Source organism: Trichosurus vulpecula, chromosome 7 (assembly GCF_011100635.1).
Source record: "Trichosurus vulpecula isolate mTriVul1 chromosome 7, mTriVul1.pri, whole genome shotgun sequence".
NCBI lineage: Eukaryota > Metazoa > Chordata > Mammalia > Diprotodontia > Phalangeridae > Trichosurus > Trichosurus vulpecula.
In genome coordinates, this window is record NC_050579.1 from 120,199,513 (window position 1) to 120,343,691 (window position 144,179).

At 37.9% G+C, this 144,179-nt stretch overlaps 1 protein-coding gene across 1 annotated transcript; it reads left to right on the plus strand.

The window, feature by feature from the left end:
• Positions 1-41,726: 41,726 nt before the first annotated feature.
• Positions 41,727-112,733, plus strand: TXLNB (taxilin beta). The gene is made up of 10 exons (XM_036769328.1): positions 41,727-41,892; positions 59,841-60,305; positions 73,924-74,015; positions 85,811-85,981; positions 95,277-95,471; positions 99,213-99,332; positions 101,779-101,853; positions 105,308-105,400; positions 109,405-109,500; positions 110,726-112,733. Exons 2-10 carry the CDS (start codon positions 59,855-59,857, stop codon positions 111,521-111,523), a joined length of 2,091 nt encoding a protein of 696 aa, XP_036625223.1. The 5' UTR covers positions 41,727-41,892; positions 59,841-59,854; the 3' UTR covers positions 111,524-112,733.
• The last annotated feature ends 31,446 nt before the right edge of the window (positions 112,734-144,179 follow it).

Sequence of the window (144,179 nt, forward strand, 5' to 3'; positions counted from 1 at the left end):
GGCTAATGTGGGCTCTAGTGAAAGTCATTCAGTCCTAATTGAGCAAAACTTGTTGGGAATTCCTCTCAGAGATGGAGGATTTAAAAATAATCTTTGGATTAAAAAACAGGCAAATTCAGTTTGCATTAGTAATTATTTTCCTATTTGCACAGATAAGTGTGTGTTTTACACTGAAGGCAATTTTCTTAGTAGTTTCTATTCAGTGCACACTTTTGAAATTTTGTCATTCTAGGAGAAGAAAATAAAACTTTACAGGAAAATCTTCCATAATTCACCTACTCTGAACAACCTTCAACTTAAAACTAAGCTGCATTGATTTTGGACACTTACATAAGCGAGAGACGCTGAAATTCTATGCTGCAAAATGGGCCTTAAAGCAAATCAGATAGTGGATTACATCTTCGTCCACTCTAAGTCAGGATACTAATGTTTCTTCTATACCCTGCTTAAAGAAACTTAAGTCAGGTAACAAGAAACCACATTTTCATTCACTAGAACAGGTTCCACTGCTGCTCTTCATGGTAATATCTGTGCCCCCTTTCTAACCTCTTTCTTTTTTCCTCATCTGTGTGCCACCTGCCTCTTTTTAGTATATCCACTGACTCCTCAGACCAACCATTCCTGTTCCCTCAGCCAGCCTTAAGCACCAACCTCCAAGCATCTTGTGGCTATAAAGCCCTTCTTCTGAGGACCACTTCCTCCCACTTCCATACTCCCTCATAGGTAGGTGCTGTCATCATCCCCATTTCACTGAAGCAGACAGAAGCTAAGAGATTCACCTGGGGTCACACAGCTGGTAACTTAGGCTGAATTTGAATTCAGGTCTTTGTGAATCCAGTGCTCAATCCACTGTGCCACCTAGTTGTCAGGAAGAGCAGAAGTCAAGCTCTAAAGGAAAAAGGCTATGTCCCTCTATTTCTGAGTAACAACTGTCCAATGGCGAGGGAGCTGTTAATAGCTCCTGGGAGGGGAAAAAATTGTTTTTACTTGCAAGAGCTAAATGTAGCACCTGTTGCTCTGGCATTTGAGGCCCCCAGAAAAGCTTCTCCGGGCTCAAGGTATCTGTAGGTCTGTACCTAGTCAAAACCATAGCTCACAATCCCCTACCCATGAGTTTCCTTCTACTATTTAGCCAAAGGACACAATTAATGCAATGCAAATCCATTTAATGAAATAGCATTATGAGAAAAGAAGTCATAGAAAATCCCCCCAAAGAATCTGGGACACATTCTCACACAAATACATACACCATCAAAGGATATGCATGTAAATCATACGTGGGGATTTACGTGGGATTTATAGGGAACCCATGTGGCCAAGCCCCACAAGTAGAAGACATTACAGGACCTCTGATGTCTTCTAGTAGTCTCTTCACTCTGTTCTTTCTGGTTCTGCTTCCTGCTGAGCATTATTCTCTACTTGGCCTACAACTTGGACCTCAGTTGTGTTTCTTCTACTCCTTATCTGTTTTTCTGCTGTGTTTCTCTGTTTAATGATAACAACTAGTTTTTATGTAGTGCTTTAAGGCTTGTAAAACACTTACAAATTTTATCTCATTTTATTCTTACAACAACCCTTTTAATGTAGGTGCTATTATTATCCCCAATTTACAAATGAGGAACTGAGGCTGAGAGGCCAAATGACTTGTCCAGAGTTACACAGCTAAGAAGCATGGAGACCTAATTTGAACTCAGTTCTTACTGATGACCCACCCAGTGCTCTATGCACTTGTACAAGATTTCCCTGTATTTCTGAGGGGGAAGAGGTGGTTGAAACCAATGGAAGTGACGCAACCAAAAAGTAATTTGGCCCCTTTATACCACAGGCATCAATCAGAACACCGGGGTTAAAGTTATTATGTGAGGTTTCAACAAAATACCAAGTGGTGTCAAAGGTTGGTTTAGGTCCTATTTCCTATGAATAAACAGTATCAAAGGATGACTTAGATTCCATTTCCTCTTTTCTACCTGTATCTACATATATTGTTTCAGTCATGTCCAGCTATTTGTGACCCCGTTTGGGGTTTTCTTGGCAAAAATAATGGAGTGGTTTGCCATTTCCTTCTCTGGCTCATTTTACAGAGAATTGAGGCAAACAGGATTAAGTGACTTGTCCGGGCTCACATAGCTATTAAGTGTCTGAGGCTACATCTGAACTCAGATCTTCCTGACTCCAGGCTTGGTGCTCTATCCACTGTGCCACTTAGCTGTCCATTCTGCAAATTTCTTTCAGATCATTTCTAAAAACCTCCAAAAGTGATGTCTCCCTCCTTCTGTAGACCACTAGTTTATCTGTCACTGGGCTGGGGTTGGGGAGGGGAGGCTAATACATAGATCCAGACATGTGGTAGGGCCAGATTTTCAGAATGAGCATTGACACCTCAGAAAACAAACACAACAAATCAGAACTTGGTTTACTGTTTTGCTGTTTGTCTAGATGCAAGAAAGAGATGAAGAAAACATTAATAATGCAGGTTACCCTTAAAAGTATGCCTGTTCACACTTTTATTTTTCTAAAAGCTGATTGTTAAACATTTGCCAGCCCACCTCTTCATTGAGTTGATCATTGCAAGCATTTCTGAACATTTTTGGACCCATTTTCCCTGGCAGTCTGATCCTGTTGCTTTTTTTTAATAGTGTCTGATGTTCCACAGAGCAGCTCATGATTCACTTTGGCTCCATAGACACTTTGACCCATCTCCTTAGGCCCTACTATCTCTGCCCCATACTCCCCTCCCCCCCATAATATCTCTATTTCTGGTTCATTTTCTAGACCCTCTCTTTCTAAAGTAACCTCTTTACCTGTGTGTTATAACCTCTACAATAGTAAAAGCAATAAGAATATTTTTTTTCCAGACAGGCCTTATTCCAGCTGCAGTGAGAGAAACACAAGATCATCCTTCAATGAGGATTTTTTTTTTTTAGAGAGAAAGAGGTCTAGGGAGAGGCCATCTGCTAAAAGATGTCACCTTTGGCAAAGGCTTAAATAAAATAGCAAGTTTTGATAAATCCGTATCCCGTTCAAGAATATTCAAACACTTTTCTTCCCAATTAAATGCATATGGGCCTTTTTGGGAACAAAGCTTTCTCCACAAGGGCGGTGGACGATTCAGACGCTACCTCCTGCAAGAGACCCACCTAAGGGATTCCTTTTTTACCTTTAGTGAGTGAGCCCATTAACCAGCTTGCCAAATTTTCCAGCATAACAAAATTATAGACAGGTTTTCTCTTGGGTGAGCTGAAATGGTGAAAATTGCCCAGAGAAAATTGAAACCCTGATAATTGATTTTCTTGCTGTTAAAATTTCAAAAGATCTGAGTCTTTCTGAGATTAAATTGAAACAGCTTGGGACAAATGCTACCAGAACCATGGGGAATACCTCTAAATTCTTAGAACAGTTTGCCAGCTAAATCTACGTGTGACACTTCTTCAGAAATAGATGGAGAATTAAATTATGTTCCTAAAATAGATAGTTCTATTCCCCTTGGGCCTGTGCAGAATCAGCTAATTTGGTTGTGTTATTAACTTTGTCATTGGTATCTGGAGTTGAAGAATTAAAGAGGAGGAAAATGGGGGAGTCTTGACTTGGAAAAAAATGCTTCAGGTTATGAGATGTTATTGGAAGACAATTCAAAATCTCTTTAGCTCTTTGGAGAAGTGCTTGAGCAGAAAATCTGTTGATACAATCATTGAAATGTGGAGCATGAAGTTGACATCTGAACAGTATGGCCATACTGTTGAAATGGCACACATGAACACAAGATGGATCATAGGATAATCAATTTATCCTATTGAAGACTGGTAAGGACCTTAAAGGTAATCTAGGCCAAGCTTCTTCCTTTTATAATATGATTTGTGTTACCTAATGTAACCTCAAAATGGCTCATACAAATATGAAATAAAAAATACTTTTTTGGCAATGTAATTTTACTTTGAAAATTTAATTGCATTTTGGAGAAAATTAGCTCCCCTCCAATCACATCTTAAATGTGAGGTGAGATTTTACATCTTTACAGATGAGGAAACTTGAGTCCAGAATGGTCTGATGATTTACCCAAGGCATCATAGCTACTGAATGAGACCTGGGATTCAAACCTAGGTCCTCTGACTACAAATGCTTTGTTCTCACTTCCTTTGCTTATGGCTATCCATAATATATTGTAGGACTCCCCTGAGGCAGGCCCCAAATCAGTACTCACGCATGTGGAAACTGGTCTGCAGTAGGGTAACTACTCTCAGGTTTTAAAGTTTAATCTGCGAGTGGCTCCTTCACAACCAATCACCTAATTTTTCTTTTTTTTTTTCAGTCATGTCTGACTCTTCATGACCTCATTTGGGGTTTTCTTGGCAAAGATACTAGAGTTGTTTGCCATTTCCTTCTCCAGTTTATTTGACAGATGAGGAACTAACAGGGTTAAGTGACTTGCCCAGGGTCACACAGCTAGTAAGCTTCCAAGGCCAGATATGAACTCAGGAAGAGGAATCTTCCTGATTCCAGGCCCAGCACTCTGTCCCTTGTACCACCTGGTTGCCCCAATCACCCAGTAGACATGATTCACTCCCTGCCCTATTCTTACCATGGTGTCTGCTCTTCTGCCACCCTTCTCCCTCAGTGCCTTCTCTCCCTCCCCCCAGTCCTGGATTCACCCCACCTGAATCACCAACTCTCAATAGGTGAGTTTTCGCCTTATCTTGCATGGGTTCAATCCTCCACTCCACCCCCTACAGTGTCTTAGCCATATAAGCACTTAATAACTGGTCTAGCTACAAAACATTGCACCCCAAAAGCCCTTGAAGGGAACTCTCCTACAAATATACAGTCTGTGGGAAGAATAGATACGATGATAGGCATATGTGTAGTGAAAACATGTGGCCACAGCCATTTGTAACTCTAGAAATGTAAGGCTTTGATGTCCTTTCTCCTAACAAGTTCTCACAATTTTTTTTAAAGGATTACAGTTATTTATTTCCACAACCCATATGTTACCTAATACACATTCCTAAGTAGGAGCTCTCATGAAGTTTTTATGCAGCAACCAGAGAACATTTAGCACATACTGATCCAGCCAATAGGACTAATTCTTCCAGCAGTGTTCATGCTGTTGATTGTAGCATTTGTAGAAAGCAGTCATAGGTTAATGTGCAAAATGGGTCTGAGGTTGAATGAAGGAGGCTCAGGGATGTTCACATCTTGGGCAGTTCTGCAGGGAAGTCAACATCTCCCAGGCAGAAATGCCCCCCAAGACATCATCTACTTTCACATTTGAATGACTTCTAATTTGTTACCCTCTGGTTGGTGTTTTGCACATTTCAGATGAAACAGTGACAGTGCTACTTCCTTCATGATCAATTTTTCCTACAGCTAGGAGAGAAAAACTGGGTATAGCATCTCATCTACACAGGTTGCTCAGCAGGGCTCTCAGTGTCTCTTCTCCTTACCTCCACTCCCAATTGCAAGGGCTAGCTCTGGATTGAGTCCATAGATGGCTCTCTTCTTTGCTTCAAGAGGCCCCAGTCCTCAAAGCTGCACCCTCATTTGAGTGACTTCCTTTTTATAACATCTGTCTACGATATGTCTGCTTCTTCAACTGTGCCTTGAACACACCTAAATTTCTTTTTATCACACAGAATACATGTCTTAGTGATACAATGATTTTAAAATACAAATGAGGTCCATTTTAAATCTTGTACACTTAACACATTTTTAAAAAATAATTATCCTCCATTCATTCTCAATAACATTAATGTCAATACAAATCCTGCCCCATTAAAGCAATTTACTGAAATTTTTTTTCTTTTTCAGTAGCAAGATGATGTAGTGTATTTTCACAGGCACTTTGGTTCAGTGTCTGAGTTTTAATCTAGAGCAGCATCACTTCACAGAAATAAATTATATTGAAATAAATATTATGTAACATAGCATAAATAGCTTGGTCATTTTAATTATACAGCATTCAGTTTTGTTCTGTTTTCTTTCCATTTACATTATTGATATGCATTCTATGTGTGTATATATATATACGTGTGTGTGTGTGTGTGTGTATACATTTTCTGGTTGTGCTTAGTTCATCCTGCATCAGGCCATATAAACCTTCCCATTGCTTCTCTGAAAATTCCTTATCCATCATTTCTTATGATTTAATAATATTCCATTACATTCAGGAACATATCATCATTATGTCATGTCTTCATTGGCTGCCTCCAAATAGCTCAAAACAGTTTTTTCCTGTTTCAAAATTTATGCCTCTTTTCGAGCCATCCATTAAGCTCCTGTTTCCTATATGAGTGGAGATTCCCAATTCTCAGCTCATCTGCAAAGCAGAGATCACTGCCACACCCCAAACCTAATGAATTAGTTCCTTCTAAACTCAGGTCCCTGGCTTTTCCCACTTTATCCAATTCTCTGATCGCTCATTCCTTGGCTCCCTGCCCTCCTACCTGAGCAGTGGCCTACCAGAACCTTATTTTTTTTTTCTGCCATATTGTACAGTCAACGCCCTTAGCAATGGGAGGTGGAAGAAGAAAGGACACAGATTTAGAGTTGGAAATGATATCAAAGATCATCTAGTCCAATCCCCTCATTTTACGAAGAAGGAAGCTGAGGCCCAGAATCATTAAACAAAAACTTCCCCCAGGTCACACAGTGGTAAATTCAGGACTTGAACCTGCATCCTTGTCCCAATCCAGTGCTCTTTCCATTATACCACCCTAGTTCCTTAGCCATCTCTTTCTGGGGCAAATAAGGCAGGGTTCAAGTTGTGAAGTTAATAAGCATAAATGGAAAAACCAGGTTGGGTTGTTACCAGGGTGTCTGAAGAGCACTGAGAGTGAAGAAGCTGAGAAAAGGAGGAAAACTGCTTGTGAAAACATGGATTCAGGGCCAGAAAAACTATATATATAATATGTGTGTGTATGTATGTGTATATGTACATATATGTGTATGTATATATATGTATATACATGTGTGTATATATGTATATGTTTTGTTTAGGCCTATAATTTCATTAGTATAAGGAATTCTTAGTAAGTACATTCCTTCTGCTAAAAGAATGGCAACTGTTCTGTGATTAATGGCTTTGCTAAATTGACTGGGACATTAACAAATTAAGTGCCTTGTTGATGATCCTACAGACAGGACTTCCTAGCTCTGAGATCAGCTTCTATATCTACTATGATACTGTGTCTGTCTTTGTACCAAGTTAAGAAAGTCAAAATACAATGTAGCAAGGGAAAGCTCCCCTTTGTCTGAAAATTCAGCTCTGATTCACCCATTCCTGAGTCATCAGTTCTTCTGGCTTTACAGTCAAACAGAAGAGTTTTTATCATGAGAGTTCTCAACCCTGAGTCACTTGGAGCACTTAGTTATGGTCAGAAACAGACTCTCCAGTGTTTCTACACTGTTGGATTGGAAACAAGCAGAGTCTATATGTACATGCTCTGAGGACTAAAAACAGGCAGGGAATATCTGCAAATGTTTCAGAGGTAACTCTCCTACCATTGTCCTGACTTCCCCACTAATACCCCCTCTTCCTCTTACAACCTAAAGTACAAGGAAATGTTTTTCTGGCTTAATCTGTTCTCTTTAGCTTTGGTATTTTATTGAATTTTCTGTTTTTTCTTCAATATATGTAAGTAAGGAGGATTTTGTTATCCTTCTTAGAGTTTAGTTTCCCAGGATCCGTGACCATGGCAATGTCTAGTTTCCAAGTGTTAGATAATAACTCCCAGAATAGCCCCAAGGATCCTAGATAGTAATTCCTAGAATCACAGTGATAGACAATCCTACTGGGACTGCACCGTGGGATATGGGATGACATGATTTGATACTTACTATGCTTGTGCAGAATGACAATATTGCTGAAGTTAACCAGTGAGCTTAATGTTGGCAAAATGCCTTCTTTGTTGCCCTATAAAGCAAGTAGGCACTGGTCAGTGAGTGGTGAATCCATAGGGGAACCCATGGGGGATTGGGATTTGGGTAATGCATACAGGAATGCATGTACCTACCTCAACCAGCCCCCATTGAGACTTGAGGGGAATTAAGGGAGTGCACAAACTGTGCCTGTCTTGATTGACCCCATTGAGACGTAGGGGTAGTTATTCACCTTCTTGCCTGCCCCTGTGAGAAGGGTGATTATGGAGTGCTGTAGGAGTTGGTACTCCCATTATCAGCAATCCTTCTGAGAAGACTAGATTAGAATAAAGTAAGATTATTAACCCCTCCAACACTGTCTTCCTGTCTTTCCTCTCTGACCAGATTAAGAGTGAACCTGCTAAAGGCTGGAGTCCAAAAATCTCAGTGCCTCCTGTATGTTATTTGTGAAACAGAATAGCCATGCCAGCATGATCACATGTGAGGTCCAATAAGCCTCCTCCTGATTTCGGCACTCCCAATGAGTCCTATAATTCAAACGTACTTCCCAGAACCTCCCTGAACTTCCAGGTTGTGACTAAACAGGATGGCACAGTTGAAAGCCATCGACCAATTCTAGAGGGTGCACATAGGATCCTAGCCTCTACATTCTCTCCTCTAGCAGAAGGCAGGCCTATTACCTCTATCACTTTACCCTGAACAATGTATTCTTCCTGTCCATCTGTAACTTGCAATTTTAGTCAAAGAATTGAAGACTACAGGTACTGAAACGCAGGTTTTTATGATTTCCCACCTGCCCACAGATGACAACATCCAGAAGCCTAGTGGGGGAAAAAAGACCACCAGATCTGGCATTCAGACCAGCTAGAACTTCTAAATGTTCTAGACGTTTTCTTAATTAGTACAGCTAATGTAAACAATAAAGGGGTACCACACCCTCTCAGAAATGATGCTTCCCTATGTCAAATGAAGCTTTAGCTCTGAGCAGGTTTCTCTCCCAGCTTGTAAAATTCTTATCGACATTAATCAGCTTGCTGAGTAATTAGAGGCCAGGGCTTGGAGTTGTCCAGAATGACAGGACAATTCTCACAATAATCTTGACTGCATGAGTATTGCCAAAAAACAGTTGTTACAAATCTAGATTATCAAAAGAGGGGCTGAGGTAAGCCAGGTCTTCATAGCCCCATGGTCATTAAATGTGCCTCCCCTTGATCTCTGGTGTCCATTGAAAAGTCTTGGAGCATTTCAACAGATCAGGGATGCTGGCAAAATGGACTGAACTAGCCACAACATCCTGTCAAGCTAAGGAACTGCACTACTGATTGGGGAGGACCTTAAATATCAACTTGAGGAGATTGTATTTTCTTTAGTGGGGAGAGGGAGCCACTGAAGATTTTTGAGAAGGAAAGTGACAAGGGCAGATATATGCTTTAGGTAAATCATTTTGGTAGTTGTGTGACTTGGAGAAGGGATACCAATTTTGGAGCCAGAAGCAGAGATACCAATTATGTAGTTACTATAACAGTCCAGGGGAGAAGTAATGAGGGCCCAGAAAAGGGTCATGATTAACAAGAGACATTGTTTCCACTGAAGGAAGCTGTTCTCTTGCATCTTGTTAAATGGCACATTATTAATCACCATCATAACTCTGTGGTCATTACTATCAAACACTTTCAGTAGGCTGCACTTTTGTAGGAAGGTGGGAAGCCAAGTTTGGCCATGTTATTTATGGAGCAATCCCTTAGCGACTGGGAATCCAACAATGATTGATCCTGTCATCTCTCCTTCCCTTCTCCCAACGGCTTATCTTCTCACATCTTTCTGAATCACTCTGTAGTGGTTTTTACCCTACTACTTACCTGAGGATCCACCTAGAGACAGACTGAAAAACCAGAGAGAAACAGCCAAATAATCATTTTCTATTAAAAGCAAAATATTCACTCTCTCAGCCTCTTAAATTCAGATAAAATGTTTTATTTTATGTTAATCTGCTTCAATATTGCCTTTTAAAAATAATACAAGTGCCCTGAGGATGGGTGATAATATCTTTCTGAATTTCATATTACTCCCAGTCATTTATTACAAATCGCCAAGAGAAGTACTATGATTTTGATAACAAGAAGGAAAGCAGATCTAAATGTTTTTTGGCATTGATAACAAATAGACTCTCCTGCCAGCAGGTGGTTGGTTCTTTTCAATTCCTTCTCCTTGGGAATAGACTGACTTCTCTTTTTTACATCTGTATCTTTTTTGCATCAAGAAAGATATAAATGGAGCAGCAGAAGAAAGAAGTCAGAGATCAGACTTAGAGACCACAGCTACAGAATGCAAACCACCCAGAGATGCGAGGGATGACCCAGTTCCCCTCAAGAAAAGGAGAAATATTGTAGTAGTAGGAAGGGTGTACAGGAAGAACCAGGCAGAGGCAATGGAGAATACCCTAGACATATATTATTATTATATGTTTTATATATATATATATATTATTATTATTATCCAAAGCAGTAGTATGCTTGTGACTCTCCTAACAGAAATTTTCTTTGGTGGAAAAGAACACTGATCTCTAATTGAAGGGCCTGGGTTTGAGTCCACGTTTTGACTTGTTGCCCAACACCTCTACGCCTCATTTTCCTTACCTGTAAAAGGAGAAGGATGTTATTTGCACAACCTAGCTCAAAATTGTTATGAGGTTCGAATAAGCAAACACGCATAAAGAGCTTTGTAGTAGTCAAAGGCTCTGTCACTGTGAGTTGTTATCAACCCCTCCTCTCTGGCAATGCAGAGCTTGATTTTATCTGAGTTCTGGAGTCCCCAAGGATGGTTGATTTAGGGTGTCTTATAAAACAGAGGTACCACCATCTAGGTGGGAAAAGGTAAATTGAAGTTTAGAGTTGTTTCTTTTCCAAAACCAATTTCTCTTTTATGCCCACAATGTAAAATAGTTGACAATTAAATGCCCAATTATTTTCCTCTGTGGGTCTTTCAATAGAATATAAACATGGCCACAATGATGCCTTAAAGTTAACACCCCATTACGAATGAGAAAGTAGCCATGCCACTTAGTATATTGCAGCAGTATTACTAGCCATAGAACCAATAAAATTGCAGTGCATTTGATTGGTTAACTAAATGCCTTTCCTGCAGTTCAGTTAGGATTTTTTTTAAGAGGCCACATTTGAGTTCATACTTTACAGAAAACAAATGAACATTTCTGAGATTATGAAAAATCAAATGGAGTCTTAAGAAATTTAACTAGAAAAACAGTTAGTTCTATCTTCCACAATTAGTGGTGTGAAACTCATATAGAAACAGATTCTTGTAGACTGCACATTAACTTAGAAATCCATGTATTAATATTTTCTATGGCTTCTTGTATTTTTATTTATTTTCTAAAACATTTCCCAATTACATTTTAATCTTGGTTTGGCTATCCTCAGGAGTTGGCTATGAGTTTGACACTTCTGTTCTACATGATACTGGGCATGTTTTGGCACCTAATATGTACCAGGCATTGTGCTAAGCACTAGGTATGCAAAATAAACAACAAAACAAAACAAAAAGAAAGAAAAAGAAACAATCTATTCTCAGGGAGTTTATATTTTGTGGAAGGAAGCAACATGCATGTGGTGATGATGATGATGATGATAATAATAATAATAATATCTAGCATTTATATAGTACCTACAGTGTTTCAGACTCAGTGCTAAGCATTTTACAAATATCTCATTTGATCCTCATAATAACCCTGGGAAGTAGGAGCTATTATTATCCCCATTTTACAGTTGAAGAAACTGAAGCAAACAAAGGTTAGGTGACTTGCCCAGGATCACATACTAAGTGTTTGAGGCTAGGCGGGAACTCAGGTCTTCTGACTCCAGGCCCAACACTCTAATCACGGTATCACCTAGGTATGGGTATGGGTGTGGGTGTATGTGTGTACAGTTGGGGTATGCATATATAGATACAAAATAAATAAAAATAGAGAGGGAGGTGGACCATTAGCATTTGGAGGAATAAAAAAAAGCTTTGTGTAAAAGGTAATGATTGAGTCAAATCTTGAAGGAAGAGAAAGACTATATAATGGAGATTTGAAGAAGATGTGCAATTGTAGGCATGGGGAGGGGGAGTGGAGTAGAGAGACAAGATGGAGCATCACATGTGAGGAACAGAGTAGATTCGTTTGTGTAGACTGTGGGAAAGGAAATAATGCATAATAAGATTGGAAAAATAGATTGGAGCCAGGCTGTAAAGGGCTTTAAAAAGCCAACAGAGCAGTTTATATTTTATCCCAAAGGCAACAGGGAACTCCTGGCATTTATCGAATAGTGGGGTGGTATGGTCAGATTTTCTCTTTAAGAAAATCACTTTAGCACCTGTGTGAAGGATGTACTGAATTGGGGAGAGACTTGAGGCAGGGAGCTCAATCAGGAAGCCATTATTACAGTGATAAAGGTGAGAAGTGATAAGGACTTGAACTAAAGTGATGTCTGTGTGAATAGAGAAGGAGTCAGATATGAGAGATGTTGTGAAGATAGAAATGGGAAGATTTGGCAACTAATTGGATTGTGGAGTGAGTGAGAGTGAGGAGTTCATAATGACAAGGCTGTATATTGGAATATTGGAATATTGAGGAAATGGTAACTTCTGCAATAGAAATAGGGAGGTTTGAAGGAGGGGTATGATTAAAGAATAGGGACAGAGTTTCAACACAATTGAGTTTGAGATTTTTCTGGGATATGCAGTTTGAAAAGTCCAAAAGGCAGCTGGTAATGAGAAACCAGAGAGAAAAAGATTGGCTGGATATACATATGCATCAGTCATCTGCATAAATTTTAAATAAATTCATGAGAAGCTGATAAGTTCACTAAAAGAGATTATAGGGAGAGAAAAGGGGCTATGACAGAGCCTTGGTGTATACCCACAATCAGGTGGCATAATACAGATGAAGATCAAGCAAGGAGGACTAAGGAGTGGTCAGGCAGGTAAGAAGCGAACCAAGATAGAGTAGTGTCATACACACACAAAAAAGAAAGTATTTAGAAGGTAGAATAGTTAGCAGTGTCAAATGCACTGGAGAGTTCTGGAAGAATGAAAAGAGAAAAGACCATCAGACTCAGGTTAAAAAAACATAAAAAAATTAGAGTAGCAAAGAAGGAGATACCTTTCACAACTACGGATAAGGAAAGAGTTCTTGACCAAAGGACAGAGAAGATTAAAGGAAGAAAATGGGCAATTTTTCTTGCACAAAATTGAAAAGTTTCTATATAAAAAATTGATGCAGTTATAATTAGAAGAGAAACTTAACTGAGAATATATATTCATAGAAAATTTCCCTGACAGAGGGCTGAAATCTAAGATGCATTAGGAATTGATACAAATACAAAAAGAACAAGAGCCATTTCCCAATAGGTCAAAGGACATGAGCTATCAACAACCATATAAAAAAATGCTCCAAAGCACTAAAAATAAGAAAATTGCAACTTAAAAGCAACTCTGAAGGTCTGCCTCACATTACTTAGATTACAAAAGAAGACAAGAAAGAAAATGACAATTGTTGGAAAGGCTGTGAAAGGATAGGTATGTTAATTCACTATTGGTGGAGCTGTGAATTTGTCCAACCATTCTGCAAAGCAGCTGTGAACTATACCCAAAAAGTCAACAAACCGTGTACATTTGACAACTATTAGGCTTTACTTCTAGTGATCAAAGAGATAGAGAGAGACAGAGAGAGGGAAAGGGGGAGAGAGAGAGAGAGAGAGAGAGAGAGAGAGAGAGAGAGAGAGAGAGAGAGAGAGAGAGGATAAGGACTCATATGTAAAAAAATATGTATAGGAATGTTTTATATTGTAGGGAAAAAATAGAAACAAATTGAATATCAGTTGGAGAATGAACAAATTATGGTATATGGAGATAATGGAGTATTATTGCATCATAAGAAATTACAAAAGGGATGGATTCAAAGAAATATGGAACAACTTGTATGAACTGATGCAGAATAAAGAACCAGGAGAAGAATTTATAGAATGACTATACCATTGTAAAGAAAAAAAAGTGAAATACTTAAGAACTATGATCAATGCATTGACCAATTATACATACTATAGAAGATTAATAATTATTCATATTTCCAATCTCTTGGCACATAGGAAATAAACTAGAGGTACAGAGTAAGACATACTTTTTCATATTCAGCAAATCCATAAATAAGGGAGAGCTTTGATTTTTCAATGGGAAATAGGAGGGATTGTGAAATAACAAGGAACAAAAGAAAGAAAAGCTCAATGAATCATTATAAATAAACAGAAGAGAGTAGGAGGAAGTTCAGAAGGAGACACAAACAAATGCAGCAGTGTTGAAACTATAATATTAGATTTTAATAATACAAAAAACTCAAGCTGTACCTAAAGAAAAAAAAAACTAACTTAGAGTATATGGTTTCATTCAGAATCCGCTTTTTTGTTTTTCTTTGCATATAGACATGTTCATTTTGCTTAAGTTCACAATGAAAAAGATAATTTAAAACAACAACAAAAATAAGCCATTCAATTTGGCATTTGAGAGATCATTGGTAACTTTGGAGAGAGTTAAGTAACGAGGTCAGAAGCCCACTTGCAGAGGACTGAAAGAAAACAAAGTAGAGGAAAGGAGTAGAAACTGTTTTTTTCCCCCAGGAGTTGGTTGATAAAGAGAAGAAATATTTAGGATGACAACTTGAGAGGATGGCATGGTCTAGTGAAAGTGTTTTGTTTTGTTTTGTTTTTTAAAGGATGAAAAGGTGGGTACATTTGAAGTCAGTAAGGAAGGACACAGTAGAGAGGGAGAGATGGAAAATTGGAGGAAGAAGGGATAATAAAGGGGACAATCTTTTGAAAGTGGAGGAGGATCCAGGGCACATACAGAGAGGTTTTCTTTGATGAGAAAAAGAGCCACAACCTATGTTGTGATATGCAGAACATTATATGTATGTATGCATGTATGTATACACATATATATGTGTTTATATACATATATGGTATCCCAAAAATCTTTGTGCTGTTTAGGCTATTAAAGCTTGATAAATAATTAACTTAAAACTTTAATAGCTTAAAACTGCACTGTTTGGGGACACCTTGTATGTAAAATAGCAGGATAACAAAAGAAACAAGATAGCTGGATAGTGAAAGAGGGGTTAGATTTTTTGTTTGGCTCCACATAGAAGAATTAGAGCCAAAGAATGGAAGATGCAGAGGCAGAATAAATACAAGGGAAAGCTTTCTAACAATTAGAGCTGTTCAATGATGGTGTGATTACCTTTGAAAATTAGTAGAATCCCCATATTTGGAGGTCTTCAAGCAGGGGCTAGATGACCATTTATGGAGAGTGGAAAAGTGATTCTTGGTCAAGTATAGATTGAACTAAATGAAGTCTTAAGTCCCTTCTAACTCTTAAATCACATTGTCTTCAAATATCAGGTTTAAGGACTTCTGTCCCCATTAATAAAAAGAACAATAATACCTATTATCAGTATTCTTATTCTTATTGTTTTTTGTATTCATCTTTTTGATGGGGTTTAGATAGAAGCAATCCAAAGACAAATTACTATACTGCTATGTATTTTTTAAATTTAATGTTCTGCACACTATTGTGCAGAGAAATAAATTGATTTTCTTTTTATAATTAAAGAAGTGTATTGGAATGTAAACACATCTTCTGTGGACTTAACTGAAAATATTTTCAGGACAATTCCCATAGCAGGCAGAACAGCAGTGATGATATCTATCTTATCCTGTTCTAATACTGTTCTGATGCCTCCTAGGTTTCTACATTTTGAAAAGCTTTTCATTCCATGCAGTTTGGAGATTATGGGTATCTGGTATTGCAACATCTAACAGAAACATTTGGAAGTTTTTATGTATCAGTGTTATATACTGGTTATTCTTTCTGAAATGATATTTGGTTCCAAATATATCCTTCAAAGAAATACAATTTGCTGGATTTTTCTAGGGTATTTCAGGGCTTACATTTTTAGGATGGGGAATTGTCATCAGTTGTTAGTTTAGAAAGGATAGTGAGCCTCTGATGTATAATTCTAGTCATCTGATCTTTTCTGTCTAGGTATCCAGTAGATGCTAAATTTGTGTAACATGATTTAACATGTTACATTGTTTCTACCACTTCATTGCATAATCTGCATAAATCAGGAAGTCCAGAATACTCAAAGATAATCCTTCTGTAATTTGTAGTGGCAAAAGGCTGATCTCGAATTTTTATAATTACCATCTTGTTCTCATCCCTTATCATCATTGTCATCATTAACATAATCTCTTTTTCTTCCTCCTCCTTCCCATCTTCCTCCTTCTTCTCAATGGATCTGTGATTTGATAACATAGTTACATTGTCTGCTGGTGCAAGTCAAAATCTATTCATGCTTCCTCTTCCCATGTGACTCTTGTTCAAGTCCTTTCATAAATCCTTCTTATGTGGCTCACTCAATGTTGGATGGGAGTTTTCTGCGTTTCTTAACATTTCGTGGGTGCCAGCACAAAACATAGGAAGCTCACTGGTAGGACATCTAGTCATCTAAGGTCTTCTAGCTTTAAATCTATGGTCCTATGAGCTATGTTTTAAACTTCACCTTCGCTACATAACCAGCTTCACTCCTTTTCTTGGCATATATTTCCTTGATTATGCCTTTTATGCCATTTCTTACCTGTAACTTGCTACTGGCAATATTAGGCTACGGTCTAATCTCACAATCAACTAATTAATTACTAAGAATTTATTAAGTACTTCTGTGTGCCAGACAGTATGCCAGGCACTAAGGAGACAGATATAAAAAATAAACAATTACTGCTCTCAAGGAGTTTATATTTTCTCGGGAGAAACAACATGTACAACTATGAGTGTATATTGAATGAATATATACTTCAAGGAGATCCAAAACAGAAAATAAAAAGGATCCATATCTATCTATCTATCTATCTATCTATCTATCTATCTATCTATATATATATATATTTATATGAATGTTCACTGAAGCTGTTTTTGTTATAGTCAAGAACTGGAAACTAAGAGGTACCCATTAGTTACAGAATGGCTAGGCAAGTTTTACAAGAATGTCGCAGAGCATTACTGCTCCATAAAAAAAAATAAAAACAAAGGGATGGATTCAGAGAAACCTGGTAAGATTCGTACTTATTGATACCAAGTGAAGTACCTAAAACCTGGATAACAATTTATATGAGAGCACTAAAAAAAAATACATTTGATACAATGATCAACTACAATTCCAGAGGATCCATGATGAAGCATACTAAATTGTTCATTGATCTGGCAATTTCCCTTCTGAGTGTGTAACCCAAAGGTGCCCATTGATTAGGAGGATGGTTGAATGAGTGTCTTAAGTGTTTTTTGTTTTACCAACTTGGTCTCTAAAGTGTGCATTAGGTTGCATTGTGTTAATGATTTAACCTTTAATTAAGACCTAGAATGAAAACAGGCTAAACACACTCTGGCCTGTTTTAAAGGGACTCTTATGTAAACTGGTGTCAAGAAGGGAGAAAAGCTCTTTGAATTTAATGAATTGTTTATTGCTACATAGGCTATTTCTGTTGTTGACCTGGTGGTGTCCCCATAGATGGGTACCAGAGCACTGCACCTGTACCATATATCCATTCTGAGTGTTTATACTTAGCTTAAAGATTTGTTGTTGTTGTTGTTGCTGCTACCCTCCCCCCCACCAAAAAATTATCTGCCTCATTCATTCAGTGATTCAATATCATAAGCTTGTATTTGGGGCAGATGTATACTTGGACAGGGATATAAATATGCTGTAACTGGCAGCAGTGGAGTTTTTTTATTTATTTAATATTTTTAGTTTTCAGCATTGATTTCTACAAGATTTTTAATAACAAATTTTTCCCCATTTCTACCCTCCCTCCCACTCCAAGATGGCATATATTCTGATTGCTCTGTTCCCCAGTCAGCCCTCCCTTCTCTCACCGCACTCCACCCTGCCCTTTTCCCTTACTTTGTTGTAGGGTAAAATAGATTTCTATGCCCCATTGCCTGCATATCTTATTTCCTAGTTGCATGCAAAAACAAATTTTTTTTAAACATTTGCTTTTAAAACTTTGAGTTCCAAATTCTCTCCCCTCTTTGCTTCCCACCCACCCTCCCTATGCAAAACCCTTCCATAATGCTCATGTTGTGAAAGACTAACTATATTTTGCTCCCTCCTATCCTGTCCCCCTATATTCAATTTTCTCCCTTGACCCTGTCCCTTTTTGAACATGTTTGCTTTTGATTACCTCCTCCCACTATCTGCCCTCCCTTATATTGTCCCCCCTTTTTCATCCCCTTCCTCCTTCTTTCCTGTGGGGTAAGATACCCAGTAGAGTGTGTATGGTATTCCCTCCTCAAGTCAAATCTGATGAGAACAAGATTCACTCATTCCCCCTCACCCACCCCCTCTTCCCTTCTTACAGAACTGCTTTTTCTTGCCACTTTTATGTGAGATGATTTACTCCATTCTATCTCTCCCTTTCTCCCTCTCTCAATATATTCCTCTCTCATCCCTTAATTTTATTTTAATTTTTTAGATATCATCCCTTCATATTCAACTCACCCTGTGCCCTCTGTCTCTCTATATATAGATATAGATATAGATATATATATATACATATAGATATATATATTCCCTTCGGCTACCCTAATACTGAGGTCTCATGAATTATACATACCATCTTTCCATGTAGGAATGTAAATAAAACAGTTCAACTTTAGTAAGTCCCTTGGGATTTCTCTTTCTTGTTTGTCTTTTCATGCTTCTCTTGATTCTTGTGTTTGAAAGTCAAATCTTCTATTCAGTTCTGGTCTTTTCACTGAGAAACCTTGAAAGTCCTCTGTTTTATTGAAAATCCATATTTTGCCTTGGAGCATGGTACTCAGTTTTGCTGGGTAGGTGATTCTTGGTTTTAATTGACCTCCAGAATATCGTATTCCAAGCCCTTCAATCCCTTAATATAGAAGCTCCTAGATCTTGATCGTATCCTGATTGTATTTCCACAATATTCAAATTGTTTCTTTCTGGCTGCTTGCAGTATTTTCTCCTTGGTCAGGGAGCTCTGGAATTTGGCAACAATATTCCCAGGAGTTTTCTTTTTGGGATCCTTTTCAGGAGGCGATCTGTGGATTCTTTCAATTTCTATTTTACCCTCTGGCTCTAGAATATCAGAGCAATTCTCTTTGATCATTTCTTGAAAGGTGATATTTAGGTTCTTTTTTTGGTCTTGGCTTTCAGGTAGTCCAATAATTTTTAAATGATCTCTCCTGGATCTATTTTCCAGGTCAGTGGTTTTTCCAATGAGATATTTCACAGTCTTCCATTTTTTTATTCCTTTGGTTCTGTTTTATAATATCTTGATTTCTCATAAAGTCACTAGCTTCCACTTGCTCCAGTCTAATTTTTAAGGTGGTATTTTCTTGAGTGGTCTTTTGGACCTCCTTTTCCATTTGGCTAATTCTGCCTTTCAAGGCATTCTTCTCCTCATGGGCTTTTTGGAGCTCTTTTGCCATTTGAGTTAGTCTGTTTTTAAAGGTGTTGTTTTCTTCAGTATTTTTTTGGGTCTCCTTTAGCAATTCATTGACTTGTTTTTCATGGTTTTCTCACATCACTCTCATTTCTCTTCCCAATTTTTCCTCTACTTGTCTTATTTGCTTTTCCAAATCCTTTTTGAACTCTTCCATGGCCTGAGACCAATTCATATTTTTCTTGGAGGCTTTTGATGTAGGCCCTCTGACTTTGTTGACTTCTTCTGGTTGCATGTTTTAGTCTTCTTTGTCACCAAAAAAGATTGCAAAGTCTGAGTCTGAATCTGAGACCGTTTTCACTGCCTGTTCATGTTCCCAGCCAACTACTTGACCCTTGAGCTTTTTGTCAGGGTACGACTGCTTGTAGAGTATAGAGTACCTTGTCCCAAGCTTGAGGGGCTGCGCTGCTCTTTTCAGAGCTACTTCTACACAGCAAGCTCTGCCACACCAGCACTCCTTCTCCCCCAAGAACCGCCAACCAGGATTGGGACCCAGATCCAGGCAGGGCAAAGCAGGCTTTGCAATCCTGCTCTAATCTGCCACTTAATTCCTCCCACCAGGTGGGCTGGGGCCAGAAGCAACTGCAGCTGTAGTTCTGGAAGCAGCCTGAGAGCTGCACCACCTCAGCCATCCCTGGGATGGTGGCCAACTGTAAACTACTTTCACTCTGTCCCAGAAGCTTTTCCCACTATCCTTCTCTGTTGTCTTTGGCATTTGTAGGTTGAGAAGTCTGGTAACTGCCACAGCTCACTGATTCAGGGTACTAGGGCCTGTTCCACCCGGCTCCTGGTCTGGTTGGTCCTGGTGCGGCCCACGCTGGGCTCTGCTCTGCTCCCAGCTCTGCGCGATTGACCCTTCCCAGAGACCATCCAGGCTGTCCTGGGCTGGAGCCCTGCTTCCCTCTGCTATTTCATGGTTCTGCAGCTCTAGAATTTGTTCAGAGCCATTTTTTATAGGTGCTTGGAGGGACCTGGGCAAGAGCTTAAGCAAGCCCCTGCTTTTTAGCCGCCATCTTGGCTCTGTCCCCCAGCAGTGAAGTTTTTTTGCTAGGAGAGGGAATGGCAGTTGTGAAGGAAGGGAGGAAAGACAGAGCACTTTCATTGCTAGGGTGCTATTGCTCCTTATTATCTGATGACATAGAAATTAAAAGCTTTATGAGATACATTCCATTCATGGGATGTCTGGAACCCCTCTAGACCCAGAGTGGTTGACCTGCTGAATTTGGCAAGAGAGGTAATGAGGGATAAAAACACTTTTCACTTTATTATTCTCTGTCTGTTACTAGTTATTGAAAAACCAGCCTCTATGTTAACAAAAATGAAATTAAGTGAAGCCAAGATAGTTGTACATGCACAAAAGGCAGAGAGAGGGCCAAATGATAGACTTTGTGATAGCCCAGTTGAAGGTGACGTGGCCAACATTCTCCCTTAGGTAGCACTACATGGGGCATCTGATAATGACCTTAACCTAACCCAGGAAATTTGTGCTATTAGAGATTAAATTTGGGGAAAGGGTGGGGGCAGGAGTAAGGAATATTCTCCTTCTATTGGCATTTCCCTTCCATCTTGGTCTCAGCTTTGGCCTTCCCAATAGACTAGGAACTGGAGCATGTACTCAGTCATCATCACAAGGCAGTGTTCTCTTAGGGAACAGTGGATTGGAAGAGATTAAGGAGTATTCAGGGTAGGAAATCAGGTGCTTACCTGCTAAATATTACCAGAAGGAAATGGAGGCTTTAAGGATTGGCTAGTTCATTTGTGGGGAAAAGAAGGCAGCACTGATGTATTTTGTGTATCATATTTCATAACTTTAGGGAATTAACTGAAATCCCTGTTGCAAGGCCATTCTGACACCCTACAATTGGGATAGGTGATCTATTTCTGTTTCAGTGGGCTCAGGTGGGTATCAGGAAGGTTTAGCTCTCTAAGGATGAATTCCCTTCCTGACGTATTCAAGCAGCCTAGAATAAATAATCATTACCTAAAAGAGCTGGGAGTTCTTGATTGGCCATGTGATACTGAATAGTTGATACTAAACAAACTCCAGTCCCCATATGAACAGCCTGTTTCAAAGGCCATTAGAGCAGAAATCTTTTAGAAGGTACTCCTCCTACCTGGAAGTAATTGCTTACTATGGAACTTCCTCTGTTTGTTACAATTCAGGTTATACTTTTGAAGTTTGAACAAAGATTGGACCTCCTTAATATTAAGCAGACACCAGTAATGCTGCCCTCTCTTGTGAGCCACACTAAAAGGATGGGAAGACAGGAAGCTTTAATTAGGTAAGAAGAGGCCATGAATACAGTTATCACAACTTGGGTTGATGAGACTTTTTAGCATAACGGTTAGGTTAGTGTTAGGATTAATAACAGTAGAAGAACATCCAGATAAAGGACCAATGGACTCTGAATGCAGATCAAAGCATATTTCTTTCACTTTATTTGTGTGTGTGTGTGTGTTTTTTTCTTTTGGTCTGTTTCTCCTTTACAACTGTGATTAATATGGAAATGTGTTTTAAATGATTGCACATATATAACTCATATCAAATTGCTTATCATTTTAGGAAGAGGGGAGAGGAGGAAGGGAGAAAAATTTGGAGCTCAAAATCTTGTAAAAATGAATGCTAAAAATTGTCTTTACATATAATTGAAAAAAACTATAAAAAATTTTTAAAAATATATTTGAAAAATAGCAGTGGAAAAGGAGGGAATAGGCAAATGGGTCTTCAATGGTCTCCATGAATTCCTTTGAACCATAATCTTATATCATTTAAAGATTGTCAGGGGTGGGGCCAAGCTCTCCAAAGTTGTTCAGTATTTGTATAAGAAAAAAAGTAATTCAGAGACCCTATGCCAGGGTAACACTTTATTAGAGAGATGGTAGGGTTCAGATCTTTAGGAATCTGCTGGATACCAGAAATCAGGTGACCATTACCCCCAGGGTTCTCACTTGAGTTAGACCTGGAATACCACTAGAGGCAAGAAGTTTAGGGGAAATCACTATATGGGGACCAAAAACCACTGACTCAATAAAGGTGAGACAATATAATAATAGTATTATATATGAAAGGCAGCCTGGCATCATGGATAGGTCACTGGAATTGAAGATACTAGATGACTATGGACAAATCATTAAATTTCACTGTGCCTGAGATTCTCCATCAGTGACACAATGGCCTTCAAGGTCCCTTTTAGCTCTAAATCTATGATCTTATAAGGACATGATTCTATTATAATTACAAATCAGCCTGGACATACAGTGGGGATAGATTTGTTGTCTTTGTGGTGGTTGCTTCCGGTTTAGGTTATGGTTTACATTAGTAAACATAAATTTTATTAGAATGAACAGGGGCCAAGAATGTGTTAAGCCTGGGCCCAATAATGCCAGAATCTACCATGAAAATTTTCCTAATCTCCTCCTTAAAGGTGATATTCCCAATAAGTCCCTTCCCCTGCCACGATCATGCTTGATTTGCAAACAGCTCAACCCATTATGGATATAGTATCCCTTGCTGCTACTCCATGGGGTTCAACTCCATCTCTCATGAAAACCCAGGAGCCTGGACAGTTCTCTTAGGACACTGTTGCTATGGACCTCGCTGAGTAGTAAGGAGCCTAGAGGCTCAATATTTGGATCATCAAGGGGGATACTTGTGGGGGCAGGATCAGTGAACCATTTCAGCACTCCAATGCATATTAGGGTAGAGCATATCAGTACAACTAACAAACATATATTCTCTAAGCTAGATGGAGTAATTGGGTGGATTGATTCTTTCCTTTTGACCAGCCATCTGTCATTTTCTTTGATTAAAGGACTTTGCCTCCCATACAACGAAGATTACCATTTTCATGCTAATCTATTTCATAGAATGGTTTGAGCAAACAATCTCCCTGGAAGCCAAGGAGGGTTTGGCAGTAGAGAGAGGCAGTGGAGAAGAGGCAGCTATAGGGAGGCAATATGAGGGGTGGTAACAAAACATGAGAGAAGTACATCAATCAATTAATCATTTTTGCCAAACCCATAGGTCTAAAAGTCATAAGACAATAGGACCCTTGAGAAATTTGGGGATTATCAGTCTGGACCAGAGGGTGTGGTATCACTCAACTCTGTGAGGAAAAGATGATAGCCAAGGTACCAGGGCATATAGGATGGGTATCTGAGCAGGAGAGGGGAGATGTTATCTCAGGCCAAAAGACACGTTGCAAGGAAAGATTATAAATCCTCAGCTTCTTATTCCAGTTACGCTTTTTTTTTTCAGATATTCTGTAACAAAATGTCCTCTGATCCTTCTTAGTCTTGTGGCTGAATTTTGTTACTACTCACTATCCTCTTGGAGCTCTATTTTATTGATCTCTAGCTGAAATGAAACTTTTTGGCTAGTTTATGATTTGGCAACAAAATGAATGTACTAGTTTGGGGTACAGTTGAGGTTTTGGTTTTTATTGCTTTTTTTAAAACTTTCTTGGAAGTACACATTTTGTTTGTTAGTACTCAGAATTAAGTGCTATGTTATTTAATCTTAGGCATAAAGTATGGTGTTGGTCCTGATGTAGCCACGATAGGTACAGTGCCAAATGTCTTCAGCATTATTTGTTTTGCCCGGTTCTTGAGTATGAAGGCATTGTCTGGCATTTGTGACTTAAATTGTATGGTCTCTCTGTGACTGGAATGGTACTGGGCTAAATACAATACCCTGCTTTGGGACAAATCTTATATAAATTAGTATCAAGAAAGGAGATTACCAATGTAGGTTTCATGAACTGTATTTTTTTTTTAAGTTAAATTTAATTCATTTAATATTTTTAGTTTTCAGCATTGATTTTCACAAGAGTTTGAATTACAAATTTTCTCCCCATTTCTACCCTCCCACCCACTCCAAGATGGCATATATTCTGGTTGCCCCATTTGCCAGTCAGCCCTCCATTCTGTCACCCAACTCCCCCCCATCCCCTTTCCCCTTACTTTCTTATAGGGCAAGATAGATTTCTATACCCCATTATCTGTATATCTTATTTCCTAGTTGCATGCAAAAACTTTTTTTTTGAACATCTGTTTTTAAAACTTTGAGTTCCAAATTATCTCCCTTCTTCCCTCCCCACCCACCCTCCCTAAGAAGGCAAGCAATTCACCATAGGCCACACGTGTATCATTATGTAAAACCCTTCCACAATGCTCATGTTGTGAAAGACTAGCTATATGTTGCTCCCTCCTATCCTATCCTGCTTTGTTCAATTTTCTCCCTTGACCCTGTCCCTTTTCAAAAGTGTTTGTTTTTGATTACCTCCTCCACTTATCTGCCCTCCCTCCTATTGTCCCTCCTTTTTTTAATCTCTTTTCTCCTTCTTTCCTGTGGGGTAAGATACCCAGTAGAGTGTGTATGTTATTCTCTCCTCAGGTCAAATCCAATGAGAGCAAGATTCACTCATTCCCCCTCACCTGCCCCCTCTTCCCTTACTACAGAACTGCTCTTTCTTGCCACTTTTATGCAAGATAATTTACCCCATTCTATCTCTCTCTTTGTCCCTCTCTCAATATATTCCTCTCTCATCCCTTAATTTTATTTTTTTTAGATATCATCCCTTCATATTCAACTCACCCTGTGCCCTCTGTCTATACATATGTGTGTGTGTGTGTGTGTGCGCGTGTGTGTGTGTGTATTCCCTTCAGCTACCCTAATACTGAGGTCTCATGAATTATACATACCATCTTTCCATGTAGGAATGTAAACAAAACAGTTCAACTTTAGTAAGTCCCTTGTGATTTCTCTTTCTTGTTTACCTTTTCATGCTTCTCTTGATTCTTGTGTTTGAAAGTCAAATCTTCTATTCAGCTCTGGTCTTTTCACTGAGAAACCTTGAAAGTCCTCTGTTTTATTGAAAATCCATATTTTGCCTTGCAGCATGATACTCAGTTTTGCCGGGTAGGTGATTCTTGGTTTTAATCCTAGCTCCATTGACCTCTGGAATATCATATTTCAAGCCCTTCGATTCCTTAATGTAGAAGCTGTTAGATCTTGTGTTATCCTGACTGTGTTTCCACAATATTCAAATTGTTTCTTTCTGGCTGCTTGCAGTATTTTCTCCTTGGTCTGGGAGCTCTGGAATATGGTGACAATATTCCTAGGAGTTTTCTTTTTGGGATCCTTTTCAGGAGGTGATCGGTAGATTCTTTCAATTTCTATTTTACCCTCTGGCTCTAGAATATCAGGGCAGTTCTCCTTGATCATTTCTTGAAAGATGATATTTAGGCTCTTTTTTTGGTCATGGCTTTCAGGTAGTCCAATAATTTTTAAATGATCTCTCCTGGATCTATTTTCCAGGTCAGTGGTTTTTCCAATGAGATATTTCACATTGTCTTCCATTTTTTCATTCCTTTGGTTCTGTTTTATAATATCTTGATTTCTCATCAAGTCACTAGCTTCCACTTGCTCCAATCTATTTTTTAAGGTAGTATTTTCTTGAGTGATCTTTTGGACCTCCTCTTCTAGTTGGCTAATTCTGCCTTTCAAAGCATTCTTCTCCTCATTGGCTTTTTGGAGCTCTTTTGCCATTTAAGTTAGTCTATTTTTTAAGGTGTAATTTTCTTCAGGATTTTTTTGGGTTTCCTTTAGCAAGTCATTGACCTGTTTTTCGTGGTTTCCTCACATCACTCTCATTTTTCTTCCCAATTTTTCCTCTACTTCTCTAACTTGCTTTTCCAAATCCTTTTTGAACTCTTCCATGGCCTGAGACCAATTCATATTTTTCTTGGAGGCTTTTGATGTAGGCCCTTTGACTTTGTTGACTTCTTCTGGCCATGCGTTTTGGTCTTCTTTGTCACCAAAGAAAGATTCCAAAGTCTGAGTCTGAATCTGAGTCCATTTTCGCTGCCTGGCCATGTTCCCAGCCAACTTACTTGACCCTTGAGTTTTTTGTCGGGGTATGACTGCTTGTAGAGTATAGAGTACTTTGTCCCAAGCTTGAGGGGCTGCGCTGTTGTTTTCAGAGCTATGTCTACACAGCAAGCTCTGCCAAGCCAGTGCTACTCCTCCCCCAAGAACTGCCAACCCAGACTGGACTCAGATCTAAGCTGGCTCTGCGCTCTGCACTCCTGCTCTGATCCACCACTTAATTCCTCCCACCAGATGGGCCTGGGGCAAGAAGCAACTGCAGCTGTAGCTCTGTAAGCTGCCTCAGAGCTTCATCACCTCCACTGCCCCCAGGGCGGTGGCCAAATGAACTCCTTTCACTCTGTCCCCTGCAGTTTTTCCCACTAACCTTCTCTGTTGTCTTTGGTGTTTGTGGGTTGAGAAGTCTGGCAACTGCCACAGCTCACTGATTCAGGGCACTAGGGCCTATTCCCCTAGGCTCCTGGTCTGGTTGGTCAAAGTGCAGCCCATGCTGGGCTCTGCTCCCCTCTGCTCCCAGCTCCATGCGATAGACCTTACCCAACGACCATCCAGGCTGTCCTGGGCTGGAGCCCTGCTTCCCTCTGCTATTTCATGGGTTCTGCAGTTCTAGAATTTGTTCAGAGCCATTTTTATAGGTGTTAGGAGGGACTGGGGGGAGCTCACGCAAGTCACTGCTTTCCAGTCACCATCTTGATTCCGCTTCACGAACTGTTCAGTCCTACACTAACTGTTGCTGCTATTCATAGGTGATGACCTTGAATGTTATACCTATTTATTCTTACTAAGTGTATATGTTTAGGAAAAACAATTTTTCCCTAATTTTTTTTGCTTCACTGATTCAGTCTCTCCAGATAATCCAGATAATCTTATATTGAGGTCCAATGTGTACTTGGAATAAGACAAATATAAGAGAATGTTATTGTACCCTAAGAAACAATGAATACGAAGAGCTCAGAGAAATGTGGGAAGATTTTTTTAAATAAATACAGACAAAACAATACAAATGGTGTTTACAGCAATGTAAATAAGAACAATGCAAAAAGGCAACAACTCAAAATAAGAGTAATACTGATCACTAAGTTCAGATGACTATAGAAGCTAAAGATGACAGATACAGATAGACACAGCTGCTATACTTGTCAGTGTTGCTTGAACTTTTTTTAGTATAGAGGAGGGTTATAGGAAAGTGGGAGGATATGTAGAGAAATGATTGTGATAGAAAAACATAAAGATCTTGATCAACATTATGTTGGTGTTTTTAAAAAGAATTCTCAAAATAGTCAATGTGGCATGATTTTATGCAGTCTTACATGTACAGGTAAAAATCACAATTATCCCCAAACGCAAAGTTTTTCATATCCAACAAACATTTCACAAAGTCTATTAAAGATTACTGCTTGCTTAGTACTCAACAAGTGCCTGACTCAGTGCTAGAATAACCTTCTTCAACCCACAATGGAAATGAAAAAGGCTAAGAAAATGCACTTCTTTGTCTCAGTTGGAAATCTGATCCATACAGAGCATCCCAGACAACATGGATCTCTCCCCACAGAGATTTTAGACCTACACTTCACTAGGCATCACTCCCTTACTCTTAGATGAGAAGTCAAATGTCCTGCATGAAAATGCTTTCATGGTTCCCTCAGCACCTAAGGCCATCCAAAGGGATATGTCTTTATAAACCCAGCACTCCAAAATTTCTCTAGCTTTCATCATATTTCATCATAGACATACACACTCTCTCTCTCTCTCTCTCTTTATATATATATAAATATACATACATACACATACATATGTATGATAGACAATAGACCTTTAGAGGTCCAGGCAAATTTCCTCCCCTTATTCAAAAGGGTACCTCAAATTCCCCTAACAGATTCCTGCCACAGAAAGGGCAATCCAAGTGGAACTGCAAACTCACTTGACATGCCAAGTAAACTGTTAAAAAAAATAGCAAAGAAAGTCAAATACTTGGGTATTAGCAAATATTTGGGTAAGCAAAACTTACTCTATGAAGTTGCAGGGCATATTGTTCTCATAATAAAGCAAACAGTCTAGATCTGTTTGACTGCAAAAAGAGAAAAAAGATGAATATCAGCTGTTCTTCACACCTTCATTTTCTTTAGTACCATTTCCACTTCATCTTACAGCATATTAGGGACTGAAATGTTAGAGTCCAAATGTAAGCACTATATAGCCACTGACGAAGAAAATAATTTGCTACAGAAATTTTGGGAAAGCGTTTCCATTTTTCATTTGCTGTCCCACTTTCTGTTTCATTGTTCATCTTCAAATGATCTAATTAGGTTTCATGCCTTGCTTTCTGTAAATTATTTTTTTCTTTCCTTCCTCTACTCACTTTAAAAAAAATGAAGAATCTCTTCATAATCTTCCATCATCTTTATCTGTAAAGTCTTGAAAATGAATCTATATTTTAACCCAATGTTGTACTTGGCAACCATGTCTATCAGCTTGAGAGATAAAGCGTTTGATGTCTGAGGGAGTTCCTAGGCATTTCTGTCCTTTTTTGTGGTGATTGCTTTACATCAGTTAAACTCTATAAAAAGAGGCAATCTTCTCTGTTGATTATCTTCTCCTTTATGTATTCCATATCCTTCACCATCAGTAACTTATTTAAATAGATCAGACTTTAGTTGTTTTAATTGCATGTTATATTTTATCTTTGTAACTTCTAATATGATATTGACTTTAATATTTTCTTTAATAAAGAACTGATCTGACTGTACATCTTCAGCAGTGACTCCCACATTGGTAATACAACTAAAGTCCCTTTAAATTTCAACCAAACTGAACTATTTGGCCTAGGGGCATCTCAATGAAGAAATTTTCTTTACCAATGCACATAGGCAGAGAGAATTTCTACAATTCATTGAGAGTTCCTATTACCAATGAAATATGTAGAGTATGTGCACATTGTTGTTGTTTAGTCATTTTCATGATTTTTCAGACTCTTCATGACCCCTTTTGGGGTCTTCTTGGTAGAGAGACTGGAGTGGTTTGCTATTTCCTTCTCCAGCTCATTTTACAAATGAGGAAACTGAGGCAAATAATGACTTGCTCAGGTTCTGACAGCTAGTAAGTGTCAGAGGTCAGATTTGAACTCAGGAAGAAGAATCTTCCTGAATCCAAGCCCTGCACTCTATTCACTGCTCCACAAGGATATATGCACATAGATGTGTCTACATGCAGTTCAAAGGGAAGTGTGAGTAGATATCTCTGGAATCTCAGTCACCAGTCTCCAAGGAAGACTTTGATTATTGTCTGGAAAGCAGTAAGAGATTAAGGTCTTGAGGTTGTCTCACTCTGCTCTCTTTGGAGAAGTTATAAGAGACTAAAATACGTTTTTCTGCCTCCTAAATATTACTAGTCTAGGGGAAATTGTTTTAGATTCAAGTCACTTTCCCCATTGCTATCCTTTACTGTGGAAGGAGTAACCAAAGTTATATCCAAAGAATTGACTACCTTACTACTATGCTAGTTAAGCAAAGGCCATCATGATGGTAAATAGAGAATAAACTCATTGATCCAAGCTAATAGCAAATAGAAATTAGAAAAGTTATAGAGATTAGACAATACAAAGTGAATGAGTTCCACCACTGGGAGTAAGATAGTTCAAGTGACCAAAAGAAAGAGAGAGTTCCTGAAATCACCCAAGGGGAAGTTCCCTGAAATCTCAAGTAAGTCAGCTAGACAACAAAGGATGTGTTTAAGACAGCAGCTTCTACATGTCTGTTTCTTCCCAAAGTCTTTCTATCCCTACAGGGCCTCTGTCTGAAGAAAGCCTGGAACCACAAGTATCCTCTCCAGGAGAGAGGAAGACAGTAAAGAAAAAAATCTCTCCTCTCCCAAAGTCTGACACTAACTCCATCCTTTACACAGGCACTGAATGTCAAGTAAGCCTTTTATCCACCAATTCAGAAAACATGCCAACCCCGAATTCTAGGTGGTTTTTTCCCCCTAAATCTAGATCTAGACATACAGTCACACTCACATATATGATATATATATATATATATAATGTACGATGTGTTATATATACATGCATATATGGATATGAAGCTATAATTTTATTGCTATAGGGAACTATCAATAATGAAGTCCCTCTGCTAATATGCACTGGTATCCATATATCAACCAATTTTATATGTGCATATACACATATGAATATATGTGTGTGTGAGTATGCTGTTCCATCATGGCTGGCTCTTCATGGGGTTTTCTCAGCAAAGATATTGTAGTGGGTTGCTATTTCCTTCTCCAGCTCATTTTACAACTTGAGCAAACAGGGTTAAGTAACTGCCCAGGGCCACACAGCTAGTGCCTGAGGCTGTATTTGAACTCAGGTCTTCCTGACTCCAAGTCTAGTACTCTATCCACTGCACCACCTAGCTGCCCTGTATGTGTAGATAGACAAACAGAGATATAGACAGAATATACACACAAAGATATATACACACATATATATTATTTATATGTACATATATCTGTATTGTATATGTGTGTATATGTATACATATAAATCAATATATGTACATACATATATATGTGTGTGTGTGTATATCCAGACATGTGATCCCATTGGTGAAAGAACTCCTGATAGAGATTAAATTAATATTTATTAAGTAACAGTATATGATTAACTTACAATAGGGTATTTAGCTGGCACTGAGACATTGGTAGTTCCAAATTATATATCCTTTACAGTAATTTAATGCATGCTTAATGAGGTTTTACTGTAGTTGTTCTATTAAACATTTAATTTTGGGATTTTTCCTCTGAATATAATGCATGTGTCATTCATTTTTCTCAGTCACTTCTGAGATCCGTTTCTTATTTATTAAAATCTAATTCCTCATAGCCTGAACTCTCTCAATAAATTTTCTCTCTCTACAGTTTTTCCCCCTGTTGCTGGTCTCCAGATATAGTGGCTTGCCTTCAGTGTTACAAGGAGTTATATGGAATAGAAACAGAGTCCATATAAATTTTATTCATCTCAATACAAGTTCTTTTTCCTCTCTCAGTTATTTTGTTCTCTTGCAGAGTCTCAAATTCCCTTGTCTGGAATATCCATCTTTTGCCCTTCACATTTTTAGTAACATAAGCTATTTAAACAGAATCTCAAGCTCTCACTTTTCTCTGGGGATGTGACAAATATTCTATTTGTATGAGCTTTGTATCCAAATACTCACTTCTCCATTATTTCATTCATCTGAGTCTTGCTCTGTGGGAAAAATGTGAATAACAAATAATTATACACAATGCAGGCCTCATCCTGAGAATGCAAAGATAGTGAATTTTATGAGGTAATTTACTTTTTCTTCCAGCATTCACAGATATAGAGAACAATAACATTTTCTTCAGAATAACAAATTTGCAATCCCCCAAAAGAAAAATCATGTGTTATTCCAAGTATAAGTTAACCTCCAATTTGGGATCTCATTTTCTGAAAAGAACTTATGAACTGATTCCAAACCAAGCATTCAGTTAAGTGACAAGCTTGCTATTCTGGTAGTTAGAAAACCTGTATTCTTGCCTTCACTCTGTAATTAACTGGTTTGATGTCAGACAAGTGACTTGAATCATTTTTAATTCAGCTCCCCAGTCTGAAAAACAGTCAGGCTTTCTCATAGGAATCTTATAGGGATGAAAATATATGAGATACTTTGGAGTACTTGGGGAAATTGGATTTAAGTAAACTAGCATTATTATTTCTTAAAACTCTACGCAATGCTTCGTGGTGGTGTGAAAGGAACTGCAAATTCTTAGAATGACAGATTTTAGAGTTTGAAAAGACTTCAAAGAACATCTAATCAAATCCCCATTTTACAGAAGAACAAACTGAGCCCCAGAAGGATGGAATGACCATCTCAAGGTGCAAAGGTAGTAAGTGGCACATCTAAAATTTGAACCTAGGTTCTCAGTTTTTGTAGTATAATAACATTGGTGAAAACAATTTTGCTAATATTTCAAAAGGGATATTGGTCTATAGTATTTTTTTCTCTGCTTTGTCTCTCCCTGGTTTAGGTATCAAGAACATATTTGTATCATAGAGAGAAATCAGAAGGTTCCCAGTAAATGTTGGTTCTCTGAAAGTTGGATAAAATTTACTTGTAAACCCATCTGGTCCAGGAATTTTTTTCCTCTGGAATTTCATTTATTGCTTATTCAATTGCTTTTCCTGATAATGAGTTAATCTTTTATTTTTTTGTGAATCTAGCTATTTTATGCTTTTATAAGTATTCATTCCTCAAGATATTTTTGTTAGCATATAACTGGACAAAATAGTTTGATAACTTCCTTTATTTCCTTGTCAGTTATTGTGAATTATTCATTTTCCTATTTGATATGAATAATTTGGTTGTCTTCTCTTTTTAAAAATCAAATTATCTCCCCATTTATCTGTTTTATTGTTGTTTTCTTAATTACAAGATTGATTAACATGCCGGAGTTGTCTGCTTTTTAAATGATGGGCTTTCATCACTCATTGTCTTTGTACTCTTCTTCGATATCATCCTCTCACAACATCATCATTTTGTTAATACTCATCTCATTCTTGGCCCCCAGACTGTCCACATCAATATATTCTGACTGCTTCTACCCTGCACCTCTATCTTTACAGATGATTCTACCATCCAGGCAAGTTCCACCAATATACCAAGTGACATTTCAACATCAACTCTGGAGTAGCATTCAACATGGCAGCACCCACATACCTATTTTCTTCACTTTATTCAGGCTGACAATGATTTTTTTCAGGTCACATTTTTTTTTGCTACAGTTCATTGATCTGTTACCCAGTTGTATGAAAGGAAAGATTTCCAACCGGCAAGTTACAACTTTTCTTAAGTGGTTTCTCCTGGACCACTGCTTTCATCCAGGAAGTATGGGTCACAGTACTGGCTGAGTTCCACCCAGACTACTAGTTAGTCACTCTGCATTTGGGGGCAGCTGAAGCTAGGGTAGTCACTTAGTGAACACGAGTAGAGTCAGGTGCAATCAAATCAAATTAAATACACTGATTGAGTTAATATGCATGATGATCCTCTATTACCTGTGAAATGTAGAAAGAAGAGTACCACTCACATGACATATAAAAATCAAAGCTAATAGGTCAAAGATCTGGTGGAGCTCACTAAGACCAGCTCTAGAGAGTCCATTGTCAAATTTTCAGTGTGAGCATTTACACCTTAGAAATCAGCAATCATTACAAAGCAGGACTTGATTTATTATCTTGTTTATTGTTCAGACTTAAGAAAGTGCTAATAATGAAGATTAAATTTAAAAGTTTTCATGCATTCTTCCCCCACACACATACAACACCCCAGTTGTTAAACATTTACTGGCACACCCATCTGTTGCTCAATAAACTTTGCTGGAGTTTAGTCCAAGTGCAATAGAAGGCTCATAGAATGACGTCATCACTGGAATGAAAACCTGGTTACTGAAGGCTAATAATAATAATAATAATCAGCATTGACAGATTGCTTTTAGTTTTGCAAAGTCTTTTACATCCATTATCTCTGAGCCTCCTAATACCGTTGTGGTAAGTCCAGAATTCACTCTCCCTCCCCTCCCCCCACCTCCACTCACTGCTTGGAATCAAAGAACAGAGAAAGAGAGAAGAGTGGATTTGGGAAATGAATAGGAGTTAGAAATTAAAATGTGGAATTGGGATCCCTGAACCCCAGCTTGAAATTTAGGAATGGCTTTTGACCAAGAGTAGAATACACATAATACACATAGTAAAACATATTAGCCGACAGACTTGCAAATATTATCAAGAGGGCTTTAAATTTGAAGATGAAGGGAGAATTTATAACAGCTCATTTGCAGATTCCAGAGAGCAACACAGCTCTCATACTGGGAATTTTCCTAATTAAAATAAATTTCTATTACAACAAAGCATTCAAGAAGGACTTTCCCACCTTTGCAACAATGCCAGGTGTCATCCTAGCATGCTTGATTTTGGCAGCCAGGATCCTGGGACCCCTGACACAAATAGATCCCTAGAGCAGGGGAATGGCTCACAGGGAGTATTTTCAAGAAGGCAGCACCCTGACCTCAACACTTCTAGTCATCACAGCCTTTGTCTTGGTACAAATATACCAACTCCCAGGCAGCAAGTAGCACTTCAAGGGTATAATCAACACAATTCAATTCAAATTAATAAGCACTGAAGTATCTCCTCTGACAAAGGCACTCTCTCAGGCACTAAAGATACAAAGACAAAAATGGAACAATTTTTGCCTTCAAGATACTTAACATTAACAAATTCCTTTATGTTTCTCTGATGAAGCACCTTCACCTCTAAAGGGAAGACAAATTGGGGCATATATATAAATGCTGCATATGAAGGACACACACCCAGTGTTTCTGACTTGAGCTGGTTTTTCCCTCACTCTCTCCACACCTTCAAACTACTAGACACACACAGACAGCATGGCCAGTCTCTTAAAATGTTCATTTCAAGTTAAATGCTCAAATGCTTGGACTAAGTACAATACTGTCTGTAAGTATTCATGCAATCATTCTATATCTCATCCCATCTGGAAACTTGTTTCACTTCATCTTTTTGAGGGTTCTGCTGCTCTAGAATTTTTTAGAGTCATTTTTTAAAGGTATTTGGAGGGGTTTGGGAAAGAGCTCAGGTGAATCCCTGTCTTCACTCTGCCATCTTGGCTCCACCTCCTCTCCCATTACCTCATCTTATCTGTATTGGGAAGCTTCAGCATGGTGGAATCATTCCAGAGGAATCTCTAATGCACAGTGATTATAAACCCCCACTGGTCATTTGACAAGAAATATAAATCTCTGGACACGCAGTCAAAGCCTTTTGAGCTTGTTAGGGTATAGAAGGACCTGCATTTCACTCACATGGCCTATGTTACAGCTTTGGAAGTAGAAATTAGGAGATGCTCATCTCTACAGCAACCAGAAAATCATTAGTTTTAACAGTCAGCCTGAAATTCTCTTGGGCAAGTGGCTAACATGATGCTTTGAGAATAGAAATGTCTTCATACCTTAGCCATGGGGAATTCAAATAAATGTAAAAATAGTTGTTAGCTTCCATACTTACATGCAATGAATTTTCCCAGCAGGGGATGTCACCTGCCACACTACTGGAGTAGTCAGGTACAGTGGTAGATAGAAAAAAAAACATTTTCCATCCAGGTAGAGTAAAAAAAAAAACTAAAAAACAAAAAACCCTGCCAGCACATCACAAAGCTGTCCTGTATCTCTCTGAGATACTGTAACAGTTATTCCAAGACCTTTCATAATAATGGAAAATCAATCACAACTTCATCGAAACAGATTTTATCCTTGACATGTCTCTCACTGCTAAGATGAACTCTTAGGAACTCATGATAATAAAACCTAATCAATTCAGACTCCATTAATTGGAAATTTGGAATCATTAAGAGGAGCTAAGGTTTACCTTTGTGGAAAACAAAGTACTTTCAAGGACTTGCAAAGAACCATATAATTTAAATTTATTACTCATTCTTACTACTTTAATGATAAGGAAAGTCTATCAAGAATTTTTACTAGGCCATCTAATCCTAGGTATGTTTCTATACTTTTTATCCTTTTTTGAATATTCAAGAATTCACATTTTAATTCAAGAAAAATATTGCATTTACCATTATATCTCTCAGCTTTGCACATAGTAGGTATTAAGTAAGTTTTCACTTAGTTAAATGTGGCTTAACTTTCACTAATCCGGATTGACTATCCCCACCTCCTGCCCCCAAGTACAAATTAGTGATGTTTTGCTATATTTTCCAGATACCTAGACTAATGAAAAGCCACGTCAATTTGATTACAACCCTACCTTGTCCACAGGAATCGAATGAAGCTACAATCCCTTGGTGAACATGAAGACAATGTTGACTCAAGTTCACCCTATTCTAATCATGCTCCTCCTCTTCCCCCTACTCTGGAGTATTCCAATACACTTGTAATAGCACAAAAACTTGGCTTTGAGTCTAGAAACTAAATTCCAAGAGAGCACAGTTTCAAAATCTGTTTCTATAAGTCCCATTCATTTCCCCTTTCTGTCTAGCTTTTCATACTTAACATCATTAACTGCTTGGTGTTAATTAAGGTGAGCTATGAACCCTTCACTTAGATTTAACCATAGAATCCTCAAGTTGGAAGCAACCTCACAGGTCAGATCCAATATTCCTTTTAAAATAAATAGAAACCTTTTTCTATGGTATATCTAACACAAAATCATCCAGATTTGGCTTGAAGAACTTCAGTGACGGGGATCTCACTACTTTGCCAAAGGTTTTACCATAATGCTTTCACCTGTAGAGTTTCTGCCCTAGGGTATGTCTCTCCTTATTTGCAACTGTCTCATCTGACAGATATATACTGAGAGTATCCCAAGTTCTGGAGCCATGATTAAAACAACTCTGCTATTATTCCTGATAGGGATATCTCAATTTACCCTCCTATGGCCTACTGACCATTTCTATAACAACCCTGACCAAAGTTCCCTTCCCTGACCATCTGTTCTGCCATGTGTTTTGTGTCTACCTCTGTTAAAATATAAGTTCCCTCAGGACAGGCACAGTCTTGTATCTGTATCCTTAGAGCTTAGCACAGTGCTAATCGGAGTGAGCACTTAATGAATACTTTCTCATTTATCCATTGTAAAGTACTTTGTTCCATTACAGGATCCTTCCAATTGTTAGACAGTCCTTTGAAATATTTGAAATATTACCTCAAAGATTTGTGTAGCCCTTAAGACTCTAGGAGTCCTTACTTGAACTCCCACTGATGAATCAGGTCTCCAGAGCAAGCCTCATGACTGTATCTCCCCCTCTGGGTTCCAGAGATATCCTTGAGGGATTGGAGAATTCTGTCTTTAACACTATCAGCTTGAGACCCCATTCTGGTGTGTTCACCAAGTATCCATCACCAATGATTGGCACCTTACATTCATTTAGCCAGCTAGTGTCAATTAGTTTTTTCAAAGGGATACTTACTAAGAAGACATATGAACAGATGTATAAACTGTTTCCCCAAAACTAAGGCTACACTCTCCCCTATGCCACCCCAGTCTATGGAGATAGCGGTCTCAGACTTAAGGTTTGCTATAAAAAATTAATTCCCCAACCTCACCCCACCCCAGTCCACTTTTAAATTCAGACTAGCTACTGAATGAATCCTTGTCTCACCTACTGCTAAACTTGGTGCTGCTAGGCTGAGTACCAAAGGTGGTTCTTTGGGGACCTTGCTTTTCGGTCTTGCATAGACTTTAGCTCCCAGACATCTGAAGACGCATCATTCTGACCTTTGTTTCCACTACTCCTTCACCTACAGTAGTAGAGATCAGCCACAGTAGAAACCAACCAACCACCACCACCACCAACCAAAAAAAAAGGCAAGATCAGGGCCATGAGCTACTAGGATATATTACTGTGACCCAGTGGGGAAATAAAGGTCTGAGACTTCTCTGTCTCCATTGATAACCTTCATCTGTTCTTGACTCTTCACTGGTTTATACCCAGGGAGGAATGAGGATGAAGCCTCACTGTAATCATCTAATAGGGTCTATTGAATTCATAGTCAATCAAAAAGGCTCCTCTTCACCACCAGGTAAGCAGACCTGAACCAGTTCAGAATATCTGGGCATGCTCCAAATCATTGAGCAAGGCCTTTCTATTACAAATTGTCATACCTTTCCATAAGCAGGCTTGTGGCCTTTTCCACGGGAGGATCATATCAGCTGAGTACAGTGTGCCTACTCACCAGACATCCTTTTCACTCAGAAAATTAGCTTCCTAACTCAGAAGGAAACCTGGTTCTTACAGAGCTTCTCATATTATTCCAAGGGGATTGAGGTCAATTGATAGTCAACCTCTCAACTTCAGGTGAGAAACCAAATTAATTTGGCTTGCTGTCTGCAAACCAGCTAAAGCTAAGGAAGAAGCTGTGGCACTTGGCTCTTTCCCTATTAAACTAAGCTCCCCTCCTCCTATTGTGTAGGTCTACACTCAGGGTGGGTTTAATGTCATCAAATTCTTCTGGGCCCCTACAACAATGCAGGGGTACTTACATTTTTCTCCAGGGATCCTTGAAATTCAAAGAACATTCTACTGGAAGTCCAGAAAAAGAAAATCTCGAGGTGCCCTTTCCCACATGGGGCACACCAAGATCACCTGAGTTACATTCCTCAGTAAGACAATCAAGTTAACTTCAAAAGAAAACAAACTCAGAAAAGCCCTCCAGGAGGTGTAGGGCTCCCCCACTCCAAAAAATGATTAAGTACTTAGGGTTGATTCCTCAGAGTTTAATAAAGCAAAAGCTTTATTTGGAAGCAAACCTTATCTGTTTAAAAGCATTAGAAAAACAAGACTATCAGCTGGGCTAATACATTTGCAAGATTATAAGATCATAAAGGTGATCATATTTTAGCAATCTCCTAACCTGATTTGGATTGCTAGCTAATTTAACAATAGCAATAGTTAATAACAAAGATTGGAAAAGTAATTTCAGACTTTCAGAAATATATTCTATGGAAATCCATGAATTGTATCTATACTAGTACACTTTACTTCTTCCTAGGCTCAGGAAGGGTGACCAGTTGTCACCAAAAGAGAAACAGAGAAAGGCTTAGAAAGAGTAGTCAATTGTGAAATAGTGGAAAGACGATTGAATTTGGCGTCAGACTACATGGGTTCAAATCCCCTCTCTTACTTACTTCCTGTGTGACTTTGGGTAAATCCCTCCCCATCTTCTGGAAAGTGGTAGGTTGGGCAAAACGGTATCTGAAGTCATTTTTTTACCTCTTAAATTCTATGATCCTGTTTTAAAATCTTTCTGTTGTAACAGTGTGTTCACATATTTGGCATGAGAGATTTATAAGTGTAATATCCAGTGTTAAATGTGATGAAAACCAAGTCAAGGTATTCATTCATTCAGCAATCATTTATTAAGTACCTACTATGTGCTAGATACTGTGCTAGATGCTAGGCATAAAAAAAAATATCTCCTTAAGGAGCTTACATTCTACTAGGGGAAAACAGCATGAATGCAAACATATAGGAAAAAAATATAGAAATATGTATTTTTATATATAGAAAAATATACAGTGCAATATATTGCATATATATTGAAAACATACAATGCAAAGTAATGCTGGTGAGGGGAGAACATTAATAACTGGGGAGATAAGGAAAGCCCTCCTGTACTAGGTGGTATTCAATCTCTGCTTTGAAGGAAGCTAGGGATTCAGGAGGCAACTAGGTGGCACAGTGGATGGAGTGTTAGGCTTGGAGTCAGGAAGACCTGAGTTCAAATACAGCCTCAGAGACTTAGTAACTGGGTGAGCCTGTTTGTCTCAGTTTCCTCATCTGTAAAATGAGCTGGAGAAGGAAATGGCAAGCAAGCCACTCCAGTATCATGGCCAAGAAAACCCCAAATGGGGTCATGAAGAATCACAAATGACTGAAGCAACTCAACAACAACAACAACAAAGGGAAGCTATGAGATAGAGGTGAGAAGGAAGCCCATTTCAGGCATAGGGAGAGCTCGTGCAAAGGCACAGAAATGGGAGATGGATTTTCATGTATAACATCGGTCTGGCTGGACATAGAGTGCGTGAGGAGAAGTGATAAGAAGTCGGTCATGAAAGATGGGCTGCAATCAGACTGAGAAAGGACTTTAAATGCCAAAGAGAGAGATTTGAATTTTATCCTAGAGACATATGCAGTCACCAAAGCTAATTGGGCAAGGAAGTGACATGGTCAGATCTGCACTTTAGGAATATCAATTATGCAGTGGTGTGGAGAATGGATTAGAGAGGTGTGTAATCCAAGACGAGCTCTACCAGCAATTATTGAACATTTTAACACTAAAGATCATCTAAAGTAAATGCACGTACATTTTTGCAAATGATATCATTTGGAGAAATGACAATTACTCAGGACCGTAGAGCACTTTAAGATAGTACAAACACTTTCCTCATAACAACCAGTTAGGTTAAGTATTATTGAGCTCACTTAACATTGGAGGAAACTGAGACTTCTAAAAGTTGTCTAAAGTCAGAACAAGTTCTAGGTTAGAGCTGGAGCCCAAATCCAGGTTTTCCAACTCCAAAAAGAATAGCATTTTTTTCCCATATGCTGTTCCTTTCCACATGCTACGATGACTAATTATTAATTATGTAAGCAATCCCTGAAAGTCTCACAATAGAAAGTCTATTCCAAGACTAATAAAAATGTTTCCATGCTTAGGGCACTACTGTATTTCCTATGTTATTCAGCACTGTGCTGTAACACAAAAATGATCCATTAGAAATTGACATCCTTTTATATGTTATTGCAGAATCATGAAGGAAAGCTGTAATGTCGGAATGCTGTGACACCTTAACATACTGTCAAAATATTAGCAATATCTTCAATCACCACTGCTACAGGTATTTTCTCTGAGGGCATATTAGGATACCAATAATAAGGGAAATAAGAAGTTACCAGGGGTGGGGAACCTGTGGCCTTGAGGCCACATAGGGCCCTCTAAGTCCTCAAGTGCAGCCCTTTGACTAAATCCAAACTTCACAGAACAAATCCCCTTAATAAAAGGATTTGTTCAGTAAAACTTGGACTCAGTCAAAAGGTCAAACCCAAGGACCTAGAAGGCTCCCCATCCCTGGGTTAGCCCATCATGGAGGAAATACACAATAGATAAAATTACAAACCAGGACAAGAAACTTTGCTATTCCATGTTTTTTTGTTTGTTTGCTTGCTTCCTTCCTCTGTTTTGGTGGTTTCAAGCCTTACAAGTAAACATCAATTACATCGTAAAGAAAGTGTTTCAATTCTTACATTTTTCAAGCCATATACATCCTCTGTCTTTTCCCCACCCATTTACTCCATAAGCAACCTGATACCACATACCCAGAAAGAAAATGACAAATTAATTAAACTAGCAGAAAACTACAAAGTAAAGGAAGAGCAATCATAAACCATACCGGAAACATACCAAGAACCGAGAAACCCCGAACACCCGAATGCAAAGCCCTCAAGGGTGAAAAAAATGAACTGAACCAAAATACAGCTACTCTAGCTCTCAGTATTTTTAGCCTTCAATGCAGTGGGGGAAAGGGTCTCTCTGGTTGTCTCCATTTTTCTTAGAAAGAAAAATAATAAAGTGGAAGAAACTGTTAAGCCCCAGAAGCTGCCAATTTTCTCTGAGCCACCACCCCCCCCCCGCCCCGCCCCAGGAGCTATCATACTTAAATTTTGCATAGTACTTATCCCTTGCTATGTATGTCATCCAGGCTTCAGTCCCTTAGTCCACCCCCACCCCCCTTCCTCATATCTTACTTCGTGTGTGTGTGTGTGTGTGTGTGTTTCTATGTGTCTCTCTCTTTCCCTCTCTCTCCAGCAGGAGCAAGGGTGAGTGTCCTGCTCTGGTTCCTGCCCTGCCCTGCTGTTGGTTTGTTTGGGGGGTTTTTATTTTGTTTTGCTTTTTAACTACCTGCTTCCTCTGGCTGTCTCTTCCTCTCTTTGCTTTGTACCTCGCCTACTGGTAAGTTCAACAAACACTTTTTCAAGCAACCTTAAAAGTTGTGAGGTTGAGGGTAGGGGGGGAGATGTGCATCGCCCAAACAGCTCAACTTCGAGATTGACAGTGAACTGCTGAAGCCCTTTCCATTGTTTTATTTGTGTTTAATAATATGCTCCTCAGTAAAGCACGGGGGGTGGGAGGAGGAGCCTTTAATCTTCTGCCAAAGTGGCAGTAAAAAATTTTCAGCCTGAAGAATGAAAAAAAAATTGTCAATATAATAAATAGAGTTTATACAAGAGAAAGATTTGTAATACTCCTTTTTTTGCCACCAGCAATTAATTAGAAGATCAATATTTGCTAAGAAAGGGACAATTAAAAAGGAACACAGACATTTTCCTAAACTAGGCTTCTTCCTGCCGTTGTCAGGCTACTTTTTAGGAAATGAGGATCCCTGAATGTTCAGTGATTCATTATTCCTATTTAAAAGCAAATATAATGTGAAAATCCAAAGGGCTTATAATAGATTTACTATATGGAATTAGAGTAATCTTTACACCTGAAAAGTACAGGGCAAATTCATATACAAGTTCCACTGGCTCAAACCCAGACCCTGTGTGCACAGGCTACTATTTATATTTATTATTTGTAGAGTCTGAGTAAATTTGGGTCTGATTTCAGCCAAAGAGGACTTCTTTAAAGTACACAGATATGTAGGCAAATATGTTACCTAATCATTTTTAATGTACATATTTGAACTTGTTAATTCTTCCCATTTGGAATTTAATTTTTAAAAAATAATGTTCTCCCTCCAAGGTTTTCAAGGATGAAGTGTTAACTAAATACCAAACCTCCTTTTAGAAGAGCTTAAAATAACTTCTGGCTGGACAGAGGGTGCCATGTGTCTTTCTGTTTGGTGGTGTGGGGAGAGGCTGAAGCTATATATAGACGGATGTGTGTACCCTACGGGGATCAAATTAAAAATGCCTGTGACTAAGAAGGTGAATTATAAATTATAAAATTATAAATTATAAAATTGATTGAGAGAAGCCTGGCTAGACAGAAATGGTGTAAAGAAAGGAGAATTTACTTTTTGTCAGTATTTAGCTGATGCTGGCAGGTTGCATTGTTAAACTCTGCCTCGGAGGGAGGAGGAGAGAGGGACCTGTCTAAACTGAAGAACATTTTCTGTTTCTTGTTAAAATCTTGGCATTGAATACACTGGTGAGAGGAAAGGTTAGAGATCCTGCATCTATCTCATACAGCACGTATACTTATATTATTCCACTCAACATATTATCATTAGCAAAACCTAAAATGGGGCCTCTTTTTGTAGGAGAGTAACCAATTTTATCGTTAAAGATAAATGGATCACTAGGTATTGATTGAACTGATGTCAACAGGAGCCTAAATGCTGGCTTAGGTTAAAGTTACTACAATTTAATGAAGTATTCGTAACAGGTGCCAATGCTATTTAGTCTGCAGTACTTGACAGGACACAGACCGAGAAAATCATACACTCCAAGGCTTACCAGGACTGATCTTTGCCCAGTGATTTGAATAATAATGAGTCAACATTTATATAAAACTTTATGAGTTATAAAGTTCTTTTACATCATTCAATCCCCATAGCAACTTTAGAAGGTCAGTACTTATTATTAATAATTATCATTATTATTGTAAAGATTATTTTAAGTTATTATTAATCCCTTTTTGCAAGTTCAGAAACCGAGACTCAGAGAGGTTAAATGACTTTCCTATGGTCACACAGTAAATATCAAAGGCAGAAAGCCAGGACTTGGGTCTTCTGTCAGGAATAGAACTTGAGTCACTTCTGACTGCAAATTCAGAGGTTTTTCCTTTAAACCACTGTGCTCTCAGGTTTCTAACTTTTGGATAGAACGTAAAACAACACATATCTTTGTTTCTAAAATCTAAATTGAGAATTCCAACTTGTTCCCAGAAGAGCATAATGGGTAATTCTCCTTGTTGTTTGTAGTAAAGCAAGTTCTTTAAAACAATATTTAATGACCCTGTTAGTATCATATCATCAATCACCTTACTTGGTATTCACTCAAATGCAACCATAGTAACATCAGTGTGGATATTCCTGCCAATGATGCAAATGACAAATCATCTATGCTGCTCATCTTACTTAATGCTTGACCGTGGTCTCCCCAAAGCTTGCTATTGGAGGAGTGTTCTCATTGTGCTAAAACAAAAACACCTTTACTTTCTCCTCATATCATAAGAATACCAGTGAAGCACACAAGGTGCCAGTTATCTCTTGATCTCGCCACATGACCAGCACATCTCTCTTCTTTCTATGCTACATTTTTGTCATCCTTTACTCTAGTTTTTCTTTTAAGCTCTTTATGTCCTGTGTGTTACAACCTGACACACACACATATGCATACATACATACATACATACCCATGTGTCTCTCCATTGTCTTTTGAGTGATACTCATTGTTAATTCTTCAGAGACCGTAGTGTCTATGGACTGCCACCATGTGACCTGGGTAGAACATTGGTATTGAAAAAATAGTGCGAAGTTTCTGGGGAAAGTTTTAGGGTACTTAATGGAGAATCACAGTTGTCTAAAGAAGATTCAGCCAATTCTCCTTCTCCTCTTTAATTTTAATCCCAACTTCTTGTTCATTTATTTTGTCTATCCAAGATATGTGTGTACATGTGTATGTATGTATATGTATGTATATATATGTATACACACACACACACACACATATATATACAAAGACAGAGACACTGGTGGATGAGTTCTATAATTTCTCCACCTATGTCATGCTCAAAAATTCAAATAGATGAGTGGTCTCATAAATTTGAAAATTCCCTCTAGTAATACAGATCTTGACCAAACCATGCCTTCCCAACCCGACTGTGACTCTTACCTGTATTCTCCCAAAAGTTCACCACAGGGGATCCATCCAATGTTTTGTGGGTCTTCTTCACTTCCTCCCAACATTTCAAGGTACCCATGGAATGCATTGGCTGTCCGCTTGTCATATCTCAATCTTGTTAAGTGACCAATCCATCTTCCTTTCCTGTCATACAATTCCTTTATGACTTTCTTCACTCCTATTCTTTTTCAGAGTTTCCTGTTGGTTATATATTGTAGCCTGCTCATAGTCACCATGTGTTTCTCCATTGCTCTCTATGCAAGTCACATCTTTAGCTCTTTGTAGGTAATGGTATTCCATGTCTTACTGCTATAGCCAGTAAAATGTTAGTACTGAAAAAATAAGGCTTTATTTTCATGCAAGGCTTGAAGTCAGTAAAAGAGCTCTATAGTTTCCAAAAGCAATTTAGCTTTCTCTCCTCCTCCACTTTGACATTCTGGGCCCAGATTGTCCATTCACACTCTCTATCCCAGATACAAATATATGTATAAAATATGTATGTATTTATGTATGTATGTGTATATACACACATGTATATATGTATATACTTACACATATATCTATATGTACATATATACACACATATAGCTATAGATACACACACTGTTGCATAAGCTCTATAAAGTATTCATCCAAATGCATGTTGAAATCTGTGCAATAAACTTTCTTCATTCACTTATCCTTTCCTGCACTGATGAATAGGCCAAATCTTTTGAGTGATTACAGATTTCTTCCAGGAGTCTCTACAATTTTATGGGACTTGATGATATTATCACAATGTCATCTGCAAAAAGGAGTATCTGGAAGACCATATCATCCACAGAGAATCTCTTTTCTCAGAGGTCTGTGCTTAGTCTCTGCCATCACAGGAGTGACTACCCATGGAGAACATATAGTTCCTTGTTTTATGCCTCAACTGATGTTTGTTATTGTTGTGGATGTGTTCTACCATAAAATATTTCTTATGGTAGTCTACTTGTTCTCTGTCTCATTAAGAATGCCCTTGCAGATGATTTTCACAAAGTTTTTATATAGATGGGAAAGTAACCACATAGGGCAGCTGCTGTTGATGTTCTCTTGTTCACCTTGGTGAGGGGTACGGCATTGATAAGTTTAGAAAATTTTCCCACTTACCTTTGGTACTTTCTCCTCCCTCAGATACTTTGTAACTCAAACATAGTCCCACAATTTTGCCCCCTCCAACAGAGATCTTCTCCTTGTACACTTGGTCTAACCTACCTGCTTTTTCTGTCTTTGTTCTTTTTAATGCCATTTTATAAGCATATCCAGGACTGTGACTTTACGGTACAGATGTGGTGGCTCTATTATCTTCAGTGATGAAAAAAGTTCCATACACAGTATACAAATCCTTGCAGATCTTTTCCATTTTTAAAAATATTTGTTGTCCTCCATCCAATTTCCTTTTTTGGGAGGATTTTGTTTAATTGTGTCTCCCATGAAGTTTCTTTAAATTGGTTTTACCCTTCACTGCTTCTTTCTATGTTATGAGATGATGCTGTTCTTACATGATGATGCATCATCTTACATTGTCCTGTTACATAAGATCTTACAAATAAATCTGTATTCTAAAAAGGTGTTACTTATGGCTGCCATTGATCAAGTTAAGTGTTTCTGACTAAGATGCTTTTTAGGCACTTTTGACCTTCTTGTTATAGCAATTGATTTATATTGATTAAACTTCTGTGTGAAATTGTTGTAATCTATCTATATCCTTTCAATCAATTAAACATTTATGAAATGCTTACTATGTGTCAGGTACTGTGCTAAGTGCTGGAGATATAAACAGAGGCAAAAGATGGTCTCTGACCTTAAGGAATTTATAATCTGATTTCTTCCAATCATACTCCATTTTCATGATCTTGATCAAATGGGTTGAAGTTTTTGTTGTTTTAATTGCATACAACATCTTTTTTCCTTTTTAAATTCTTTCTTCTACCTTTTGTTAATTTTACTCTTTGCTCTAACAAATAAGTGTTCTGACCATATACTGCCAGTTTCTTATGGAATGAATCCCATAGCCAAGCACAATGCATGTGCCAATGGTCTCTGCTGCTTGGGAGGCTGAATCTGGTGGATTGCTTGAGTTCAAGAGTTCTAAGCTGCTGTAGGGCTAAGCTAGTCAAGTGTCCTCACTAGGTCTGGCAACAATATGGTGAGCCCCAGGGAACAGAGGGCCACCAGACTTCCTAAGGAAGAGCAAATGGGCCCAGATCATAAAAGCATAACAGATTAAAGCTTCTGTGCCAACCAGGCCTGTGAATAGTTACTGCATTTTCAGCCTGAGGGAGGGATACCCAGTTTTAAAAAAAATGAACTCTGCAACAATGAGTCATTTCTTTCGGTTACAATATAGCAAATTTCATTTTTTGTGATATTATTCAGTATTCATCATGTCTAAGACATTCCAAAAATTTCCTTAAATGAAGTATTTTTGATAATAGTCATAAGATTCTGTGTAGCATAAAAATTTCTGGCTTCTCATATTTATTCCCACTACATATCTTGAAATATGTTTCTCATTCTCCTCACCTATTCTTACCTTTGCACTGAGGTCACTAAGCATTAAAGTTTGTCTGTTTGTTTGTTTGACTGGACCTGTGATTATATTGGTGTAGAGAACTCCCAAAGAGGAAGTTCCTATCAATGCAGGTCAGTACCCTCTTTGCAACTTATAGTCTTAGAGGATTACTGTATCAGTAAGAGTATAAGTGACTTGCCCAGGATCACAGATCTAGTATATACCAAAGGCAAATCTTCTAGTCTCTTAGACTGGCTAGCTATATACTATGTCACTTCCTCATCAAGGTATACATAGATTTAAGTCAGAGGGTCCTCATCAAATTGTTCATATAATTTCTCTACCTCTTCATCCTCTGCAACAGATGTTAGTACATAAGCTGCAATTATTTTCTTGATGGTCTTTTGGTAAAAATTTCTTCAATACAAGCTGACCAAATGTTTCCTGAAATTATGTTTCTTATCATCCTTAGTTCACAATAAAAGCAATTTAGTTAACTCCTTTATTTGGCTCTCTAAGGAGAAGCTGTGAGCCATCCTTCTATTGGCTGAAATTCCCTTTTTTCCTTTGGTTTCATTTATAGCAAGAATATCAGGATTGATATTAGTGTATGTTCACTTGGTCATTGGAAAAAGAGCTCACATTTAGTATATCAACAGCTAAGTTAAAGTTTATACAGTCTAAAACTGTGATTCTCAGTGCCCTCTGCCTTCTTTTCCACCACTCTACCACCCTCTCTGCAAAAGCAGAAGGGGACCACATAAGCCCGAGGCTCTTTTGTGTCTGTCTTTGTTTCATGGGTTGCCATGGTCAAAGAATGAATCACAAAGTGACCCTCTACCTCCTGTACCTCTCCATACCTAGCTTGGACAGTCCTCTGAAAGCAGGCTCTGTCCATTGCCAGGATTACACTTCAAGCCTTTCCGGCCTGGCTGAACTTGCCAGAGCTTGAGTTCTGCTGGCATAGACTTCAGAAACCAGGATCATTTCCACACCACAATGAGTCATTACAATAGGATTTGGGGAATACTGTTCAGGGTAGAATTGCATCTTTATTATCTAAGGATCAGTGCTGCAGCTATGATCCATATTGTAATTTGGCAAAAGACCCTTCTTACATATTAAGAGTCCTGCATTAAACCAAATTCCATGTTTTCTGTTAGATTCAGAGATTATCTGGTAACTTTATTATAGTATCTGGTAACTTTATTATAGTATTATAGTATAGAAATTGTGGTATAGTTGAAAGAGACCCAGATATGAAGTCAGAGGACTTGTGATAAAACCACAGCTCTGTTGTTTATTTACCTATGAGATGCTAAGTTAAGGTCACTTCATCCCAATGGAGATCATTTTCTTCATCTATAGAATGAAGGAGTTGGGCCAGATGATCTCCATGATTACCTCTGTCTCTAGATCCCAAGATAAACTGTGACCTGATGAGACATGTAGGCTATAGGAGTTCAGGATCAATTGGGCTGCCTTGGGAGGGAATGAAATCCTTGCCACTTGAAATCTTCAAGAAAAGTCTTGACCATGGGGTATACTATAGAGGTGACCCTTGTTCAGATATGAATTGGTCTGGTTGATCTTTGAAGTCAATCAGTCAACAAGCATTTATTAAGGGTGTAGTATATGCCAGGCACTGTGCTAATTGTTGGGGATAATAGAAAAGCAAAACAGCAGTTCCTTTTCTCAAGATGCTCATGTCTCATGGAGAAGATAACATGCAAACAGCCATGTACAACAAGCTATATGTATGATAAATTGGAGATCAACAGAGGAAATACACTAGCATTAAGAAGGATCTGGAAAGGCCTTTTGTAGAAGATCAGACTTTGGCTGAGACTTGGAGGAAGCAAGGAGACTAAGACTAAAAGGGAGAGAATTCTGCCAGTGAAAATGCGCAGTCAGGAGATGTAGGGTCTTGTTCAAGGAATGAGAAGGATGATGTCACTAGATAGCAGAATGCATGATGGGGTGGAAGGTATAAGAAGACTGGAAAGGGGTAAGGATACAGGTTAGGAATGCCCAACAGAGGATCACTGGGAGGTGATAAGGAGCCATTGTAGTTTATTGAATAGGCAGCTGACATGGTCAGTCTGGAACTTTAAGATGATCAGTTTGGCAGCTGAGTGGAGAATGGACTGGATTGAGTAAAGGGTATTCAATAATCCAGGAGTGAGGTGATGAGATTCTTTCCTAGGGTAGTGGCAGTATTAGAGGAGAAAGCAATATTACAAAGGTAGAATTGAAAGGACTTCAAAACAGATTGGACATGGGGAGGAAAGGAGAGAGACAAAGACAGAAAGAGAATGATATGAAAGTTTAGGAACACCTTGGTTTTGAGCCTGAGCGACTGGAATGATGGTTGTGGCTTCCATGGTAATAGGAAAGTTAGGGAGGGAAGGAGGGTTGAAGGGGAAAGGTGATGAGATTGGTTTTATACACATTGTATTTAAGACATCTATGGAGCATCCAGTTCAAGATGTCTAGCATGCAGTTGGTGACATTCAAGATGGAGGTTAGGAGACAGGTTAGGGCTGGATAAGTAGATCTTTGAATCATCAGCATAAAAATGATAATTAATTAACTCCATGATAGCTGATGAGATCCCTAAGTGAAATGGTATGTAGAGCCTAGAACAAGTCCCTTTCAATTCAGTAATTTGGGGATTATGTTATGTAGTGCAGCTAGCTCAAGTCTGATTATATTTTTAAAATTTTGCTACATAAGCCACTGAAAAGCTTTTTTTCTCACATTAGAGTGATGGACTTGGAGTCAACAAATCCTGAGCTCCAATCTTGCCCCAGACATTATGAGCTGTGCCAAATAATCTCTCTGAGTCTCAATTTCTTTATTTTGAAATGAGAGGGAGGAGTTGTTAAGCTTTAAGCCTTCTTCTAGCTTTAAATCTGTGATCCTATAATTATAAGCAGTCTTGAAATCTAAAAAAACTCTAAAAATCAAGATGGATCGTTGTCTCAATGTACCAAAACTAAAGTATTTAAACTAAAAAATTGAGTGAGTATTGCCTAGTTATGCCATGGAGTTTAACGTCTTCAATCATACAGTGCCTCCTTTCCTCCATCCTCCTTGCAATAAGGAAATCAAGAACCTTAGAAAGAGCTCAGAGTTCAAAGGGACATCATCAGCTCTCTAGTCCAACCTATATCTTAAAAAAGAATCCCTATTACAACATACCTGAAAAGTCATTATCTAGCCTTTCCTTGAAGGATCCCAATGTAGAGGAACCCACCATTTTCCAAGGCAATAAATTTCTCTTTGGGATAGCTTTAATTGTTAGGAATTTTTTCCCTGAGATCAAGCCTAAACTTGATCTTTACAACTTCCATCCATTGTTCTTAGCTCTGCTTTCTAGGTCCACACAGAACAGGTATAATTCCTCTTTCTCATGACAGCCTTTCCAATATTTGAAGATTGTCCAGTCATGTCCTTCTTGAGTCTCCTCTTCATTAGGCTAAATATCCCCAGTTTCCACAACCAGTCCTTTCAAGGAATGGACCTAAATCCCTTCACTATCCTGTTGCCCAGAATTAAACACAGTATTTCAGATGACCAAGGTAGAGGACTATGAGACCATCATTGGAAGTTATGCTTTTTTAAGGCTTTTTTTTGACTGCCATATCACGTATTGCCTCATATTGAGCTTGTAATACAGTAAAACAATTTATTGTTTTATCCAAATATTTTTGAAACTGCTAGTTTTCCATGCAAGGACACGTGGGAGCCAACTTGAACCAGCCCATATAAGTTAAGTGTTAAATTTTCAGTGTGAGCATTATATCTCAGAAATTGGCAAACATTACAAATCAGGACTTGATTTGTAGCTTTTGTTGATTGTCTGGAATTAAGGAAGTAATGGAGAAAATGTTATTAACTCAGATTAAATTTTAAAGTGTGTCATGAGTACTTTTTTTTCCACAGAGAGGTAGTTGTTAAACATTAAGCCATTGTTAAACATTGGGCTATAACCACGGCCACTCCCATTTTATACTTGTGAAATTGCTTTTCCTAGTCCAAATGTAAGATTTTACATTTATCTTCATTGCATTTTATCTTAATGGACTCATACCAGTGTTCTAGCCTGTCATGATCTTTTGACTCTGTCAACCAATATGTTAGCCATCCTTCCCAGATTTGTGTCATGTGCAAAGTTGTTAAACACGCCATCTATGCCTTTATCCAAGTCATTAAAAAAAATGTCAGACAGCACAGGATTAAAAACAGATCCCCAGATACACCACTAGAGACCCGCCATTTTGATACCAAACCGCTATTGACCACACTTCAACCAGTTCTGAATCTATATAATTTTATCATTGCATAGCCCACATCTCTCCATCGTCTCCACAAGAACAGTATACTATTAACATCAATCATATACTAAATAGTATTAGTAGTATATTATTATCAAGTGCTTTGCTAAAAGCTACATGAACTATATTAATAACAGTATTCTCATCTACCAGTTTAGTAGATGGTAGATGTTTTAAAAGATGTTTTAAAAAAAGAAAATAAGGTACATCTGGCATGGCCTATTCCTTTGTAAATATATATATATATATATTTATAATTTATATCTTTAGCTTTCATATTGCTAAGATTTCCCCCTATAGCTCTCCCTTCCCCCCAAAGCCATCCCTTAATAATAGAATTTTAAAAAAGAAAAAAACAAAAATATCAATCTATTGAAAAAATTTGACATTATATGCAATATTCCATACCTGTAGACTGCCTCCATCCCTCACCTCTGCAAAGGAATAGGGGAGAAGCCTCTAGGATCTCCTCTTACAACATTCATTTTCAACTATTTGTTGCTCTTTCCATTTACATTGTCATAAGAAATGTGTATATTGTTTCCTTGGCTTTACTTACTTCACTTTCCATCAGCTTATCTAAAGCTTTCCTTGCTTTTCTATATTCATCATATCATTCATTTCTCATAGCATAATAATATTCTGTTATTATGCAGGACAACTTGTTTAGTTCATCCATGATTGATGGGAATCTCCCTGTTGCTTCAACTAATTCTTTCATGGAATAGATTTTAATCTTTTCAGTATCCTGGTGCCTAGAAGCAAATACAGTATTTCGGATGGCCAGGGCAAAGTACAGTGAGACTGTCAGTTCCTTATTCTTGGAATTTATATTTTTCTTAAAGTAGTATGAGAATAAATTTTGGGTTTTTTGGTTGCCATATCACATGTTGACTCTTACTGAGTTTGTGGCACACTGAAATGCCCAAATATTTTTAAATACCCTCAAACTATGTCTCTCCCACAAAAAGCAGCACTATAAATATTTTAGTGGATATGAAGCCTTTCTTTTTGTAAGTGAATTCCTTGGGGTATATGTCTAGCAATGGAATCCCTGAGTTAATAGTTATGGACATGTTAGCCACTTCATTTGTATGATTCCAAATTGCTTTCCAAAATGATTGTACTAATTCACTGATCCACCAAGATATTAATGTGCTCGTCTTTCCACAACTCCTCCAACACTGACTCTTTCCATCTTTTGTCATTGTAGTACAAGACAGTTCAGAAAAAGAACAGCAGAGCCACATAAGGATAGCAGTTTATAAAACTTTATTACTCACAAAAGGAGGAAAAAAATAAATGTGAACAGGGAACAGCCTAGGTGTATAGCTCCCATTGCCTTCTGCCAAGGGTAAATACACAGTGGAATGACTTCCTGACATGGAGCCTTGCATTGGTTTTCATACTCATGTCAAAAGCACATAGCCCCGCTGGGCTCAAACCTACATAAACTTTTATACAGAGTCAGCTGCACCAATAGAAAACTGCCAGGTTATCCATAGAGGAGGATAACAGTATAATTGGGACCAGTGAAATGAGGGTATTTTCTAAATTGCCTAATAAGGAGTGAGGAATGAGAGAAAGGGACAGGTAACAACAACTCTAATTGTGCCATCCAGCAAGAGGTAATGCCCAGTCATGAGGTTTATTACCTCTACCATACTTGCATCCTGGGGGCTAGAGCCATACCAGTCAAACTGGTTTTCATTGGTTCATAGTCATCTTTGCCAATCTATTGCATGTGATGAGGTGAAACCTCAGGGTTATTTTAATTTCAATTTCTCTTATTATTAGTGATTTGGAGAATTCTTTCATATGGTTGTTAATAGTTTGCAATTCTTCTTTTGAGAAGCATGAATTGTTTCTGTGCAATTATGTCTTCCCTTTATAGTTCTTTACCAACTATCTCTTTAATGATCTTTTCTGGGATTTTCCCAGGCATCAACTTCAAGCTCATTGTCCTGCAGTGGGCAGAATCTATTCTCTTCCCTTTTCTGAAAATGGAGACAATGTTTACTCTTCTCTAATACTTTACTACCATTCCTTTCTCCTCAATCTGTCAAATGCTATTTATGATGGGGGCATTAGCTCTTTTACTATACAATTTATTGTATTATTATTATTAGCTGTTTTATTATTCAATTTTTACTTGGGATAGTTGATTTGAGTTCACCAAGGGTAGCTAGGTGTTCTCTTATTAATTCCTTCTTGATCTTAGTTATCAGCTTCCTATTAGCCATTTTTGTGCTGTACTTTTCATTCCAAAGGCCTTTCTTCTTGGCAAAGAAAATGGAAGTAAAGCTTCTCCGTGCTCTCTTGGTTGCCAGTTATCAATACCCTATCTACCCCAAGCAATGGTCCTATTTTTTCTTTGGTGTAACAACAATGTTGCTAGCAGCTACTGTGGCTATGTAAGGCCAATAACACCAGGACACAGGAGGGCTGCTAGCATAGGTTCTTTGATCTGCTTTTCTAAGGAAGGCAACTTTAAGGGATTTACAATCTTACTTTAATTAAACATACATATATCATTCACTTAGTTCAGGGGAAAAAGTCAGCACCCTGAACTTCAGAGAAAACACAAACAGAAATTACAAGCAGAAATTATATAAACAGAGCAAGTAACACAAATCAGCAGACAGGGCTTCTAAACTGTCTGTTCATAGCAATACATACATATGTTGTTACCAGAGAGAGAAGCACCAACATCTGGGTTTTCAAGGCCATGGGGGTTCCTTAATGGCTACCCAGAGTCTCATCTGACCAAATCACAGGAATGCTCTTCCAATGAGTGAGCCCTCAAAGCAAAATGCTAACCACTGAGTATATATACATGCTTCTTCAGGGTCAGAGGGCATCACAATCATGTGACTCAAACTCATGTGACTTAGATTTTCTTGTGATTTCAGCAGGTCATCAACAACTCTTGATTCAATCAAAGATTCTTGATTCAAACAAAAGCAACACTCAATCAAAGGCACTTGATTGCCTAGTTCTGAGAAGCACTCCAAAAGAAAAAACAGCAAAAAAGTCCCACTTTGCTTGCCATTACATTTGGCCATCCATTTTCCCCTAATACTGCTGAAAGAAGTCCTTTTGGTGGGCCTGAATTCATTGGTAGTCTAAGTATTCCAGACACTATATTTACAGTGCCATACCATGAGCTTTTCTATTCATCCTCTGTTGCCTGCCCAAAGTACATGTCTTTTTAAAATCTAAATTAGAAGCTAGGTGTGTTGACTTGTATCAATAATCCCTGATACTAAGGAGACAGAGGCCAATGGATCACTTGAATTCAGAAATTCTTAGCTACAGTGGGCTAAAGCCCATCAGATATCTACACTATGTCTGGAATCCATATGGTGACCCCTTGAGAGTATGTGGAAGGGGGTGGTGTGTATGGATCAGGCTGTCTAAAGAGGAGAGAACTGGCCCCTGAATGTATCTTTCCTCCCTGTCTTCTGCTCATACCTCTTACTCAGAGAGCCATTCTTCATAATAGGTATTAAGAAAAGAGGGGGAAAGCAGGTCAGCCAAATTAATCACACATCAACAAAGTGTGACAGTATATGCAATTTTGCCTACCTCTAGACCCCTACATTTTCAGTGAAGGGAGGGAGTCATTTCTGCCTTTCTTCATTATGCAAGGATCTATTATATCATTGGTGGTATAACCATAACTAACAGAAAAATAAGATTTTGTCCCAGGGCATTAACATGGGGAGAGTCCTCCTCATCTTTTGGGTCCTACTTCTTTCTCCCAGCAATAATCATCAGACATAAAGCAGAGACCTAGGATCAAGTCTCCATAGTACCACTCACAGGAATCCCACCTTTCTCTCCCTGTTTCCCTAACTACAAAAAAACAAAAACAAAACCCTTAAGCATGAGGGTTAGAGGTGTGACTGCACCTATACTAGGACTGTCCTTTGCATCCCGGTGTCCCACAACCACCACCCTCCCCCCACTTCCCACTCTTTTCTTCCACTACATTTGCCCAAAGTGAAAATCTGATTAGAGGGTAATTAAAACAAAATAAACAAAAGAGCAGTCTGTACCTCAGGAGATGGGCTTTTTGAGTTCCTGTGACTGAAAAAGTCAACATCTTTTGTCCATCCTGTTGATAAGCCTCTCCTTAGATGACATAAAGTTTGTTACTTGATTTATAAAGTTTATTATAAACTCAAAGCCCTTCCAAGACCATAAGAACTGCCAGAGTTTTCACTCCATTAGCATTCCCTTCAAGTACCCAGGGCCAGTACCTCTATGAACTAATGAGGCATTGAAAGAGAATGTCCACAAACATGTAGCTGCCCTTTATTTTCTAGAAACACACCATGATGCATTTATAACTATCTTCTCCTATTACTCATTCATAAATTCAGAGACTGATAGAACTGAAAGGAATCTTGTAGATCACTTAGTTCTAATTCTTCATTTCATAGAAGAGGAAACTGGAACTCATAGAGGTTAAAGCAACTTGGCCAAAGTTACTGTTACTGATTGACAAAGGTGCCTCACACTTGAACCCAGGACTTCTGAGTCTATGTTTAGTGTATTCATCCTACCACATGACCCTCCACCCAGCTCAGTAAGTTTTCTTCCCCTACTAAGCTTGTTAACAACTTTGAAAGTACCAAAGGCTCCACATTTTCATTTTAACACATAAAGATTGTCTTTTACAAGAGAATTACTCTTAAATTGAAGACAGAGAATTACTTCTCAGTCTCTTTTGCTGGCTCTCCATCCAGGTCATGCCTTCTAACCATAGGCATCCCTCAGGGTTCTGTCCTGGGCCCTCTTACCTCATTCGATGATCTCATCAGCTCCCACAAATTTAATAACCATCTCTATGCTAATGATACCAATCTTGCCCCAACCCTCAGCTGAACTTCAATCTCACATCAGTAGATATCTAAAATATCCAAAACTAAATTCATCATCTTTCCCACTAAACCCTACCTCCTTTCCACCTTGCCTGTTACTGTAGAGAGGAACACCATGTTCCCAGTCTCTCAGGCTGACCACCAGAAGTCATTCTCCACCCCTCACTGTCTTATTCCCCCTGCCGAACCCCATCCAATCTGTTGCCAAAGCCTGTCGATTTCACCTTTACAACATCTCCTGAATAAACTCCTTTCTCTCCTTGAACACTACCACCACTCTGTGGGTCTGCCTTCTAGAAGCCTCTTCACTCCAAGCAATCCTCTCTTCAGCCAGTAAAGTGATTTTTCTCAAGTGCAAGTCAGACCGTGTCACTTTCCCTTCATCTCCAAAAACTCCGTAAACTCCAGCGGCCAAGATCAAATACAAAATCCTGTTTGTCATTCAAAGCCCTTTGTAATCTAGCCCTCTCTCACCTTTCCAGTCTTCTTACCCCTTACTCCCTGACACATGCTCTTTTACCCAGTAACACTGACCTCTTGGCTGTACCATGAACAAGACACACCACCTCTTAGCTCTGGACATTTTCTCTGGCTGTCCCCTGCACCTAGAATGGTCTCCCTCCTCCACTCTGCCTACTGGCTTCTCTGGCTTCCTTTAAGTCTCAACTAAAATTCCATCTTTTACAGGAAGTTTTTCCCAACCTCTCTTAATTCTAATGCCTTCTTCTGTTAATTATTTCCTATTTATCTTGTTTATAGCTTGTTTATATGTTTGTTTGCATGTTGTCTCCTCCTTTAGATTGTGAGCTCCTTGAAGGCAGGAGTCTTTTGCCTCTTTTAGTATTCCCAGCTGTTAGCACAGGGTCTGGTACTTATTAGACACTTAAATTGATTGGTTGATTGAATGATCGATCCTAAATTTACTCTCTCCTTTGGGGACAGGTGTGTTCAAAACATGTTCCCGTACTTCCAGTCTCTGGCTCCCTCTCCCTCTCTTCATCTGAGGGTGTTCTGCCCAAAAGAAGGTACATTTTGTTGGCTAAAAGCTGCCTCATTAACTTGGGGTTTACTGGCTAGATTTCTTTCTCAAAGACCAAGCCTTAAACCCAATTCACTCTGGAGCTCATAGATTGGACAACAATAGGTCCCTGCCAGCCTAGCACAGAGTGAATGTAAATAGTAAATAGTAACCATTTCTCTTTTAGCTAGCAACCCAGAGGGTCTTCCCTTCCCAGTTTGAGGTTTTTGTTTTTTTTTTTTTTTTGGAGTGGGGATTAAAAGGGCCATCCCTTGACTCACTTCTTAAAGAGGCCTATTCACTGAATGAGCATTACCTTACTCAAAGTGAGAAACTGAAAAGACCTTGGCCCGAAAGGGTGTCGCATTGCCTCCTGGGCCATTTCCAGTCATCCTGATGAGTATCAGGCCACTGGACCCAGATGGCTCTGGAGGAGAAAGTGAGACTGGTGACCTTGCACAGCCCTCCCTCACTCAAATCAAAGTCAACTGCAAGTCATGTCATCATTCCCTCACCTCAACAACACAACTCATATTTCCATACACCCCTTTCTTCCAAAAGACTCCTTCATATTAAACATTCTCCCATACTTTTTGTGACCTTTGGATTTTACTCTATACTATAATGTTGATCCTTAACTTTCCTCCTTGCCCTCATTTCATATTCACCATAAAGGCTGCCATAAAGCCTACTCTGAGACTCCTACCCAGATTTTGTATAGATGGAAGTGGGGAAAGGGAATGCTGTCCCACCCCCAAAAACCCCCCAAACTCAGGACTAATATTTATTTGATACATTTAAACCAAAAGCAAAAAAAAATTGTCCTTGCAACATTTCTTTTTACATTTTAGAACATGCCCACTGTTTGAAAATGATCCAACTATAGTGTTCACATTTGCAGGGATGTGCTGGTAAATGTTTAACAACTGGCTCTGAAAAAAAAGTATGAACACTCTTCTAAGTTTAATCTGTATTATTAATATTTCCCCCATTAATTTCTTAAGCATAGAAATCAACAAAACAATAAATCAGTCCCTGGTTTGTAGCATTTATATGTTTCCAAGGTGTAAACGGTCACACTAAAAATTTAACAATTGGCTCTGGCAAGCTGTGCAAGCTGGGTCTGACACACCCTTGAGTGGCCAAAGCTGCAATATTTTCATATAAAATTTTTGCTTTATTTCTTCTTTCAACTTTTGTGTTGGAACAAAATATGCAAAGCCCATCATTATTGCTATTATTATTATTATTGATTTTCATGCCAGTTAGACCAATTAAATCACAGAATTTTAGAGTCAGAAGGAATCTTAGGCAAAGGAAATACTCTCTGTGAAAGGGTTTACTGCAGATAAAATACACTTTATGTAAGCTACCATTATTGTCTAGTTCAACCCCTTCGCTTTATATATGGAAACTGAGGCTGAGAGAGGACTGATTAGTGACTTGCCCAAGGTCATACAGCCAGTGTTAGAGCTGGGACTAAGACTTTGGTTTTCTGACCCACCTGGAGCTCTTTCCACTACACTATAGATGGCTATTTTGATTGGTACTTCTGTCAAGCTTTGAGATTTTATGATTCTATTTCTAAATATTATACTTTCCAAATAGTGATTATTTTAAAATTACACACAAGGAGAAGGCTTCCTGATATAAACTATGATTGTAGTTCCAATTTTTATGTTTAATACTACAATTGAGAAATTTTTCCCAATTATATTTGCGATATTAATAAAATTTGTATGACATGAAAAAAAACATGTAATTCAGGTGGAGGGGGTTATTTACAGAGCCGTTCTCCTCCCAGGTTATGACTCTAACCTGTACTAGATGAGAAAATGAGAACCCTAAACTAAAACTTCTCAGACTGATCCACCCTGAGTCAAATGTCGATGTGAACATAGGAAAAAATAGATTATAATTATGCTTTCAGTGTCCATAATAGAGAAGAGCACTTACCTCTCTCTCTACTCCCCAGCTCCAAAGTATGGGGAGGAAGAAGTTAAGGGAGGGTGAGGAAAGAGAAGTGAGGGTGGAAATCCTGTGTTGATAGAGTGCCTTTAAAGGGAAAAATGACTTCGAAAAACATTCTTTCCATTCCAATTCTAATAACAGAAGTTTGTGAATGTGAGTCCTGTTTAGACAATGGGCCTGTAATAGCCATCTGTTTTGGATATGTGTGATAAATCAATTCAAAATCAGCATTGCTCTGTCCCATTCGTGTACAATTGGGAGAATGACATTAAACCTCATTATGTTTGACACCAGATACTAGACCAGGCATGGAGAGTAACCGGCACACAGACCTGTCTGCTGAACAACAGCCACCCCCTTCTGCAGAGAGCAATACTCCGTTGTTATCTCATCAGAATGGCCTGGATGAACAAATGGAGCAGAATTCAGAGTCCAGTTCTCAGGTACCTGAGAAAGAAGCAAGTGCTGTCCCTGAAAACATGGGGAGGGATATTTCCGAAGAGCTCAATCGGCAGCTGGAAGACATTATAAAGACCTATGGGTCTGCCTCCAGCCTAGTGGGGAAAGAGATCAGTGTGAGAGATAAAGACAGGTCTGAGAAGGTAGAACCCTTCAACCATGAGGAAGGGGAATATGAAGATGCAAATGATGACAATGAAAAAGAACCAACAGCTGCTGGAGAAGCCCCCACATCTGCAGGCAGGGAGCTGTTCAGCAACAAGGAACAAAAACTGGAAAAGAAAATCCTAAAAGGACTAGGCAAGTAATGATATAACTAACATGGGCCCTTTCTTTAATTCATTTCTGATACTGAGTAATAAAAACAACTAACATCTATATAGCACTTTAAGGCTTTGCAAAGTACATATATTATCTCACTGGATCCACACAACAACCTTGAGAGGTAGATATTACTATTATCTTCATTTGCAAAATGAAGAATGTAAATCTGAGAGAGGTTAAGTGACTTGCCTAGGGTCATACAGTTAGTAAATGTCCAAGACAAGAATCTAACTCAGTTTTTATTGACTCCAAGTCCAGTGCTCTTTCCAGTATACTACTTCTACTTTGGGTCTTCACAAAGTCCCAAGATCAAGTATAAACATGACTCACCCTAGGTAATGCCACTGTGTGGAAATTTGTTTCTACACCAAAAATTCAATCCATTTCAACAAACATTAGCATCTACTGTGAATGGGCAATGCCTTATGCTGGGTCCTGGAGATATAAAGGCAAAAGTGGGGCAGCCAGGTGGCACAGTGAGTAGAGCACCGGCCCTGGAGTAAGGAGGACATGAGTTCAAATCCGGACTCAGACACTTGACATATTTACTAGCTGTGTGACCTTGGGCGAGTCACTTAACCCCAATTGCCCTGCCCCCCCCAAAAAAAAGTTAAAAAAAATAAAGGCAAAAGCAAGGTAGTCCCTGCCTTCAAGGAGTTTACATACTACTTGGGGGCAGGGGGAACAGGGAAGATACAATTTGAACAGAAATAAGTAAACACAAAGTATAGAAAAATTAATTGTGTAAAGTAATTTTAGGAAGTGGAGAGTGCTGATGAGTAGAGATATCTGAAAAAACTTCACAACACAGATCATGGGCTATCCTACAAGAAAGAAGTAAAGAGGCATTTCCTTCAGGACATTCAAGATATAGCCATGGAGGAGTCTGAGGGCAGGAATGGTATGTACAGGGAACACTAAAAGGCCAGACTAGAACAGAGATTGAGGAAAGGGAAGTAATAGGAAACAGGACTGAAAAGGTAGAAAGCATACATACAAAATGTAAAGGACTTTGAATGTCAGCTAAGGAGTTTGTATTTTATTCTAGAGGCAATTGAGCCACTAAAAGTTTTTGAGTATGGAGGATAGTGGCATGCTCAGGCCTGTGTTTTAGGAATATGAGTTTGGCAGATTTGGGGGATATATTGGACAGGGAAGAGTTTGGAGGTAGAAAGAACAAGTAGGAGGCCATTGCAGTAATTCAGGTGGGAAGTGATAAAGGCCTGGACTAGAGAGGAGAGACTATGTGACAGAGAGCAGGGGGTGGGTACAAGACATGTCATAGAGGCAGAATTAGAAATGTGGAATAAGGGAGAAGGAAGAGTCAAGGATAACCCAGAAGTCTGAAACTTGAGTGATTTGGAAGTATGGCGATGCTCTCAACACAAACAGAAAGTTCAGTGTGAGGAGTCAGTGTTTTCTGGTGGAAAGAGTACTACATTTGGAGTCAGAACCTGAGTTCAAATCCTGGTTCTACTTACTATAATTTATACACTTACTATAACTTATATATAACATATATATACATATATATGACATATATGTATATATATAACTATAACTTATATAAACTTAGATGATTCATTTGCCCTCTCTGGGTCTTAGTTTTCTCATCAGTCAAATAAATGAGTTGAACTACGTGGTCTCTAAAGTATTCTTTCAACTCTAAGCCCCATGATCCAGTTTGGGGAAGATTGATAGTTGGAGTTAAAAGACTTTAACTAGGTACCTAAAAAGGGAACAGGACTGAATTAGGTGGCTAGGATGGTGCCGGGAAGGGGTGGCATCCCAAGCAAGATTCGGTAAAGGCCCAGAGGCCTTACCTGGTATATTTGAGGAACAGTGAGGAAACACTCTGGCTACATGAAAGGGTTTATAATGAGGACAGAGGTGATAAACTTGCAAAGGAGTTTGAATTTCATAGGCAATGGTTCGTGTTGGGAGTTTCTGAAGTGGGAAATGACCTGATAATAATAATGGTTTAAGATTAATTTGGCAGTAATGCAGGATGGATAAGGAGTCTGTAAGTTCCTTGAGGCCAGGGACTGACTGGAGTATCTTGCTTAATCAAAGATTATTGAATGAATGACTGCCTAACAAAATGATTACCATGGAGATGCTAAAGGAGAAATGCTACCTATAAAGGTCCCCAGTTCTCTCTAATACATAAAATAAGCCTTCGCTTAACTGTGAGCTTCCTTCTATAAAATCAGCTTGTAGACTATTGCAATAATCTAGACGTGGTAAATATAGGGAACAAAAGCAAAATTGATCATTTGTAGGAAAAAAAATTATTTTCCCATGCATTTATAATAATACCAATGGAGAAAGAGAGCTTAATCATACAGTTATTAATTTTTAAAGTGTTCATTTCAAACATAATTATCTTGTAATTGATTTTGGCATTTTAAAAAATGGAACATACATACAGCAGAACACAGGTGGGTGACAGAATATAATTTTATTTTATGAGGTGACTAATCCTATCATTCAACAACAGCCCCAAAGCACACTAAATGTTAGCTTTCCATCAATTAGAATGCATATATGTACATTTGCAAAATTGTATATATAGTATGTAAAATTTATATATATATATATATATATATATATATATATATATATACACACACATATATATGCAGAAAAACTTTAGCATCAGAAAGGATGGCACAAAGAAGAAATAGGAGGTTGGGATTCCCAGATTCTATTAACTTTTCAACCAAATAATAGTGACACCCCAGGCAAACTCCTTTAAATCTGATAGCTTCACTTTGTTTATTGACCCATTGGGATCCAAGAGCAGAAAGCATTAGATAAGTTGAAAAGTAATTCTGCACTGTCATGGAACATCACTTTGAGGTGATAAGCAACACTACCAGTTGACAGTTTAAGAAAGGCTAAATGACTTATTAAAGTAACCATGCCTCAGCACAGTTGATCCATCCCACGTAAGAGATTAGGATTAAAATAACTGAGATAAGACCTAAAAAAAAATCCAACAGGTTCAAAAGTTCAAGGTTAAATTCAAGATCCTTTTGGTGTAACCGGCAGAGATTCAAAAATCACTCTAGCATTTGGCCATCCCATTCACAGCTGCTTTCTCTTTTCTCCCCCACTCTCTATGCAAACCAGAATAGTAAAGGTTTTCTTATGTATGCCTGATATTTTTAAAAGGACATAGCAGTACTATAGATCATCAATAAAATCTTAGCCTAGAGGACTGAATTCAGTAATCTCTGATTTAGGAAATTAGAACTTTGGTATTAAATCTCCAAAATTTAGTTCTCCAAAATTGATTATGTTTACTTTTGCATAGGGAAGTTAGAAAAATGTATGGTGGGAGTGGGGAAAAGGGAGAAGGAGGAAGAGAAAGGGAAAGAACAATGACTGGTTCTTAGTGTGGTCATTTCTTCTTTCTGTTCATTTTTATTGCTCATCTTTACCAGAACCTTCCAATTTCCAAACTGTTAGAATGATTTATAAGAGGAAAACCCATCTAGCTCCATTTTGCCACAAGTCACAAGGCACAGGGACTTAGTTATATGTGATCTTTTAAGAAAGGTGTTGAGTTGGGAAAACTTGGGTTCAAATCCAGCTCCTGACACTTAGTATTTTTGATCACAGTAAGGGCGTTACTAAAATTCTAAGCCTCAGTTTCATCTTCAGTAACACCAGTAGTTGAGACACAAAACCATTAATATATATAAAGTACTTTGTAAACTTTAAAGCAGATAGTGTAAGTACACTTCTTCCACCCCCAAATCCCCTTTAGACTTGCAAATAAGTATTTACTTATTTATCTACTACTTTCAGTACCTACTATTTGTTCCTAGGCCTGACAGACAGACTCCAGTGGGGGACTAAGAAGCATAATAATAAAAATAAAAGCTCACATTTGCAAAGAGCTGTTAAGGTTTACAAAGCACTTTCCTCCCAATAATCCCAGGAGGCTGGCATTACAGGTGTTGTTATCTCCATCTGAAAGATGCGGAAACTGAGCCTCCAAGTGGTAAAGAGCATAGCCTGGGGGTCACACAAGGAAATGTTTGAGCCGTTATTAGAAGATCCTTCTGTCTTGACGCTAAGCATAACACAAAAGTCCCTGCCCTCAAGAAGCTTTCAGTTTTGCTGGAAAAACTAGACTGACACATAGAAAACAACAGTGAACAATATAAGCAATACATAAATTTCATGATACAAACTATTAGCCCTCTAGATGATCAGAAAGAGATCAGTGAAGCCTGGGCTACCCTAATTAAGAAGTTTTATGAGGGACTCAGATCTTGGGCTATTTAGAAAAGTCTTGATGTTTCTCCTCAACCTCTCAACAAATCATATTTATTCTCTCCTCTGTTTTGGCAACAGAGCGGGCAATACAGTAGCGTCTTGTTGTCAAATAGTATGATGCTTATTTTATTCTTATTTCTTTTTTTTTAAATAAAAGAGGCATTTTTGTTCCTTTCTTCTCTCCCCTCCCCCCTTTCTCAAAACTAGACTTTTCAAGATTTTTAATAATTTTTTTCTTTGCAGTTCCAAACACTTAATTACCAAGAACTTAAACACAACAAACATCTACACAGTTGCTCTTTTTCTTGTGCAGCTAACCTAGCAAGGAATCCTGAAGTTGCTTCTTTAGTTAAATTTAATGTCAAAGCATAGATTTTGGTGAAATGAGAAGAATCCTAGAACTGGAAGGAAGAAGACCTAGATTTTAGTCCTGGATCTATAACTAGCCGTGTGATCTTGAACAAGTCACTTCTTTCTAGACCTTAGTTTACTTATCCATAAAATGAGGCAGTTAGAGAAGATTGTCTCCAAATCCACTCAAAAAATTAATTACGTAATAGAATAAAGAACATTATACAGGCATTGTGGAATAGTGGATAGAGAATTGGCTTCAGACTAGAGAAAACCTGGGTTTTTCTCTGACATCTATTGGGGTGTGACCTCCCCCCATTTATCTTCTCAGTGCCCCACTCACTGAATTTCTTAACCTGTGACATGAACTTTTTCAAAAATATTTTGGTAACTTTCAATATAATTGATTACCTTTATAATCCAATGTGTGTTATTTTATTCATTTAAAAACATTCTAAGAAGGGATCCACAGGCTTCACAATACTGGCAAAGGGGTTCAAGACATAAAAAAGGATACAAGAACCCCTGCTCTAAGATAATTAATTACAGAGCAAGGACTAATAATCTTCATTGATAGAGCTTCCTCACTGAGACTTCCCTACCCCAGGAAAATCACAGGTATGGTCCAATGTCCAATATAAAGATCATTAAATCAATAAAAATGTATAAAAAAAGAAAGAACATTAAACTACGGGAGACACAAAGTTGTTCAAATATAGACTATAAATAGCAAAGCCTAAAAGCATAAATTTGTAAATTCAAGTTTGATAGAAAATTTTTAAGTTAACTCTAATCATAAAATCCTATAAAATAAATAAATCCTAATCTAATGAAATAAACAAATATAATAAAATAAATAAATATAATCATAAAATTAATAACTTTTTAAAATCAAGTAAAAATCAACACCAAAAAAGTTTAAAAGTATGAAAAGCCCTCTAAATTTTTTTCTCAACTATTCTTAGGAGGGTTAAAAGTATTCACAGTAAGAACCATAAAAAGTTACAAGAATCCTAGACCAATCTAGTTCAACCCCCTGACTTTACAGGTGAGAAAACTAATTCCCAAAGAGGTGGGGATTGGGGTGGAGCAGGGAGACAAGAAGGGAAGGAAAGAAGAGAAAAGCAAATTTATAAGATTTGGTAAAGCTAAATAAAGGATGCCTGAACTTGTTATGAATAATCATTCTCAGGCTAGAAGTTTAAACAGCTCCCAGACCACTTGTGTACAGCTGGTTTGCTCATCTTAATTTAAGATTTTTTTTCTTTGATGTAAAAATAATCTCTTAATATTCCACAGCTCCCTCAGACTACATCTGCGCAGTCCCCACAGCCATATGTGGGCCGTTGTTATTCTTGCTGCGCAGGTGGCTGTGCTCCCTTTTATACTCACTACATAAACTGAACATTTCACAGTATGGGGACCATATGCCCACCACATGCCTTACCAAGACTGAACACAAAAGAGACGCAGATTTCTTTTGAATGACACTTTGGGGAGAATTCAGTTAGTACTCTCCTTTTAAGCAATTCCCTGCATAAAAGTAGGTTTTCCCTTTTGTGTCCGTTCCTCTGTTTCCTAAACTACCCTCACTTCCCCTTTGCTGTAATTATAGCCTTTCTGGAAAGACAGACAAGTCCCTTTGTCTGATCACCCTAGGCCACAATAATCCCACATAACATCCCAGTGCCGGGGAAACCTGAGGCAGCAGAAACAACACAAACTCTTTCCCTTAGCAAAGTCATATCCTCTACACCCACCCTCTGTCTGGCTGAGTCTTTCATAGTTTTCTGTGGTTTTTGCTCAGAAAGATCAGTCCCAAAGAAGACTTTATTTTTAAAGGGTGGATAAGTGCATCTAAATATTAGGCTTTAAAACTAAGGAAAGAACGTGGTTGATATATAGGAAGAGGAAAAATATTACAAAATATTACAATGCACCAAGAGGGAAATTACTGATTTTTGATAACTGTCACCTCCTGGGAGGTTATGCTGTCATCCAATTCAATCCAATCCAATATATTCCAACAAGCAATAATTTATCTATTTAATGCCAAGCAAGTCACTGGAGAGAGGAGGAAAACAGCTTAGTCTATATTCTCAAGGACCGTGAATTCTACCAAGGGGATACGAATGTAAATAGATCAGTATATAAATCATCATTTGTGGGAAGGAGGGGGAGAACACTAACAGCTAAGAGAATCAGAGAAGGCTTCCTGTAGGAGAAGACACAAAAGCTGAACCTTGATTGAAGCTGGAGGCTCTAAGAGATAGAGATGAAGAAGAATGCTTTCCAGGTACAGGGCACAGCCTGTGTGTTGTCAAGGAGTCTGGAACTGACACATTGATTTTGGGGAACAAAAATGGGCCAATTTTACAGGAGAGCAAAGCAATGTGTAATAATCCTAGAAAGGCAGGAAGTAAGGAAACAAGCATTTACGAAGCACCTATTACATGCACTCTGTGCCAAGCACAGAGATGATAAGTATCATCGTGTTTGATCCTCACAATTACCCTGCAAGGTAGGTGCAATTATCATCTCCATTTTATAATTGAGAAAACTGGATCAGCAGAAGTTAAGTGACTTATTCAGGGTCACACAGCTATTGAGTGTTTGAAACCATTTTTGAACTCATTTCTTCCTGAACCCAAGGCCGGCTCTATCCAATGAACCACCTAGCCACCACTAGGTAGGCTACAGCCATTCTGACACTATGACTGCTTATCTCATTTGATCATAACAGTGTATGGACTGGTAAAATATAGGAGTATGATAGTAAAACATAGCAGTAGTAAAAATATAAGAATATAATAGGAGGAAGATCAGTTTGTAGGTTTTAGAAAGAAGAATATATGGCACCTGTTTTTCAGCCTGGTAAACATTTTCTATGGAGCTGTCGGGTAAGCACTGAATTCGAGTACAGTGTTAATGTAGAGGAAAGGATCTCAGGAGTCATCTTGTCCAACTCCTTCATTTTATACATGAGGGAACTGAGTCTAACTTGGCCTGGGTTGATCAGGTAGAATTTGAATTCAGATCTTCTGAGTGGAAATCCTGTGTGCTCTCCACTATGCTGTGTTGTTTTCTTGATTAGCCTGTTCTTCATGGCCATAAAGACAGCTAGGTGGCTCTGTGGATAGAGTGCTTTGCCAGGATCTGAGTTCAAATGTAGCCTCAGACACTAGCTGTGTGACCTGACCGAGTCACTTAACCCTGTTTGCCTCAGTTTCGTCATCTGTCAAATGAGCTGAAGAAGGAAATGGCAAACCACTCCAGTGTCTTTGCCAAGAAAATCTCATGGTTGGTCCATGGGGTCATGAAGAGTTGGACACAACTAAAAGACCTAACAACAATATGCTCAAAAGGAAATTTTTTGTTCATTTGTTTTTCATTCTAGACCTGTGATGCTATGGCAGAGGAAAATCCCTCTGAGGAATTCTACAATTTATAGTCTTGGTGATTTGCCTAGAGCACTGAGAAATTAAGTGACTGGCCCTGGGTCACATGGCAAGTAGAAAGGAAGGAAATAAGCATTTATTAAGCATGTGCTAAATTCTGGTGCCAGGTACTGTGTTAAGCACTTTACAAATATTCTCTCATTTAATCCTCATAACAACCCAGGGAGGTAAGTGCTTATATTATTCCCACTTTACGGTTAAGGAAAATAAGGCAAACAAAGGTTAAGCAACATGCCTAATGGTCACACAGCTAATGGGTATCTGAGACAAGACTTGAACCCAGGTCTTCCTGCCCCTAAGGCCAGATAATCTATCTATTACAACTCTGTTTTTATGGTCATGAGATTATTATCATTGCTGTTAGGAGCTGTAGCAGTAGTAGCAAGTACTAATAATTTGTATTTATATAACACCTTTATGGTTAACAAAGTGCTTCTGCTATCTTATAAATGTTCATTTTGCTTACAAATGGAGCAGAGGCAGACAAAATATATGGCTCACACAAATCCATCCTCATTATCAGAAAAAAATTATTCCAAGTACAGGGTCTATAAATGATGAGCCAATAGTGTATTGCAAGGGGTCAGAAAAACCTGTTTTCTACATCTATGTAATTTTGGCAAATGACTTCACTTCTCTGAGGCTCAGGCTCCTCATTTATTAAATGATCTCTAATGCCCCTTTCTAGCTCTGTACTCTATAATTCTATGGATTGACAAAATGCAAGCAACCTTTTTTTTAAAGGAATTCAAATTTTGTTTTCTTTTCTTTTCTTTTTTACTTTTATAATATGAGACTAGAATGGTCTAGTTAAATTCAGATAAACCTAGTGGTTCTGCCAGTAATTAATTACATGACTTTGAGTAGTCATTAGACCTTTCTTTTAAAAAAAATTTTATTTTGTTTTATTTTTTAATTAGTAAGTGTATTTTCTCTCCTTTTCAGTAAAACCAAACCTTTGTAACAAATATGTGTAGTCAAGCAAAACGAATTCTTGCATTGGCCATGTCCAAAAATGTATGTCTCATTGTGTGTCTTCAATCCTTCACATGACTCAGGTCATGGGTAACATGTTTCATCATTAATTCTCTGGAATCATGGTTGGTCACTGAACTGATCAGAGTGCTCATGTCTTCCAGAATTGTTTGTCTTTACAATATTTTTGTTATTGTATAAATTATTTTTTTGGTTCTGGTCACTTCACTCTGTGGCAGCTCTGAGACCATCTTTTTTATCATCAGCACACTTATTGTTTGTTGTCATTCAGTCATTTTTCAGTCATGTCAGAGTCTCCATGACCCCATTTGGTGTTATCTTGGTAAAAATATTAGAATGGTTTGCCATTTCCTTCTCCAGATAATTTTACAGTTGATGAAACTGAGGCAAACAGGGTTAGGTGACTTGCCCAGGGTCTCATGGCTAGTAAGTGTCTGAGGCCAGATTTGATACCAGTATTACATGATTTATATATCACAATTAGTTCATTAATTCTTCAATTGATTGGAACTCCTTTAGTTTCCAGTGTTGTGCCACTGTAAAAAAAGAAGGGGCTGTTATAAATATTTTTGTACATATAGGTATTTTTCCTCTTTCTCTTATCTCTTTGAGATATAGGCCTAGTAGGATTATCACTGGATCAAATAATATGAATAGTTCACTAAAATTTTCAGTTGCTTCATCGGTGAAAGAAGGTTAAAGAAGATAATCTCTAAGGTCCTGCCATCTGTAACTTTCTATAATTTTGTGACTTATCTGTCTTTGCAAGAAAGCAATATGGAAAAGATATATATATGTAGACAAACAGGGAATGACAAAGACTAATGTTTTAAAGCAAATTTTCCTAAGGAAAGAATGTCCTGTGGGACAGTGTGGTAGAGGTGGAGGCAGAGATGTAGTGGAAAGAATGCTGGATTTGGAGCCAGAGGCATTGAGTTCAAGCCCCACCTTTAATACTTTCTAGCTCTGTGACCATGGACACATGTCACCTCTCTGTGCTTTAGTTTCCTTATCTGTAAAAATGAAAGATTTTAATTTAAATCTAAGTTCCCTTGTAGCTCAGACTTTATGGTTAGCAAGGAATATACCTTGATAGCCAATGGCTATTATCAAGACCAGGGCTGTTCAAAATACGGCCCGCAGGCCACATGCAGCCCACGGTGAGATTTTATGTGGCCTGCATCTGGGTTTTAATTTGCATGAGTGAAAAAATAAAATAATAATTTGCATGGAATGCATATTAGATTTTTTAATTCCATCACTAATAAATAATCTCGTTGACATCAATTTTCTTTGAACTGTCTACTCATTGTTCTTAGTTCTACCTTCTGAGATTCAGCAAAAAATATATTCCACTGATATTCTACTACAGAACAAGAAATATGTCAGGCATCACTGAATAGAAGAGAGGTGGCACCTTTAATGGAGAAAAAGGCTTGTCAACTATGGCCCTAGAGAAGTTATAAACTGAGCCCAGAAAGAGTACAGGGAGGCAGAAGGCTCTGGCATTAATGGATTTCTATGACAATATGTTGTTAAATTTAACTGGCTCTCCAAAATGCAGGACACACTTTTGAGCCTAATCGGCACTATTAACATTCTCTCTATCCCTTTCTTAAGACAACAAAACAATAAATTAAACCCTGATTTAACAATTGCTCTGGCCAGTAGTGAAAGCTGGCTCCAGTGCATCCCTGGGTTTATAATATGCAGAACTAGAGGGACCAAGAAATCTGGGAGCTTGCTCAAGGAGCTAGCCTCTATGGAATGAGGTAAAGGAGAGCTCCAGGTTTCCTTCTGGCATGATTGTCCAGGCCAATTCACTAGAAGAGTAAGGGTCATAGGGATCTAAGGAAGATAATCTATGTTATTACCTAGTTTCCTTTGCTTTGTCTTTCAGAAATAAGACATGTTTGTCAGGGTACAGAGGATGAAGAATTCCAATAGTTAAATTTCAAGAACTAATTTCATAGACCCAGAACCTTGCCCTAGTTAAATTAGGTACCTTCCTAACAAAATCAACCAATCAACAAATATTTATTAAGGCCGATTCCATGCCTGGCAATGCTGGCTGTGCCAGTCAGCCTCATAACTACCATGCACCCAGGATACTAAAAGTAACTGTTTCTAGATATTACAACCTAGAATTTTTAATATTTCAAAATTATTTCAATTATGCATAGTATATAAATCATATCCTATTAACACATATAATGAAAGGCATATCTCAAAAGAGTGATGTGGATACACAAGGAACTCGTAGAACAACTTTGATTTTTGAAAGATAATATACTAAAAATGGCAACAAGAGGGCTAGTAGCTGGAGAGGAGTACAGAAGCATGTAAGAATCCTATAAATATGCCATCCTGTAAGAATATTCAAATGCAGGATAACCTGAGGATGGGATATACTAAGGGCAACAAAAAGAGATCAGGGAGTAAAAAATGAAGCTCACAGAAGGATGGGACCACTTGAAATAGACAGATGATAATAGAGAGAAAAAGAGAAGGTACAACTCCCAATTTTTGTTTATTCTTTTAAATTCTCTTTCAAGGAGAATAATCTTTTGATTTTAAAGTACATTTTAAATATGGCTATTAGCAAGGCAAATCTAAGATAAGTAGAGAAATCTAAATATGTTGGGCTCCAGAGGGCAGAACTAAGAACACAAGCAAAATACTATTAGAGAGTACATAGCTTCCATTTTCAAGTTCATATCACTAGACCCATATGAACCATAGTCCAGGATACTGAAAGACCTGCCACTAGCGATTAGTGAGTTAAATCTACTCCCTTCCCAACAAGGTCAAGGTCTCTCTCTCTCTTTCTCTCTCTCTGTCTCTCTCTCTCTCTTTCTCTCAATCTCTCTCTCTCTCTCTCTCTCTCTCTCTCTCTCTCTCTCTCTCTCTCTCTCTCTCTCTCTCTCTCTCTCTCCTCTCTCTCTCTCTCCTCTCTCTCTCTCTCTCTCTCTCTCTCTCTCATCTCTCTCTCTCTCTCTCTAGCATCTGTCTGATTTAGGATTAGAAAGTCCTTGTCAGTCTGGTTTAATTTTTGATTGCCCAACTAAACCCATTCAGAATAATTTTCTAGGATTGCCCTTTCAACAAATAGTCAAGGGCTGTCTAGATTTGAACTTTTTCTTCACCTTTCTCAACTCTGAGATCCTTTGTAGTCTCCCATGAAAACCAATAGGAAGAGGGAGAAGCAAAGGACAAAAATTCTAAGTAGCTCTGCCCTCAATACTTTGTTCCAGATTCCTTCTTTTATTGTATATATGGCTTGCAAAAAGCTTTGAGCCTTCTTTGTGAGTTGATTTTTTTTAACCCAAATTAGTATACTTTACTGAATTTACTCTTAAATTTCATCTAATTATAGGTTATATCTTGTTGAGGTCTTAGATCCTGATTCTGTAATTTTCAGTTCATTTTTTTGTATGCATTAATCAAGTCCAGTCAACAAGCATTTATCAAGGACTCTATGTGCCAGGCACTAGGCTTAGCACTGTGGGGGGAGAGGGGAGGGGCAAGGGAAATCTCCAGTCATCCTGATATATATCTTGCCACTGGACCCAGATGACTCCAGAGGAGAAAAAGAGGCTGGTGACTTTGAACAGCCCTCCCTCACCTAAATCCAATTTACTTGCATGTCATGGCATCACCTTCCTGATGTCATGGTTCTCTTTGAGAATGAAGGACAAACAACAGCACTGGAGATTTAAAGAAAGACAAACAAATAGTCCCTGCTCTCAAGAAGCTCACAGTTTATTGGGAGAGACAACATGGAAACAGGTTATTTAGAAATAGTCCATTGTATCCTTATGCCACTTTTCCTTTAAAAAAATGAAATGCTTTTATGATTTCTTTTTTTAGGGGTTCAATTTATATTCAGAAGCAGTGTATATTCAGACCAATTCAATCTATCTCCATCAAAAGTGGCATAGAATCTTACCCAATTCCTATGAAGATCATACAAAAAGATGATTGCTAGAATACGCAGTACTCAAAAGAGTACTGGCTATGGAGTTAAAGAACATGGGTTTAAATTCTGTCTCTGAGACTTACTATGCGACCTTGGTCAAGTCACTTAAACTCCATTGGCCTCAGCTTCCACAACTATAAAATGATAGGGTTTGACTAGATGGCCTCTGAGGTCCCTTCTGGCCCTAGATCGATGATAATTCCAGAGGTGACTGGAAATGAGGATTAAACTTTAAATTAGAAGCGAACAACTAACTGTGAGCCTGATTCCAGCACGAAATAAGTCAGTTAACAAATATGTAATGAACACCTACTACTTTCAAGGCACTATAGTTAAAGAAATTGAATATGAAAAGTTCATACTTACATAGGGTCATCATGGTCTCTTGTTCTCTAGTCCTTTTTCATTCATTCTTTAAGGGGGAAAAATGCATTAAGCCCCTCCTGGATATAGAGCTTAGTGCTTAGTGCTGATTTATTCCAGTTTGTTTTCTAAAACATATCTTTTTGCCCTGTCTAAGGCAAAGAAGCCACCCTGTTGATGCAAAATCTGAACAGACTGCCAACAGCTGAGGAAAAACTTGAAGTTCTTTTCAAGAAGTATGCTGAATTGGTCAGTATACCCTTTGCTAGCTTCTTTGTGGAACAAAGATTATCTAATGTAATAATTATTAATCAATTTAATATTTTAAAATTAATAATTATTAACCTGATAATTACTTGATTTAATAATCCATTTAATTTTGCTTTTGTTTGTTTTTGTATGTGCCGGTGATTTCATCTGTGTGGAGAACTCTTGGTATGGAAACTCCCTCCATGAAGATTGTTAATTAATCTATAATTTAAGGTCTTAGTTGCTTAGGTCACTAAGGGGTTAAGGACTGGCCCCTGTAAGCACTATGTAAGTGTCAGAGTCAAGATTTGAATCCAGGTCTTCCCTACTCTAAGGCAGGTCTTCTTTTTATAATTGTTATAGCTGGGTAAAGGAGAGCCAGGGCAACATAAATTCCTTGTGTGCCTGGTGGGAAGAACACTGTGGTTTTAGATTCAGAGGCCCAGGGTTCAAATTTTAGCTCTTCCACTTGCTACTTGTGTGATCTTGGGCAAGTCATATTACTCCCCTGGGCCTCTTTTTTTCTCATCAACAAAATGGACTAGGTAATTTTGAGGGAATTCCTCAACCTAGAGGTCCTAAGATCCTCCTGCAGAGTTATTCCTCCCACCTCGTTCCATTTGGCTGCAAGTCAATAAATCAAGAGGCAAAGATAAAAGATAGAAAGGATGAATAGTATCAGCTGATGGGCAAAGACAGACAGATAAACAGATGATAGATAGACAGACAGATAGATGGATAGATAGATGGATGGATGGAAGGATGGATGGATAGATAGAAGGATAAGTGGATAGATAGATGATGAATAGATAGATAGATAGATACATAGAGTGCCTAATTTTACATAGCTAGGGCAATATTACAGGAGGCAAAAGGACACTGTTGTGAGACTGCCCAACCACTGTCCTTATTTGGGAAGTTGAAAAACAGAGACAAGATATCAGGTGATTTGGGATGAGGAGAATGGTGTTAACCTTGGGATTGTATTCATAACTTTGATTTACTTGATTCCTAACTTTGCTATCTCTGGTGTTGCCAAAGATCTGGCTATTTACCTTTGGGGAGGTTTCCCTGTAAGTAATCTCTACAAACCATCTTGGTAGGGCAGAGGGTACAAGACTTCAATCTCTAGTCAATCTCATCAGAATATTCAGGAGAGGTAAGAGGTCTGCCAGATAGTGGAAGCCTCCATCAAGATAGAAACTGTAGACTTGTTAAATAAAATACTGACTGAGGGTCTGTCTATTTATACAACCTTATAGCTCGCTTTCTTTGACCTCTAAGCTTACTTTTTCTGGGGAGAAGCTATTTCCCCCCAAACTTATAGCACACAGGTTTTATCCTTTTTCTCCACAAACTTTAAGGACCATTCCAACTCTCAAGCCTTTTAGCCTTTGTTTTAAACAATCTGTACCCCTTCAGTTGTTCAGCTGAAATCAGCCACCCATAGCCAAAGGGCACCTATATTTTCTCAAATCTATGACTCAGATCACAGCTGCGATCCCAAAACAGATATCACTCTACTATAGTCAGACACCTCATTTTCAGTTTCCTTTCTGTCTGTGGTTTTTTGTTTGTTTAATTCTTCCTACTCATTTGTGTTGGAGAGGCAAAGACATGAGAGTAAGGCCTACATGTCTGCACAATGTCAAAAGTGCCTTCAGCGACCAGGCAAGCCAACAGCCTGCAACCATTGGGTTGCAGCCATTGCCACTACTTTTTTGCTCTCATGTAATAATTATACACTTAAAAACATTGTTGGGAGAAAAGGCCATTGGCTTCACCAGACTGCCAAAGGGATCCATCACACCCACGAAAAAGGTTAAAAACCTCTGCTCTAGTACAGCTGCCTTTTTGATGGATGGATAAATTAATGGGGGAGTAGGGAAGAGGGGTAAAGAACTAACTTCTAGTAAAGAAACTTCCTGTACCGAGGCAGAGCTGCAGCTGCTCTGCAAAATGGTCTTAGAGAGTTACTTGGTGACTAAGAAGTTAAGTGATTTGCCCAGGGTCACATAACCAGTTTTTATCAGAAGCAGGATTTAGCCAGGTTTTCCTGACTTCAAAACTGGGCTTCTGTCTACTATGCTACATTGCCTCTAATAGATGAATAAATACCTTCTACAAAATCTTTGAAAAGTGTCCATACGAACTCTCTTCATGCATCTCCAATGATAGGAAACTCAATTCCTTATAAGGCAGCTGTTTTGTTTTTTTTTAAAGCAGCTCTAATGGTTAGGAAGTTCTTTACATCTAGCAAAAATCTACTAATTAATTAATATCCACCATCTGCTGAAACTTTATCATTAGGTACAGGAATATAGGAGACCTGGGGTTTAGTTTCTTGTCTAAATGTCCCACACAGCTAGAAATATGCAAGAAGCTATTTAAGGGAGCTAAGACTTAAGAGCTAAAAGGGATCTCAGAGGTCACCTAGAGGTCACTCTTGCATTTTATAGATAAGGAAACTGAGACCCATAGAGGAAAAGTGATCGGCCCAGGGTCATACAGGCAAGCCAAGATTCAAAACTAGTTCTGATTCTAAAACCAGTGCCCTTTCTATTGTACTATACTGACCAGAGAAGGTTTTGTCCAGCTTACCTAAAATCTTGTCCACGGAGCCAAAGCCTTCCAGAGTCCTTTGTATTTGTGTAATAACCTGTAAGCAGTCAGATCTTGACAAGATTTTCCAGATTAACTCAATATGTCACTTGATACTTGGTGATTTCAAAGCAAAAGGGAGGCTCATAAAAAATGTTGTTCAGCGGTTGCCATTTTTAACAAGATCCCACCCAAATGAAGCTTTGATCAGAGACTGCTGGTATTTCAGTCACTACCTGCAAAAATCACATTAGAAAACTGGCTAAATGGGTGCTCCAGAACTGAAAAACTGTACTATCTCATTGTCTTAATTACTCATACCCAATCCTCTACTCCCTAATTTAGATGACAATATTAACAAATGTCCAGTCATTTTGGTCGTGCCTGAGTTTTTGTGATCCCTGGCACAGTGAATAGAGTGCCAGGCCTGGAATCAAGAAGATACAAATTCCTGAGTTCAACTCTGACCTCAGACACCTACCAGCTGTTTTGACCCTGAACAAATCACTTAACCCTATCTGCCTCAGTTTCCTCATCTGTAAATGAGCTGGAGAAGGAAATGACAAATCACTACAGTATCTTTGTCAAGAAAATCCCAAATGGGGTCCCAAAGAGTCATGACTAAAAAAAATGACCAAACAACAACATAATAAATATGAGAATTTGTGGGGTTAACATAAAACATTTTCACTAAAGTCCTATTCTTGAGGCAAAGATCATTTTGACCTTGGAGACTTGTCTGAGGACGGACATAGTGGGCTAAGTTATCAGCTCATCACTAGAAGGCTGGCTATTAGCTGGCTTTTTTTTTCAAAGCAACTAATGAAATAGGAAGAAATATAAAAGAACCTTTAGTCTTTTGCATCCCCTTCTACATCTTCAGTGATGGTGGCTGACCAGGAAGAAATTAAGCAGAAGGTGCTAAAAATCTCAGTTTTTAAGTCCATGACAAACACTAATTCAGCTCTTGGTACTTTTTGTTTTCATCTCTGCCCAATGAAAGAAGTGATCTACTACTAGAGAAACTGAATGATAGCCATAGTGACATTCTTGTTATCAACAAAAACAGAAGACATAAAAAAACTATGGCCATAAAGAAATTTGGCCTGCATGTTCTCCTTGGAGATCCAAATAAAGAATAGGCAGTGAATCAGTTTCCTCATTGCCTCGAAGGAAACAAAAAAACATGGGTTAGCTGAATTTTGTAGTTTTGTCTTTTTAAGATTATGATGTATATAAGAAAGCCATAAATTGGAATTCTGGTATCTAAGGAAAATCCATTTGTTTGGGGTGGGCAGAAGAGTTATACCTAATCAAGTACAGTTGTACCAAAAGAAGGGGCAGCCTTACCCACAGAAAACCTGACCCAAACCTCCTTGGCATAGTCCCCTTGACCCTCTTAATCCACAGGAGGCAGCAGCGGGCAGGGAATATGGAAGCGGGACTAGGCCCTATAGCAATAGGACCACTGGGCCTAGTGACCTTAGACCAGGCAAGGCAGTGGAGGTGGTAATGTCAACTGGTAGGGGCCTGCCAAGGACAGTGGACAAGAGGGCCACTGCGGGGAAACAAGAATGCTGTCTAGATATCAGCTACACTTAGTGCCCTGGAAACAAAGCTCTAGTTACATGACAAGAGTTATGTCCTCACATAAAACAAAGCAATCACAGTAAAGATAATTATGTCTTGCACAAACATCCACTGCAGAGGATGAAGTAGAAAAGTTCTATGAAGAATTTGATGAGATGTTCCAGACTAGCTTAATATAAACTTCAATATTTGGTGACTTCAAATAAAAATAGGAACAGGAAAAATATTATTCCGTATAAAATTACTAAAAGGCTAAGCGCTTGTAGACCGTTCAAAAACTTCACACTCATTTCCAAGAGAAATTTAACAAATGTAAAACAATCACCACAATGAGGAAGTCCACAATGAGGAAGAGCCCACAAACCATGTAAGGCAGAAAACACTTAATTTTTTTTAATCATTCGAAGAACTATGGAAGCCAAGAGAAACACAAATTTGGAGTACGTGCTGACTTGCAAAAGGCTACCCCCAAAATGGTGGAAGATTATGAACTGTATCATTTCAAAAGACAGGGGGAAAAAGCCAAAGAGAAAATGAGCCTGCAAAGAAATTGGCATTTGTTCCATTACTGCCAAATTATCCAAAGAGCATTTATAGATAAATCAGTGGGAATACAACAGAGGTACAAAATGGAACAGATTTGTTGACACAACAAAATGATATATTTTCATCAGAAGCAAAAGCAGGACCATAGTAGTTGGACTCTACCTATTCCCAATCTACAATATGAAGTAGGTTTAGGACTTAAGAAGCTAAAATCAAGAAGAATGGTTGGATTTGACTGTGCACTGTGAACTTATTGAAGAAATCTTGCAGAAGAAATCTATGCCAGAAGTAATACAATTTCAAAGGCCCTTGGGGTCAGTTTTCAAGATTTCCCAAGGAGAGGAAGATATCAAAAGAATAAAAAGATGAAAAGGGTCCTGAATGGTGTTTTTAGAAAAAAATCAACTGAGAAGATGTCAGCAACTTTTATGACTATTTTTAGTTATCTATAAAATTCTTCATGAGAATGGTCCATGTATAGTACACATTGAAGAAATTCTTATTGAAAAGGTAAAAAGGGAACAACTTTCTATAGCAGATCCTATGTTTATAGCTACATAACTGAGAGATGTAAAGATTGTAGTATCTTGATATGTTTAGTGTTTATTGATTTCAGGAAAGCATTTGACTCAAGAAAGTAAAATGCAGCCTTGAAGGCTTCCCTCATGCAAGTTGTTTGATCAAAATCATATATGAATTCATGACAGACGTGATAATACAGATAACTCAGTTCAGTAATATGCTGAATTTTGACAAGTGGAATGTTAAAAGGTATTCACCAGTGTCATAGCAGATGCTTTGCATGAGAGCCAAATAAACCAATGATTTCCTATTTATAATGAGGCAGTCTGAATATTCCTATTCCTAGATGATATCATACTAATTTAGTCAAGTTCTAGAACACTACAAAGCTTCATCAGAGAAGTATGCTATGATACCTAACCAAATGCACAGGAAAAACAATGTAGTTTTAAAAAATACACTTTTCTTCCATTATGACAAGCAGTTCTCTAGTCATTCAGATGAATCAGTCAGATAGTATGTGTATCTGAGACAAACACTATAGATGGACAATGAGCTTGGCTAAAATGCATTTGATAAATTCTATGGTGCTTTCAATCCCAAACTGCCCATTGCAGCAAAAGTCTATCTCTTTAACACTAACATTCTCCCAATGATGCTATATATCTATGAATCATCGAACACTATGAACTCAGAAGAATTTAAATTCTACATGAATCAAAGGGCAATTAAAAATATATGGTATGTATAAGTAGGCTATAACATGTTACCATAGTTGTCACATAGGGAAGCCAAACAAAAGTCATTATTGCAGAAATTTATGACCAGGCAAAGAGGTAGGTCAGTCACGTAGCACTAATGAGGGACAGCCTAAGTAGTACACTGATATACTTGAGATATTAAAGAAACACATACCTTGTTTCAATCTTGTGGATGTTTCATAGGGAATCATAGATAAGAAAAAGCCAGAATGAGAAGGCATAAAGGAGTTGTGATCTACTTTGAGGAAGTTTCTATACCAATGAATCATGAATCTAACAAAACATAGACAACTTGCCCCAATTCAGAGTTATGAATCATACAATTCAGGAGTGTGTTCCTTTCTGCACAGTTTGAATCCTCTTAACATTTCTGGTTTTGTTCATTCATAATTAGAGATAACATACAGCACACAGCTGAATTAAGAAATTATTCAGGAGATTATTTCAAATTTCTTGAATTTGAATGAGGTTAAAACACCATCTGTTTACTCTGAAATTCTGCCTCACAACCATCAGATGGGCAAAGATGACAAAAAGAAAAAAAACAATTGTTAGAGAGGCTGAAGGAAGATAGGCACACTAATGCACTTTTGGGGGAGCAGTGAATTGGTCCAACAATTCTAGAAAGCAATTTGGAGCTATACTCAAAGAGTCACTAAACTGTGTAACAACAGCATCATTAAGTAGGCATATATCTCCCCCCCAAAAAAAACCCCTCAAAGACAGAAGGAAAGGATCCATAGGTATTCAGAGCAGCACTCTTTATGGTAGCAAGGAATAAGAAACAAAGTGGGTCTCCATCAACTGGGGAGTGGCTAAATAAATTATGTTTGGAATATTATCATACAATTAGAAATGATGAAAGGAATAAATTGAGAGAAACCTTGGAGGACTTGCAGAACCAGGGAAACATTTTTACAGAGACTACAGTAATGTAAAGGAAGAGATCTTTGAAAGACTTAAGAGCATTAATCAATGTGACTTCAAAAGACTAATTAAGCATGTTTCCTACTTCTTGTCAAAGAGGTGATAGACTTGAGGTGCAGAATGAGATTTACATTATCAAATAAAGCCAATGGGTACATTTGTCTTGCTTGGCTATACTTATTTCTTATAAAGGAAGATTTCTATAGGGGGAAAGAGAAGTTGTGAGGTAAGAGAGTTGATAGAGATAATGATGAAATTTTTTAAAAAGAACATTAAAGACATTTTAAAATACACAGAAAAGAATAGGGCAGGGGAGGAATTTGAAAAGAGACAAAATATCAAAGTAATGTTGTTACTATGGCATTAAATTTAATATGTGTTTATAAAACAAACTACATATAATGGAAGTTCACAGTTTTATCCTTTTTTCTGTTCTTTGTATATTTCTTTATGTTTACTGATGTTTTAGAAGTTCATTAAAAAAAAAAACTTACCACATTTCATGGGTCTGTAAGACCAAAATACTCATCAATATACTACAATTCATTTGCCTCAGTTCAAATTGGCAGGGAGATCATGCACACCCAGAAGATACCCCACACAAGGAAGGGTATTTGTTTCCCAGCAGAAGTGCCTGAGGTACTGGTCCTAGATAGGGTCCTGGTGGCCAGAGGGTCTGAGGGCTTAATGGTTATGAAGGACTATTAACACTGTTGTTTTTCTCATATAGTTGTGTGAAGAAGGGGAGAATAGACTATGCTTCCACGTGGTACAATACATTCTTAAATGAGGGGGTTCCAAATCCAGATCCTGAGAGAGTTTGGAATTAAAGGCCCTTTTCTCTCACTAGTTCAGTGATGGAAAAGGAATGAGGAAGTGCGGGAGCAGGGTCTTGGGGGTCGATGATGACCTCTTTTAACCTGAATGCTCAGTGGCCACATAAAGCTGAAATACTATTGTTTTCTCAGTAGTGGTGGGCAGACTAGATCCCTGCTCCCCATGTGGCAGCTGGCTCCACCCATCTGGTCCCAATTCCCAGAGTACTCAATGGTAATGGAGCACTGAGATGTCACTTTTAGATGGTTACTTCAAATGTTTAAGTGATACAGTGCCAAGCAAATATTCCCTCCACAATTGGCAGTAATAACCAAGAGAGAGGAGGTTTCCAAGTCCCCGAGAGGATTATAGCAATACTATGATGGTGACAAACAACACATTGGATACAGGGGCCCTACTGGGCTGTGGATTCCAAGGCAAGCAGGACCCTAGACCTAGTATCTGAGTGGGACGGGTGCTGGAGCATCTGCAATCACTTGTTAGGGGATGACAGTTCCACTCCTGCTCTGTCTCATCATATCTATTAAGCTTAGATCCTAGGGCACTGCTTCCTCATCAATGTAATAAGAGATTGGAGCTCTCAGTGTCCTTTCCAGTATTAACATGCTATCATTATATGATTCTATTTTAAACATTTAGTTTCTTTCTCAAAAGGAAAATAGAAAAAGGTTTTATAGATGAAAAGTCAATATATCTATCTTGATTGTGTATATACGGGTTATCCCAAAAGTCTTAGTGCAGTTAACTGGATTTTAGCAATAATATTGTGTCCACTTTTAAATGGATTTTGGTCTTTGGTCTATTGTATGTACTAAAAGCACAAGGGGATAAAAAGTGACTCAATCCAGGCAGTAAACTGCACTAAGACTTTTAGGACACCCTGTACTCTAGAATGCTAGACCCAAGGACATTTAAAACATTTCTAAAAGTCCATGACTATTCAAAAACACTTATCTAATTTAATCAAAATTATTTACCATCATTAAGGACTCTAAGCACAGGTTTGGAGTATTAAAAGCAAAGTAGTTTTTACCTCCCTCCTTTCATTACAGAGGTGGGGGATTATGTATGTGGAATACTTCATATAGTGTTAGACACAGTTGATGTGTTAGTTGCTTTATTTTCCCTCTTTCTTTTAAATTCCTTATTGCAAGGGACAACTTCCTAGGTATAGAGAAGAGGAATATATTCAAAAATAAGGGTAATATAAAAAACAAAAGCTAGCAATAAAAATTATTTTTTAAAAATCAATTTTGAACTAAAAGACCAGTGTATCCAACAACAGAGAAGAGAGTTGTCATTCTCAGACCAATTAAAATAGCTTTCATAGTGAATTTCAGAGTAGAGTTGGAATCCTATAATACAAGAAAACATTACATGGTCAAAGGGTAAACTTTGAACCCTTTTCTCCTACTCATATAAGGATTTTCTATATTGTCACGGAAGTAAAGCCACAGAGTTTCTAAGTTTTTAGTCCACTAAAGGAAATGCCCAAATCGTTTCTCTGAAGATTAAAAAAAAACTTTCAGAGATTAAAAAAAATATTCACCAAAAGCTAAGAATAAGCACAAGAAATTTTAGCTCAATTGTAATCAAATTACATCTGTCTAAAAACTGGATTACATAATGAAAGGGCCTTATCTATCCCCATAAATGAGAATTTTGCACAAGAAACCATATAACAAAATGTCACTCATTTTCTAATTGTGCCTCTATTAAGATATCAATTTCAATAGCAATTCATCATGTGTATGTGTCTAATTTTTCTCTAGGCTAACTCCCCCTGATTTGACATGAGTGGAAATTGTTCAAAAGTATTAGTGCAGAATATGACAGCGTGTATCTCCCTAGCTTATTCTGTAAGGATGACTGTGACTTTTTGTTTGTTTGTTTTGTTTTGTCATTTTAATGGTTGGAACCTCAAAAGAATTACTGTGACACATTCAGTTCAGTAAAACAAAAGCCAATATTTCTCATATGATGAACACTAAGGCATTTGCCAGAGTACAATGTATCTATAAGCCAAAAGGATTAGTCTAGGCTTTGACTGTCCATAAAAGCTACTCGCCGAGTGGGAGGACTTACTAGCTAACAGAGCCAAAATTAGGACAGGCTGGCAAGGCCTTTGTTCTGGGTACAAAGGTGGGGAAAGCCTGCTTCTTCCTACCCCACCCCACCCATTACCACCATCTGTGTACTTCACAGCCTTCTCTCCCTCGACAGGGAAACAATCTCCAGGAAGGGTTAAGGGATGAGAGTCATAGGCTAGTGGGGGTGAAGGGTTTCTCATCCCAGTTATGCATATACCTTCACTGAGTGGGGAAGAGTGGAGGAAGACAGACTTTGAAAGTGAGGGGCTATAAGAGGTCAGCAAAGAAAGAAGATAAGATGGGCTGCTCCTTGCCCAGTTACTACACTGCACTGGCTGTGGTCCTGGGACCTGGAATGAGGAGAGATAATGAGAAGAGTTGCCCCCTAATCAGACTTCTACAATGGCACCCCCACTCTGCCAACTGTTTTGCCCCAGGTGGAAAAATTCCCAGTTGTACCTCTGTTAGCTAGATTTCCACTATGGTGTCTAGGGATGTTACCACCTGGAAGATTGCCTACAGGGCATTGCAGTTTATTCTGAAGGGACTCTAGTTCAAGTCGAGGGATAGAAATAGCCCCACAAAAACCAAAACAAACCCAAAACATTAGCTTGACTGTTCCTTTCTAGCAGCTGTGCTAACCTGGGCAGCTGAGCACATTTATTCCTTTAGCTTCTAGAGGAGGTTGGGTCCCCATTCGCCCTGCCTCTGGAGAGGTAGTTCCGAGGCAAAGCACAACAAAATAAAAACCACACTGCCACCCAATGGCTGTCTCAGTAGCTTTGGGGAAAACCTGACAATGTTCAGGTGATTTAGTGTATGTTGGTTCCATGTGTACTGCACCATCTCTTCCTCTGGCCTCCCTCCAAGAAAAAAAAGAAAGCAGAACAAGAAAGAAGATTTTATGCTTCAGTTGCTATGAGGTTTTTTCCCCGCTTTCCTCCTTTTTTCCATGGTTTCACGAAAGGGTCATTTTGAGGAACAAGGCAAAAATAATAACTCAAAAGCAAAGTAAAAAAGAAAGAAAGAAAGAAGAACCAGAAGAATGGAATACATATAAACTACAAATATATGAGAAGAAAAGTGAATTCTAATGAATTCAATGATCCTGATAGGGATTTAATGGGAGTGACTGAAAAATTGTTATGTTATGTTATACGCTGAAATGTTGTTTGGAGAGTTACTAATCAAGTTTCATTGGTTGTATTGAAGTTTGCTATTAATCTTTTTTTATTTTTTTGCTATTAATCTTTTAATAAAATGTTAAAAGTAATAGCTTATATTTATACATCATTGTAAAGTTCACCAGGAATATTACATATATCCCCTCATTTGATCATTACAAATGAGGATCAACTATCTTGTAAGGTGGATGCTACTACTGTACGCATTTGACAGATGAGGAAACTGGCGCGCAGGAGACCTCAACTAGCCCAGGGTCACACATTGAACAGATGTCTGAGGTGGGATTTGAACCCATGACCTCCTGACTCTGGTCACTCTACTATGCTGCCTTACAAAAAAAAAAGTAAATATGATTCTGGGAGGTGACCTTCTAACAATTATGTCACCATCCGAGCTCTGAGATCTGGCATCATCATTCTAAGAAAGTCCCCGTGCTTTAAGACTGGAGTCATGATACAAAAGACCAATAAAGATAAAGCATTCAAATAGCAACTCAAAGCAGGAAGGGATGAGAAATTAAGAAAGAAGATTTATTATCTTGTGGGTTCCTGTAATTATTTCTGAGGCTAACGAAAAGGTGAGGAGATTGGATATAGGCACAGATGGGGTTGAGTCCATAAACATTTCTTAGAAGCCAATTCCAAGGGATTTTTAAAAAAATCTTTCATCTTCTGCACTGCTTATCACCCCCACAAGAGAATTCATGCTCTTTCCACCCTCCCTCATGCACATGCAGCTGGAAGAGCACCGGGCGGAGCAGAAGCAGCTGAAGCACCTGCAGAAGAGACAGGCCCAGATCATCAAGGAGAAGGACCAGTTGCAGAGTGAGCACAGCAAAGCCATCCTGGCCCGGAGTAAGCTGGAAAGTCTGTGCCGTGAGCTTCAAAGGCACAACAAAACTCTCAAGGTAAGCAGGCTGTTCTGGAGGAAATTCACTCATGCCACCCTCTCTTTCAATTCCCTGAATGAGGAACACCCAAGTGCACAATGTGTACATTCTGGAGCCCCCTGGGCTTTCTGCCACCGTTTTGAGCCCGCTTTCTTTTTTTTCTGGCAAGCCCCAGGACTGGGGTACTAGTGACCCCTACTGGTATCTAGCTGTTATCAGCTCTCCTCCCCCAAATCTGGCTTTCTGAGCTCCTGCCTGCAGGAGAGAGAGAACACAGATGGTCTTTTCGCCTTTTCCCTGCTCCTTAAAAACTAGCCTCAAGCAAAAAAAAAAAAAAGTTTCACTAGTTAGCACTCAAGTACTGAAGTACTACTTAACTCTAAAAGGAAGCTACTGGGGGCTAAAATGATGAACTCAGGCATTATAAGATTAAAGAGCTCCTATCCTAGTCCTATTTGCATGTTTCAGGAGTTAAGTACTTAACGAGTTTTTTCCCTTTTGTTTTTGGAATTGTGCTTTTCTAGAATTTATTACTTCTCTTGAAAAAGACAAAAGAATCCAAATTCCCTCTCCCCCACCAATATAATGTAAGCTTCTAGAGAGAAGGAACTGTTTCGGTTTTCTTTATATCTCTGTGCCTAAAGCAGTGCCTAGCACACTTAATAAATGGTTGCTTTTTAACTGATCTTCATGTAATTTAAACCTTTTGGGGGATTCCTATTGTAAATGCTGAAAGGTTTTGGTTCTTTGAAATTTTGTGCATGGATACGACTGAAAGTTGCCACTTTAAAATAGCTGAGAAGTTACATGATGTATATATTGGTAATAGTGCTGGAGTTAGGAGTCAGGTGATGCGCAGTGACAAAAATTATTAAGTGTCTACTATATGCCAAGTGCTGTGGATGCACAGTTGTCCTTCTAGCCCCTCACTTCCTCTCTTAGCCCTACAGGTAAACATTCTAGAGGCAGGGTAGGTAGAGGGGCCAAAAGGTATAAATTAGACCCATCCTAACCTAGACACAAAGCTTTTTCATCTCAGAGGGTCTTCCAGAACTATTAATGTGCCATTAATATGGCAGCCTCCGTAGTAATAATTTTCTTGTTTTGGTTAAGATTATTTGGGCTTCGGTTTGCTCATCTAGACGATGAGGGGGTTGAATTCAATGGCTTCTCAGATTCCCTTCAGCTCAAAAACTATGGTCCCATGAACTGTTTCCCACAGACACATATCTTATTTGATTCCCCCACATCAATCCTATGAGGTTGATGGAGTAGCTATTATTATCCCTGTTATACAGTAGAGAAAATGGAGGCCTAGAAAAGTGAAGTGACTTACCCAGGGTCACAGAGCAAGGAAGTAACCAAACTATGACCCAAACCTACGCAATTATTATTGCTATAATGACTGGCATTTGCATAATGTTTTGAGGTTACTTTACATGTAGTATTTCATTTGTTCCTTACAACAACCCTGTGAGGTAGGTGCTTTTATTATCCCCATTTTACAGATGAGGAAACTGAGGCATATCAGTAAAGTGATTTGTCCAAGGTCACATAGCTAAGTGTGCAAGGCAGGATTTGAACTCAAGCCTTCCTGACTCCCAGTCAAGAATTCTATCTACTACTCCACCTCATTGCACATCACTTGACTCCTAACTCCAATATATATATATACCAATATATACATCATGTTGCTTCTCAGCTATTTTAAAGTGGCAACCTTTAGTCCTATCCATGCACAAAATTTCAAAGAACCAAAAACTTTTAGCATTTACAATGAGAATCCCCCAAAAGGTTTAAATGACATGAAAAATTATAGACAAGGCAATTGACAAGGTAATGGTACAGTGAGTGCTAGAATAGTCATTCTGTAGATGGGCACACAGAAAGGATGGGGAAAACATGGGAGCTCTTCAGACAAAAATTCCTACTAAAAATAGTGGAGTGATCACTTCACTTGTCTGTATGTGTTTTCATTAATTATGGCGTAAGCCTTCAGCAGTGTGGTTAATTTGATTACACACAGACACTGGCTCTGTTCAGTGCTGGCAAGATACTGCTCTCTAATAGATAATACTTCCTGTTTCTACAATACTCCTTTTCAGCTAAGGATCCTGAAGCATTTGACAAACATTAATTAATTAAACACCAATGTTCCTATGAGGTATGCATTATTACCCATGCTCACAAGGGGATAAACTGAGACGGGGGAGATTAAAAGACTTTCCTAAATGTGCAAGCCTTAGACACAAAACCAGATGCAAACTGCGGGCCCCAATACCTTGACCTCTTCTTTAATCAAGAGATCACATTTGTTCTCTGGGAAATGGGGAATCCAGTGTGATGAGCATCTCTAATTCTCAGGTTACCTCGTTGTCAGGAGTGATGGTTTCAGTAACGTTCAAAGCTGGTATCATTGCAAAGGCTATGTTGAGGAAAATAATAAACATGAACTGGGGAGAGGGAGTAGGTGTGGGAAGTCTCTGTAACTTGAGAATTGTATTCACTAGCAGTAGTCTGATGTGTTTATCTATATGCTCTTGTTTAATTTTTAATTTAACATTTAAGGACTTGGGTTTTTAGAGAGAAGAGGGACCTAAGAGATCATCTATCCCAACCTCTCTTTTTACAGATGATGAAACAGGCCCAGGGAGGAGAAATGTTTTGCCTAAATTTTCAAAAGTAATTAGTAGCAGAGGCCAAACTAGGTCTTCTGACACCAAACCTGGGCCCCTTTGCAGAATTCCTGACTATTTCGTTGTTTTAGCCAAGCAGCAGCTGGAATAAAATAAAATTTTAATTTGAGTTGAAAATAAAGAATAAAGGGATTTGAAGATATGGCAGATAAGTTATAGGGATTGATATAGAGAGGGAGGAACACTATTTGCCATGACCACACGCTAGCTGTTACCACATGCTTATAATTCTAGGAGGCTGGAGAAGGTGGAGGTGGGGAATGTCAATGTGTATTGCTATAACCATCTAAAGTTGTTTCTACCACTCCTGGTGGAAATATAACCTTTTTTCTTCAATGGATCAAAGGGCCTTTCCTTTCATATATGTATATATGTATATACAGACATATATGCATATATATTATATGGGATAATTTTCAAGAAATATCACAATATACTTGTAAGGAATAAAACAGCAACTGAGATTAGTAAAGATTTGACTAATAGAGGCACTTCGAAGATATCTGCTTTGATGAAAAACTGACTTTTATAATTATAGGTCATAAAGTTTTAGAGCTTCAAGGGAATTTAGGAATCATCTAAGTATACCCCTCACCACCACCTCATTAATTTAAACTGGTGAATCTGAAGCAAAGTTTCTTAACCTGGGGCCCAGAGGCCCCTCCATGGTGGAGAGTTTTTATTTTTAAATCTTTATTTTTGTTGACCTCTAACTGAAATTTAACATTCTCTCCAGCTATTTAAAAACATGATTCCGAGAAGGAGTCCATTGACTTCACCAGACTGCTCAGGAGGCCATGACACAAAATAGGTTAGGAACACTTGATCTAAAATATTTGAAGGTGCTAGGGAAAGTCCATTCTGTAAGCATTTTAGATATTTTCTCTTGCAATTTTGTTTACGTTTTTAATCTCCATGTTCTATGAAGACTTTGTTTAATAACAACAAAATACTTCAGCTCAGCTAGTAGTGAAATAATAGCAATTTCCAAATCAGTGGAGTCAAGAGTTAAGATTTATTTTACTTGCTTTTCTTTACCTGTTGGCAAAGTATCCTCTGCAGAATTCCAGCATTGTCATATCGTGATTCAAGACTAAACATTGTGTCATAAAATGGACAAAAAAGGAGTCATGAGCCATGGATTCTAGTGCTGGCTCCTCCCCAGTTTGTGTGTCCATGAGCCAGTAAGTTAAGCTTTCTGGGCCTTTGTCTTCTCATCTTTAAAAGAAATTGTTAGGGTGTCTTCCATCTCTAACATTCTTTCTATCTGGATTTGCTTCATGCTGTGAAGATTTCCCTTTCCCTTTCTACCATTGGCTAGCAAAGCAATAAAAGACTCTTACTTGTGGTTTTTACATCCCTTTCAGGGACAGAACATAGAATAATGAAAACCACATTGGATCAGAAGACAGGAGATAGTTTTAGCCCCAGCTTGGATAGTGAGGAGTTGTGGGACCTTGAGGAAATCGTTTAAACCCTTTTTGGTCTCCATTTCATCATCAATAAAATAAAGGGGTTGGACTAAATGATCTCTAAAATTCTTTGATCTTTCTTTGTATCCCCATTGCTTATCATAGTGCACATAGTAGCTTCATAAATGCTTGTTGACTAAATAACACCCTACGATAACCGTGTCTTATGATCATAGGATCATCAAGTTAGAATTAGGAGGGACCTCAAAGGCCACCTAATTCAAATCCCTCATTTTACACTAACGGATACTGAGGTCTAGAGATTTTAAGTAACATGTCAGAATTTGGGGATTTGAACCCAGGTCCTTTGACCCCAAGTCTTGATTCTTTTTCCACTGTGCCTTGCCAACATAGTTGGTCCTGATTCTAAGTTAATCAGAATTTCCCCTGTACCCATTCCTATTCAGTTCTGCATTAACCAATTCAGAGTCAATATTAATAATTGTTTTTAAATAATGGGCTCTTAAAAATCACATATACATCACAAAGACTAGTATATCCCTATTTCTTTTGTAGAGTTGACTCCTCAAGGCCAGCCAGTATAGTCTCTCCTAACCCTCCATAATATCCCCAAAATAGGACCATGCACACAAATGTCATTTAACACATACATACATTTATTTTGTATATATATGTACATATATATTTTTTAAATTCTTAAATTATATTTCATATTACTTTTGCACACTTAAAGAGATCTATAGTTTTGTCAGTGTCAAATCCCATCCTCCTTCTACCAGTGTAGATGGTGACCCCTCTACACCTGAGCAGATGGCCTTGAGAATTGCTGTGACTAGAAAATTCATCATCCTGTGACCAACTCGGTGATAAGTCTCATCAAACCAACTACTCTGATCCTTGGACATAGCTCCACTAGAATAGCCTTCCTTAGGGACTTTCATGAATGATAAGTCATATTAGGCTGACAGAAGACATTAAAAGAAAATTTCAGAGAGACCGAAGAATTACTATGCCTATTGACACAGTAACTTCCTTTGCAAAGTGCTACATTTTTTGTGTTAGCAGGCTAAACTGTCTAGAGCTAGGGAAGGGTTCCTCACTAGCAGGCTGATGAATATAAAAAATTGTTTTCCCACTTCTTTGTATCACTTTGGTCTTTCTCTAGTAGATAAAAGTGGGGTAACCCTAATGGAAAGCTGAGGGGCTTTAGCAAGAGGTCCTGCTCTTTCTTAGGCTCTGTCTGCTTTATGTGGGCCAGGCTGTCACGGGATACTTCCAGCTGCTTTCTTGGAAACCACTGGAAGACACAGGCTTTTAGGAAATCTGTAATCTATGCTCAGCCATCCATGTAAGCCTAATAGAACAAACCAGAGCCATGTTAGAACTGTTACTATTTTCAAGTGCATATTTCATGACACAAAAGAATTATTTTTTCTGGTGTATTGGAATTCAAAATAGAATCATAACTTTTGATTTAAAATTTTAAAATGCTGTATTTTTCAAAACTTTGCTGGATTTATCTAGAAACATCATACTAACTATGTAACATTACTCAAATCACAACTTCTCCGGGCTTCAATTTCCTTATTTGTAAATGGGGTACAATTCAGTTCAACAAACATTTATTAAATACTTACTGTATGCAGAGGGCTGGGCTAGGCATTGTGGAGATTCCAAGTTTAGACAAAACATGTTCCCTTTCCCTTACATCTAGTAACACATTAGATGTTACATACATGTTATTAAAGCACATATTAATATATTATAAGGGCATTAGAGACACAAAACAGTATCTAAGTTAGAAGATTGCTTCCCACAAGGAGTACAAAGGAAGGATTTACATAGAAGATGGCCTATAAGTTGGACTTTAAAGCAGGAGTACGAATTCAAAAGGTAGAGGGAGCAGGAGAAAACCATAGGCATAGGAAATAGTGTGAGCAACTCTGAAGAGGCAGGAAAACCAAAATATCTTTTGGGGATAAGAAGTCCAATTTAACTGGAGCATAGAGTGTATATGAAGGAGAAATTCAAGATAAGGCTAGAAAGGTAAATGCTTGTTAAGTGACTGGTCCATGCTAGGTTGTAGAGAGCCTTGAATGTCAAACAAAAAGTTAGAACTTTATTTTGTGGGCAATAGGGAGTCGTGAAGGATTTTTAAGCAGAGAAGTGATATGACCAAATGTATATGCATATGTACATGTATATAACTATGTATAAAGATTAGTCAGGCAGGAGTAGGAAGTATAGAGAGAAAGGAGAAAATGGAGGTGGGGAGACCTAGTAGATCATTGTTATAGTCCAGGTAGGTTATATTGAGAACCTGTCCTAGGATGGTAGCAATGGGAATAGGGGAAGGGATGGATGAGAGCTGTTATGGAGGTAGAATCAACAGGACCCAGTAACCAGTTGGACATGAAAGTTGAAAGAAAATGAAGTTTCAAAGATAATACCAAAACTTTGAATACAGGAGACTAGGAGAATGTAATATTCCTAGAAGAAATAGTAAAGTCAGAAAGAGGAGCAAGTTTTGGAAGAAAGATGGAAAAGTATGATTTGGGCTATGTTTCTTTTTAGGTACTGGAAGTTCACTTTTTTATGATGCTCCTCTTTGTTAGTTCTCTTCCTATCTCTCTAACCATTCTTCGGTTCTCTTTGCTGGTTCAACAACAGTCTTCTGCCCCCACTTAACCTGTGGGGTTCCCCAGAGGAGTTCCCCAGAGCTTCATCTAGGGTCCTCTTCTCTATATGTACATGTTCTTTCAGTGATCTCATCAGCTTCCAAGGGATCAAGCATTATCTCTATGCAGATAATTCTTACATTTACATTTATCCATCCTTAATCTCCAACATTGCCAATTGCCTGTTGGATACCACCTTGATGTCCCATTAGCACCTCAAATTTAACACATCCAAAATGGAATTATTTTCCTTCCAAAAAATCTACACACCTTCGCCACACTTCCCCATATCCATTAAGGGCAATCTTTTCAATGATCCAAGTTCAAAGCCTCAGACTCGTCCTGGATTCTTCTCTCTTCCTCACCTCACTTCCAGCTAATCAGCTAGCAAGACTTGTCAGTTCTATTGCCACAGTATCTCTCTAATCTGGTCCCTTCCCTTCTCAACTCACATAGCCACCACTTAGTTCAAATTCTTATTACTTTCACATGAATGAGCATAAGAGCCTTCTCATTGGTCTCCCTGCTGCCAGTCTCTTTCCTTCTCTAATGCCTCTCCACACAACTGCCAAAATAATTTCCTGCAACACACAACTAACCATGTTATGCCCAAGCTCAAAAGCTTTCAGTGGTTTCCTATTGCCTATAGGATAAAATTCAAATGCTTCCTCTGGCATTTAAAGCCCTTCACAGTCTGGCTTCCACCTACATTTCCCTTCCCAGACCAATGAGATTCCTGGCCATTTCCTGGACTTGATATTCTATCTCTTGCCTCCTCACAAGCCATTCCTCCATGTCTGGAATGCACTCTCTCCAAATCTTCATCGGTCAGAATCATCATCTTACTTCCAGGCTCAGTTCAGGTGTCCCAACCTTCTCTATGAAGTATCCCCTATTCCTCCCTAGTTCTTCATGGCCTCCTCCCCCTCCTCTTCAATTTTCTTTGTATTGTACTAACTTTTGTATGTGCTGTGTCTAAGAGTAGAATGTAAGCTCCTTGAGGGCAAGGATGGTTTGAGATTTTTTTCCTTATGTCTCCAGCACTTCCACAGTGGCTGAAATGAAACAAAATGCCCCGTGAACTATAAAAGCTCGTTTTCTCAAACTGTGACTTCATCAGTTTGAGAGTTCCTTCCAACAATACTAATTGCAACCTATCCATGCCAGCCCATCATATGTGACTCTTATCCATAGTAAGGATGACGCATAACTACTGTTGTTTACAGAATTCTCCTGCCCTCCCCATGCCATCTACACACACACACACACACACACACACACACACACACACACACACCCCACAAAAATAAAGTTCTTCAGGACTTAATTTGAACTTGTTAGGCACTTTTGTTGGAGAGTTCTGTACTATACAGTTTTTTACTTTCCACGGATGAATGCATAAAATGTCCTTGTATATTATAAATTAATCAACCAGACTATAAAGGAACTCTTCAATGTCTATATGTGATTTGCCAGCTGTGTAAGTGTCTCTATCTTTATTTTTACATGGAAATATTAAACCCTTTTACTCTAAAAGAATGAGAAGAAGACTCACAAAGCAAACAGCACTCAATATAGATGTGTGGGAAATTTTGGTATATTGTCAGTGGGTCTGAGTGAATGGAGAGTTTTGATTTAGAACGAAAAAGGGAAAAGAAATGACATTATGAAAGTTAATTTCCAATTCTACCATGCTAACAAATTGAAAGAAGGGAAAATTAGATGTTTCTTTTAGAGTTCTAGAAGGGTTTGAAACTTATCATTGCATCCAGAATCAGAATTTTCCAGTGAACATGTCAATTACTCTGTGCGACTCATGACTGCTCTTTCCAACAAAAGCTCACTATCTGGCAGGTTTGCTGAGACTAGTGCCACTGCTCAGTAACTATTTTAGTTCACCTTGTTGCTGATCTTTTAGGGAAGCTTTTTCTTAACAAAGAGGAGAATGTACTATTTACCAGGGTGTAGTTATGGCTCTTCAATATATTAGTAGGCACTTGATGTGTCTTGGTGGCTATATAGGGGTGCAAGGCCATTTTTCCTCCTTCTTACCACAAGCCACAGGAGTGGATGATTTGAACCATCTCTTTTAACTCCTGGCAAGGAAGTGACCTTTGTTTTCAGCTAAACACAGTCAGATGAGAAGAACTGGGTACTGTAGGCTTGGTAGAAATTGCTGTAGCTCATTCAAACACTCAGCTGGAGCCTAGTCATCTTTCAGATAGGCCTATTCATAAGTAACTACTAGATACAAGGTGTTCATAGCATGTTTCCAGGAACTATTCACCCAGCATTGATATTTGTGTGTTGGCCTGTATATCCCTTATATATTTATTTCATGGTTAAGCAGTATGATTTAGAACAGAACTCAAAACCTCTTATACACGTTTAATTATTCTTTCTCTTCACCTTGTTACTGATCTTCGGCCTGAAGAGATTTGGTAAATCTGGGGGCAGTAGAGTTACTGAAACTCTTAAACTCAAACGCTGTTCTTCTTTTCAACAGGAGGAAACTCTCCAGAGGGCACGTGAGGAAGATGAGAAAAGGAAAGAGATCACAAACCATTTTCAGGGCACGCTGAGTGACATCCAGGCTCAGATCGAGCAACAGAGTGAAAGAAACATGACGCTGTGCCAAGAGAACACAGAGCTAGCAGAGAAACTGAAAAGCATCATTGATCAATATGAACTCAGAGAAGAGGTGAGAACTGTATCAAGTCACACAGAAACTGGGGCACTGAGCCACTGGAGTAGATAGATGGCACAGTGGATAGAATGCTGGACTTGGAGTCAAAAACCTGAGTTCAAATGCTACCTTAGAGGTGTACTAATTGTGTGACCCTAGGCAAGTCACTTAACTTCTTTGGCCTCCGTTTCCTCATCTGTAAAATGAGGATAATAATAGCACCTACCTCCACAAAGTCGTTGTGAGGATCAAATGAGATAACACATGTAAAGTGCTTTGCAAACTTTAAAGTGTTCTGTAAATACTAGTTATAATTAGCTAAGGAAATTGGGGGAATAAGGTTTTGACCTACTCTTTAATGGGCTAATATTTATCAGCTTTCTTTATAAACCAAAAGGATCACAGATAACATTACTAAATCACTAATTTGGAAGGGGTTAAGTTCATCTGAATTCATATCCTTACAGTAGCTAGAAAGAAATAAAAAGTGAAGTGAAATTATATAATCTAAATCACAGCTTTCCCTTTGGAAGGTAGCCCAATACTGCTGGAAAAGGGAGGGGGTTGATTTTAGCAACCTCCTCTTTCTTCTTGAGTAGATTCATAATTCCATCAATGTGCGTGCTCCCTTCACTGATGTAGATTGCAGCCCATGTCATCCTGTACAATTCATATCTTATCTTTTTCCATAAATCCTGGGACAGAAAACCTCCCTAATGGAATGAAGGCTACCAATCCGGTTTTTTTCAGTATCATCAAGTTACCAATCCATACCACTCAGACTATCCTTCCATAATGTTCCATTCTCATTGCATAAGTGACCCAATTCTTTTTTGGGTCATATGATTCCTCAATAATGTCTTTTGCATCACTTTTTGAATGCAGGTTGTTGTTGGTGATATATTATAGTCAGCTTATGCCTGCCATGTATCTTTTTCATTGTCTTTACTTTTTTGTAATTTTAAGTCTTCTGAAATTATGATATTCCATGACTCAAAGACATATAGTATATTCCTAGGAGATAGGAAAGGGGAGGGGAGGAAGGGAGACTTTCTTTATTTGTGTTTTCATCTGTATCTGAACTTCATCAGTGAAATAAACACCTCAAGTGGAAATTGCCTCTACTGATAGACAATTTGTCTTAGAGAGTTGCATGGTGCACTTAAAATTGAAGTGACATGTCTATGGGTCACACGGTCAATGTGTGCCTAAGGCATGTCTTAAATCTAGGTCTCCCTTACTCCAAGGCAGGACCTCTACCCACTACACTATGCTACCTCTCTATCAGAAGAATAGTGGTATCAAGAAATACAATGGCAAATAGTTTAGAACGATTGAAAGTAACGGCCATTTTACAAATAGAATCTAACCCTATGACTTCCTTTGGGTTCAACTTCTCTATCTGCACTGCCTATCCAAGAAATAAATGATGGGTAGATAGACAGACAGACAGACAGACAAATTCAACACATAATTGTGTCACAATTTAAGCACTATGCAGTTTTCATCCATTTTGTTTTTCAAGTGTGAATGGCTGAAGCAATCTTTTCAGTATTTTTGTGGATTTCACCAAAGGAGGTTTGTAGCATTCTGCAACACAAGGATGGCAATTAGAACATTGTCATTTCTCAATAGAAATGTGAAGAAATGAGTTTCATAATAATGCTTTTAAAAGAAAGCAGTCACATGGTAAGGTAACAATGACAATTTTGTCATGCCACCTTCTAGTCCACAAATTTCAATCCAGCTCCAGGAGTGTCTGTATAGACTGATACATGGGAAAATGATAAGTGAAAGGAAGAATAATCATATACAATCAAAAATTAGAATTGAAAAGAACCTTTAATCTACCCTTCTCTTACAGATGAGATCCCAAAATGTCTTGTTCAAAGTCAGTTAATGTGAGAGGTAGAATTTAAAGCCAGTTACCCAGAAATATTCCAAACTAGCAATAACCTGGGGCCATTTTGATCTATCTGAGGCACACTCCACTATGGAACCATCCTCTGCTCCCAGGGTTGAGTTAAAATTAAACTAACCTCTGAATGTGGCAAGAGCAGAAGAACATTTGTCTCTGCATTTTTACCCTGTTCCTTAGCCCTCAGTTATTCAGTGTTGGGTCATTAGGATGCAGTTTAGTATAGTATTGGAATTGGCTATCTTGTGATCACAGGGCCACATGCAGCTCTTCAGTGATTTATATTGAAGCCAACATAAAGATTTGGTAGGCTCTAAGTCACTGAAATTCTTTAAGCAAAGATTGGAAGACCAACGGTTATTAAGCAGCCAGGTGGTACAATAGATAGAATACTGATCCTGGAGTCAAGAAGGTCTGAGTTCAAATCCAGCCTGCAACACCCAGAAACCGTGTAACCTTGGGCAAGTCACTGAACCTCTGTTTGCCTCCATTTTCTAACTGTAAAATAAAGATAATCATAGCACCTAACTAGTCCCAGGGTTGTTGTGAACATCAAGTGAGATAATATTTGTAAAGCACTTAGCATAGTATGTGGTACACATTGGCGTTACATAAATGCTAGCAATAATTACTATTATTAATTATTGTCCAAGGTCTTAGAGAAGGAATTCTTCTTCAACTCTGGGCTCCTTTTCAACTCTGAAATTTGGTGATTCTGTGAAAAAAGTCACCATTACAACCTATCCTGATGCTGAGACTAAAAGTAATAACATTAATCCTACAACATAGACATCCTAGTGCTTCATTATAAACATTTGTCAGTTATAGTCAGTATACTAAATGAAATAAGTATTACAATTTTGAAAAATCATTGTCATAAATCTCCATCAATCATCTTGTAGAATTCTGCCTTCTCCTCTGGGTCAGACAGATTAAGAGTCAGGAGGTATATGTCTGTCCTTAACTGGCTGTATACCTGGGGAAAGTCGCTTAGTATAGGCCTCAATTTCCTTAACTACGCAAAGAGGGGATTGTAGTAGATGATCTCAAAGATCTTTTCCACTTATAACAATTCTCTACTTCCTAGATACCTGCCCTCTTTAATATAGTAGATGATTTAACAACATTAGGGAAAATAATAGGAAAGAAAAAGTGGATTTCCACTTTGAGCTCCTTCAATGTTATTGGACACCTCTACTTAATAGACCTACTATTTTAAAATGCAGGGATTATGTAAATTATTATTTAAAATGCAGGGAATTTTACAAAGGGACCACAACGCAATGTTAGGCAACTCTGGGAAGCAAATTGAGGAGATTTTACCAACAATGGAACTTAAAAGTTTCAAGCCAACAGGGTACAGTGGGAGGTCCCTAAGTATAGTAAAAATAGCACTGACCCTGGAGTTGGAGGACCTGGATTCAAATCCTGTCCCTAGTACTTATGATCTTTCTAAACTAGAGCAATTCATTTCACTTTCTAGAGCTTCAGTTTACTCATCTGTAAAATGCCCTAGGGGTTGGATTAGATGGCCTCTGTGGTTCCTTCCAGTTCTAGATCTATGATTCTAGCCACATGAAGACATAATGCCCAACACAGGGAATTTTTGCTACCACCAATGACGGTTCCTTTCCATTTCCAGAAGAGGGAGCTATATACACTTTTCTCGATCTCTGAAGTTCTATTCTTTTGACATTGGATCCTTTTTTTGTCATGGAACCTCAAACAGAAGGCAAATGGATTTTGTGTTGATAGGAATATTGTCTGACAATTCTCAGGCTGTCATAAATAAATCTTTTTTTTTCTTTCTTTCACATGTGTGCTTTGTTCTTCTCCAGCATCTGGATAAAATATTTAAGCACCGGGAACTCCAGCAGAAGCTGGTGGATGCGAAACTTGAACAAGCCCAAGAAATGATGAAGGAAGCAGAGGAGCGACACCAGAGAGAAAAGGAATATGTACTTATCAATTTAAATATCTGTCTGCTATACTTTAATCCCATGTCACAGAGAAACTCTTAAGCCCCTTGTGTTCATGAATAGTCAGAGGGAGAGAGTTTCATTATGAAATGCAAATGGAAACAACAGTTTCCTCACTCTACCCACCCCCAACTGCAGGAAAAGTCCAAATTTTATCTAAAGAAACGCTTTGGTAGATAATCAAGAGTCTAGGGAGTATCTATAATCTATACTACAATTTCCCCTAAATTTTAATCGATGTCCTTTGTTTTTTATACTGGTCATTTCCTTGTTGTATTACTTGGTAAACACTATTGAGCTCTCCTGTGCAACAAAGAGAAACGTTTAAGTTAAATTAACTTGCCCAATAGTTGCCTTCATTTTTGACATACAGCATTCAATATCTATAGTCTTCACCAAGAAGAAAGAGTCACCTTTCCTGATGTGTCCCCTGGAATCAATATTGGTCTTTATCTTTCATTTGACTCCAGCTGACTTTAAGAAACAAGTGTTCCAACTGTCTGTTCTAGGGAAAGTACTAGCATCTTCATACACTATATCCATATATATAGTATATTAGGACATAGATGGAGAGAAAAAGAGAGACAGAGAAAGTGAGGAGAGCATCCTTTAATTTTTTGATATTCTATCAGTTTATAGGCTCCTGAGGGGCAGGGACCATGTTGTGTTTAATCTTAGTATCCCAGCTCCTAACCTAGTACCTTGCACATAATAGGCACCTGTTGTTAACAATTTGCTGAACTAAGAAGTCAAATAAATAGTCATTTATTAAAAACCTAATATATACATCATTGTGTGGGTTACTGTGGAGAAGTCAAAATAAAGAGGGTACATAGTCTCTGACTTTTAGAAATTTACACTGTAGTTCTAGAAGCCTAATCAACCATATACATGAAATAACTTGGGAGCAGTATAAGACATTTATATACTTAAATGCTTAAATGGGGTTTGATATCCCCAAAAATGCTGTAGATATTTAGAGAAAGGAAGTATCAATGTAGGTTAGTTTATCCAGGGAAGCATCAGTAAAGGTTAAGCTTGAGATAAGCTTTGAAGGAGATGTTTAGAATTAGGATTGGTAGAGACAAAGAATAAGGACTATCTCAATGTGGGGGACAGTCACAAGTAAGGAAATAAAAGGAAGAATTTGGATGGCCTGTGTATTAGCAAGGAAACTGGCAGCCCCAGAGGCTACACATTTGTCTAGGAGGAAAACCCAATAATCCAGGGAGTCAGATGTATATATGCTATAACTAGCAAGAAATAACCTGCCCTTCTAGTTCTTTTTGAGCCACAGGGGTTTCTCAGCTCCTGCCTTTGGTCTACATAGTGGAGGGAGCAATACATTCACACCTGCCAATACCATTCTTACAGATGTCAATGTCTCTCATGCTGATAATTGTCAAAAGATCAGGAAAACAGACCCACTGTTACTAGCATAACTGCCTCTCTATTATCAATTAAAACTACCACATGAGGCAAAGATAACTCAAGTATTCTAGGCCATCTGATAGCTCAACAACACTGAGGAATACGAATAGGAAGATCTTCTAGGTAAACTAGAATAGCATTAGAAAGAAAGTAATAAGTTACTCAACTTCTCTTCTGCTGGCTTTGTAGATCACAGTAACATACCTCATTCTTTCTTTGCAGCCAAACGTAGCCAACTGACCCAACTGGTATACTTTCTATATTAATCTGAGGGTGGTAGAGGGAAACATCAGACACATCAACCCCTTATCTCTACACATTTCCTGCTTCTTGCCTTAGGTTTTTTTTTTCTCCACTAAAACCCAGAAATCAAGAGAGCAAAGCCACCATGCAACTAACTTGTCACTATTAGAGTAGGGAAAGGGACAGATATTCTGCACTGGGATATTCCATTGTCTGCTTAATTTGTTTAGAGAATGGGACTCAAATATTGAGTCTTCTCAGCAGTATTAGGAGTCTTCAAGCAGAGGACAGAGAGTCATCAGTTAGGAATATTAGGAAGGAGAGTCATTGTGTAAAAGGCGGAACTATATGGAGATTTAATTCAATCCAAGCATACTTATTTAATACTTGCTATGTGCCAAACACCATGTAAGGCATTTAGGATACAAATATGAAAAAATTTAAATAGTCTGCCCTCAATAAACTTATATTTTACTGGATTTGATATTTCACAATCCGGAAGGTTACATTTCTATTTTTTTCTTCCATGAAATCTAATCAAGTCATCATCAAAACCACAATACACATTCCAGCTTTTATAAATTATTATTTGATATATATCTCACATTCTTTTAGATGCCTGAAGCTTTTAAAGAGAGCTAATAGGCAGGAAAAGTACTAAGATTTATATATTAGCTGCAATAATAAAGTCATTCAAAAAGATTTTTTTAATGTAATATTTTCTCATCTCTTGGGTACTCTTTTCACACAGTTACTGAACCAAGCAGCAGAGTGGAAGCTTCAGACTAAGATGCTGAAAGAACAAGAGACAGTCTTGCAGGCCCAGGTGAAGTATGAAGAATTACATGCATGATGTGTGCCTTTCTTTGTTTCCTGGTCATGGCCCTAAGATCCAATGCATGGAATGCTAAAGTCTTTATATTGGCTAGGAATAAAGGGGTAAGGAGAATAAATTCACAATTGTAAAAACATAGCAAAGGAAGATCTAGAGCATTATCTTTAAGTAGGAGAATTCTACCCAACTATGTGACTCATTCTGTATGCCCTTCTCCTTATAAATTATGGAACCACAAGTGTCAGGATAAAACCAGTGTCCAAACAGACATTCCTGAGCTCACATTTTTCTCTCTCTCCCCCCTCCTCTATTAATCTTTGAAGGTAAGAATAAAACACAGTCTAAGTTTAGATTTGCCATTTATAAACATAAATATTCAAAATCTCTCCCACACATGTTTTATTTCTTTTATTTTAAACATGTCTGTATATCAAGCAAGGGTCTATCATTGGGTTAGTGCAGCAGTTTCCTCTACCTAGAAGATCCTGCATATAACACAGTACATGTCTTGGAGAGTTCTGAGGCTCAGAAAAATTAAGTAACTTGCCCAACATCACACAGCTAGTAAGGGCTAGAGGCAGACTTGACTTTGGGTGCTTTTGACCTCATTTTTTTTTAAAAGAGAAGGAAAAAATAAGAGTTTAGCCAACTCTCAAATATTTGTCCTATTGAAAGTGAGCAAAGTCAATGATGAGTTCAAAACATTTAATAATTAGTTTCTGTTTGGCTATGGAATATCTTAATACTTAGACTGGAATAAGAATGTGTCTCACAGTCTGCAAATTCACACTTCAGAACAAGCAATGATGCCCCAAAGTGAAGATATGAAAAAATCTAGGAAACTGGACAGCTTGCTCATCTCCCTACATGCTCTATTCCTTACTCCAAACTGAGATGTGAGTTTTAATACTGATAACATATGGCAGTGACCTTTATTACCTCATCTCACTGTCACTGGTTTATATCTTCATTTTGATTCAATTAGACAAAAAAGGTATATTGGAATTGGAATCTTAGTACTTGAGTTTGAATCCCAGTTTTGCTACTCACTTATCTTATGTCCTTGGGCAAGTCACTCTGTGCCTCAGTTTCCTTATATGAAAGAAAAGAAGGCATTAGGCTCAATGGCTTATAAAGTCCTTTTGAGCTCTACATTTATGGTGTTATGATCTATAATCCACCTAGGCCTGATTTCCTCATCTATAAAATGAGGGTAGGAGGAGTTGTACCCAATGGCTTCTAGGGTCTCTCTTCCAGCTCTAAATCTATGACTCTGTGATCTTAATTTGTGCAAGGCTCTATCGTAAGCACTTGAGATATAAAGATGAAGAGCAAAAGCAAAAACAACAGTCCCTAACCGTAAGGAGTTTATAATACAATGGAGAGGGGATGTGGAGGATTATGGGGGTGGGGCGAGAAGAAATAAGCATTTATATAGCACCTACTATGTACTAGGCACTATGCTAGGAGCATTTGACAAATACTGTCTCATTGGATTCTTACCACCCTTTGAGGTAGGTGCTATTGTTAATCTTCATCTTACAGTTGAGGAAACCGATACAATCAGAAGTTAAGTGATTTGTCCAGGGTCACAGAGCTAGTAAGTGTTTGAGGTCATGTATCAACTCAGATCTTCCTGATTCCAGGCCTATCAGGCTCTATTCACTTTGATAATAGCTGTATACAATACCATACAGTATAACACATAAATTATTTGCAAGGCAGAATGAATAGAAACTAAGTAGAGATTGATGAAAAAAATATTCTACAAAAATTTGAGGAAGCAAAGATTGCTTTCATCTGGGGGGGTGGAGCAAGGTGGGACAATGAAAGTTTTAGTGGAGTAGGTGGTCCCTTTGCCGGACATTGAAGGAAGAGGTTTTCAATAGGCAGAGACTGGAACCAAGCAAGTGCCTAGAATGGTTTATATGTCCCAGAATGAACAGAGGCAGGAGACAGCAAATGATGACACCAGAGAAGCTTTAGCAGTCTTTCCGCGAGAGAAGAGTCGATGACACATTCAAATGGAAGAGACTTTCCCCTGGAATCCTTCAAGCCAAGGCTGTGGCCTCCCTAGTGTTTCAAGGAGAAATGCCCCAATTATTATGGGATGCTTTGGGAATAGATCAGCAGGAGGTGAGAAAGTCAGAAGGCTTCCAAACTTAGCAGAGTTAATGTGAGAAATGCATAAATCCATTTGCATATAGTAAAGAACTACTTATTTATGAAAGGCTGAATAAATCTTTTATGGATAATGTTTTTTGGGGGAGGCAGGAAGCGATCATGAACTTTCCACTTCTAGTGGACCCCAAAGCATGGCTATGTTATTTTCCTAGACCTTCATTTTTCAATCATTCAGAATGAAAGGACAGAATCAATGGCCTAAAAAAGATCAATGGAACACAATTGTTACTTAAAGATACAGTTTTAGTAAGGTCACAATCAGCAATTCAACAGGCAGGAACATTGACAGATTTGGAATGCCAACATTTTCAACCAAATAACATACCTACTCGAAACTATCAAAAGGGAAGGAAGATTCAGAAAATCAATGATTGAAGCAGTGTAACTTACACAGCTTGTGAAATCAGGCCTTCTATGGACCATGATTCCCACCTCAGTCAGGGAATTTAGCTATGGAGTTAGTTAAAAAGGAGAATAACATACACCTCACAGCAGTCACTTCTGCTGTTGGTCACTGGTCTTGTTTCTAAGATTAACCCTGTAGGTCTTTGGACACAGATCTTAAATACAGAATCGTTCTTTACATTCTTTAAATGCTTTTAAACTTTTATTTGTTAAAAAATCCTTTTAAATGAAATAGATACAGTCATAGTTATTTCTAAATGAAAGAGTACTTTAAAACAAAGCTAATCTCAGAGTCTGGCCCAGAGATATATCTACCAGGGAGATTATTATAATGGGGAACCTTGTTCAGGTAAAGGTTGGACTTGATGTTTTCCAAGGTCCCTTCCAACTCTGAATTACTATGGTTGTATTAGGATTTAAATTGACATAGTTAGGAAGGATTAGAGTTTATATTTCTTTTTATATAGTTATCTTGTATTTATCCTCTCCTTGCCAAGGTCCCTGAGGGCAGAGCCTGTCTTACTTTTTTATCTGTGTCTCCAGTGCCTATCACATAATAGGCACTCAATAAATGCTGTTGATTGATTAATCGATATCAGTTGGGAATCCTGCACAGCCCCAGCCCAGTACTATGCATGCAGTAAGTACTCAATAAATGAATTGAACTAGATTTCATTGAACAGTGACCCAGGCTGAGTCTATAAGGGTTATCAGAGCTTCAAACCTTTCTAGAACAATGTAATATGTAACCATAATAATTTTTCTTCCCAAATAATAAGCCATAGCATAGTGTTTTGATCTTAAATCACTCTGAATGTAACTCCTATAACAGCTCCCCTCTTTCCTGTGCTTGCAGCTTACTCTTTACTCTGAGAGGTTTGAAGAGTTCCAGAATACGCTGACAAAAAGCAATGAGGTATTTGCCACTTTCAAGCAGGAAATGGATAAAGTGAGTACCACTTATCATCCAGACTGTACTGGTATTTTACATTTTGACAACCAATTCCCCTTTGGGCTCATTCATCTCTGGCTATGACACTACAGTGCCTCTCACAGAATCATGAAATGTTTATAGATTTGGAAGAGATTGTGGTTGTATTTTTTATTGGTAAGTTTGTGGTAAAATAGTCTCAGCAACTGTCCAAAGAAAAAAGAAAATGATTCATTCTCACTTGTTGTTTTCTTGGTATGGAGAGGGAATAGAAAGGAAAGGTAAACTTTCTCTTTACTGTTTGCTGAGAGTTAAAGAAAGGGCAGCCCTGTGATCTGTAGTAATTTGATAAGCACTGGAGTTAAAAGGAGCTATTCTCCTAAACTGCAAACTATCCCTTAGAATTTAATTACCACTTGACTTTTTTTTTAATTGTAAATAATTGCTTTAATTCTCCATTTCAGAACTGTGGAATTTTAGAGTGGGAACAAACCTTGGAAATCATTTAGCCCAAATCCCACCACTTCACAGATGGGGAAACTTAGGTCCCAAGGGTACAGCTAATTACTAATGAGTTTGGACTATAACCCAGATCTCCTATCTCCCAGTCTAGTCACTGGGTCCTTCTAGTCTAGATCATCATGTTATTTCCCTTACTTCTTCAACATAAAACTAGTCCCTATTTGTAGGTGCATCTCTCCCAGAAATGCTTATCCATATGTATTTCATTTTGCTTTTTAAAAACTAATTTTATCAACTTTTAAAAATAATTTTAGCAGTTATTTCCTGATATATATACCCCTGACATCAAATCTTCTCTTGTAACAAAGAAAGAGTTATATTGCTATACTTTTACAGGGAGTAAAGTCCCCTTTCCATTCATTGCCTTCATAATATAGTCAATATCAGAACTGTGCTTGGAAAATAGCATATACCAACTCATAAATATAAGAAGCATTTAAGAATAGATTTCATAAGTCAGCATGAGAAATACGTACATATATAATATGCATCGATACATATATATTATTTGTGGGCAGTCTAGACCTATAATTTTGTCAGTGTAGGAAATGCTTGATATAGGAAATACCTCTATTGATACAATCAAATAAGGCACTGAGAAGTTGACTTGCTTATGGAAAGAACTTAAACCAAAGTCTTCCTTATTCCAAGGTTGGTCTTCCACCCACCATGCACTCTGCTTCTCATCTATATTATAGGATCATAGCTCTAGAACTGGAAGGTACCTTAATGACCGTCTAGGTCAATTCCTTCATTTTACAGATAAGAGAAATGAAGCCCAGAGAAGTTAACTGATTTGCCCTAGGTCGCATAAAGAGTAAGCAGCAAAGCTGAGATTTAAGCTACAGCTCAGTGCTCTTTTCCTCTATAATATGCATATGATTTTTATATACACATATATATGCATTTAGTACATACACATATGTAGCATGATATATATAGCACAAATATAACATGAAATATATAAGGTACAAATATACGACATATATAGTTTATATGTATATACACAAGTAATTCTGACATAACATAACACAGGTCCTCCCAAAAAGCATGGCGCTAAGCAAAATTGCACAAGAAAAACCACAGAGCTTATGGTGAAAATGGAGTTGGGGCATGCTGTTCAAAAACTTCATTAGTGATACATTTTAAAAAAAGGTAGGAATTTAATTTTAAAAGTGATAGCACAGTTTTGCACATGTTAAATGGTTAAGAAATACATAATGGCCACATCCACATACAGCTGGGCCTTGACTGGCCTTGCACGCTGAGCTGCACAAAGCTAGGCAGGCACCACAACTCCCAACCTCCGGCCTAAGGTCATGATGGAAGGGAGGGTAGGGGTGGTTCAGACCAGGCCTTCTCTGCTCATAGCTCCTACTGCACCAGAAGATGTATAATAAATATGCCACCTTTACCTGGACAAAGACCTGAAGTTTGCTTAAGGAAGTGGGCATCATAAGGGAGTTATAGTGATGTCATACAGTTTTCTGAATTCTCTCCCTGTTTCTCAACAAAGGAATCACACAAAAGCAAACTCAAAATTTGAATTATAAACAGAATGTTCTCTAATATAGCAATCAAGTTGGAACAAATTAACATTGAAATATTTATAGTTGAACTGTGTATATATGTATACTACACAGTGAATATTAAGAAGCTTTACCAAAGCCAATTTCACATTAGGAATTAGTTCTCCCTTTCCACAGTGATTGATCTATTTAAAACTAAAATAACACCACCAACAAACAGAATTAAAAAAAAAAGTCAGGGACTTGAGATGGCTTCACTTTTCACCAAAGTTAGAAAGTGTAGACAAAAAGAACTTTATATCACACATGACAGTGTAGGTAAAGTGATTTAAAATAAAATATTGCTCATGATCCTGACTGATCCATTCTTATTGCTAATTTGATTCCAGAAATTATTTCCTTTTCTAAGTATGAGCAAGAAGCTCTGGTCTTAAATCGGAGAAATGCGTTCACACTATAGAGAGGACTACTCTACTGAGGGTTGGATTTTCATTTACAGTTATTGTCAATAATAACTTTTTTTAGTTGTAAACATGTATATGTGAGAAACAAAGCAAATGCTTAACCAAAGTACAGAGTAGCCAGAGTTGACACTGGAAGCCAGAGAAAATTTACCTAAACGTGTCGAGTATATTTCACTTATATGTAACTTCTGAATGAATTTTTATTCATTTCCCCTCACTGGGTTTCAGTTTCCTTACCTCTTAAATGAAGGGGTTGGATGGAATGGTCTAAGGATATAGAGTTCAGAATCCTTTGCCTTTCTCTGAAATACTGCTCAATAAATGATAAATGCAAGAGTAGTATAAGCCTTTGTATGAATCCTCTGAACCTATGAAGGAAAGGACAATAAGAATAACACCTAATAAGATGAAATTTAAGAGAGATAAATTTATACTTGGATCCAAAAAGTCAAACTCACACAGAGGTTCTCTCTCAAAGAGAAGGGATCTATTGCTAGATGATAGCAGTTAGTCTGGGAAGTTCATAAGAAGTCGGGGATGTGATACGGCAACCAAACAAAGCTAATCCAAACTTAAAGTTGCACTACTCCATACTAGAAGAAAGAACAAGCAGGTCTAGAGCTATATATTGGGAACTCAAGTGTGAAGAAGGCATAGGGGTACAGGGGAAAAAGTACTAGATTTGAAGACATGTCGGAATCTGAAGGGCAGCTGGGTGGCACAGTGGATGGACTTCCGGACCTTTTAAAGTCAAGGAGACTCATTTCCTGATTTCAAATCTGGCCTCAGACCCAACTTTGTAGCCCTGCGCAAGTCATTTAACCCTGTTTGTCTCTGTTTCATCATCTGTAAAATGAGCTGGAGAAAGAAATGGTTAAACCACTCCATTATTTTTGCCAAGAAAACACCAAATGAGGTCACAAAGTGTTGAACATGACTGAAATGACTGAGCAACAATCTAGGCTCTTCCATTGACTACTTCTGTGACCCTAGGCAAGTTACTTAACATCTATAGGCTTGTTTCCCCATATATAAAATGGGGTTTGGACTTGACAATGTTTAAGGTCTCTTCCAACTCTAGCATTCTGACATTCCTAAATCTTCACTCTTTGCTGTAGAAAATTCATTTGTCTTAATAGCTGGTAATAAAAGTATCTCTTTTTAGAGGGGGGAAGGAGAAGATGGCTACTAGTCTTAGGTGTATCAATTTCTTATACTCTTGTGATTTTAATAGAGGCAGCTGAGTGCTACAAGAAAATAGAACATGGGACCTGGAGTCAGGAAGACTTAAGTTCCAATTTTACCTCAGATGTTTTTAGCTGTGTGACCCTGGGCAAATCACTTACCCTCTGCTCAGACTCCTCACTTCTACAGTGTAGATGATAATAGCACCTAAATTCCAAGATTGTTGTAAGGATAAATTAAGATAATATTTGAACAGTGCTTTGCCAACTGTAAAGCATTATATAAATGCTAGCTATCATCATTATCATCATCATTATTATAGACGACGAAGAAAATGAAAAAGCTGGAAAAGGATACAGCCACATGGAAATCAAGATTTGAAAACTGTAACAAAGCACTCCTGGACATGATTGAAGAGGTGAGAAAATTCAGTCGCAGTTTTTCTAGATTTCAGCCAAAACAGCCACGCTAAGGCGAGACCTGCAACATAATGGCAAAAGTTATTGTCTGTGAAAAATAGCCAGGCTCTTCAGGGACTTGTCATGTTAAAATATAGCCAATGATAATAAACACAAAAATGACCTAGAATTAGACCAGGGATTGTAAGTAGGTTTGTGACCCTAATTTACATGCTCTTTCTTCATTCAAAAGCCTGTCCCAGGAGAATGCCATCATTTTAACTTACTACTCTCTCCTTGATAGGAGACACCTGCTTGAATACAAGATGTGCATGGCTGGCTCTTTCAGAAGAGCATCTTATACACTTCTCCCCATCCCTTGCCCTCTCTTTCCCTTTCCTCTTCCAAGTATATACCATGTTGCTGAGGAGAGGAAGGAGAGGTGGTCAGTCAGCATAGATATGTAATAGTTTTCTCTAAGAACAAAACTGCATTTGTCCAAGTATAAGTTTATCACTGTTATATAGTGGATCACAAGTGGATAAAGCATTGGACTTGGAGACATGAAGATGTGATTTCAAATCCTGCCTCAAAAGTAGGCATGGAACCCATGGCAAGTCATTTATCTTCTTTTAGTCTCAGTGTCCTCATCTGTAAAATGGGGATAATAATGATAACAGCCAAGTCATAGAATTGTTGTGAGGATCAAATAAGATAATATAATGTAAAGCACTTTGCAAACTTTAAAAAAGCTGTATAAAATAGCAATTATTAATTACTAGCTGCTATTGTTATTATTACTATTATTACTGTATCAAAAGCTATACCAATTATGGGGTCTTATATCACCTTATTCACTACCAAACAACAGAGTTATTCTGTTACTCCTTCCTGCAAGGAAATTCCTCCCGTAGTATTGATCAGAGTTCTTGCTTTCCCCTTCCAATCCACTTCTTGGACATAGCAATCCCCTGCTGCTTTAAGATTTCAGAATCTCTAAATGAGAAGCATGAAGTTGCCTCATACCTTTCTTTCCTAAAAACGCAGAAGAGTGATTGGGGTTCCAGCAGAGCTGGATATGTGTTGCAAAAAAAAAAAGTAATCTTGCCTAGATTTCTAGTCCAGTTACCTCCACTTACTTTCTTTGAACAATCTTCAAAGGTAAGATTTTGTTTCTTTCAAGGGATAATCTTCTCACTTTTTCTTTCTATCCTATTGTTTTTCTTCTCCTTTCTAAAATCACAGAAAGCAGTGAAGGCTAAAGAATACGAGTGCTTTGTGATGAAAATTGGAAGGCTAGAGAACCTCTGTAGAGCTCTGCATGAGGAGAGAAATGAGCTGTATAAAAAAATTAAAGAAGCCAAAATCCCAGAAAAAGAAGAAAATGAGGACACCTCAGAAGAAGAACCTGAAACAAATGACCCAGCTGGTGGAACAGCTGATGCACAGGTAGCCAGTACTGATGAAAATGTGCTGAGGAATGTGGCAACAGCTTTCGTGGTGACCCATCATGTGGAGGTTCCTCATGACCAATCTTGTGAAAATACAGAGCGGGAGATACATAGTCCTCAAGCTTGCAGCCCAGGGAGATCCCTAGGCCAACCAAATCCTCCATCTAAGTCTGAGGAATATGGGGAGGCCACACCACCACTAAAGAATGACAATCAGTCTCCCTTACCAAAGGCAGTTTTCCAAAGTCAGTCCTTAAAGCCTATGGCAATGATCGATAGTCACCCCTTCCAAGCACCAGCAGAAGCAGGCAGTCAACCCCTCTCTCCGACTGGAAAGGCTCCAAGCCAGCCCCCACAAATTGCAGCGAATGTTAATGGTCCACCCCCACAACCAACCCAAGAGGCTAACAGTCAACCCTTACAGCCTACAGCAAGTGACCAATGTCCACTTGTACTACCTGTTTGTGAGGCCAACAGTCAGCCCCCATCATCTGCATCAGAGGGTCAAAGGCAAACTGCACAGTGTCCAGTACAGTCTCCCAATGTGGCACTAATGCCTAAGCCAGACACTGATGTAGAGGAAGTCGATTGAAGGCCACTTTCTGGCTGACCTCTGCGAAGTTTGCCTTTTGACTGCTACTAGTTGATTTCTTTAATAGGCATAAAAGGGTGGAAATGGGAGGGAGGATGTAAGGCAAAAGTTAATTAATTTCAATGGTCTTCAAACCTTCGTGCTATACACCTGCATTTTAATGCCATTTATAATTAATCACTGATTTGGAGCCTTTCTAGGAAACAAGGGTTAATGGCCTGATATTAAGGCAGCAAAACATGGCAAAATGATACCACTTTACCCTTGGAAAGGTATTTGATGTGATTTTTAAATCAACAATAGAATTTTGTTTAAGAAACTTCACTTAACTACAATCCATGTAGTTTCATTATAATGAACATTGTCAATAGTGTTGGTGGTTTCAGTACTTTTTAAAAGAGTTGGTCATTACAGCAACAAAGCACACATTTCAAAAATAGTTGGTCACACATCTCTCAACACGTTATTTGTCAACCCCTCCCTGGCACTCTCCCTCCTGCCTAACCCACACAACACTTATGTTCCAGGAAAAAAAATTAAATTTTTGCTTTAAGCACTACAAATAAATCATGTCTTCTGTCAGTTTTCACCAGAAATAGACTCTAAACATGGATGGGCTTTCAGGTTTTTAGAATGCTAGACAAAAATGCAATTAAACCACAGGTGCATCAGTATGATGCAATCCACTGAACCAAAAATCAAAGTGAAATCAAAGCATTTGCTGACAACAGTATTCCCATGACAGTGAAGATCAGGGATCCAAACAACTTTCAGTCTTCTAGTGGTACAACAGGCCACTTAAATCTTTCTTTGCCAAATTCCACACAAGACAATATAACCTCACAATTGGAAAAAACCTCAAAGGTCCTCTAGTACAACTCACATCTGACGTATGAATCCCTGCTATGATATCTTGACAAATGGACATCTAGCCTCCAATTGAAGACCTTCAAAAAATGAAAAATTCATCAAATTAACCCATTCTACTTTTGAACAGCTCTGATAATGGGCAAGTTTTCCTTATGTGGAGATAAAATTTGTCCCCTACTAACTCCCACCCACTGACCCTCCTTTTTCCCTTTGAGGCCAAGCAAAAAAAATGTAATCTCTTTTTCATATGATAGCTCTTTAAATGCTTGAGGGCTACTGTTATCATGTCCCCTCAATCATCTCTTCTTTGGAATAAATGGCTCTGTTTCATTTAACCAGTCTTTGTTTGGCATAGTTTTGAATCTTCTCATAGTCATAGTAATGCCCTTCTGAAGTAGTTTGTCAATGTCCTTTATAAAATCTACCATGAAGAACACAACACAAGATTTGAGAAATGGGTTGAGATGGCAGACTACAACAGAACTAACCCCTTCTTCCTTTTGTATGCAGCACTTTTCTTAATTTGGCCTTTACTGAGTGTCATATCTTACTATTGACCTATATTGAGATTTTATTCTACCAAAATCCCCTTATACTTTTCATGTGAATTGTCATGTAGTACAACCATAATTTTTAAGGATGATCTTGCAGTTTTAAATATTGTGAGTAGTGGCCAAATTTGAGTCAATGTTTTTATACAGTCTGGTCTCAGAGATAAAATGCTGGATATCAAATAGAATTCTATCCAGAGAGATTAGCAAATATAAATACATATTAGGAAGAATCTCTAACTGGCTTTCTTCACAGGAATGCTAATTGCTATCATTTTTCTCACATTAATAGCTACCATCTGTATGATTAAGTCAAAAGCAAGCAATGAAGACTTGGGTCACATCAGTATAGCATGGGAAGAGATAGTGAGGAAAAGAGATGGGTTGGTGTACTGGGAAATTTAGTGAGGACTCAGCATAAAAGTAAAGAGCCAAGCAACATACTTTCAGCAGGTAATAAAGTGCTACTTTCATTTCCCAAAGTTATACAGGATATATAAACTAAAGTAGTCTTCAGGCCCATTAAACTAAGGTATGAGCAATCACTCGTGTAGCTGCCTTCTCACTGCCATCAGTTTTCTCTCTTATAGCTCTGGCCTCTCTCATGGGGTGTCAAGACACTCTGATTTGCTGGACATGAAGGGCTTAAGTAAGAAAAGAAATTTCAGAGATGGGAACATGGGTAGATCTTGCTCTTTTCTGCCGCATTGTTTCAAATCTTCTGTTGTAATCAGAAGGCATATTTTGATTCTTCTCATCCTTTGGTCTAGCCTCATTTGTGTCTATTACATTCTCCTTCATAGGCATCCAACTATCCTTTTTAACATTACCTGTCTTCTCCACTTTCCACAAAAAAGGGGAGGCAAGAGAAAGGTAAAAGAGATGAAGTTGCTGCTTGGCATAAATGTTATGATAATAATAGATGACGGAGAGAAAGAAGAATTACTCAGCTCTTCTTTTGCATCTGTTTTCTCTACCAAGAAGAATTATCTTCAAACTGTGTAATTTAGAATAAAAATAGTTAAAAGGAAAAGTCCAAGGTAAGTTCAAAGGGAAAACCCATAGTAAATGAGGAGGCAATTAATGAGCATCTACTAGCCTTCAAGAGAGCACCGGATGATAGTACTATTGACCTGAAACCGCTGAAAGATTGGCCCCAAAGAATGGTGATGAACAGATTAACATCATCTCGGAAACAAGCCTCCAGTGGAGTGCCCCAGAGATTCCTCTATTCTCTTCAATATTCTTATCAATAACTGATTAAGAAATAGATGGTAAACTTCCCAAATTTATGGATGACATGAAATTTGAAAGGATAACTATCACATTGAACAATAGATTCAGGTTAAAAAAGCTATTGATAGGTTAGAATGATGGGTTAAGCCTAATAACATGACATTTAATAAAAATAACTGTAAAGTCCTTTATTTGAGATAAAAAAATCAATGGCTAAGAATGAGGCAGATGTGACTAGACTACAGTTCATGTGAATAATATTTGAACTACAAGCTCAATGTGTAGTCAATGGTATAATATGGCAGTACAAAAAATGATGTAACTTTAAGCTGTTCAGAATAGGGGAGATTTTACTCCCTCTATATTCTTTTCCAGTCATACTGGATCTTGGGCAATATTCAGTTCCATGGGGTGTATTTTAGTAAAAACATTAATAATCTGAGCTTCATTTCCCTTATTTGTAAAATGGAAGAGCTGAACCAGATAACTTCTAAGGTTTCTTCCAGCCCTCCCTAAATATACTATTCTATAATCATATTATACTGGCATATAGCCAGAGGAAAACAACCATAAAGAAGAGACCTGAAACTATGCCACATAAGTACCAGTTGATTAAATTAGGAATATTTGGCCTAATTTCAATATGTAGAACTGTGCAGAGTAGGGAAGGGAGACAGTCATCTTTGAGTATTTTTAAGGTTATCATTTGAAAGAAGAATTAGACTTGTTCTATTTGGACCCAGAGGGCAAAATTAAGAGCAATGAGAAGAAGTTTTAGAGAGGCAAATTTTATCTCAAGGTAAAGAAAAACTTTCTAACAATGAGGATTGTCCAAAAATGAAATAGGCTGCCTTAACAGTTAGTGTGTTCCTCATGCAGCCAACACTCAGAGGCTGGATGACCAAAAGACATATATACATACATATGTATACATATATATACATACACACATACACACATACACACACACGTATATATATACGTGACTATAAGGCTTCTAGGATTTTTCCAACTCTGACACTGTATCCTGAAAATCTACTGCTTCTTGCTAAATTCCGTCCTTTGCAGCAAGAAATTAGACTGAGCCCTCATCACAATAAACACTGAGTGAAAACTATTTTTATTCTAAACTTCATATTCATACAGAGCTTTAGTAAAAGAGCAGAGCCTGTGCCAAGCCAATAGAGCCTCTCCCCCAAGGAATTCTCTACTAGCCAAAAGAACAACAGAAAACATAGGGTTGTGTCCAAAATTCTTGGGGAAAGGGGTAAGAATCCAGGAGAAAAGCCAGGAGGCTAGGTTTCATGTAAACCAAGTAAAACTTTGGAACCTCTTTATTTCATTGTCATCAGCCATTCTATTTAGGACAAGAATAGTTCATAATTCAAAAAAAATAAGATCTACTAATCCCTCCTAAAGAATACTCACGTGGGGGGCAGGGAGGAAGACTGGATTCTCTTCCATTAATTCAGTAAGTAGCTACTCATCCTGGTAAGTGGTTAGATACAATGTCAATCCAATTCAACAAGCATTTTTAAGTACCTACCGTGTTTAAGGCACTGTGTTCGGTGCTGGAGATACAAAGAGAAAAAAGAAACAGCTCCTGGTCTCAAAGAGTTTACGTGTACATGCAGCAATCTTCAACAGGACTGGTAAGCACTGTATAAAGTGTGTCCTAAATAAACCATGAAGATACTGATTGGCATAAGTGCTATACTGAAAAACAATCAGGGAAAATCGTGTTACTATTTGGGAATAGTTGTGTTTTGAGGGCTTAAGTTGTTATGACAACAATAGAGTCACCAGCCAGATTCAAAATGTTACTGCCAGTTTAGGGATTTTGATTGTTCCAATAACTCACAGCAGAGTATTCAATTTAAAAGTTAAGGAGGAGCTCAGTTCCAAAAGTTTATAGACTCAGAATTCCCAAATACTGGAGGAAATTACATAAACACAGTAAAGTTATAACCTAAGTGAATAGGAAGAAGAAGAGGCAAGAAGGAAGCCAAAATCCAGACAATGGAATATTACCACTCCAAAAGTTCATTTGACTTCATCCAAGAGGGATTTGTCAATTTAAAGTTTTATCAACACATTATTTCATTAACATCTAGGTACTAGGCAAGACTTTCAAATAATGTAAGTTCCTTGGTATTTACAGAGCATAATACAGTCTTTGGAAGGATTATTTTCATATTCAAAGCATGTTTTATTACAGTTGTTTGTGTTGGAGTTTGGCCTTGATAATTATAACAATAATTCTGAAGAGCTGAAAGAAGAAGAAATTTATATTCTTTTATAAAGTTCATTTAATTATGTCTACAGACTCCAAGTCTATGTTGGAGCAGAAATACAGCTGTTGGAGTTTTCTAAATTAAATTACTATAATTTATGTATCTATTAAAAGTTAATCCCCTCCCTGATTCTTTTTTCCTTTGGTGGTGATAGTTCCTTTCTATATCTTTTTCTGTGTTTCAATCTTTGACATCAAAAATATACCTCATGCACATTCCTCTTGACCTCAGTTATGGGCTGATTGCTTTCCTTAGAGGAGAACTATATTTATACAATATTTTCAGAACATAAGAATTGAAAGGTGTGTGTATGTATGTGTGTGTGTGTGTGTGCATATGTACATGAGTTTGTGCACAAAAAAGTAAAACTCCTGGCCCAAGAACTTATCCCCAGGGGAATATAGTTCAAGCATCTAGGCTTCAGTGATAAGCTCAATCCCACTGGCTCCACAGAAATAAGGTGAAGGAACTGAGTAGAATAAAACAAATCCCTCACTGGGCCTTAGGAGTCTCCTGATCCTGAAGTCTGATGAGATGGGAAGGAAGATGCTGAACATTGCTAAAGAATCATATCCTCACTTCTCATTTCCTTCTTGTGATTCCCTTCTGATAATAATTTGATGAAAGCTACCATTCAGAGCCCTCTTTAACTCTTCTGAAGTCCATGTCAAATACTATAGAACAAGATAGAGCATGTCCTCAGATTAGAGCAGACGTACCATTCAAGCATTTACTATGCTGTGTGCTAGGCACTATGCAAAATGTTGGTAATACGAGCAAAAAGAAAGACAGTGCCTGCCCTCAAAGAGCCTACATTCTAGTGAGGAAAGATTACATATGAAAGGGAGCTGGAAAAGAGGAGCAGTCCTGAGACTAGGGCTAAATTAGATTAGAAGTGAGTATGGCTGGTATACCTCCCCAAATGGAGGGCCAAGGGAGGCCACAGGAGTGGATATATTACCAGCCATCAGTAAGAAGGCTGCTGGGGTGGAAGTAAAAAAGTCCAAGTTCTTGGAGAGTGAACTATTTTAGAAATTAGAAATAAACTTCTAAAGACAAAGTTAATTGAGGAGAGATGGGTTAGGAAGAGCTCTGACCTAGAGACAAAAAAGCCATGTGGATAGAGACCTTGGAGTCCCATCAGGTTGCTACTGATGAGATCGCTGAAGGGATGGGCTAAGGAGGAGCTGAGGAGCCTGGGGAGCCATCACACAAGGTTGGAAGAAGAAACATACCATCTAGCAACTTCCTATTTTAACTAATTATCTTGCTAACTAAGTGCTAAGATCTGTTGTTTCTACCTCCAAATTTCAGTACCCTGGGACAAATCTCTTGCTGCTCTGCCCTAGCTACACTTCTGTTTGTATCACTAAATACAAATCACCAATTTTTTTTTCTAGCTTTAGAAGGTCCTTACAACAATGCTTCTCCAGGGAGAGGAAGAGATAGGTATATCCCAAGGACCACATAATGTGGTTCTGGTAAGGACCTTACAGATTGTCTTGTCCAACCTCCTCATTTCACAGGAAACCGAGGCCTAAAGAGGCAGAGTGAGTTGCCTAAGATCACATAGCTAGTAAAGGACAGGAATTTGAATCCGATTATTTTGACTTCAAATCTAGGACTCTGTCTATCTCTTAAAAAGAACCTCTTTATTCAGAGTTGGTAGAGGGAAGAGATCATTTCATCATACAGGCAGGCTCTCTCTCTCTCTCTCTCCCTGTCTCTGTCTCTCTCTCTCTCTCTCTCTCTCTCTCTCCCCCTCCCTCCCTCTGTCCCCTCTTCCTTAATTGCCACCCTTCCTCTCTCTCCCTGATTCTCTTTCGCTTTTTCTCTGTCTCTCTGTCTCTTCTCATAAATTGACCACTCTTGGCTCCACATTATTGCCAGAGCAATATTCCTAGCATGCTTCCTACTCCATGGCAAAAACTGAAAAGTAGAGTATTCCTCCAATGATGCCATTTCACAAACCATTCATACCTATGTATCATGTGAGACTCTTGTCAATGGGCTCCTATAAGTCCACCACAGTGGGCTCACTCAACATAATGAGAACTTTTATTGCCTTTTCTCCATTTTTCAAAGGCATCAATGGACCATGCGAGCTAATGGACCACACAGGCTATCGGTTATCCTTCATTCTCATCACATGACCAAAACATCTTGTGTTTTGATTGTATATTTTTTGGTAACATCCTTTACCATGAATCTCTTTCAGTTTCTTATTGCGTACATGACATTCTGCAAATATCCATCATCAGCCTCTCTATTATCCTCTAAATGATGCTCATTTTAAGTTCTCCTTAGATACTAGTGTTGCATGACTTGCAGACAGATGAAGAGACTAACACAATGGACCTTTGTTTTAGGGAAAAGTTTGGGGTCTTTAGAAGAGCTTTGCAATTTCCCAAAGGCAATCTATCCCTCTCTCCACTTCCTATTTAATTAATTTAGGTGGTTGTCCATTTGTATTATCTGTCCAAGATACATATGTGTGTGTATACACATTGATATATATCTATATATCTGGGGCAGCTAGATGGCACAGTGAGTACAGCACCGGCCCTGGAGTCAGAAGGACTTGAGTTCCGATCTGGCCTCAGACACTTGACACACTTACTAGCTGTGTGACCCTGGGCAAGTCACTTAACCCCAATTGCCCTGCCTTCCCCCTTGCAAAAATATATCTATATATCTATATCTATATCTATAGTATGGGTATGGATTGGTAACTATCTGAATATATATCTTGTATACACACACACAGATGGAAAAGCTTTATTTGTATTTCTTCCCTAACACTCATTTCAAAATACTTTGAGAAAACAAGAATCCTAAGAATATGGAAAGAAAGTCAATACCCATATCTTTAATACTAGGCTGTTTTTTGAACCATATGATAGAGAGCTAAAGGTGCATAGTCAGCATAAAGAAGCAACCTTTTGAAAAATGAAGTCTTTTTAAAAAATATTTCCAGAGCAGAATTGCCCCAGGGAAAGGTCAACAACAACAAGCAAGTAGAAAAAAAAATGTAGTCCAAAAGCAGCTTGACCATACACCTTCTTAAACAAAAAATTAAATATCCTATTTAGGTTGAAAAAAATTTCAGTGTTAATGGCCAATTGAAAGTGTTAAGACAAAAAGAAAACATTTCTAGAGCTTCTCAAATTAATCACTTTGATATTTGGGTAGATCTGTAGCACTGCCTCCATTCGTTATTCAACCCTTGTGTCTCAAGCTATCATCTTCTAGTTCTCCTTCTGTTCACAGCCAGGCTCTAAATAAAGCTGTCTCCATTCATTGGTTCTGCTTCTTCACCTCCCACTCAAGTCTTAACCCTGATCAACATGCTATTTAACCCCTCCACTTGACTGAAACTATTCTTTCCCAGGTTCTCAGCAAACTTTTAATTGCTAAATTCCATGGCCTTATCTCAGTTTTCATCTTTCTCAATCCTTCTCTAATTTTTGACATGGTTGACCAATTCAATTTAATTCAATCAACATTTACTAAGTGCCTACCATTTAAGAGATCCTGGGGGAACAGACAAAATAAATTCCCATCTATCCCCATGGGCCTCTGAAACTCAACAGTATCCAAAACGGAATTCATTATCCTTTCCTCCCAACCCACCCAACCCAACCCTTCTTTAAACTTCTCTATTGTTAGTTTTAAAATATTTTATTTTTTCCAATTACATGTAAAAAAATTTATATATATATATATATATGTGTGTGTGTGTGTGTGTGTGTGTGTATATATATATATATATACATATACATATATATTTAAATTTTGAGTTACAAGTCCTCTCCCTCCTTTTCTCTTTCCCCTCTCCTGCCCTCTGATGGATAAGACAAGCAATTTGATGTAGGTTATACATGTAAAGTCATGCAAAACACTTCCATATTTGTCATGTTGTAGAAAAAGACACAGGCCAAAACAACGATAACAACAAACTGATAAAATAAAGTTCGAAAAAAATTTGTTTTCATCTGCATTCAGACTCCCACAGTTCTTTCTCTGGAGGTGAATAGCATTTTTCATAAATCCTTTAGAATTGTGTCAGATCATTGTATTTCTGAGAATAGTTGCTCATCTTATAATGTCGGTATTACTGTGTACAATGTTCCCCTGGTTCTGCTCACTTCAGTTTGCATCAGTTCATATGAGTCTGCCCAGGTTTTTCTGAAAGCATCACTTCTTATAGCACAACAATATTCCATCAGAATTACATACCACAGTTTGTTCAGCATTCCTCAATTGATGGGGATGCCCTAAATTTCCAATTCCTTGCCACAAGAAAAAGATGCTACAAATATTTTTGTACAAATAGATCCTTTTCCTTTTTTTGTTTCTTTGTGATACGGACCTAGCAGTGATATTGCTGGATCAAAGGGAATGCAGTTTTATATCCCTTTGGGCATAGTTCCAAATTGCTCTCCAGAATGGTTGGATGACTTCACAAATCTACCAACAGTGTATTAGTGTCCCAATTTTCCCACATCCGTTTCATCACTTGTAATTTTCCTTTTCTGTCATATTAGCCAATCTGATAGGTGTGAGGTGGCCTCAGAATCTTGTAATTTGTATTTCTTTTCTGTGATAGATATGTCTTTATTATTTAATAGTTTTAGTTTTCAACATTGATTTCCACAAGATTTTGTTACAAATTTTCTCCCCATTTCTACCCTCCCCCCACCACAAGATAGCATATATTCTTATTGCCCCTTTCCCCAGTCGGCTCTCCCTTTTGTCACCCCAATCTCCCTCCCCTTACTTTCTTGTATGGCAAGATAGATTTCTATACCCCATTGCCTGTATATCTTATTTCCCAGTTGCATGTAAAAAAAACAACTTTTTTTTGAGCATTTGTATTTAGAACTTTGAGTTCCAAACTGTCTCCCTTCTTCCCTCCTCACCCATCCTTCTTGAGAAGGTAAGCAATTCAACATAGGCCACACATGTATCATTATGCAAAACACTTACATAACAGCCATGTTGTGAAAGACTAACTATATTTCTTTCCATCCTATACTGTCCCTTTTATTCAATTTTCTCCCTTGACTCTGTCCCTTTTCAAGTGTTTGCTTTTGATTACCTCCTCCCTCATCTGCCCTCCCTTCTATCATCCCCCCTCTCTTATCCCTTTTCCTGTAGGGTAAGATACCCAACTGAGTGTGTATGTTATTCCCTCCTTAAGTCAAATCCGATGAGAGCAAGATTTATTCATTCCCTGCCCCCTCTTCCCTTTAGATAGAACTGCTTTTTCTTGCCACTTCTACGTGAGATAATTTACCCCATTCTATCTCTCCCTTTCTCCTTCTCCCAATATATTTCTCTCTCACCCCTTAATTTTTTTTTTTAGATATCATCCTTCCATATTCAACTCACCCTGTGCCCTCTGTCTATATATATATGTATATTCCCTTCCACTACCCTAATACTGAGAAAGGTTTCATGAGTTACAAATAATCATCTTTCCATGTAGGAATGTAAACAAAATGGTTCAACTTTAGTAAGTCCCTTATGATTTCTCCTTCCTGTTTACCTTTTCATGCTTCTCTTGATTCTTGTGTTTGAAAGTCAAATTTTCTATTCAGCTCTGGTCTTTTCATCAAGAAAGCTTGAAAGTCCTCTGTTTTATTGAAAATCCATATTTTGCCTTGGAGTATTATACTCAGTTTTGCTGGGAAGGTGATTCTTGGTTTTAATCCTAGCTCCTTTGACCTCCAGAATATCATATTCCAAACCCTTCAATCCCTTAATGTAGAAGCTGCTAGATCTTGTGCTATCCTGATTGTGTTTCCACAATACTCAAATTGTTTCTTTCTGGTTGCTTGCAATATTTTCTCCTTGACCTGGGCACTATGGAATTTGGCTACAACATTCCTAGGAATTTTCTCATTGTGATCTTTTTCAGGAGGTGATTGGTGGATTCTTTCAATTTCTATTTTACCCTCTGCTTCTAGAATATCAGGGCAGTTTTCCTTGATAATTTCTTGAAAGATGATGTCTAGGCTTTTTTTTTGATCATGGCTTTCAGGTAGTCCAATAATTTTTAAATTAGCTCTCCTGGATCTATTCTCCAGGTCAGGTCTATTCTCCATTTTCCAATGAGATATTTCACATTGTCTTCCATTTTTTCATTCTTTTGTTTCTGTTTTATAATTTCTTGATTTCTCATAAATTCACTAGTTTCCACTTGCTCCAATCTAATTTTTTTTATTTTTTATTTTTTTTTTTGAATTTCTTTATTTATTTTTAGTTTACCACACACGGTTCTACATGGTTTTGAGTTCCAGTTTTTCTCCCCTCCCTCCCCCCTCCCTCCCCAAGACGGCATGGAATCTCATATAACTGTCATGTATAACTTCGCATTGAATTAATTTATGTACTAATCAAGTCCTGGAGAAGAATTTTGACCAATGGAATGAATTATGAGAAAGAAGAGACAGAACCAAAAAAAAAAACCCAAAAACAAAAACAAAAAAAGAAGCAAAAAAGGCGAGCATGTAGTGCGCCTCGATCTGTATTCAAACTTCGCAATTCTTTCTCTGGATGAAGATAGCATTCTCCATCGTGAGTCCCCTGGAGTTGTCCTTGCCCCTTAGGTTGCTGAGAAAAGCGCAGTATGTCAGGGTTGGTACTCACGGAATCCATATATCTGTGGCTGTGCACAACGTTCTCCTGGCTCTGCTCCACTCACTCAGCATTATGTCGTGTAGGTTTTTCCAGGTTGTTATGAAGTCTGCATCATCCCCATTTCTTATGGCACAATAGTATTCCATCACCTTCATATACCACAGCTTGTTCAGCCATTCCCCAATTGATGGGCATCCCTTTGATTTCCAATTCTTAGCTACCACAAAAAGAGCTGCTATAAATATTTTTGTACATATGGGTTCCAATCTAATTTTTAAGGTGGTATTTTCTTCAGTGGTCTTTTGGACCTCCTTTTCCATTTGCTAATTCTGCCTTTTAAAGCATTCTTCCCCTCATTGGCTTTTTGGAGCTCTTTTGCCATTTGGGTTACTCTATCTTTTAAGGTGTTATTTTCTTCAGTATTTTTTGGGTCTCCTTTAGTAAGTCATTTGTGTTTTTCAAGATTTTCTTGCATCACTCTCATTTCTCTTCCCAACTTTTTCTCTACTCTCTTACTTGCTTTTCCAAATCCTTTTTGAGCTCTTCCATAGCCTGAGACAAATTCATTGTTTTTCTTGGAGGCTTTTGATGTAGGCTCTTTGACTTTGTTGACTTCTGGCTGTAGGTTTTGATCTTCTTTGTCACCAAAAAAAGATTCTATAGTCTGAGTATGAGTCCTTTTATGCTGCTTGCTCATATTCCCAGCCAACTTCTTGATCCTTGAGCTTTTTGTCAGGGTATGACTGCTTTCAGAGTAAAGAGTGCTTTGTCCCAAGCTTCATGGGCCTTGCACTGCTGTTTTCAGAGCTACTTCTTTTCTGAGGTGGTATGATATTCCTCTCCTGCCCTGTGCTCTGGTCTGTGAGTGCAAGCACTCCTTTCTGCCATGTAGCTACCAGGAGGATTCCCTCCCCACAGTCACTACAAGCTCTGCTCCTCCTCCCCCAAGAACCAACAACAACCAGGACCGTGACCCAGATCCAAGCATGGAAAAGCAAGAGAACCTTGCCTCTGTGCCAGCAAAGTGCTCCCTGCACTCCAGCTCTGATCCTCTGCTTGATTCCTCCCACCTTGTGGGATAGGAACTCTGGAAGCAGCTGACGCTGGAGCTCTGGAAGCAGTCACAGGAGCTTCCTGCTGCTGCTGCCATTGGGCCACCTCTGCTGCCCCCGGGGCTGGGGCTGGACCATGCACTTCTCTTACTCAGATCCAGAAGTTTTCCCACTTACCTGCTCCATGATCTTTGGCATTTTGGGGTTGAGAAGTCTGATAACTGTTATAGCTCAGTAATTCATGGCTTTAAGACCTGCTTTGCCCAATATCCTCCACCCTGGTCTGTCCTGGAACAGCCCACACTGGGCTGTGCTCTGCTCCCAGTACAATGCAATAGACCCTTCCCAGTGACCATCCAGGCCAACCTGGGCTGGAGACCTGCTTCCCCCTGTTTTCCAGCCATCTTGGCTCTGCCCCTAATTTGTATTTCTTTCATCAATTTAATTTGCATTTCTCTGATCAATAGTGATTTAGAGCATTTTTTCATATGACTATAGATAGCTTTGATTTCTTCTTCTGAAAACTGCCTGTTCATATCCTTTGACCATTTATCAACTGGGGAATGACTTATAGTCTTATAAATTTGATTCCCTTCTCTGTATTTAAGAAATAAGGCCTTTATCAGAAAAACTTGCTATGAATTCCACCCCCACCCCAGTTTTCTGCTTTCCTTCTAGTCTTGGCTACATTGGTTTTGTTTCTGCAAAACCTTTTTAATTTAACATAGTCAAAATTATCCATTTTACATCTCATAATGCTCTGTATAACTTATTTGGTCATAAATTTTATCTTTATCCCTAGATCTGACAGGCAAATTATTCCATGCTCCCTAATTTGCTTATATCACCCTTTAAATCTCAATCATGCAATTCACTCTGCTATCCACTTCTGGCTTATGAGTGAGTTCATTCCATTCACATTCACAGCTCTGTGTATGTGTATTTCCCTCCATCCTACTTTTTCCCCATTTATCCTTCTCTCTCTTTCTCTCTCTCTCTCTCTCTCTCTCTCTCTCTCTCTCTCTCTCTCTCTCTCTCTCTTTCTCTCTCTTTCTCTCTCCTGTCACCCTAGCCCTCTTCAAAAGTGGTTTACTTCTGCCCACTGCCACCCCCAATCCTCCCTCCCTTCTATCAGTCCCCTTCACTTATCTCCCTCCCCTCCTACTTCCCTGTAGGATAAGATAGATTTCTATACTGATTATTTATGTTATTCCCTCTTTGCCAATTCCAATGAAAGTAAACTTCAAGCATTATTCACCACCACCACCGTCTTCCCCTCCACTGTAAAAGCTCTTTTGTGCCTCTTTTATGTGAGATAATTTACCCCATTCTGCCCCTCCCTTTTCCCAGGGCATCGCTCTTTCTGATTCTTTAATTTTATTTTTTAGATATCATCCCATCATAGTCAACTCACACCTATACCTCTGTCCTTCTAACAGCTCTAATAATGATAAAGTTCTTAGGAGTTACAAGTATCATCTTCCCATGTAGGAATGCAAACAGTTTAACCCTATTGAATCCATTATGATTTCTCTTTCTTGTTTACGTTTTTATGCTTCTCTTGAGTCTTGTATTTGAAAGTCAAATTTTCTATTCAGCTCTGGTATTTTCAGCTGTAATGCTTGAAAGTCTTCTATTTCATTAAATATCCATATTTTTCCTCTCAAGTATTATACTCAGTTTTGCTGGGTAGGTGATGCTTGATTGTAATCTTTTGCCCTCCAGAATATCGCATTCCAAGTCCTCTTATCATTTAATGTAGAAGCTGCTAAATCTTGTGTGATCCTGACTATGGCTCTATGATATTTGAATTGTTTCTTTCTCACTGCTTGCAATATTTTCTCCTTGATCTTAGAGCTCTGGAATTTGACTGTAATATTCCTAGGAGTTTTCATTCTGGGGTCTCTTTCAGGAGATGATCAGTAGATTCTTTCCATTTTTATTTTTACCTCTGGTTCTATGATATCAGGGCAGTTTTCCTTGATAATTTCTTGAAATATGATGTCTAGGCTCTTTTTTGATTGTGGCTTTCAGGTAATCAAATATTTCTTCAATTATCTTTCCTTGATCTATTTTCCAGGTTAGTTGTTTTTGCAATGTGATATGTCACATTTTCTTCAATTTTTTCATTCTTTTTATTCTGTTTTATTTTTTCTTGATGTCTCATGGAGTCATTAGCTTCCATTTGGCCAATTCTACTCTTCAAGGAGTTCTCTTCAGTGGATTTTTGTGCCTCTTTTACCATTTGGACTATTCTGTTTTTTAAAATGTTACTTTCTTCAGTATTTTTTGTGCTTCCCTTACCAAGCTGTTAATTCTTTTTTCTTGGTTGTCTTACATTTCCTTCTTTCCCCAATTTTTTATATACCTCTCTTATCTGACTTTTAAAATCCTTTTTGAGGTCTTCCAGGAATTGGGGGTGGGGGGGGTGGGGCTGAGACCAATTCACATTTTTCTTTAAGGCTTTACATGTAGCTGTTTGACATTGTTTTCTTCTTCTGAGTTTGTGTTTTGATCTTCTCTGTCTCCATAGTAACTTTCTATGGCCAGATCCTTTTTTGTTATTTGCTCATTTTTCCAGTCTATTTCTTGAGCTGTGCTCTGGTCTGTGAGGAATGATAAGCACTCTTTTCTACCCAAGAACTACTGTATCCCAGAACCACATATGGGCAATGCAACAGCATCCTGAACTCAGTGCCAGCAAAGGGTTCCCTGTACTCTCCTACTGACTGGTTGTCAGACTCCTTACTGTCTATGGGCTGAGAGCTCCAGAAGCCATTGCTACTGCCAATTCAGTCATCCTCAAAGCCTGTTGCTGGCTTTCCTGGGTATACCTGCACTCCACTCTCATCCCAATGAGATGGAACTTTCCTGCCAACTTTCTAAGTAGTCTTTGATTGGAAAATCATTTCATCTTGTTTTTCTTATTGGTTCTGTCACTTTTGAATTCATTTCAAGGCATTATTTTAACATTGTTTGAAGGGGAATTTGGGAGAGCTAAGGTGAGTCCTTGCCTTTACTCTGCCATCTTGGCCGTGCCCTTTCTCTATTACTATTGAGGGCTCCTCTGTCTTCCTAATCATCTTCATTTGCAAACTCCAACCTCAGAATCATTCCCAATTTTTCACTCTCCCTCTCCCTATATCAGTTGATGAGTCTTGTCAACTCTATTTTCCCAACATCTCTTATGTCTAACCCCTTCTTGATATTCATATGATCACCACTCTAGTCAAATCCCTCTCCACATATCACTTGAACTATTGTAGTAAGCATAATTTCCATTCCCTCCCCTCTGTAATTTGTTACACAGAGCTGCCAAAAATAATCTTCCTAAAGCAAATCTATTTTTAGGTAAGTGTAGTTCAGTTTAGCTTTCTCATTCCTCTAATTAGCTTACATTTCCTTATCTGCATACATGTTGTATTTCCTAATACAATGTAGTTTTTCTGAGGGCATCTTTGTATTCTCAGCACTTAGCATAGTGCTGTGGACATAGTAGGTGCTTAATAAATGCCTTTTGAGTTGGTCAGATAATAACTAATCCATAATTTCTTATCCTAGGGATTTTTGTTCATGTCCTTCCATAAAAGGATTATAGAGGATCTATTAAATATATTGAAAACTATTTTTTGAGTCTTTTAATATTTCATGAATGCCAGTATAACAATAGGTTGTCTGTTATCTCTCCTTTCAACACATAACTAGCCCATATCCTTTTCCACTTATCATGTTTTATACCTCTTCTCACATTTAAGCTGTTGCTGATAAGATGGTGAAACCTACTTATACCTATATGAATCTTTTCTTTGAACTTTGGGTGAAATGAAATTTTGATTTGTTTAAAATAATGATGTTTCTGGATTCACAGTCCTACAGCTTCCCTGGGAGAATGCTGATGCTTAAAAGGAAAGGCGAGCTTTTGATATAGCAAGTTGCTTGGGATTCTTGAAAAGGGCTGCTCAATTTCCTAAATGCAAAGCAACTCACATTCCTCTTCTTACTGAATTCAAAGGCCAAGTCATTGTCCTTCTGCAATGTCCAAGATACATCTATAGATGGATTAACTAAATGGTTGCCCATGCATCTATATGACATAATCTGAACAATATGCAGTTTTCATCCCATATGGTTTTTCCCATATGGTTATACAGTTGATCTCTTTTGAAAGATCACACAGAATTGAGTGAGGAAGTGCTGTAGTACTCTAGCACTTGACACAACCAGTAGATTTAATGCAAACAGGAGCATCTAGGGAAGTTATTTCCCATAACTTCCATTAACACTTCATACAGCATGTAAGAATCATAGATTTAGAGCTGGAAGTGATCTTAGAAGTGATAGTACAATCTTCGCTCCTCATTTTAAAGATGAAGAAAAACTTTATGACTTATTAATGTCACAGATTTAGAGCTGAAAGGGACTTGAAAGGCTACCTAATTTAATCCTTTCATTTTACAAATAAGAAGGTTGAGGCCTGGAGAGATTGAGTGACTTGCCCAAGGTCACAGAGAAAGTATATGGCAGGTCTAGGATTTGAATCCATGTCCTCTGATTCTAAACCCAGCACACTTTCTACTCTACTGCGTTCCTTTATCAGCAAGCAACAAAGCTGAGATTTGAACCAGGTCCCCCAACTACAAAATCAGCAATCTGTCCACTTCATGACTCTTCTTCCATGACACTGGCAAACACCATGTGTGAATATTTGTTTCCTTTTTTTATTCCTTGAATGATATTGATAATAAGAAAATGATAACATAATTGTCTCTGTGGTTGCATCTATCAGGGAATCTTGCAAGGCTCTTAAAATTTATTTTCTCTTATTCTGAACTTGACAAACATCATAAACATTTGAAAATACAAAGAACAGAAAGAGATTACAAGTGAAACTGCAAATCTATGTTATGTACAGCTTGTTTTTTGAGCATTTAATAAATTCAACACTTTAGTTCCAAAGCTGTTCAACTTGTCTCTTTCTTCCTCTAAACTTCCTTATGTTTCCTTCTGTGCATTTTAAAAATGTTTCATTGATGCTCTTTTCTACCTTTTCTTTTTGGCAGCACTATTGATAGTCCTTCTCTTTTCACTCCCCAACAATAAAAAACCTTCTTTTATGAAAAATAGGCATAGTCAAGCAAAAAAATCCATATATTGGCCATGTCTTAAATATGTCTCATTTTACATCACTAGTCCATCACTTCTCTGTCAGGAAGTAGAAAACATGTTTCACCATCATCTGTCTTCAAGAGTCAGGACTGGTCATTGAATTGATTAGAGTTCTCAAGTCCTTCAAAGTTGTTTTTCTTTACAGTGGCATAGTTATTGTATAAAATCATGTAGGATCTTAGTATATTGATGAGGGAGATCTTGTTGGAAGGGAACTGTATGTTGTTTCATCAAGTCAAGTGCTTTTTCTACAGTCAACTGAGATCTTATATTTTTCCCTAAGACAATTAGGTAATAAGGAGCATAGATTTCAATCTCTAAGGGAGGTCATCTAGTCCAGCCCAAATCATTTGCAAAAGTTTGCCTATTCCACACCCCACAGAGATCAAAGAAAAAGGAAAAGGACCTGTAAGTACAAAAATATTTACAGCAGCTCCTTTAAAAGTAGTAAGAAAAGAAATGAAAACTAAGGGGAACAACTACCTATTGGAGAATGGACGAACGAATCATGGTCTATGAATATAGTGAATAATTTATACAACATAAACACTGTAAATACAAATAACTTTTAAAAATTTAAGTACTCTGATCAATGCAAATGATTAAGCATGATTCTGGAGATGAGGTATGCGTGCTACCTACATCCTGACAGATGGTAGACTCAAGATGCACGAGACATATATTTTTTGGACATGGCCAATGTGGGAATTTGTTTTACTTGATTATGCATGTTTATTACACCTGTTTTAGCATTTGGGTTTGTTGGTTTGTTTTTGCAATGGAGGGAAGTGAAGAAGAAAAGGGAAAAAAATGCATGATACCAAAAAAAAATTGAACAAAAAGCCTGCCTGTTCTTATCACATTTTCATTAAGGCTAACTTTGATGTGTGCTTAGACTACTCTCATATTTTACAGATGGGAAGTAGGCATATGGGTCATTAGTTCCTAATGTCTTCTCAATTGCCTTTATTTAGCTAATAATACAATCTGTGATCTTTTGCATTTTTTTAAAAAAAAATCTCTTTGAGAGAGGTGGAAAATCAATCCCTGAATGCCCTTAAAATTATGTAGCCTGGAGCATGAATTTCTTCTTTATACATTTGATCAGGTCCAGTCATTCTTTCCAGTTTTATCATCCTATATCATTTCTACTTCTCTACATTGGGTTTTGATGCATCAAGATCTAAATATGGTAGTTCCAGTGTCATCAGTATAAGTACAGAATAATGTAGTTCCCTTTCACATTGGTCACACAGTGCTTTCAGTTTCACCTACAAATTATCTCAGGATGACCTGATTTTGTTGGATCTCAGGCCACACTTTCTGAGAGCTTGTATTCTCTTCCACTATTTTGCATTGTTTTGTGAGACAATACTGCTTGTAATGGAACATCATTCTCCTCCACAATGTTTCACAAATCACCTTTTTTAGGCTGAGTGCTACCCTTGGCTGCCACGTCTCTCAACTTGGCAAGAATCAGTCAATCAAAAGACTGGTAATTACCTTAGAGAGGAAATGCACCTCCCGAGATGTTGGTACTCTGGGGGCAAATTTCCCTTTGCCCTTGCTAGATGTAGTTTTGAATACAGGGTAGCCATTAACTATTAGCAGGAATTACAATCTCCTTTCCCTGGTTTTTTGGTGAGGCCATCAGATTAATATTCCTAACTCCTTTTCCTTCCTTCTCTAGATGTTTTAGATAATTTGAATAATTGTGCCAACATGTCCATGGAGACATAAGGAAGAATGGAAGTATGATCAAGAATAAAGTGGGTACTCCTTTGAGTCCCTAGTCTGACATAAGCAGAAGACATACTATCTGGGTAGTCAAGTGAGAAAATATGAATAGACTCCTACTTGAAACACAAGAGAGAAAACTAGTGAAGGGCAAGGAGAATGATTGTTCCTTGGAGGCAGCATGGTACAGCAGAAATAGTACTGGATTTGGATTTGGAATCAGATGATATGTTTTCAAATCCTGACTCCACTACTTACTAGATCACCCTGGGCTAGTCACTTAACTTTTCTGGGACTCAGTTTCCTCATCTGTAAAAGAAAGGGGTTGGAGTAGTTAGCTTCTAAAGTCTCTTCCAGATCTCAATCTATGGTCCTGTGATCTATGAGCTCTTCCTGACAGACCTATTGTGTTTAAGATCTAAGGCGGTGAGAACTAGGTTACAAAACTAGACTTCAAGTCAATAAGCCAACAAGCATTCCTCTGCGCCAGGCACTGTGCTAAGTGCAGGGGATATGAGTACAAGCAAAAAGCAAGATAAGTCTCTTCCCTCAACAAGTTTACATTTTAATGGAGGAACACATAAAAAGAAGCCAAAAAGGAGATAGGTATGGGAGAAGGTACTCTCAAGGAGGCATAGTGAAAAAAGAAATCCAAAGAGTCAGGAACGGAGCCTGGTGAGACATGAAGGAGCCAACCTGACTGATCTGGGCACTTTCCTTGAAATCAAGATTCCAGGAGGAGCTGACCAATTTAAGGAAGGGGATGCAGGGGTGGAAGGATCTTCTGGGGTGAGAAGGCCCCAGGACCCTTGTGAAGTTCTAACATGAGAAGATTGTTATGGCATAGTGGAGAAAAAAGCCTAGAGCTTCAGGAAAGGAGCCTGAAAAAGATCAATTCAGAAGTGCTTATAGTATTTTCTTTTTTTGCTATAAATATTCTTGGTAGAGATAAGACTCAAGAGTGTTTATATAATAATATGATATATGTATGTATATGTATAATTAAAATATATCTTGTATTATATGTGTGTATACATATATGTATACATATATATGTGTGTGTGTATATATATATATATATATATATATATATATATATATATATATATATATATATATATATACACACACGCACATATCCTGGATGACTTACACAGATTTCCTTGTAAACATACTGTAAATAACTAGAGTAAAATGGTCAAACATTAAGAACATTTAGTAAGTACAGAGAGGGCAGCCAGGTGGCATAGTAGATGGAATGTTGGCCTTGTAGTCAAGAAGACTACCATACCTGAGTTCAAATGGAGCCTCAGACACTTATTAGCTGTGTGACTTTGAGCAAGTCACTTAATCCCGTTTGCCTCAGTTTCCTCATCTGTAAAAAAGAGCTGGAGAAGATAAACCACTCCAGTATTTTCACCAAGAAAACCCCAAATGGATCATGAAGAATTGGACATGACTAAAACTATTGGACAATAACAACAGTTAGGAGCAGAAAAATAGTTAAAACCTTTGGGCAAATCCAAGTGACCTTATATACGAAAAAAATGTGCTGAGACTGAGAGGAGGAAGGAATATGAATTTAAAAATTAGCAATATGCAAAGGTACAAGGCATAAAAGAAATCACAAGGTGAGTAAGTGGTATTTTTAATAAAAATTTCAAAGAGACTCACAGTATTAGTTCTGTGTTTCTTTAGGCAAGCAGGTGCAAAGTAGCAATAGTGGATAGAGTGCTGGATAGGAAATGAGAAAGACCAGAGGTAGAATCCTATCTCTCATGCCATGTGACCATGGGCAAGTCAGCTGACCTCTCTGATCTTCAGTTTCCATATCTATTAAATGAAGATAAAATATTTAATTTATTCCTCAAAAGTTAGTTGTACAAGATCAAATGAGATAATTTATATGAAGCACTTTGCAAACTCTGAATCATCTTATAAATTTCAGTTATTAAGTGATATTCACTTTCAGATGTAAGATATATGTATCATGCAGAATTGATAAAAATGTTGTGAACCTGACCCCCTCCCCAAAAAAAGTCACTTTATCTGCCATTATTAAAAGCAATAGAGATCAGAGAAAGCCCTCATTATAAGAAAAACATGAAAGAAAGAATTTCATATGTGCAGACTTGGTATGATAGCGATCTCATTTATTTTGCATTATCTGAAGTCTTGAATTAAGACATTAACAGGCTAGAGTATACCAGGCATGTTGGCTGTCTGCATTTATTGGCACTGATGAGGTGTGATGTGACAGCCCAGGCCTGTTAACACATTGTAAATAAAACACCCAGATCCTAGGAAAAGCTAGGAGCTTATAGCATGAACTAAGGAGATTCCTAGCCAGGGAAAACTTTTTACAGTAAAGGGAGGAAAGATGAAAGAGAGGTAGCAGATGTTAACAGCCATAGCCTAGAATCAGGAAAGAGTTACAAAAGGAAAGTAAACCCCTAGATAAGATTAAAATCCCGCAGGCACAGATTTGCTGCTATATCCTATTGCCTGCAATGGAATGGGAAGCACTATCATCTACAACCATTGCCACCAGTTTCCTTCTCAGTCTTTTGGAAATTTTTCCCACATGAAAGTGCACTTGTTTTGAATAGAATTCATTTTATAGCAAACTTTACAGAAACGTGACCACTTCATAAGGCAAACGATATTCTAACATCTTACATAACTCATTCCAACCCAAAGACATTATTTCCATAGAAATTTGTCAGATAGGCAATTGTATCATATTTTGAGAGCAAGAGTTGTTTCATGTTTACACTTGAATCCTCTGGACTTTGTGTGAACACAGAGTAAACACAATAAATGTTTGTCAATTGACTGATTGATGTTCACCTTTCCCCACCCTTCCCCAACTTTTACTCTCTTGGTAGAGAATTGCTCAATCTCATACCCATCCATTCATCCTCCTACTTGTTGATGCCTCCCTCCCCCATGCATTAATTCTGTATGTGTATGTATATGTAAAACTGACCTGTATATGTTATTTCACAGAGAGAATGTAAGTGGCTTCAAGGGCAGGATGTGCTTCATTTTTGTCTTTGCATCATCAGCACCTAGCACAGTGCTTAACATATGATAAACACTGAAAGGCTTGCCGATTGATCTTGTATCCAAAGTCAGTTTCGGTCCTGAAGGGAATCACCTTGGGCTATTTAACCTAGTAAAAAGAAGTAGTAAAGAGAAACCTAGTCTGGAAATGAAGAGAACAAAGATTTCATTCCAACTCTGCCACCAACTAATTGTGTGACCTTGGGCAGGACATCGCACCTTTCTTGGGCTTCATTTTTCTCATCTAAAAAAAATAAGGAGTTCACACTACTTAGTATGTGAAGGTAGAGAAGAAGGAAGAGTCCAGGAGATCTGGAACTGATTAACCTGGGTAACTGGGAGAATGATGGTGCCATCAAAAGAAATAGAGAAGTTGGGAGAAGCACAGTTTGGAAGGAAAACAAAGGATTCCACTTCAGATATGTTTTTTATAGAGCTAGTGATATGCCCTATCCTTACTTTCCTATCCCTTGTTGTCTGATCCAGGTGTGGAAAATCCCTACTCAGGCCTATCAAGAACTTATATCAAGAAAACAAAGTCTAGGACAATCTTAACTCTTCCTTTACCTCCTCAGTCAAGTGAGAAGTTCTGATAGACAAAAAATTGGAAGAATAGAACACTAAGAGCAGTGATGATATTCATTTGATTGCTGTTGCATCTTTTTTATCTCCCATACCAAACCCTTTCCCATACCTTTTGTTGTTGTTTAGTCACTTTCACTTGTGCCTGACTCTTCATGACCCTTTTGGGGTTTTCTTGGCAAACATACCAGAATGGTTTGCCATTTTCTTCTCCAGCTCGTTTTTACAGATGTACAACAGGGTTAAGTGACTTGCCCAGGGTCACACAGCTAGTAAGTGTCTGAGGCCAGATTTGAACTCAGGTCTTCCTGATTCCAGGGCTGGCATGACTGTGCCACCCATCTGCCCCTTTCCCATAACTAGCATAGTACTTCATATGCAGCTGGCATAATAATAAATATTTATTGAGTTATATTATTGCAGTTATGACCCATATTCCCTGTGTAGTACACAATAACTTTATAACTAAAGGTAAACTATCAGGGTGTTTTTTTAAGGAAACAAGTAAAATAATCGTATGCATGATTTTTAACCATACCACTCAACTATGCTTCAGAACCTTAACTAGAATGAAGTAATAGGACTTTGCCTCAGGCCAGGAAGGAATGAAAAGGAGGGAAGGAAGGAAGGAAGGAAGGAAAGAAGGAAGAAAGGAAGTGAGGGAGGGAGGGAAAAGAAAGGAAGTGAAGGGAAGTGAAGGCAAGGCAAAAATTACTGTAGCACAACCTATTCTCGATGATGCCTTTTTTTGGGACCGCTGCTTACTTACCTATCCCTTTAATAAGATATACTAGGATATCACCAGGAATCTAAGATCATAATCCTATAATTTGCCATCTCCACTGCATCCTAACTCTTTGTGACTACTGCTCACTTATCTTACTTATTTTCTCTTCCTAAATTTACAAGTGTAAAATGGAGGTAATAATAGCACCTACCCCCAAGGTTATTGTGAGGATCAAATGAGATGATTTTTGTTAAAAAAGAAAAAACAGCACAGTGTCTGGCACATAGTAGGTACTATAAAAATGCTTATTCCTTTCCCCTTCTCTGTATGTTCACCAGTTCTCCCTTTCATAACATACCCTAGGATTTCACCAGGAACCTAAGTCAAGCTCAGTCATATAGCTTGCAGTTTCTACTCTTTTCTTTCTTTAAAATAAATTTTATTTGACTTATATTGACAAGTACAGGCAATCAAAAACATAAACAAAAATTTAGGGAGAAAATAAGTAAATGAAAACCAAGGGAACCTCAAATTTTCTATAATTTACTACTCATTAACCAAATCCCAAAATATTTTGCTTCAAGAGAGTAGGGCATCCATTGTCCTTATCCTTAATATTCTTTATAATGTGCATAATATGAATTTATTTCTCTTGGGTTATTTTGTCTTTATGTACATGGTCATAGTTACCATGTGTATTATTTGTTTGCTCCTGCTTTCTTCATTCTGTATCACTTTATGTAAAACTTCCCTCTCTTAAAACAATTCTCCTTTCGGCTTCCCTCCCTCTCAGGTCCTGGTCACTGGAACCCTATTTGGTGGTACCTTTCCTGAGTTTTGTACTGAGATTTCTGACACCTATTCTCTACCAAATGTGGGCCCTAAAACAGGCAGAGATTTTCTCACATTAGCAGTAATGGGACTACAAAAAGAACCCTAAAGCCAGAAGATCTGGGTTCTTTCTGATCAGGCTTGAATAATGGACCAGATTGAATTATATTTAATAGATATGATGTAAAGTCCTATATTTGGATTTTATTAAAAAAAAGTCTGGGATTTTAGTGAATTATACATTCAAGATGACCAGACAATGTAGTAAATCAAGAATGATAAGACAACATCAGGTAGCACTAAATGAAGTTAGTTCCTGGTCTGACACTAGGAAGTTTCTGGTGCCATTGTATTCTACCCTGGTCGATCCACATTTGAAGTATCATGTTCAGTTCAGTTTCATTGGTCTTTTCAAAATGTAATTCTTTGTTTTGTTTATTAATTCAATTTTGGGAATGGGGGAAGGAGGTGAGGAAAGTTCAATTCTACTAACCCTATAATACCTTTACAAAGAACACCTTTCTATCGATTCAATGACTCAGAATTGTACCTGATGACAACTTTTCATTTGCATGTCAATTTTTCCTAATTTTATTTCTTTTTTAAAATTTAGACTCTATTTTTTCTTCTCCTTACTTCCCCATCATTGGAAAAAACAATAAAAGCAAAACCCTTCTAACAAATATGCATACTCAGGCAAAACAAATTTTCACATTGTCCATGTCCAAAAAATGTATACCTCATTTTGCACTCTGAGTTCATCACCTTTCTTTTAGAAGATGAGTGGCATGTTTCATCATCAGACTTCTGGAATCACAGTTAATCAATGTGTTAATAAGATTATGAAAAGACTTGGAAATATTACGGGGAATTAAAAATGTATATTTCATCTTTGTATATTACTCCAACTTTATCTGATCAAAAGATATCGGAGTGAAGCCTGATTTCCTTTCACTTTCCATAAATCATGTTCTAGTTTCTTCTGTTTTTTTTTTGTGATGGGTAAATAAATCCTGTGTAATCCATATTGAAAATGTTCCCTTTACTGATCAAATTGTGGGGTTTAGTGACAATGATTCTGGGAGAACTGAATCTTATATTTTTCTATGGGGGTCTAATAAATTCTATCAATTCATAATCTGTTCTTTGCTCTTACTAGATCAGAAAAATTGTCTCTATCAATTAGTTTGCATTTCTTCAGGTAATTTGATGGCTGTCAGATTACCTACAAACCTTGCCTTTTTGTCATATTATCTTTCAGGTTATTTAGCCTTTTTTTCTAGTTGAGTAGTGGTCTTATTTTTCTGTCACTTGTTGATTGGCCAGTCAGACTGAAAATTTTAATTCAAATTAATTGTACTTCTCCATTTGACTAATTTTTTTTTTTACCAATTTATCATGTTCTGCTTTCACTTATGCTAGATTTCTCATTATGGATAGATACTGTATCTTTCTTAACCAATGTCATATCCTTCTCCAGAAATATCATATCTTTCTTCTTTTCCTTTAAAATGTTTATTATCCAGTTGAAAGTATCTCATTTAGTTCTGTCTTCATTTCTTGTGCTTTTGATGAATTTAATATATTGTTTCTACTATCTTTCCTTCAGAATCTTCCAATCAATTGTAATTGAAAAGTAATTGGTAGTTTTGTTGTCCTTGTTTTTCTTGTCTGAGAGACTGTCCTTTTTTTGAGATTCTGTGTTCTCTTTCATTTCTCTTTTTTCCCTTTTTACTTATTTATTTGGTGTGGTTTTTTATCTATTCACACAGGGGAGATTGAGAAACTGGGTACTTTGTAATCTCTGACTCCACACACTTACCAGAAATCTCTCTCTTTTTTGAAATTTAGAACATCTGCCCTTTTCTAGTCTTTGCCTTTTCTGAACAAATGGATGAATTAATTAATTTATATGTACTTATTAAATGCTTACTATGTGCCAGGCACTGTGTTAAATGCTAGAGATAAAAATATGAAAAACAAGTCAGTCTTTGCTCTCAAGGAACTTACACATTATGTATAAGAGATTTAAAGCCAAGGAGGAGTCTTTTGGTCTTGGGAATCAGAAGGATGGTTGCAAATAGGGCAACTGACTGACATCCTTTCCAAGGATGATGGTGTTCATTTTATTTTAATTCTTATTGATGTCTTGATGATTGCTTTGGTCTTTATATCATATTAATTTCCAAACATAACTTTCCCCCAACCAATGGGCCTTTACTTAAGCAAAAAAAAAATTTGATCTCCAATATCAAGACCAAAAAGAAGCCTGAAAAGGTAAAAAAAAAAAAAAAAGAAAGAAAGAAAACATAAGAAATTCAACGGAGCTGAACTGTTTACATCTTTACATGTGAAGATGATATTTGTAATTCTTAAAAATTGTACCACTAATAGTACAGCTAGAAGGAATATACATAGACAGAGGGTACAGGTATAAGGTAAATTATAAAGAATGAGAAAAAAATTAAGGGATGAGAAATAGGAATACACTGGGTACAGAAGTAAGGGAGATGTAGAATGAGGCAAATTATTTCACCTGAAGAGACATGAAAAACCTATTACAATGAAGGGAAAGATGGAAGGGTAGGCAATGGGCATTGCTTGAAACTTACTCTCATCTCAAAGAGGAAATAATATGCACAATCAGTAAAACAGAGAAGTCTATCTTACCTGACTAAAAAGTAGAAGGGGAGCAGACAAGTAAGGGGGCAGAGCTGACAGAAGAGAGGCACACTGGGGAAGGTGATAGACAGAAGCAAAACACTGTCAAGGAGGGAAAGAGTGAAAGGAAACAGAGGACAAAGAGGAGGGAAAATAGGATGGAGGGAAGTACACAGTAAGTAATCATAACTGTGAATGTGAATGGGATGAACTCTCCCATAAAATGGAAGCAGATAGCAGAGTGGATCAAAAACCAGAATCCTAAAATATATTGTTTACAAGAAACACACTTAAAGCAGAGAGAGACACACAGAGAAAAGTAAGGGACTGGAGCAGAATCTATTATGCTTCAGCTGAAGTTTGAAAAAAAAAAGCAGGATGAGCAATCCTGATATCAGAGAAAGCAAAAGCAAAAATAGACCTAATTAAAAGAGATAAGGAAGGAAACTTCATCTTGCTAAAAGGTACCATAGACAATGAAGTAATATCATTACTAAACACATATGCACAAAGTTGTATAGCATGCAAATTCTTAAGGAGAAGTTGAGTTACAGGAAGAAATAGACAGCAAAACTACTAGTGAAAGATCTCAACTGTCCCCTCTCAGAACTTGATAAATCCAACCAAAAAATAAGAAAAAAACTAAGGAGTGAATAGAATATTAGAAAAGTTAGACAGACTTTTGGAGAAAACTAAATGGAAACAGAAAGGAATATACCTTTTTCTCAGCAGCATATGGCACCCACACAAAAATTGCCCATGTATTAGAGCATAAAAACCTCAAAATAAAATGGAGAAAGGCAGAAATATTAAACGTATTCCTTTTAGATCATAATTCAGTAAAAATTGTATTCAACAAAGGGCAGTGGAAAGATAGATTAAAAATTAGTTGGAAACTAAATAATCTAATCCTAAAGAATAAGTAAGTCAAGGAAGAAATTGTGGAAACAATCCATGTTATCAAAGAGCATGACAACAATGAATCAATATCCCAAAGTTTATGGGATGTAGGAAAAGCAATACTTTGGGGAAAATTTATTTCTCTGAAATCTTACATCAACAAAATAGGGAAAAAAGAGTGGATCAATGAATTGGATATGAAAATAAAAAAACTAGAAAAAGAACAAATTTAAAATCCCCAACTGAGCACCAAATTGGAAATCCTGAAAATTAAAAGTGAGATTAATAAAATTCAAAGTAAAAAAAAAAGCTATTGCTCTAGTACACAAAAATAGGAGCCAGTTTTATTTTAAAAAAACCCAATAAGATAAATAAGCCACTGCTTACTTTAATTTAAAAAAAAAAGAAACCAAACATCCAGCATCAAAAATGGAAAGGGTGAAATCACCACCGGTGAAGAAGAAATTAAAGCAATCATTAGGAAATATTTTGCCCAATTACATACCAATAAATCTGACAATCTGAGTGAACTTGATGAACATTTACAAAAATATAAACTACCTAGATTAACAGATAACAAAACAGAATGTCTAAATAACCCCATTTTAGAAAAAGAAATTGAACAAGCCATCAACTAATTCCTAAGAAAACATCCCCAGGACCAGATGGGTTCACAAGTTCACAAACATTTAAAGAATAATTAATTCCAATACTACATAAACTATTTGGAAAAATAGACAAAGAAGGAATCCTACCAAACTCCTTTTATGACACAAATATGGTGCTGATACCTAAACCAGGAAAAGCCAAAAGAAAGAAAATTATAGACCAACTTCCCTAATGAATATTGATGCAAACATTTTGAACAAAATACTAGCAAGGCGATTACAGAAATATATCACAAGGATCATACACTATGACCAGGTGGGATTTATACCAGGAATGCAGTGTTCAATATTAGGAAAACCATCAACATAACTGACCATATCAATAACAAAACCAGCAGAAAGCATATGGTTATTTCAATAGATGCTGAAAAAGCTTCTTACAAAATGTCCCTAAAGTCTGGACACATAGGAAATCTCATTAACATCTCATAAATTATTTCACTGAAGACTCTGTGTTGTTCAGCAACTTCTTTTCTGGGGTATACTAAAAAAGAAAGTGTACTCAATGAAAATCACAGATGCAACACACTTGATTGAACACATAAAGAGTGAATGTGCTAAAATGGAGGGCAATGTGGGGTTATTCCATTGAGTTCATGTGAATCTTGCAAAAAACATCAACCTTTGCATCATAAAAGATGGAAATCATATTAAAGATGTTATTTGTTAATATTCCAATTAAATAAAATGTTGTTGAAAATTTTCATTTCTTAAAAATATGTATTTTTGTCTATGCGTCCAGACTTTAGGAACACACTGTACAGCACCCATCCTATTAAAAACACTATGGTGCACACTAAATGCAGAGGAGTAGCATAGGAATAACAAGAGCATAGGAATAAAGGGAGATTTCCTTAAAATGATAAGCAGTATCTATCTAAAACTATAAGCCAGCATTATTTTTAATGGAGATAAGCTAGAAGCCTTCCCAATAAGATCACAGGTGAAGCAAGGATGCCCATTATCACCACTATTATTCAATACAGTACTAGAAATGTTAGTCAAAGCAACAAGAAATGAAAAAGAAATTGAAGGAATTAGAATAGGCAATGAGTAAAAAAAAATTATCACTTTGAAGATGATATGATGGTATACTTAGAGAACCCTAGAGAATCAACTAAAAAACTACTTGATAACAATTTTAGCAAAATTGCAGGATATAAAATATTGTCATAAATCATTAGCATGTCTATATGTTACCAACAAAGCCCAGCAGCAAGAGATAGAAAGAGAAATTCCATTTAAAGTAACTGTAGACAATATAAAATACTTGGGGGTCAGCCTGCCAAGACAAACTCGAGAGCTATATGAGTACAACTATAAAACACTTTTCACAGAAATAAAGTCAGATCTAAACAATTGGAAGAATAGCAATTGCTCATGGGCAGGCCAAGCCAATATAATAAAAATGATAATTCTACCTAAATTTATTTATTCAGTTCCATACCAAACTACCACAAAATTATTTTATAGAGCTAGAAAAAATAACAAAATTCATCTGGAAGAAAAAAACGGTCAAGAATATCAAGGGGATGAATGAAAAAAAATATAAAGAAAAGTGTCCTAGCAACACTTGATCTCATACTGTATTATAAAACAGTAATCATCAAAACTATCTTGTACTGGCTAAGAAATAGAGTGGTGGATCAGTAGAGTAGATTAGGCACACAAGACATACTAGTTAATCCTCATAGTGTGACCACATCCACATGAAGAACTGATGAACTATGAATGCAGATCAAGGGATACTTTTTTTCACTTTATTCTTTGTTGTGCTTTTCTTTTACCTTCTGATCTGTTTTTTCTTTAACAACTGTGATTAATCTAGAAATATGTTTTATATGACAGCACATGTATAACCTATATCAAATTGCCTACCATTTTAGGAAGAAGGAAGGGGAGGGAGAGAAAAAAATTTGGAACACAAAATCTTGTAAAAATGAATGCTAAAAATCATCTTGACATGTAATTGGGGGTTTTTAATATTCCCCCTTTCTCCCTAACCTTAGTTCATTCTGAGATTTTGGTCTCCAAACATTATTCTAACAGAACTATGCCTCACTTCACTTTTGTATTCATCCTCCATTATCTATCCTTGCTTTCTTCTCCTGTAAACATCTTCTCAAGTTAATCAATGATTTCTTTGTGCATTTATATTATTTGTTTTAGATAACTTCTACTTTTCCTGCTCCTTATAATCATCTCTCTTGAACTCTTCAGAATTTAATTCTTAGATACTTCCTGTTCCTGCTGGACTGACTTCCCATACAGAATTTTAGTCCATAGACTCCTATCCATTCTTTTTCTGAACCCTTTGGAATCTGTTCCCCCAAATCTAGAATACATATCAGACTATGCCCATTTTTCTTTGCGCACGCATGTGCGGTGTGTGTGTGTGTGTGTGTGTGTGTGAAGACGGAGTGGTCAATTCCCTCCAAGATTCTCACTATTTCCATTAGTTCTTCCTCATTAGAAAGATTCTTTGTCCTTAGTCAAGTAGACTATCATTGAAGCACCAGATGTTGGAGGGGTAAGAGACATATTAATTCAGTCTCCTCATTTTACCAATCAGTACACTAAGAATGAGAAAGGGAACATAATCCATCCAAGTTCACATGGGTACTTAGTAGCAGAGGTGGAATAAAAACTCAGGTACTAGTAACATTTTGTGAAATTTTAAATGCTCTCCCTAATAAAGACTAGACATGGAACAGGGTAGAATGATAATTATGTGAGAAGGGTGACTGAAGTATAGTTCCTAACAGGGTTTATGATAATAATATCTCACATGTATGACAGGATTTACAGCTAGAAAGGCTGTTAAAGATCATTTAGTAAGCCCTGCATTTTGTTTTTTACATATGATGAAACTAAAGCTCATAGACATCAGGTGACTTACCCGAGTCTATGTGGGTAGTGAATAGCAGAGCTGGGACTGATACTGAGGTGACTGTCAGTTAGATTGACTCCCAATCCATACTACCTTCTGGTTCTCTAGGATTTACAATATAGGCATGCTCCTTCTAACCAAAGTAACTTTTCCAAGAGGAGAGTTCATAGCACTCACTGTTTCTGTTAGTCAATCAGTCAGATGGAAACTAGCCCCCAAATAGAAGATTTTTTTGAGCCAAAAGCCAAGGGAACAGTAAATGTCCAGTTTGTGCTTTAGATGGTGAGTCATCAGGCAGAAAGCCAAAGTTGATTACTAAGCCAAAAACCGAGTCAGTCATGTCCAATGATTCATTTTTAGCACCGAGAGATTTTTGCTGCAATAAAACTATCTCCCAAAATATACACTATTGATTATCTCCTAATGTCCTATCTGAAACAGCTGGCTATACCTCAGTCCATTATTAAGGAACTGATTATGAAATCCTCTGCTTTGGACTGGAAGAGGTTTAAAGCAATCCCTACAGGAGGGCAAATAGGTTTGACTTAAAGATGGCTTTCTAAAAACAAATTAATTGCCTGCCATAGGCGCTAAGTTGGGGTGAAGCTAGTTTCAAATGGCCTCTATGAGGCTCTAGACAAAAGGGGGAGGGGAGAGAAGGAAGGAGCTTAAAATTTTAACTGCTAATTTGGTTGTGTTAAAATGCTTTAAATAATCTCATCTCTCAATTTAAATCCTCTTGCTCAGTTTTTTATGGTCATCTGTGTAATAGAAATCCAC

Coding starts and splice junctions, on each gene's coding strand:
- TXLNB (XM_036769328.1), top strand. CDS start 59,855: ATGGAGAGTAACCGGCACACAGACCTGTCTGCTGAACAACAGCCACCC. Junction 60,306..73,923: donor GAAAATCCTAAAAGGACTAG/GCAAGTAATGAT, acceptor GCCCTGTCTAAG/GCAAAGAAGCCACCCTGTTG. Junction 109,501..110,725: donor TCCTGGACATGATTGAAGAG/GTGAGAAAATTC, acceptor CTAAAATCACAG/AAAGCAGTGAAGGCTAAAGA.